The sequence below is a fragment of the Perna viridis genome, chromosome 8, assembly GCF_037379345.1.
Source record: "Perna viridis isolate PV_CMFRI_1.1 ecotype Kerala chromosome 8, ASM3737934v1, whole genome shotgun sequence".
Taxonomy (NCBI): Eukaryota; Metazoa; Mollusca; class Bivalvia; order Mytilida; family Mytilidae; genus Perna; species Perna viridis.
In genome coordinates this window covers 43,628,927-43,773,105 of record NC_142452.1, presented here as the reverse complement: position 1 = coordinate 43,773,105, position 144,179 = coordinate 43,628,927, and the positions used below count along the sequence as shown (strand labels likewise).

General features: G+C 32.8%; 9 protein-coding genes and 1 pseudogene across 23 annotated transcripts; 4 read left to right on the top strand and 6 right to left on the bottom strand.

Annotated features, from left to right (window-relative positions):
- Positions 1 to 34,720: 34,720 nt before the first annotated feature.
- Positions 34,721 to 36,124, bottom strand: LOC148610657 (uncharacterized). Its single transcript, XM_088595881.1, has 2 exons — positions 36,036 to 36,124; positions 34,721 to 35,722 (listed from the first exon to the last, which is right to left on the bottom strand). Exons 1-2 carry the CDS (start codon positions 36,067 to 36,069, stop codon positions 34,884 to 34,886), a joined length of 873 nt encoding a protein of 290 aa, XP_088452007.1. The 5' UTR covers positions 36,070 to 36,124; the 3' UTR covers positions 34,721 to 34,883.
- A 2,112-nt stretch (positions 36,125 to 38,236) lies between these two features.
- Positions 38,237 to 42,510, top strand: LOC148610656 (peroxidase skpo-1-like). The gene is made up of 4 exons (XM_088543216.1): positions 38,237 to 38,256; positions 39,039 to 39,208; positions 40,957 to 41,059; positions 42,414 to 42,510. The coding sequence occupies exons 1-4, from the start codon at positions 38,237 to 38,239 to the stop codon at positions 42,493 to 42,495; spliced, it is 375 nt and encodes a 124-aa protein (XP_088399342.1). The 3' UTR covers positions 42,496 to 42,510.
- Positions 42,511 to 54,916: 12,406 nt separating this feature from the next.
- On the bottom strand, positions 54,917 to 63,027 carry LOC148610655 (peptidyl-glycine alpha-amidating monooxygenase A-like). Its single transcript, XM_088543214.1, has 11 exons — positions 62,935 to 63,027; positions 62,354 to 62,457; positions 60,176 to 60,282; positions 59,614 to 59,691; positions 58,717 to 58,768; positions 58,346 to 58,413; positions 57,682 to 57,762; positions 57,425 to 57,504; positions 56,068 to 56,121; positions 55,540 to 55,589; positions 54,917 to 55,310 (listed from the first exon to the last, which is right to left on the bottom strand). The coding sequence occupies exons 1-11, from the start codon at positions 63,025 to 63,027 to the stop codon at positions 55,178 to 55,180; spliced, it is 900 nt and encodes a 299-aa protein (XP_088399340.1). The 3' UTR covers positions 54,917 to 55,177.
- Positions 63,028 to 63,396: 369 nt separating this feature from the next.
- Positions 63,397 to 69,299, bottom strand: LOC148610654 (uncharacterized). The gene is made up of 4 exons (XM_088543213.1): positions 68,724 to 69,299; positions 67,515 to 67,618; positions 65,901 to 65,958; positions 63,397 to 63,509 (listed from the first exon to the last, which is right to left on the bottom strand). Exons 1-4 carry the CDS (start codon positions 68,770 to 68,772, stop codon positions 63,397 to 63,399), a joined length of 324 nt encoding a protein of 107 aa, XP_088399339.1. The 5' UTR covers positions 68,773 to 69,299.
- A 550-nt stretch (positions 69,300 to 69,849) lies between these two features.
- Positions 69,850 to 87,726, top strand: LOC148610653 (uncharacterized). 8 transcript variants are annotated; one of them, XR_015924726.1, is made up of 7 exons: positions 69,850 to 69,997; positions 70,496 to 71,430; positions 73,046 to 73,247; positions 74,696 to 74,825; positions 75,273 to 75,415; positions 76,073 to 76,239; positions 87,601 to 87,726. XR_015924726.1 is itself a non-coding variant. In XM_088595880.1 (3 exons), exons 1-2 carry the CDS (start codon positions 69,961 to 69,963, stop codon positions 71,383 to 71,385), a joined length of 927 nt encoding a protein of 308 aa, XP_088452006.1. In that variant the 5' UTR covers positions 69,850 to 69,960; the 3' UTR covers positions 71,386 to 71,430; positions 71,965 to 72,379. The 8 variants fall into 8 exon arrangements, 1 of the variants encoding a protein (XP_088452006.1); XR_015924725.1 differs by lacking the exon at positions 87,601 to 87,726 and adding an exon at positions 81,882 to 83,277; XR_015924727.1 differs by lacking the exon at positions 87,601 to 87,726 and adding an exon at positions 76,785 to 78,103.
- LOC148610652 (peptidyl-glycine alpha-amidating monooxygenase A-like) lies at positions 83,423 to 93,033 on the bottom strand (annotated as a pseudogene). Its single transcript, XR_015924720.1, has 14 exons — positions 91,789 to 93,033; positions 91,275 to 91,331; positions 90,530 to 90,642; positions 90,120 to 90,177; positions 89,745 to 89,835; positions 89,228 to 89,328; positions 88,311 to 88,388; positions 87,957 to 88,002; positions 87,658 to 87,725; positions 86,976 to 87,056; positions 86,631 to 86,710; positions 86,087 to 86,140; positions 85,791 to 85,840; positions 83,423 to 84,180 (listed from the first exon to the last, which is right to left on the bottom strand). The product of XR_015924720.1 is annotated as a peptidyl-glycine alpha-amidating monooxygenase A-like (transcript).
- Positions 93,034 to 98,229: 5,196 nt separating this feature from the next.
- LOC148610651 (peptidyl-glycine alpha-amidating monooxygenase A-like) lies at positions 98,230 to 106,634 on the bottom strand. The gene is made up of 13 exons (XM_088595877.1): positions 106,391 to 106,634; positions 105,549 to 105,661; positions 104,782 to 104,839; positions 103,878 to 103,968; positions 103,399 to 103,499; positions 102,805 to 102,882; positions 102,093 to 102,138; positions 101,488 to 101,555; positions 101,204 to 101,284; positions 100,565 to 100,644; positions 100,258 to 100,311; positions 99,688 to 99,737; positions 98,230 to 99,143 (listed from the first exon to the last, which is right to left on the bottom strand). The coding sequence occupies exons 1-13, from the start codon at positions 106,449 to 106,451 to the stop codon at positions 99,002 to 99,004; spliced, it is 1,023 nt and encodes a 340-aa protein (XP_088452003.1). The 5' UTR covers positions 106,452 to 106,634; the 3' UTR covers positions 98,230 to 99,001.
- A 469-nt stretch (positions 106,635 to 107,103) lies between these two features.
- Positions 107,104 to 108,743, top strand: LOC148610650 (uncharacterized). Its single transcript, XM_088595882.1, has 2 exons — positions 107,104 to 107,340; positions 107,780 to 108,743. The coding sequence occupies exons 1-2, from the start codon at positions 107,304 to 107,306 to the stop codon at positions 108,352 to 108,354; spliced, it is 612 nt and encodes a 203-aa protein (XP_088452008.1). The 5' UTR covers positions 107,104 to 107,303; the 3' UTR covers positions 108,355 to 108,743.
- Positions 108,744 to 112,199: 3,456 nt separating this feature from the next.
- LOC148610649 (peptidyl-glycine alpha-amidating monooxygenase A-like) lies at positions 112,200 to 123,044 on the top strand. The gene is made up of 14 exons (XM_088543212.1): positions 112,200 to 112,544; positions 112,981 to 113,045; positions 115,272 to 115,375; positions 115,692 to 115,749; positions 116,934 to 117,024; positions 117,252 to 117,358; positions 118,494 to 118,571; positions 118,878 to 118,926; positions 119,140 to 119,207; positions 119,515 to 119,595; positions 121,214 to 121,293; positions 121,719 to 121,772; positions 121,981 to 122,030; positions 122,760 to 123,044. The coding sequence occupies exons 2-14, from the start codon at positions 113,003 to 113,005 to the stop codon at positions 122,911 to 122,913; spliced, it is 1,017 nt and encodes a 338-aa protein (XP_088399338.1). The 5' UTR covers positions 112,200 to 112,544; positions 112,981 to 113,002; the 3' UTR covers positions 122,914 to 123,044.
- A 2,623-nt stretch (positions 123,045 to 125,667) lies between these two features.
- Positions 125,668 to 142,586, bottom strand: LOC148610648 (peptidyl-glycine alpha-amidating monooxygenase-like). Of its 7 annotated transcripts, none has more exons than XM_088595884.1 (12): positions 141,038 to 141,230; positions 140,249 to 140,352; positions 139,916 to 139,973; positions 139,401 to 139,494; positions 136,730 to 136,836; positions 130,691 to 130,768; positions 129,709 to 129,776; positions 129,265 to 129,311; positions 128,717 to 128,796; positions 128,151 to 128,204; positions 127,458 to 127,507; positions 125,668 to 127,190 (listed from the first exon to the last, which is right to left on the bottom strand). In XM_088595884.1, exons 1-7 carry the CDS (start codon positions 141,078 to 141,080, stop codon positions 129,748 to 129,750), a joined length of 513 nt encoding a protein of 170 aa, XP_088452010.1. In that variant the 5' UTR covers positions 141,081 to 141,230; the 3' UTR covers positions 125,668 to 127,190; positions 127,458 to 127,507; positions 128,151 to 128,204; positions 128,717 to 128,796; positions 129,265 to 129,311; positions 129,709 to 129,747. The 7 variants fall into 7 exon arrangements, with proteins under 7 accessions (XP_088452010.1, XP_088452011.1, XP_088452012.1 ...); XM_088595885.1 differs by having other exon boundaries at positions 129,265 to 129,297; XM_088595886.1 differs by lacking the exon at positions 141,038 to 141,230 and adding an exon at positions 142,477 to 142,586 and having other exon boundaries at positions 139,916 to 140,352.
- Positions 142,587 to 144,179: the final 1,593 nt, after the last annotated feature.

Here is a 144,179-nt window from a genome sequence, read left to right as displayed (position 1 = left end):
GGAAACAGCTAGGGCTTCAAAGTTCCATAGTGAAAGGATGCGCATTGGTTCAAGTCAATGTATTCATAAAAATTTTCTCAATTTCTTGGGAAAACAGCATTTGTTTTTGAAATTTTATTCAATTTTAACATAATAATGAGATTATTATGTTAAAAGACCCTATTTAAACAAGAAAACATTACAAGACTACATTAGGAATCTTAGAATTGACCAGACCTTGATATAATATTATTTTGCCACTTTTTGCGGCAAAAATGTATGTTTATTTTGATTATCGTCTGGCTTCATTTAAGGTATAGGCCTAACAAATTTTCAGCCACATTAAACATTTTATAGCAAAATAAGATGAAAGTATCTTGATGTGATAGCTTAGATTCTAAGCTTTAAAATGGTATCACATAAGTATATGGTAGGTTGATATTTTGATCAATATAAGCATAAATATGCGGTTTTTTTTGTAAATCTGAAATTTTCAAAAATGTTCGATTTACCCCCATTTTTCAACATTTGCTTGTTGGTTTTTAAATATAATTCAATTATTTCTTGATAAAAATGTGTTTTTACATATTCAATCACAATAACAATAACTGTCATGTGCTAAAAACTGCTTTTAAATTCAAAATGTCTTTTTTTGTCTGACCTTTCGCCATTTTTTCCACTGAAAATAGCTCTAAAATTTACCCTAAAATGTAAATTTTCGACCTCAAAAAATTTTTTTGAGCTGAAAAACATGATTTTTCAAGTCAAGCAACTTTATTGCCACACAAAACAAATGACAGAAAAAATTAAATATTTTTTTTTGAATTCTTAGTAAGCAAAAATGTATTTTTTTGTTGAAAAAACGCATTTAAAAAAAAGGGGGTCTGCCACAGTGTTTCTGATTCCAATGATAAACAAATCAGAGGTTTTGACATAATATTTGTTTATTTATTTCTGTTTAATGGATTACTCTTGAAAGAACAGCAAAGTATCAGATTTCTACTACCTTCCAATTTCCAAATATGAATATCCAAAAATGGCACTTTAATTCACGATGCTGTTGACACATAGCAAAAAAAAACTAAGTCCAAAGTGTTTTTTTGCCAATTTTAAAAAAGTGTAATTTTCTTTGTATCTAAGATACAAGTTTCCTGAATGGCTTAAATCAAAGTATGAAATGGCTTTATTTAAATGATTAAGACACAATGTATGAATTTATTTACCTGTTTGACTTATGTGGGCCACAGAAGTGCCCAAAATGTGACATTTTTGCCTTCGCAAGAAAAATGACCAAAATTTTGAAATTTAAATTGTAATAACTTTTGAACCCCCTGACCGATTCTAAAAATTTTTGCACCAGTAAGTTACATTTCTTGGGCTCTTTCAAACTAATATAAACTTGTACATTTCCTATATACTTCATATTTTGACTGACCTCCCTATCATTGACGTGTAGGAGTCGGTGTTTCTTGCATTGCAAAGAAGTTAACATAATATAATATTGTCGAATCGATTTATTAGTGTATACATGCACCATTTATGTAATATTTACACTTTTGTTTGGCTTAAATTAAGTGCGAGAACGTCATATATGTAACACATTCACCTTTATGAAAGCTTGCATCAAAGCCTTTTATAAAGGGACATTACTAAGCTTTGTAACCAAAATTTTAAGCACCAGTTTTCAGAAGAGTTTTGTCATAATTTGAGTTTTTTCTAGAACAGAAGGATGAAGAAATTAAAACTCGATTGATTTGAAACAAGATACCTATGATTTTTGTCATGATAAAGAAAATTTTGCAAGATTACGTTAGTAGAACACCGAGAGATTTTCAAACATTTTCAGGTATATAAGCTAATTATCCCGTAACGTATTGAACAGAGTGAAGTCTGTTGTGCTCTCACTGCCACTTGCTGTGGCGGTTTTTGCTGGTGTTATCAGACCGGAGTACTTGTTCTCTGGCCTCGTTAGGCTGGTTAACCTCTTAGACCGGGTGATGCTGCACCCCACAGTTGAAACAATTATGAAATATCGAAAGAAATTATATAATATATATAGACAGACAAATTATTACACATAATTGATAACGGTATTTTCTTTTAATTACAACACTTACATGCATAATCCGTAGGAAATTATATTGCATTGTCTTTAATATCATCATTAGTAAGTTAACAAACCACACATTCAACCAATGAGCTTGAAGAACGTACACATATATAGTCCTACATAAAGTTCATTGCGCTTGAATTTCATAACTCTGGATCAATTGCATTCAAAAATCTGCATAAATGAACCAGCGTGAGCAGATAATCTTATTCGTTTCATTGGTACGCAAACATGTCATAGAAACTTGATGAGTTTTATCTTCTTGCCAGTTTGTTATGTTGACCCTTAGTTTTGAAATATAATGGAATTCCCGTTTTCTATTTTAAGATCATTGACGTGTAGAAGTCGGTGTTTCTTGCACTGCAAAGAAGTTAACATAATATAATATTGTCGAATCGATTTATTAGTGTATACATGCACCATTTATGTAATATTTACACTTTTGTTCGGCTTAAATTAAGTGCGAGAACGTCATATATGTAACACATTCACCTTTATGAAAGCTTGCATCAAAGCCTTTTATAAAGGGACATTACTAAGCTTTGTAACCAAAATTTTAAGCACCAGTTTTCAGAAGAGTTTTGTCATAATTTGAGTTTTTTCTAGAACAGAAGGATGAAGAAATTAAAACTCGATTGATTTGAAACAAGATACCTATGATTTTTGTCATGATAAAGAAAATTTTGCAAGATTACGTTAGTAGAACACCGAGAGATTTTCAAACATTTTCAGGTATATAAGCTAATTATCCCGTAACGTATTGAACACAGTGAAGTCTGTTGTGCTCTCACTGCCACTTGCTGTGGCGGTTTTTGCTGGTGTTATCAGACCGGAGTACTTGTTCTCTGGCCTCGTTAGGCTGGTTAACCTCTTAGACCGGTTCGTGCTGCACCCCACATTTGAAACAATTATGAAATATCGAAAGAAATTATATAATATATATAGACAGACAAATTATTACACATAATTGATAACGGTATTTTCTTTTAATTACAACACTCACATGCATAATCCGTAGGAAATTATATTGCATTGTCTTTAATATCATCATTAGTAAGTTAACAAACCACACATTCAACCAATGAGCTTTAAGAACGTACGCATAAATAGTCCTACATAAAGTTTATTGCGCTTGTATTTCATAACTCTGGATCAATTGCATTCAAAAATCTGCATAAATGAACCAGCGTGAGCAAGTAATCTTGTTTCATTGGTACGCAAACATGTCTTAGAAACTTGATGAGTTTTATCTTCTTGTCAGTTTGTTATGTTGACCCTTAGTTTTGAAATATAATGGAATTCCCGTTTTCTATTTTAAGATTATTGACGTGTAGGAGTCGGTGTTTCTTGCATTGCAAAGAAGTTAACATAATATAATATTGTCGAATCGATTTATTAGTGTATACATGCACCATTTATGTAATATTTACACTTTTGTTCGGCTTAAATTAAGTGCGAGAACGTCATATATGTAACACATTCACCTTTATGAAAGCTTGCATTAAAGCCTTTTATAAAGGGACATTACTAAGCTTTGTAACCAAAATTTTAAGCACCAGTTTTCAGAAGAGTTTTGTCATAATTTGAGTTTTTTCTAGAACAGAAGGATGAACAAATTAAAACTCGATTGATTTGAAACAAGATACCTATGATTTTTGTCATGATAAAGAAAATTTTGCAAGATTACGTTAGTAGAACACCGAGAGATTTTCAAATATTTTCAGGTATATAAGCTAATTATCCCGTAACGTGTTGAACACGGTGTAGTCTGTTGTGCTCTCACTGCCACTTGCTGTGGCGGTTTTTGCTGGTGTTATCAGACCGGAGTACTTGTTCTCTGGCCTCGTTAGGCTGGTTAACCTCTTAGACCGGGTGATGCTGCACCACACAGTTGAAACAATTATGAACTATCGAAAGAAATTATATAATATATATAGACAGACACATTATTACACATAATTGATAACGGTATTTTCTTTTAATTACAGAACTCACATGCATAATCCGTAGGAAATTATATTGCATTGTCTTTAATATCATCATTAGTAAGTTAACAAACCACACATTCAACTAATGAGCTTTAAGAACATACACATAAATAGTCCTACATAAAGTTTATTGCGCTTGTATTTCATAACTCTGGATCAATTGCATTCAAAAATCTGCATAAATGAACCAGCGTGAGCAGATAATCTTATTCGTTTCATTGGTACGCAAACATGTCATAGAAACTTGATGAGTTTTATCTTCTTGCCAGTTTGTTATGTTGACCCTTAGTTTTGAAATATAAGGGAATTCCCGTTTTCTATTTTAAGATCATTGACGTGTAGGAGTCGGTGTTTCTTGCATTGCAAAGAAGTTAACATAATATAATATTGTCGAATCGATTTATTAGTGTATACATGCCCATTTATGTAATATTTACACTTTTGTTCGGCTTAAATTAAGTGCGAGAACGTCATATATGTAACACATTCACCTTTATGAAAGCTTGCATCAAAGCCTTTTATAAAGGGACATTACTAAACTTTGTAACCGAAATTTTAAGCACCAGTTTTCAGAAGAGTTTTGTCATAATTTGAGTTTTTTCTAGAACAGAAGGATGAAGAAATTAAAACTCGATTGATTTGAAACAAGATACCTATGATTTTTGTCATGATAAAGAAAATTTTGCAAGATTACGTTAGTAGAACACCGAGAGATTTTCAAACATTTTCGGGTATATAAGCTAATTATCCCGTAATGTACTGAACGCAGTGAAGTCTGTTGTGCTCTCACTGCCACTTGCTGTGGCGGTTTTTGCTGATGTTATCAGACCGGAGTACTTGTTCTCTGGCCTCGTTAGGCTGGTTAACCTCTTAGACCGGGTGATGCTGCACCACACAGTTGAAATAATTATGAACTATCGAAAGAAATTATATAATATATATAGACAGACAAATTATTACACATAATTGATAACGGCATTTTCTTTTAATTACAACACTCACATGCATAATCCGTAGGAAATTATATTGCATTGTCTTTAATATCATCATTAGTAAGTTAACAAACCACACATTCAACTAATGAGCTTTAAGAACGTACACATAAATAGTCCTACATAAAGTTTATTGCGCTTGTATTTCATAACTCGGGATCAATTGCATTCAAAAATCTCCATAAATGAACCAGCGTGAGCAGATAATCTTATTCGTTTCATTGGTACGCAAACATGTCATATAAACTTGATGAGTTTTATCTTCTTGCCAGTTTGTTATGTTGACCCTTAGTTTTGAAACATAAGGGAATTCCCGTTTTCTATTTTAAGATCATTGACGTGTAGGAGTCGGTGTTTCTTGCATTGCAAAGAAGTTAACATAATATAATATTGTCGAATCGATTTATTAGTGTATACATGCACCATTTATGTAATATTTACACTTTTGTTCGGCTTAAATTAAGTGCGAGAACGTCATATATGTAACACATTCACCTTTATGAAAGCTTGCATCAAAGCCTTTTATAAAGGGACATTACTAAGCTTTGTAACCGAAATTTTAAGCACCAGTTTTCAGAAGAGTTTTGTCATAATTTGAGTTTTTTCAAGAACAGAAGGATGAAGAAATAAAAACTCGATCGATTTGAAACAAGATACCTATGATTTTTGTCATGATAAAGAAAATTTTGCAAGATTACGTTAGTAGAACACCGAGAGATTTTCAAACATTTTCGGGTATATAAGCTAATTATCCCGTAACGTGTTGAACACAGTGAAGTCTGTTGTGCTCTCACTGCCACTTGCTGTGGCGGTTTTTGCTGGTCTTATCAGACCGGAGTACTTGTTCTCTGGCCTCGTTAGGCTGGTTAACCTCATAGACCGGGTGATGCTGCACCACACAGTTGAAACAATTATGAACTATCCAAAGAAATTATATAATATATATAGACAGACAAATTATTACACATAATTGATAACGGTATTTTCTTTTAATTACAGAACTCACATGCATAATCTGTAGGAAATTATATTGCATTGTCTTTAATATCATCATTAGTAAGTTAACAAACCACACATTCAACCAATGAGCTTTAAGAACGTACGCATAAATAGTCCTACATAAAATTTATTGCGCTTGTATGTCATAACTCTGGATCAATTGCATTCAAAAATCTGCATAAATGAACCAGCGTGAGCAGATAATCTTATTCGTTTCATTGGTACGCAAACATGTCATAGAAACTTGATGAGTTTTATCTTCTTGCCAGTTTGTTATGTTGACCCTTAGTTTTGAAATATAAGGGAATTCCCGTTTTCTATTTTAAGATCGTTGACGTGTAGGAGTCGGTGTTTCTTGCATTGCAAAGAAGTTAACATAATATAATATTGTCGAATCGATTTATTAGTGTATACATGCACCATTTATGTAATATTTACACTTTTGTTCGGCTTAAATTAAGTGCGAGAACGTCATATATGTAACACATTCACCTTTATGAAAGCTTGCATCAAAGCCTTTTATAAAGGGACATTACTAAACTTTGTAACCGATATTTTAAGCACCAGTTTTCAGAAGAGTTTTGTCATAATTTGAGTTTTTTCTAGAACAGAAGGATGAAGAAATTAAAACTCGATCGATTTGAAACAAGATACCTATGATTTTTGTCATGATAAAGAAAATTTTGCAAGATTACGTTAGTAGAACACCGAGAGATTTTCAAACATTTTCGGGTATATAAGCTAATTATCCCGTAATGTACTGAACGCAGTGAAGTCTGTTGTGCTCTCACTGCCACTTGCTGTGGCGGTTTTTGCTGATGTTATCAGACCGGAGTACTTGTTCTCTGGCCTCGTTAGGCTGGTTAACCTCTTAGACCGGGTGATGCTGCACCACACAGTCGAAACAATTATGAAATATCGAAAGAAATTATATAATATATATAGACAGACAAATTATTACACATAATTGATAACGGTATTTTCTTTTAATTACAACACTCACATGCATAATCCGTAGGAAATTATATTGCATTGTCTTTAATATCATCATTAGTAAGTTAACAAACTACACATTCAACCAATGCGCTTTAAGAACGTACGCATAAAAAGTACTACATAAAATTTATTGCGCTTGTATGTCATAACTCTGGATCAATTGCATTCAAAAATCTGCATAAATGAACCAGCGTGAGCAGATAATCTTATTCGTTTCATTGGTACGCAAACATGTCATAGAAACTTGATGAGTTTTATCTTCTTGCCAGTTTGTTATGTTGACCCTTAGTTTTGAAATATAAGGGAATTCCCGTTTTCTATTTTAAGATCATTGACTTGTAGGAGTCGGTGTTTCTTGCATTGCAAAGAAGTTAACATAATATAATATTGTCGAATCGATTTATTAGTGTATACATGCACCATTTATGTAATATTTACACTTTTGTTCGGCTTAAATTAAGTGCGAGAACGTCATATATGTAACACATTCACCTTTATGAAAGCTTGCATCAAAGCCTTTTATAAAGGGACATTACTAAGTTTTGTAACCAAAATTTTAAGCACCAGTTTTCAGAAGAGTTTTGTCATAATTTGAGTTTTTTCTAGAACAGAAGGATAAAGAAATAAAAACTCGATTGATTTGAAACAATATACCTATGATTTTTGTCATGATAAAGAAAATTTTGCAAGATTAGGTTAGTAGAACACCGAGAGATTTTCAAACATTTTCGGGTATATAAGCTAATTATGCCGTAACGTGTTGAACACAGTGAAGTCTGTTGTGCTCTCACTGCCACTTGCTGTGGCGGTTTTTGCTGGTGTTATTAGACCGGAGTACTTGTTCTCTGGCCTCGTTAGGCTGGTTAACCTCTTAGCCCGGGTGATGCTGCACCACACAGTCGAAACAATTATGAAATATCGAAAGAAATTATATAATATATATAGACAGACTAATTATTACACATAATTGATAACGGTATTTTCTTTTAATTACAACACTCACATGCATAATCCGTAGGAAATTATATTGCATTGTCTTTAATATCATCATTAGTAAGTTAACAAACCACACATTCAACTAATGAGCTTTAAGAACGTACACATAAATAGTCCTACATAAAGTTTATTGCGCTTGTATTTCATAACTCGGGATCAATTGCATTCAAAAATCTGCATAAATGAACCAGCGTGAGCAGATAATCTTATTCGTTTCATTGGTACGCAAACATGTCTTAGAAACTTGATGAGTTTTATCTTCTTGCCAGTTTGTTATGTTGACCCTTAGTTTTGAAATATAAGGGAATTCCCGTTTTCTATTTTAAGATCATTGACGTGTAGGAGTCGGTGTTTCTTGCATTGCAAAGAAGTTAACATAATATAATATTGTCGAATCGATTTATTAGTGTATACATGCACCATTTATGTAATATTTACACTTTTGTTCGGCTTAAATTAAGTGCGAGAACGTCATATATGTAACACATTCACCTTTATGAAAGCTTGCATCAAAGCCTTTTATAAAGGGACATTACTAAGCTTTGTAACCAAAATTTTAAGCACCAGTTTTCAGAAGAGTTTTGTCATAATTTGAGTTTTTTCTAGAACAGAAGGATGAAGAAATTAAAACTCGATTGATTTGAAACAAGATACCTATGATTTTTGTCATGATAAAGAAAATTTTGCAAGATTACGTTAGTAGAACACCGAGAGATTTTCAAACATTTTCGGGTATATAAGCTAATTATGCCGTAACGTGTTGAACACAGTGAAGTCTGTTGTGCTCTCACTGCCACTTGCTGTGGCGGTTTTTGCTGGTGTTATCAGACCGGAGTACTTGTTCTCTGGCCTCGTTAGGCTGGTTAACCTCTTAGACCGGGTGATGCTGCACCACACAGTCGAAACAATTATGAAATATCGAAAGAAATTATATAATATATATAGACAGACAAATTATTACACATAATTGATAACGGTATTTTCTTTTAATTACAACACTCACATGCATAATCCGTAGGAAATTGTATTGCATTGTCTTTAATATCATCATTAGTAAGTTAACAAACCACACATTCAACCAATGAGCTTTAAGAACGTACGCATAAATGGTCCTACATAAAGTTTATTGCGCTTGTATTTCATAACTCGGGATCAATTGCATTCAAAAATCTGCATAAATGAACCAGCGTGAGCAGATAATCTTATTCGTTTCATTGGTACGCAAACATGTCTTAGAAACTTGATGAGTTTTATCTTCTTGCCAGTTTGTTATGTTGACCCTTAGTTTTGAAATATAAGGGAATTCCCGTTTTCTATTTTAAGATCATTGACGTGTAGGAGTCGGTGTTTCTTGCATTGCAAAGAAGTTAACATAATATAATATTGTCGAATCGATTTATTAGTGTATACATGCACCATTTATGTAATATTTACACTTTTGTTCGGCTTAAATTAAGTGCGAGAACGTCATATATGTAACACATTCACCTTTATGAAAGCTTGCATCAAAGCCTTTTATAAAGGGACATTACTAAGCTTTGTAACCAAAATTTTAAGCACCAGTTTTCAGAAGAGTTTTGTCATAATTTGAGTTTTTTCTAGAACAGAAGGATGAAGAAATTAAAACTCGATTGATTTGAAACAAGATACCTATGATTTTTGTCATGATAAAGAAAATTTTGCAAGATTACGTTAGTAGAACACCGAGAGATTTTCAAACATTTTCGGGTATATAAGCTAATTATGCCGTAACGTGTTGAACACAGTGAAGTCTGTTGTGCTCTCACTGCCACTTGCTGTGGCGGTTTTTGCTGGTGTTATCAGACCGGAGTACTTGTTCTCTGGCCTCGTTAGGCTGGTTAACCTCTTAGACCGGGTGATGCTGCACCACACAGTCGAAACAATTATGAAATATCGAAAGAAATTATATAATATATATAGACAGACAAATTATTACACATAATTGATAACGGTATTTTCTTTTAATTACAACACTCACATGCATAATCCGTAGGAAATTGTATTGCATTGTCTTTAATATCATCATTAGTAAGTTAACAAACCACACATTCAACCAATGAGCTTTAAGAACGTACGCATAAATGGTCCTACATAAAGTTTATTGCGCTTGTATTTCATAACTCGGGATCAATTGCATTCAAAAATCTGCATAAATGAACCAGCGTGAGCAAGTAATCTTGTTTCATTGGTACGCAAACATGTCTTAGAAACTTGATGAGTTTTATCTTCTTGCCAGTTTGTTATGTTGACCCTTAGTTTTGAAATATAAGGGAATTCCCGTTTTCTATTTTAAGATCATTGACGTGTAGGAGTCGGTGTTTCTTGCATTGCAAAGAAGTTAACATAATATAATATTGTCGAATCGATTTATTAGTGTATACATGCACCATTTATGTAATATTTACACTTTTGTTCGGCTTAAATTAAGTGCGAGAACGTCATATATGTAACACATTCACCTTTATGAAAGCTTGCATCAAAGCCTTTTATAAAGGGACATTACTAAGCTTTGTAACCAAAATTTTAAGCACCAGTTTTCAGAAGAGTTTTGTCATAATTTGAGTTTTTTCTAGAACAGAAGGATGAAGAAATAAAAACTCGATTGATTTGAAACAATATACCTATGATTTTTGTCATGATAAAGAAAATTTTGCAAGATTACGTTAGTAGAACACCGAGAGATTTTCAAACATTTTCGGGTATATAAGCTAATTATGCCGTAACGTGTTGAACACAGTGAAGTTTGTTGTGCTCTCACTGCCACTTGCTGTGGCGGTTTTTGCTGGTGTTATCAGACCGGAGTACTTGTTCTCTGGCCTCGTTAGGCTGGTTAACCTCTTAGACCGGGTGATGCTGCACCACACAGTCGAAACAATTATGAAATATCGAAAGAAATATATAATATATATAGACAGACAAATTATTACACATAATTGATAACGGTATTTTCTTTTAATTACAACACTCGCATGCATAATCCGTAGGAAATTATATTGCATTGTCTTTAATATCATCATTAGTAAGTTAACAAACCACACATTCAACCAATGAGCTTTAAGAACGTACGCATAAATGGTCCTACATAAAGTTTATTGCGCTTGTATGTCATAACTCTGGATCAATTGCATTAAAAAATCTGCATAAATGAACAAGCGTGAGCAAGTAATCTTGTTTCATTGGTACGCAAACATGTCTTAGAAACTTGATGAGTTTTATCTTCTTGCCAGTTTGTTATGTTGACCCTTAGTTTTGAAATATAAGGGAATTCCCGTTTTCTATTTTAAGATCATTGACTTGTAGGAGTCGGTGTTTCTTGCATTGCAAAGAAGTTAACATAATATAATATTGTCGAATCGATTTATTAGTGTATACATGCACCATTTATGTAATATTTACACTTTTGTTCGGCTTAAATTAAGTGCGAGAACGTCATATATGTAACACATTCACCTTTATGAAAGCTTGCATCAAAGCCTTTTATAAAGGGACATTACTAAGCTTTGTAACCAAAATTTTAAGCACCAGTTTTCAGAAGAGTTTTGTCATAATTTGAGTTTTTTCTAGAACAGAAGGATGAAGAAATTAAAACTCGATTGATTTGAAACAAGATACCTATGATTTTTGTCATGATAAAGAAAATTTTGCAAGATTACGTTAGTAGAACACCGAGAGATTTTCAAACATTTTCGGGTATATAAGCTAATTATGCCGTAATGTGTTGAACACAGTGAAGTCTGTTGTGCTCTCACTGCCACTTGCTGTGGCGGTTTTTGTTGGTGTTAGCAGACCGGAGTACTTGTTCTCTGGCCTCGTTAGGCTGGTTAACCTCTTAGACCGGGTGATGCTGCACCACACAGTCTAAACAATTATGAAATATCGAAAGAAATATATAATATATATAGACAGACACATTATTACACATAATTGATAACGGTATTTTCTTTTAATTACAACACTCGCATGCATAATCCGTAGGAAATTATATTACATTGTCTTTAATATCATCATTAGTAAGTTAACAAACCACACATTCAACTAATGAGCTTTAAGAACGTACACATAAATAGTCCTACATAAAGTTTATTGCGCTTGTATTTCATAACTCGGGATCAATTGCATTCAAAAATCTGCATAAATGAACCAGCGTGAGCAGATAATCTTATTCGTTTCATTGGTACGCAAACATGTCATAGAAACTTGATGAGTTTTATCTTCTTGCCAGTTTGTTATGTTGACCCTTAGTTTTGAAATATAAGGGAATTCCCGTTTTCTATTTTAAGATCATTGACGTGTAGGAGTCGGTGTTTCTTGCATTGCAAAGAAGTTAACATAATATAATATTGTCGAATCGATTTATTAGTGTATACATGCACCATTTATGTAATATTTACACTTTTGTTCGGCTTAAATTAAGTGCGAGAACGTCATATATGTAACACATTCACCTTTATGAAAGCTTGCATCAAAGCCTTTTATAAAGGGACATTACTAAGCTTTGTAACCAAAATTTTAAGCACCAGTTTTCAGAAGAGTTTTGTCATAATTTGAGTATTTTCTAGAACAGAAGGATGAAGAAATTAAAACTCGATTGATGTGAAACAATATACCTATGATTTTTGTCATGATAAAGAAAATTTTGCAAGATTACGTTAGTAGAACACCGAGAGATTTTCAAACATTTTCGGGTATATAAGCTAATTATGCCGTAACGTGTTGAACACAGTGAAGTTTGTTGTGCTCTCACTGCCACTTGCTGTGGCGGTTTTTGCTGGTCTTATCAGACGGAGTACTTGTTCTCTGGCCTCGTTAGGCTGGTTAACCTCTTAGACCGGGTGATGCTGCACCACACAGTTGAAACAATTATGAAATATCGAAAGAAATTATATAATATATATAGACAGACAAATTATTACACATAATTGGTAACGGTATTTTCTTTTAATTACAACACTCGCATGCATAATCCGTAGGAAATTATATTGCATTGTCTTTAATATCATCATTAGTAAGTTAACAAACCACACATGCAACCAATGAGCTTGAAGAACGTACGCATAAATAGTCCTACATAAAGTTTATTGCGCTTGTATGTCATAACTCTGGATCAATTGCATTCAAAAATCTGCATAAATGAACCAGCGTGAGCAGATAATCTTATTCGTTTCATTGGTACGCAAACATGTCATAGAAACTTGATGAGTTTTATCTTCTTGCCAGTTTGTTATGTTGACCCTTAGTTTTGAAATATAAGGGAATTCCCGTTTTCTATTTTAAGATCATTGACGTGTAGGAGTCGGTGTTTCTTGCATTGCAAAGAAGTTAACATAATATAATATTGTCGAATCGATTTATTAGTGTATACATGCACCATTTATGTAATATTTACACTTTTGTTCGGCTTAAATTAAGTGCGAGAACGTCATATATGTAACACATTCACCTTTATGAAAGCTTGCATCAAAGCCTTTTATAAAGGGACATTACTAAGCTTTGTAACCAAAATTTTAAGCACCAGTTTTCAGAAGAGTTTTGTCATAATTTGAGTTTTTTCTAGAACAGAAGGATGAAGAAATAAAAACTCGATTGATTTGAAACAATATACCTATGATTTTTGTCATGATAAAGAAAATTTTGCAAGATTACGTTAGTAGAACACCGAGAGATTTTCAAACATTTTCGGGTATATAAGCTAATTATGCCGTAACGTGTTGAACACAGTGAAGTTTGTTGTGCTCTCACTGCCACTTGCTGTGGCGGTTTATGCTGGTGTCATCAGTCCGGAGTACTTGTTCTCTGGCCTCGTTAGGCTGGTTAACCTCTTAGACCGGGTGATGCTGCATCACACAGTCGAAACTATTATGAAATATCGAAAGAAATATATAATATATATAGACAGACAAATTATTACACATAATTGATAACGGTATTTTCTTTTAATTACAACACTCGCATGCATAATCCGTAGGAAATTATATTGCATCGTCTTTAATATCATCATTAGTAAGTTAACAAACCACACATTCAACCAATGAGCTTTAAGAACGTACGCATAAAAAGTACTACATAAAGTTTATTGCGCTTGTATTTCATAACTCGGGATCAATTGCATTCAAAAATCTGCATAAATGAACCAGCGTGAGCAAGTAATCTTATTCGTTTCATTGGTACGCAAACATGTCATAGAAACTTGATGAGTTTTATCTTCTTGCCAGTTTGTTATGTGGACCCTTAGTTTTGAAATATAAGGGAATTCCCGTTTTCTATTTTAAGATCATTGACGTGTAGGAGTCGGTGTTTCTTGCATTGCAAAGAAGTTAACATAATATAATATTGTCGAATCGATTTATTAGTGTATACATGCACCATTTATGTAATTTTTGCACTTTTGTTCGGCTTAAATTAAGTGCGAGAACGTCATATATGTAACACATTCACCTTTATGAAAGCTTGCATCAAAGCCTTTTATAAAGGGACATTACTAAGCTTTGTAACCAAAATTTTAAGCACCAGTTTTCAGAAGAGTTTTGTCATAATTTGAGTTTTTTCTAGAACAGAAGGATGAAGAAAGTAAAACTCGATTGATTTGAAACAAGATACCTATGATTTTTGTCATGATAAAGAAAATTTTGCAAGATTACGTTAGTAGAACACCGAGAGATTTTCAAACATTTTCGGGTATATAAGCTAATTATGCCGTAACGTGTTGTACACAGTGAAGTCTGTTGTGCTCTCACTGCCACTTGCTGTGGCGGTTTTTGCTGGTGTTAGCAGACCGGAGTACTTGTTCTCTGGCCTCGTTAGGCTGGTTAACCTCTTAGACCGGGTGATGCTGCACCACACAGTCGAAACAATTATGAAATATCGAAAGAAATATATAATATATATAGACAGACAAATTATTACACATAATTGATAACGGTATTTTCTTTTAATTACAACACTCGCATGCATAATCCGTAGGAAATTATATTGCATTGTCTTTAATATCATCATTAGTAAGTTAACAAACCACACATTCAACCAATGAGCTTTAAGAACGTACACATAAATAGTCCTACATAAAGTTTATTGCGCTTGTATTTCATAACTCGGGATCAATTGCATTCAAAAATCTGCATAAATGAACCAGCGTGAGCAGATAATCTTATTCGTTTCATTGGTACGCAAACATGTCATAGAAACTTGATGAGTTTTATCTTCTTGCCAGTTTGTTATGTTGACCCTTAGTTTTGAAATATAAGGGAATTCCCGTTTTCTATTTTAAGATCATTGACGTGTAGGAGTCGGTGTTTCTTGCATTGCAAAGAAGTTAACATAATATAGTATTGTCGAATCGATTTATTAGTGTATACATGCACCATTTATGTAATATTTACACTTTTGTTCGGCTTAAATTAAGTGCGAGAACGTCATATATGTAACACATTCACCTTTATGAAAGCTTGCATCAAAGCCTTTTATAAAGGGACATTACTAAGCTTTGTAACCAAAATTTTAAGCACCAGTTTTCAGAAGAGTTTTGTCATAATTTGAGTTTTTTCTAGAACAGAAGGATGAAGAAATTAAAACTCGATTGATTTGAAACAAGATACCTATGATTTTTGTCATGATAAGGAAAATTTTGCAAGATTACGTTAGTAGAACACCGAGAGATTTTCAAACATTTTCGGGTATATAAGCTAATTATGCCGTAACGTGTTGAACTCAGTGAAGTCTGTTGTGCTCTCACTGCCACTTGCTGTGGCGGTTTTTGCTGGTGTTATCAGACCGGAGTACTTGTTCTCTGGCCTCGTTAGGCTGGTTAACCTCTTAGACCGGGTGATGCTGCACCACACAGTTGAAACAATTATGAAATATCGAAAGAAATTATATAATATATATAGACAGACAAATTATTACACATAATTGATAACGGTATTTTCTTTTAATTACAACACTCGCATGCATAATCCGTAGGAAATTATATTGCATCGTCTTTAATATCATCATTAGTAAGTTAACAAACCACACATTCAACCAATGAGCTTTAAGAACGTACGCATAAATGGTCCTACATAAAGTTTATTGCGCTTGTATTTCATAACTCTGGATCAATTGCATTCAAAAATCTGCATAAATGAACCAGCGTGAGCAAGCAATCTTATTCGTTTCATTGGTACGCAAACATGTCTTAGAAACTTGATGAGTTTTATCTTCTTGCCAGTTTGTTATGTTGACCCTTAGTTTTGAAATATAAGGGAATTCCCGTTTTCTATTTTAAGATCATTGACGTGTAGGAGTCGGTGTTTCTTGCATTGCAAAGAAGTTAACATAATATAATATTGTCGAATCGATTTATTAGTGTATACATGCACCATTTATGTAATTTTTGCACTTTTGTTCGGCTTAAATTAAGTGCGAGAACGTCATATATGTAACACATTCACCTTTATGAAAGCTTGCATCAAAGCCTTTTATAAAGGGACATTACTAAGCTTTGTAACCAAAATTTTAAGCACCAGTTTTCAGAAGAGTTTTGTCATAATTTGAGTTTTTCTAGAACAGAAGGATGAAGAAAGTAAAACTCGATTGATTTGAAACAAGATACCTATGATTTTTGTCCTGATAAAGAAAATTTTGCAAGATTACGTTAGTAGAACACCGAGAGATTTTCAAACATTTTCGGGTATATAAGCTAATTATGCCGTAACGTGTTGTACACAGTGAAGTCTGTTGTGCTCTCACTGCCACTTGCTGTGGCGGTTTTTGCTGGTGTTAGCAGACCGGAGTACTTGTTCTCTGGCCTCGTTAGGCTGGTTAACCTCTTAGACCGGGTGATGCTGCACCACACAGTCGAAACAATTATGAAATATCGAAAGAAATATATAATATATATAGACAGACAAATTATTACACATAATTGATAACGGTATTTTCTTTTAATTACAACACTCGCATGCATAATCCGTAGGAAATTATATTGCATTGTCTTTAATATCATCATTAGTAAGTTAACAAACCACACATTCAACCAATGAGCTTTAAGAACGTACACATAAATAGTCCTACATAAAGTTTATTGCGCTTGTATTTCATAACTCGGGATCAATTGCATTCAAAAATCTGCATAAATGAACCAGCGTGAGCAGATAATCTTATTCGTTTCATTGGTACGCAAACATGTCATAGAAACTTGATGAGTTTTATCTTCTTGCCAGTTTGTTATGTTGACCCTTAGTTTTGAAATATAAGGGAATTCCCGTTTTCTATTTTAAGATCATTGACGTGTAGGAGTCGGTGTTTCTTGCATTGCAAAGAAGTTAACATAATATAGTATTGTCGAATCGATTTATTAGTGTATACATGCACCATTTATGTAATATTTACACTTTTGTTCGGCTTAAATTAAGTGCGAGAACGTCATATATGTAACACATTCACCTTTATGAAAGCTTGCATCAAAGCCTTTTATAAAGGGACATTACTAAGCTTTGTAACCAAAATTTTAAGCACCAGTTTTCAGAAGAGTTTTGTCATAATTTGAGTTTTTTCTAGAACAGAAGGATGAAGAAATTAAAACTCGATTGATTTGAAACAAGATACCTATGATTTTTGTCATGATAAGGAAAATTTTGCAAGATTACGTTAGTAGAACACCGAGAGATTTTCAAACATTTTCGGGTATATAAGCTAATTATGCCGTAACGTGTTGAACTCAGTGAAGTCTGTTGTGCTCTCACTGCCACTTGCTGTGGCGGTTTTTGCTGGTGTTATCAGACCGGAGTACTTGTTCTCTGGCCTCGTTAGGCTGGTTAACCTCTTAGACCGGGTGATGCTGCACCACACAGTTGAAACAATTATGAAATATCGAAAGAAATTATATAATATATATAGACAGACAAATTATTACACATAATTGATAACGGTATTTTCTTTTAATTACAACACTCGCATGCATAATCCGTAGGAAATTATATTGCATCGTCTTTAATATCATCATTAGTAAGTTAACAAACCACACATTCAACCAATGAGCTTTAAGAACGTACGCATAAATGGTCCTACATAAAGTTTATTGCGCTTGTATTTCATAACTCTGGATCAATTGCATTCAAAAATCTGCATAAATGAACCAGCGTGAGCAAGTAATCTTATTCGTTTCATTGGTACGCAAACATGTCTTAGAAACTTGATGAGTTTTATCTTCTTGCCAGTTTGTTATGTTGACCCTTAGTTTTGAAATATAAGGGAATTCCCGTTTTCTATTTTAAGATCATTGACGTGTAGGAGTCGGTGTTTCTTGCATTGCAAAGAAGTTAACATAATATAATATTGTCGAATCGATTTATTAGTGTATACATGCACCATTTATGTAATTTTTGCACTTTTGTTCGGCTTAAATTAAGTGCGAGAACGTCATATATGTAACACATTCACCTTTATGAAAGCTTGCATCAAAGCCTTTTATAAAGGGACATTACTAAGCTTTGTAACCAAAATTTTAAGCACCAGTTTTCAGAAGAGTTTTGTCATAATTTGAGTTTTTCTAGAACAGAAGGATGAAGAAAGTAAAACTCGATTGATTTGAAACAAGATACCTATGATTTTTGTCCTGATAAAGAAAATTTTGCAAGATTACGTTAGTAGAACACCGAGAGATTTTCAAACATTTTCGGGTATATAAGCTAATTATGCCGTAACGTGTTGTACACAGTGAAGTCTGTTGTGCTCTCACTGCCACTTGCTGTGGCGGTTTTTGCTGGTGTTAGCAGACCGGAGTACTTGTTCTCTGGCCTCGTTAGGCTGGTTAACCTCTTAGACCGGGTGATGCTGCACCACACAGTCGAAACAATTATGAAATATCGAAAGAAATATATAATATATATAGACAGACAAATTATTACACATAATTGATAACGGTATTTTCTTTTAATTACAACACTCGCATGCATAATCCGTAGGAAATTATATTGCATTGTCTTTAATATCATCATTAGTAAGTTAACAAACCACACATTCAACTAATGAGCTTTAAGAACGTACACATAAATAGTCCTACATAAAGTTTATTGCGCTTGTATTTCATAACTCGGGATCAATTGCATTCAAAAATCTGCATAAATGAACCAGCGTGAGCAGATAATCTTATTCGTTTCATTGGTACGCAAACATGTCATAGAAACTTGATGAGTTTTATCTTCTTGCCAGTTTGTTATGTTGACCCTTAGTTTTGAAATATAAGGGAATTCCCGTTTTCTATTTTAAGATCATTGACGTGTAGGAGTCGGTGTTTCTTGCATTGCAAAGAAGTTAACATAATATAGTATTGTCGAATCGATTTATTAGTGTATACATGCACCATTTATGTAATATTTACACTTTTGTTCGGCTTAAATTAAGTCCGAGAACGTCATATATGTAACACATTCACCTTTATGAAAGCTTGCATCAAAGCCTTTTATAAAGGGACATTACTAAGCTTTGTAACCAAAATTTTAAGCACCAGTTTTCAGAAGAGTTTTGTCATAATTTGAGTTTTTTCTAGAACAGAAGGATGAAGAAATTAAAACTCGATTGATTTGAAACAAGATACCTATGATTTTTGTCATGATAAGGAAAATTTTGCAAGATTACGTTAGTAGAACACCGAGAGATTTTCAAACATTTTCGGGTATATAAGCTAATTATGCCGTAACGTGTTGAACACAGTGAAGTCTGTTGTGCTCTCACTGCCACTTGCTGTGGCGGTTTTTGCTGGTGTTATCAGACCGGAGTACTTGTTCTCTGGCCTCGTTAGGCTGGTTAATCTCTTAGACCGGGTGATGCTGCACCACACAGTTGAAACAATTATGAAATATCGAAAGAAATTATATAATATATATAGACAGACAAATTATTACACATAATTGATAACGGTATTTTCTTTTAATTACAACACTCGCATGCATAATCCGTAGGAAATTATATTGCATCGTCTTTAATATCATCATTAGTAAGTTAACAAACCACACATTCAACCAATGAGCTTTAAGAACGTACGCATAAATGGTCCTACATAAAGTTTATTGCGCTTGTATTTCATAACTCTGGATCAATTGCATTCAAAAATCTGCATAAATGAACCAGCGTGAGCAAGTAATCTTATTCGTTTCATTGGTACGCAAACATGTCTTAGAAACTTGATGAGTTTTATCTTCTTGCCAGTTTGTTATGTTGACCCTTAGTTTTGAAATATAAGGGAATTCCCGTTTTCTATTTTAAGATCATTGACGTGTAGGAGTCGGTGTTTCTTGCATTGCAAAGAAGTTAACATAATATAATATTGTCGAATCGATTTATTAGTGTATACATGCACCATTTATGTAATTTTTGCACTTTTGTTCGGCTTAAATTAAGTGCGAGAACGTCATATATGTAACACATTCACCTTTATGAAAGCTTGCATCAAAGCCTTTTATAAAGGGACATTACTAAGCTTTGTAACCAAAATTTTAAGCACCAGTTTTCAGAAGAGTTTTGTCATAATTTGAGTTTTTTCTAGAACAGAAGGATGAAGAAATTAAAACTCGATTGATTTGAAACAAGATACCTATGATTTTTGTCATGATAAAGAAAATTTTGCAAGATTACGTTAGTAGAACACCGAGAGATTTTCAAACATTTTCGGGTATATAAGCTAATTATGCCGTAACGTGTTGTACACAGTGAAGTCTGTTGTGCTCTCACTGCCACTTGCTGTGGCGGTTTTTGCTGGTCTTATCAGACCGGAGTACTTGTTCTCTGGCCTCGTTAGGCTAGTTAACCTCTTAGACCGGGTGATGCTGCACCACACTGTTGAAACAGTTATGAAATATCGAAAGAAATTATATAAAATATATAGACAGACAAATTATTACACATAATTGATAATGGTATTTTCTTTTAATTACAACACTCGCATGCATAATCCGTAGGAAATTATATTGCATCGTCTTTAATATCATCATTAGTAAGTTAACAAACCACACATTCAACTAATGAGCTTGAAGAACGTACACGTAAACAGACCTACATAAAGTTTATTGCGCTTGTATTTCATAACTCGGGATCAATTGCATTCAAAAATCTGCATAAATGAACCAGCGTGAGCAGATAATCTTATTCGTTTCATTGGTACGCAAACATGTCATAGAAACTTGATGAGTTTTATCTTCTTGCCAGTTTGGTATGTTGACCCTTAGTTTTGAAATATAAGGGAATTCCCGTTTTCTATTTTAAGATCATTGACGTGTAGGAGTCGGTGTTTCTTGCATTGCAAAGAAGTTAACATAATATAATATTGTCGAATCGATTTATTAGTGTATACATGCACCATTTATGTAATATTTACACTTTTGTTCGGCTTAAATTAAGTGCGAGAACGTCATATATGTAACACATTCACCTTTATGAAAGCTTGCATCAAAGCCTTTTATAAAGGGGCATTACTAAGCTTTGTAACCAAAATTTTAAGCACCAGTTTTCAGAAGAGTTTTGTCATAATTTGAGTTTTTTCTAGAACAGAAGGATGAAGAAATAAAAACTCGATTGATTTGAAACAATATACCTATGATTTTTGTCATGATAAAGAACATTTTGCAAGATTACGTTAGTAGAACACCGAGAGATTTTCAAACATTTTCGGGTATATAAGCTAATTATGCCGTAACGTGTTGAACACAGTGAAGTCTGTTGTGCTCTCACTGCCACTTGCTGTGGCGGTTTTTGCTGGTATTATCAGACCGGAGTACTTGTTCTCTGGCCTCGTTAGGCGGGTTAACCTCTTAGACCGGGTATGCTGCACCACACAGTTGAAACAATTATGAAATATCGAAAGAAATTATATAATATATATAGACAGACACATTATTACACATAATTGATAACGGTATTTTCTTTTAATTACAACACTCACATGCATAATCCGTAGGAAATTATATTGCATTGTCTTTAATATCATCATTAGTAAGTTAACAAACCACACATTCAACCAATGAGCTTTAAGAACGTACGCATAAATAGTCCTACATAAAATTTATTGCGCTTGTATGTCATAACTCTGGATCAATTGCATTCAAAAATCTGCATAAATGAACCAGCGTGAGCAGATAATCTTATTCGTTTCATTGGTACGCAAACATGTCATAGAAACTTGATGAGTTTTATCTTCTTGCCAGTTTGTTATGTTGACCCTTAGTTTTGAAATATAAGGGAATTCCCGTTTTCTATTTTAAGATCATTGACGTGTAGGAGTCGGTGTTTCTTGCATTGCAAAGAAGTTAACATAATATAATATTGTCGAATCGATTTATTAGTGTATACATGCACCATTTATGTAATATTTACACTTTTGTTCGGCTTAAATTAAGTGCGAGAACGTCATATATGTAACACATTCACTTTTATGAAAGCTTGCATCAAAGCCTTTTATAAAGGGACATTACTAAACTTTGTAAGCAAAATTTTATGCACCAGTTTTCAGAAGAGTTTTGTCATAATTTGAGTTTTTTCTAGAACAGAAGGATGAAGAAATTAAAACTCGATTGATTTGAAACAAGATACCTATGATTTTTGTCATGATAAAGAAAATTTTGCAAGATTACGTTAGTAGAACACCGAGAGATTTTCAAACATTTTCGGGTATATAAGCTAATTATCCCGAAATGTATTGAGCACAGTGAAGTCTGTTGTGCTCTCACTGCCACTTGCTGTGGCGGTTTTTGCTGGTGTTATCAGACCGGAGTACTTGTTCTCTGGCCTCGTTAGGCTTGTTAACCTATTAGACCGGGTGATGCTGCACCACACAGTTGAAACAATTATGAACTATCGAAAGAAATTATATAATATATATAGACAGACAAATTATTACACATAATTGATAACGGTATTTTCTTTTAATTACAGAACTCACATGCATAATCCATAGGAAATTATATTGCATTGTCTTTAACATCATCATTAGTAAATTAGCCAACCACACATTCAACCAATGAGCTTGAAGAGCGTACGCATAAATAGTCCTACATAAAGTTTATTGCGCTTGTATTTCATAAATCGGGATCAATTGCTTTCAAAAATCTGCATAAATGAACCAGCGTGAGCAGATAATCTTATTCGTTTCATTGGTACGCAAACATGTCATAGAAACATGATGCGTTTTATCTTTTTGCCAGTTTGGTATGTTGACCCTTAGTTTTGAAATATAAGGGAATTCCCGTTTTCTATTTTAAGATCATTGACGTGTAAGAGTCGGTGTTTTTTGCATTTGTCGCCGGAAATTATGCACACCATTAGATTTTGTTGGGCAAAGCGAAAATAAGTATAATTGCCAGTTGTCAACGATGATATTTAATTCTGCAATAAAGGACACGAATTATAAATGGAATAAAAACAATGAATAATATAAGAAATATTCCGCCGTTGAATTCAAATATCAATTATTTTACAAAGATTATTACAATTGACTAACCTGCAATAAAGGATGTCGATAGGACAATCCACTCTGGTGAAAGTCGAAGTGCAGAATGACAATTTAATAAAAGAAAAGTAAAGTCCGGGCAGCGGGAACCTGTTAGCGGAGAGCGGTCCAGTCAACCGTCACATGATGATTAAAATAACAATGATTATGATTATGAGATGAAGATGGAATGTATAGGAATATACTCAACAGTTAATAAGATAATAAACGAAAGTATATCTAGGTATTAAATAAATGTATAACAACCTAAATATAACAACCAAAAATATACCAAAATATCTATAAATATTTATACTGTGACATTGTCCCCCCTCAAGAACGAAAATTCGTCCTCGAATTCAAATCAGGTTACATGTTACTGTATAGGTGGCAAAGCCTCGCTACACAGGAACAGTGTAAAATTATAAAGCATACAAAATAAATGCATAACAAAATATCTATACGCTCGCCAGTCTATGTTCGTTTTCAGCAATAACGCTAGTTATATGATCAAACCATTTCTGCTCGACATCCGGGAAAGGATGGACACCATCAATCAGCTTAGTATATTTATAGCGTATTTTCCCGTTTTGACATCTCTGGTGAATGCAATTATGTAATAACTGTGTTGCCACCTGATTCTTAACGTTCAATGCAACAATCCTTTGGTTAAGAGCCAACAAAACAGCATTAAGCCGTTCTTGCATCTTAGGGTATTGGGTCTCATAAGCCAAATATAAAGTTTTACCAACAGATAATCAATGAGTGTTCCATTTCTCAAAGTTTTTGGTAACTATAGTTGCGGAGACTACATGATGACCCATATTTCTGATCCTATTAGACACCATCTCAAGTTTATCCATATAAGTTTTAACGATAACTTCCTCATCAACAACTGTATCAATGTAAGATTCCTCAAACTTGGAGTTCTTATCCCTTACCAATTCACATACATCAGGAATACCACAAACAAAATAAACTATCTTTATTCCTTGGATTAAACTAAGATGCCTCTCAACGTCTTGAAAAATCCTTAAAATTTTTCCACCCGGATATATAAATACACCACCACCAGTTAAACTTTGTAAACATCTACCACGACTTGAGCAATATACTAAAGAATTCATATCTGAAATAATCAGATTAACCCCACTAAAAACAACTGTTAACGTATAACAAAAGATTATGAGTAAACGTAAAAGAGTACAGAAGGTGGCAAGGTCTCGCAACTGCCCCATTATATTTACAACTATTTATAATACGTAAAATCACCATAGCGATCAGGCGGTCTCATAGCTCGCCCACTCCTATGAACTACTGGAGCAGGGACCAGTTCAACTTGTGAGCGACCCAAAACATCACTAACCTCAGAAATATGACTTGACGGACCCAGCTCAACAGATCTAAATTCAATACTAACTGAACCTGAAACGTCATTAAAAATGCTCGGGGTGGTTGAGATGTTACGATCATGATCAGAAGTACTCATTTCTACCTCCCTTGATAGGTTATGCATATCACCCGAACACCTATTCAGCGACGAATCCTGCGCACGATCAGGCTGTGCAATATACAAACTGTCAGGACTAAATTCGTTTGCCAAATAATTTAATCCCCTAGATTTCGAACGTGTAAATGTGTTAACAGCGACCATAAAATCGTCATCGTCCGATTCCAAATCCGACCCCGATCGATCTGTGTAATTTACAACACCGGTACCGTTAGTATCCGGACTACGTTTATCTAAAACAGTTGATTTATGCACAGGCTGTTTGTCGTTCTCAAAACACGTAAACCTGTCGTTCAGTGGCAGTGAACCAATAGGCAATAGGCAATAATAAATTCCTGTGAACGGTTTTCGTTTACTTAGAACCGTGTTCCCGTTTACTCACATATACTGGTATACCAGCATCAGGCTGTTGTACTACAACAAACAGGCACCGTTCCCATTTGTTGGCGAGTTTATGTTTTCCACGGATACCCACATTCTTTCATAAAACTCTATCACCCAGATGTAAAACTGAACTCCGAACTTTTCGATCATACCGAGCCTTGTGACGCAATCCCTCCGTTTCCCCATTACCTTGTGGATGGTACGGAGTCGTACGGGACTTCGTTACCCCAGCCAACTTACAGAGCTCAAGAATGACTTTAGATTCAAAGTTACGACCTTGATCACTGTGAAGTCTGGATGAAAACAAATGGTATTGGATGAAAATTTCCCACAGACACTTTGCTGTAGTATATGCAGTTTGGTTTTTCGTCGGAATCGCGTATGCAAATCGTGTAAAATGATCTGTCATAACTAGAATATTCTCAAAACTACCCTTTGACATTTCTAATTTCAGAAAATCAAGACATCATAATTCCAATGGCTGACTAGATTCAATATTAACCATAGAAGCCGACCTCCAATCCTTAGACTTTCTCAAAATACAACTAGGACAAGATGCAACTTTCTCTTCAACTTCCATCACCATACCAGGCCAATAGAACCTAGACTGAACCAAATATAATGTACGATCCCGGCCTTGGTGACCAACATCGTCATGTAACCCACGTAAAGCTATGTCACGATATACACGTGGTAAAACTAGCTGCCTTACCTTTTCACCTTTCAAATCACACGTTCTATAAAGAACTCCGTCTGATAGTGTCAGCTTATTCCAATCATTTAGTAACCTTCTTACCTCCCTTTGTCGTTTTGATGGTTTATGACCAGTCAAAAATATTTCAATCATCTGAGCCAAACAATTATCTGACCTTTGCTCATCTGACCAATTTATATCACTTAAACTAGAATCATGGTCAATGTCACACCCTAGAGTGTCTAAGTCGTTAGCCATCAATACACTCTCGGCCAAGCCACAATCTGAAACTACTGAGGACATGCAAACAGCTTTTTTTACAACCTTTTCATCAATAATGGAACCTATGCCTTTATTACCTTCATTCTTCGAATTAAGCCGAGATAATGCATCACAATCAATGCTTGACTTACCAGATCTATAAGTGATACTGAAATCAAAATCAGCCAACGATGCTATCCATCGCTGAAAAGTAGCATCAAGTTTAGCTTTCCCGAGCACATACGTCAGCGGATTATTATCGGTTCTGACTTCGAAGCGGTTACCAACTAAATAATCGTGAAATTTATCCGTGCCTGCCCATTTCAAAGCCAGAAACACGCGTTTATGTTCCGGATATAACTTCTCCGCGCCTCGTAAGCTTCTACTAGCGTACGCGATCACGCGCTCGTGTCCGTCTTGCTTCTGGTATAAAATTGCGCCCAAACCGTCGCCACTCGCGTCGCAGTGTACTATAAATGGTAGCATATAATCAGCATACGCAAGAACAGGGGGATTCGTCAACTTATGTATTAACTCATCTCGAGCTTTCTGTTATACAGCAGTCCACTTCCATGTATTTTACTCTTAATCTTAGACCGACCTTTCTGTTTCTTCCCAAGCGGATGCCCTATTAGCAGATCATTTAAGGGTTTAGCTATCTTGCTATAATCCTTGACAAACTTCCGGTAGAAGGAAGTAAACCCTAAAAACCGTCGTTACTCTCTGATATTGATAATTTCAGGCCAGTTCTGCACGGCCGATAATTTCTCATCATCCGGTTTAATACCATCAACTGATACTACAAAACCAAGCTATTTTACCTCAGTCTGGAAAAATACGCACTTACTACTCAAATAATTCCTTGCAAGAGAAGACAGGGCTGTGTCCCATTCTTTCGGCAAAGTAGAATCATCAGACATATTGGACTTGCAAATATTCAATACATTTGTCCCAAGTACTAACGGAACTTGACTGTTATACTCCGTTGAAGCAACCACTAGCATGGGAACAGGAAAAGAAGTCCCGTCTAAATATGGAATTTCCAGAACTACCTCTACATAGCCTAAATAAGGCAAACGATCACCATTAGCTACACGAACTGTCAATAAATCATCAACCTTTTTCAAAGTTGGACAAGGTTTCAACCTGCTTAACAACGGTTCATCAATATTTGAAATCATACTTCCACTGTCAAGAAGTGCCTTGCATTTTACTTGATTGACTATGACATCACTTTCATTGGCATTGCCAACTAACCTTTCAAATAAATCACCATTTACAGGGCTTGTATCAAAATCAGTAGAGTCCCCAATTCGCCCTTCATTCAAGACTCCTACCCGTTTAAAGACGGTTTACTGTTCTGTTGACCCTGAACCTGAGATTGTTGGTTGAATGACCCACGTCGGTTCGAACTACTATTATTTTTATAGCCACCCCGATGGCCATATCCCTGCGCGTTACCATGATTGTGATTACCGTAGGCATTCTGAGGAACACTATTCTGTTCTTTGAGATTCTTGTGTTCGGTTTCTATCGACTCCATGCGTGCACCAATCTGATCAATTTTCTTAACCAGATCCGAAATTGACTTGGAATCAGTAGACATCGAGCTATGTTGAACACCTTTTCCGGAAGATGCAATATTTTCATTTCTCGAAGAGTTCGACAGATCTAATTCAATTGCTCGAACATCGCGAAGTAATTCATCGAAAGATTCTGCGGAATCATATTTATGTCGACTTACATTCTTGAGAAGCGGATCATGCAAGCCTGACCAAAATTTTGATCTGAGCATGTCATCTTTTTGAAGTGTAAACAACTGACCGTTATCAATTGCGGAGTGCAAAATCGATTGCAATTTCATGCCATAATTCGCGACCGATTGATTTGGCATCTGTCGTTCCGTATAAAACTGTTGCAGTAAGGCTTCGCTGCTATAAACATTACCATATACCCTCTCTGATTTTTCCAAAACCTGATCAGGAGAGGAAACTTCCGGTATTGTCAATAATAAATTTTTAGCTGAACCCTTCAATGAATTTCTCATAGATTGAATCAAAACAGTGTCCTCAAAATTTGTCTCTCGTATTACAAATTTTACCTCGTACTTCCACACATCAGATGTGGTTTCCGATTTCTCCTTACCCGAAAAAGTAGGCAAACGCGGTCTTTGCCAGTTTGAATTACTAACAGCCGATACCGTATCGTCTTTCTGTAGATGTACAAGGGCGTATTTTCGGACAGGTGTAGGGGGAGGCGATTTACCTGAAGTTTGATCTGGGTCTCGCTTAACTACCTCTCTTGGAGTGCTATGTCTAATAAGGTCAAATTCTGTATCTGTTACAACCTTATATTGGATATTTTGATTCAGATATCTTATCATTTTCTGAATTTCTTCATTAAAAAGTTTTTTTCTGGATTATCTTCACCCCTCTGCTTTAAAGCAGTGTCCGTAAAACTCACATCTCTACTCATGATCGAAAAGGGGTTAAATGTATGAATATATGAATGATAAAATGAAAAATGACTCACCAGTCTGTCAAAGTCTGATTAAATGTGCAGAAAAACAAGAGAAACAGGATCATGCAGGAGCTGAAATATATAATCAAAATTTATCAATCTAGAAACAATGAATAAATTCACATATGTAAATAAATATTAATAAAATTTACTGTCTATAAAATTGAAAAATTAGCAGTTTTTCTTTTATTGTACTGGTTCACTGAAATCTCCAATTACAGTTACGGTATACTAATCTTTTATAGTTGTCGTTGTTTTGTGCAGTATTTACGGTAATATCTTTGTATAATATTTACGGTATGTCCTTGACGAGTATGGACGGTAAATTTTCTGAATACAGTTTGACATCAAAAATAACGGTCAGAATAAACTACAATGAGCTGATAAAGTTATATATGGATGGAATGCGCAATGAATGGGAAATTAATCTCCATAATCCATCGGACTTTTCACCAGAAATTAATACGTATAATTTGTTCACAACAGCGCTGTATATATATATATATAAATTTATCGGAGCTAATCATTTACGCTAACACTTATATTTCAAGCGAAACTCGTAATGTAACTCACAGGATATAATTTATACCAAGCTGCAAAACACAACGTTAGTTATATAATCGCATTACCAAATGAAGTGTCGACGATTAAACTAGAATTATAACAGACTTCACAAAGTCATCGTCCCCTCACTAAAGTTGACAAGTTTACAACATATCCATGACAACAATAAAATTGAAAATGCGGTGCCAAACTAATGATGACAGTCGTAGTTATACGCAAGTCGTAGAGCCATACTATTGGTGAATTTGGTATAATATTTTAAAGTAAATAGATAAATGTCGTTGGGCCAAAACTAAAGCAGACGGGCGTTGACAATTTAGCAATGAATCTCGCTGGAGCCTCCAAAATGTCGCCGGAAATTATGCTCACCATTAGATTATATTGGGCAAGGCGAAAATAAGTATAACGGCCAGTTGGCAACGATGATATTTAATTCTGCAATAAAGGACACGAATTATAAATGGAATGAAAAACAATGAATAATATAAGAAATATTCCGCCGTTAAATTCAAATATCAATTATTTTACAAAGATTATTTCAATTAACTAACCTGCAATAAAGGATGTCGATAAGACAATCCACTATGGTGAAAGTCGAAGTGCAGAATGACAATTTAATAAAAGAAAAGTAAAGTCCGGGCAGCGGGAACCTGTTAGCGGAGAGCGGTCCAGTCAACCGTCACATGATGATTACACTAACAATGATTATGATTATGAGATGAAGATGGAATGTATAGGAATATACTCAAAAGTAAATAAGGTAATAAACGAAAGTATATCTGGGTATTAAATAAATGTATACCAACCTAAATATAACAACCAAAATATATATAAATATTTATACTGTGACAAATTGCAAAGAAGTTAACATAATACAATATTGTCGAATCGATCTATTAGTGTATACATGCACCATTTATGTAATATTTACACTTTTCTTCGGCTTAAATTAAGTGCAAGAACGTCATATATGTAACACATTCACCTGTATGAAAGCTTGCATCAAAGTCCTTTGGAAAGGGACATAATTTGAGTTTTTTTCTAGAACAGAAGGATGATGAAATTAAAACTCGATTGATTTGAAACAAGATACCTATGATTTTTGTCACGATAAAGAAAATTTTGCAAGATTACGTTAGTAGAACACCGAGAGATTTTCAAACATTTTCGGATATATAAGCTAATTATCCCGTTATGTGTTGAACACAGTAACTTCTGTTGTGCTCTCACTGCCACTTGCTGTGGCGGTTTTGGCTGGTCTTATCAGACCGGAGTACTTGTTCTCTGGCCTCGTTAGGCTGGTTAAGATCTTAGACCGGGTGATGCTGCACCACACAGTTGAAACATTCATGAACTATCGAAAAAAATATGTATAATATATATAGATAGACAACTTATTACACATAATTGAAAACGGTATTTTGTTTTAATTACAGAACTCACATGCATAATCCGTAGGAAATTATATTGCATTGTCTTTAATATCATCATTAGTAAGTTAACAAACCACGCATTCAACCAATGAACTTTAAGAACGTACGCATAAATAGTCCTACATAAAGTTTATTGCGCTTGTATTTCATAACTCTGGATCAATTGCATTCAAAAATTTGCTTAAATGAACCAGCGTGAGCAGATAATCTTATTCGTTTCATTGGTACGCAAACATGTCATAGAAACTTGATGAGTTTTATCTTCTTGCCAGTTTGTCCTTGATAAATGTTAGCATCACAGCCATTTATAAATGGACATTACTTAGCTTTGTAACCAATATTTTTAACACCAGTTTTCATAATGGTTTTGTCATATTTTGAGTTTATTCCAGAAGAAAAAGACTTTTAAAATTACAACACGATTGATCTAAAATAATGTTATGATTTTTTGTATAACGAAGAACATTTTGCAACTTTACATTGGTAGAACACCGAGGGATTTTCAGACATTTTCGTGTATATTAGCTAATGTTCCCATAATGTGTTGAACAAAGTGTATTCTGTTGTGCTCTCACTGTCACTTACTATGATGGTTTTTACTGGTCTTATCAGTCCGGAGTACATGTTTCCTGGCCTTGGTAAACTGGGTTAACCGGTTCGATCGTGTAAATCTGCATCAGTCGGTAGAAACAGTTTTGAAGTTTAGAAATAATGTAAAACAGATAGGAAACTTGTAATGCGTGCTGGATAACGGTAGTCATTTTAATTTCTGAATTCATATCAATAATCCGAAGAATAAATATACTTCATTATTTTAAATATTTTCTTTACTAAGTTATCGAACCATACATTCAACCAATGATCTTTTAGAACGTACACTTAAATAGTCCTACACGACGTTTATTTCACTTGTGTTTCATAACTCTGGATGAAGTGCATATCAAATCTGCACAAGTAAACCAACGTGAATAGAGAATCATATTCCTTTATTTTTCCACAAACCTGTCACGCATGCAAATATCTAGATTTAAATATAGATCGAGTACGTCATTAAAGATTTATACATTCTAAAGTACGACTTGCTCAGTACAGTCCTCATTAAAGGTCCTAAATACCGTAAACTACACTCCATAAATTTCGAAAAATATTAAATCCATACTTAATTCTATATGGATCTTGCGAGATTTGAACGATCTTCTGGAAATTCTCAACGCTTAATTGTTATTGGGATATAACAGTATCAAGATCTATGATTTTTGTTGCAACCCTATTTACTACTTTTTCCAATACTCTTTTGAAATCCCGACGAAAAATCCTTATACATTTACATCGTTGTTACAAATGTATCAAAACCGACGGAACACTTAGATATACATACGTAGTACTTCATAGAGATTCACCATTTGTTTTGTACATGCAGATTAATAATCATCTTTAAAATATACTAAAGATGATGTCAAAACGTTGAAAGTTTTTATTGATAAGATATTTGTCCGGTGTGGTGGATTAGTTTTTTGAAAGATGGTCGGCTTCCAATATTTACAAATTGTGCTCTGCTATCCTGTGGCCCTTTTCAGAAAAAAATCCCAAGAGTAAAATTAGTCGTAAGTTATGACGTCAAGCTACTTTATTTACTATGACGTCATAACTTACGACTAATTTTACTCTTACAATTCTTTGTGAAAAGGATCTCTGGCATATTCTGGCACGTCATAACTTACGACTAATTTTACTCTCTGGCATATTACTGTGCTCATATATGTCTGACTTTATAGTTGATCTGATCCAAAAGAAGGAAAATCGTTTAACCGTACCTCTGTTGATCACCGTTGCCACCATATAGGTAACGTATTGTGTTTAAAAATCATACATCAAATCTACCCCTCAAAACTTGACATAAAGAACACTACCGATATTGTGAAGACATCCTCATATTTTTATCTACAACCATGACCAAACTGCATAAATGTATACCACAAACGCGATGTCTTCTCATTTTTTTCCTTTCAACTGTTGCCATAGTCCTTCAGCTACTGCATGTAAATTTTTCATATAACAACGCATACTTTATGCCTGACCTTGCCTATGTGTGCCGTGCTGGATTTCTTGAAATAAGGGTTCCGAAACAGGTTCATGGTATTACAATATTGCAATCATCACTACGGAAGGTTTTATATCGACAACAACACGTGGATCGTTACATTGTATCCATCTCCACCATTAAAACACATTACATTTGTTTACTTGTTATAGTTTTCCTTTCCTCTTTTGTCTATCCAAGTCGCGACATTTTATCAGCAAGCTTGTCGTTTTTCTTTTAATTTTAATTGTTTTATCCTTTTAGTGCACCTGATTCATACTCCCAGTTTTAAGTAGTCCATGTTACTTATTTAATTTTATTCCTTAATGCTAGTTGTTTTGGTTATTTCATGTTCTTTGTTGTTTCTGTTCTCAAGTTCTAGACTCTATCCTTAAAATACATTATTTAATTTGCGCTAAAATCTTGGTTCTATTGATTATTCCTTAGAACTATGCATGTCGAAAGAGTATAATCAAGGGTCCCAAGGTCAGAGCGGCAATCAAAAGAATGCAACCAAGGGACGAAGCCGTGACATAGAAAACAGACACACACTTTAAAGAACATAAAGCAACTAAAATCAAACATAAAAAGTTACAAAAGCAAATGAGCAACTCAGAATCCACTGGGAGCATGGATCAGGTGCACCGGAAGGGTGAGCGTCCTCTGCTTTTCTAGAAACACCTGCCAAGTTGCTCATAAAAAGTCAAGCCCGAGTTAGACGAAAGAGGAAAGGAAACCTATGACACGTTGAACACGTCAGTTTTCACGGCGCAAATGAACTCAACATTCCAGCATTTTGTAAACATCTTCTGTATATTTTGGAAAATGATTTGGAATTATTTCTGACAGAGTATGAGGGATCTCAACCAAGAACTATGTACCTGTACCATCTTTTTCGGAAAAACAGCGATGTATCATGGTTTAAAGTCAGGATTGTAACCGAGTATGGGGAAAAGAAGCATACAGTGTTGCAAAATCATTGGTTTTAATGCTATTATATTCTAATAATAGTCTTGAACCGATTGTCTTCGAAAGATATTTCGATTTTTTTCAGGATCAACATTAAATTAATACCACTACGGGAGTAACAAGCGTTGTGATAGGACTGCAAACCCTCTTTGACAGCTGTGAGTATAGAAGTTAAAAGTTGTGAAAGAGGTTAGGTGGTACATTTTGCAGATCCATCTATTTAACATTGTTTGTATGGATTCTTGTGGATTTTAGGAATCCAGTACATAAACGGTAAATCACAATCATCGTAAAGAGACCAAAAGAGAAAAGCACAGATTTATGATTCCCTTTGATAAACTTTCCTTTATTGGGTTGTCTCAATATACTGTCATGGAGTTATCTTCAAATTCAATGAATTTTGAATTAAGGTTATTTTGGGGACCACCTTCCCAAAATAACCTTAATTCAAAATTCATTGAATTTGAAGATAACTCCATGACAGTATATTTCTTTACTTTTTTACAATATTTATATATGAAAACTATGGACCATACAATAATTCAAAATATAAAAAAATGAATTTTTATGGTTTCTAACATTTTCGTAAATCTGGTTTTGCCTTATTATCAAGTTTTACAGAATTTCGGCATTTCACTACTCAAAACCTTCAGTGTTATTTTAAATACCGATTTAACAATGCACTCATATGTTGGAAAACAGATGCAAACGTCTTTTCATATACCAATAATAAACATAATATTGGTCTATTAAAATCCGTAAAGGGGACGGTATAGTAGCCTATGACCTCATGTGAATATTTTATCTTCAAGAAGCTAAAATATAACAAGGAAAACCACGGCTTTACATTTTCATTGCATAACAGACATATGCATAAACCTTCTTCGTTCCAAGTTTACTTTAAAAAAAATTGAATGATTTTTTTAACAAACGTTAGCGACTATTTCCAAGTCCGTCTTCCAAATCAACATTCGATGCTGCTTTGACAGCGAAAGCTTGACGTCTCTTTCTTAGCCCACCGTCAAAATTAACATTTGATGCTTCGTGGACAGCAAGAGCCTCACGTCTCCTTCTTAGTCCTTCTTCCAAATCAACATTTGACGTCGCTCTGACAGCAAGAGCTTGGCGTTTCTTTCTTAGTCCGCCTTCTAAATCAACATTTGATGCTGCTTTGACAACAAGAGCTTGGCGTCTCCTTCTCAGTCCACCATCAAAATCAACATTTAAAGTTTCGTGGACAGCGAGAGCCCGACGCTTTTTTCTAAAGCCGTTTTCTAAATCAACATTCGATGCTGCTTTGACAGCGAGAGCTTGACGTCTCCTTCTCAGTCTACCATCAAAATCAACATTCGAAGTTTCGTGGACAGCGAGAGCCCGACGCTTTTTTCTAAGTCCGTCTTCTAGATCAACATTCGATGCTGCTTTGACAGCGAGAGCTTGACGTCTCCTTCTCAGTCTACCATCAAAATCAACATTCGAAGTTTCGTGGACAGCGAGAGCCCGACGCTTTTTTCTAAGTCCGTCTTCTAGATCAACATTTGATGCTGCTTTGACAGCGACAGCTTGACGTCTCCTTCTCAGTCCACCATCAAAATCAACATTCGAAGTTTCGTGGACAGCGAGAACCCGACGCTTTTTTCTAAGTCCGTCTTCTAAATCAACATTCGATGCTGCTTTGACAGCGAGAGCCTGGCGTCTCCTTCTCAGTCCCCCATACAAATCAATTTTCGACGATCCATGGGCATGGTATGCTCCAATATTTGCAATTAGAACTGAAAGACAAGTATTATTAGTTGATAGATATTTATGAATATATTCATAGATTCGTGCAATTGCATTTTGGTTTTGTTTAAACAAGTAGATAATCGAAAATATTTTGAAGGTATATATATATGCAAATTAAAATTTTGAATTTACGGAAAATATGAAACTAACATTTTTACATTGCTACAAATTAAATCAATCACAATGCAAATTCAATATAACTTGAACTATTAAACTTATGTGTTGATCATTTTAACTTTACAATACTGTGAAATAAATGTGAATAATTTGAGGTAAAACATTATACACCTTATTTCTTACCAAATGTCAATGCACTAACACCAACGACCTTCATTGAAGACGCTAAATAATATCAAAAACGAACGAAAGGAAATGATTTAGCGATTATTTATACCATATTCACTAAACAAAAACAAGTTGAAATTGGACCCTATCATGATAAAAAAATAACAGTTAATTTCAAGGAAATTTAAAACCACATCCTTCTTGGAAAAATCGTAACAGGAACATTTGTTTCATATTGCCTTTTGCCATCTACATGCACCAGGTCGTAACGTCTTTTTAAAATTACCAATTTATTTTATTGTCGTACGGTTGACCCTTTTTGTAATTCATTAGGATGTTATCTTAAGCTTGCTGCACCTTTATAATTCGATAAAACGATTGTCATGTCATATTAAATGTTTATCCTATATATGTTTCAAAGGGGTAAATTCACTAGTTTCTGGCCTACTATCTTGCCAAAATTTCAACTTACTTTTTGAAATTTACCATTTGCCTATTTTAAAGCTAAAACACTATTTGAATACTAATATACAGAAAATACATGCTGTGGTGTGATATTTTTTCATAAGAAGGGCACAAAACTCTACATCTACACAGTTTTTGGAGAATTGTTACAAAAATGTAAGAATTATGGGTAGTTTTTTTAATCCAAAGATAGAGAGCGCAAGCTTTGAACAACAATATCGTTTGTCAGGAGTTGTAATGGTACAAAAGGCTTTTTGTAGAAATATCAGAGTTCGATTAATGTGCTTTACATTTTTTACATAAAAATGTCTCATAAAATAAGCTATTTTAATACAGTTCGGCGAGATTTTCAAATTTTGCGTTATTTACCTCAACAATTTTAGTGCAATACATGCATTAACAGCAATGAAAATTTGTTTTTCACGAAAGTCACATATTCAACTAATAAATTATGCAATTTTCAAATTTATTTGAAATACTTTAGTTTTTGGGGCTGATTTTGATATTTTCTGAACATACTCCTTTAAACTGAAAGCATACAAAAGTTACACAGATGTAATACGTTAAATAAAACAGCTGGATTTTATCATCCAATTTTGGGGGAAAAATGAATGAAACCTCCGGTGCATTCGATGTGCCTTTTCTTCATTCATGATCGATCATATAAATACTAGACATTGTCGTTTTCGATATAATTGATTCCGGCAGGTCAAATTTTGTTCAAAATAAACTCTACACAAAAGACATCTTGCTACAACATGAACCATTCAGAAGAATGTAATCTTTGCAAAATATAAAAATGAGTTTTTCATATATAATCGGGAAGTTTGAAAAATAAAACATAGAATGCACCTATTTTATGTACTTATGATGTTTTGGGTGGATTTGAGTACATCACACATTTTGCTGTTAAACAAAAACTTGCTTTGTAGCATAATCTGCTATTCGGTACAAACCATCGTTGAATATTAAGCTGAACACCTAAACGTGAATTCACCATTGCCTAATTCCTTCTTAATCAAATGAAATGTTATAAGTATGAATACACAAAAAAGTCTTCAACTGATCGACTTACAAAACAATTCTTGAAGCTTTAATTTTTTCTACATGTAAATTGTGACAACCTATTCGGATTCTGATTTAATTTTTAAAAAACATCTACAATGTCCCAAAAAGTTTACGAATAAACTTTGGTCAATTAGGAAGAAAACTTGTTTGCAAGAAATAGTGTGAATTTCTTTACTGTCAATCTTAGTTTGCTTATCCAGTAGATCAATTTGTATTGAAAAACACTGTGCAACTGATAAAATAACTATAGTTGAGCATAGTCTGATATAGAGTTCCAAATATATGATTTTAATCACAAAGTAAGAAAAATAAAATTGTATGATGATTCTTGACGATCATAATTAAAGGGAAAGAATTAAGTTAGGCTCTTACGATAAATCATACCCAAGTAAATAAAAAGTAAATAACCTTTAATGCCAAATGCACTTTTGTAAAATGCACAAAGCTACGCAAAAATCGAAATCTTTGAAATATATATGGATAGCCATTGTGCTCTTCAATATGAATGAAGTCCATAAGCAAACTTTATTTATTTTTATCGATAGCTTCCATTTAAATCGTGACGTTACTAAGTCGGTTTGGACTGAACTGCTACAAGTACTGCACATATTATGTGTAAACAAAGAATATGTGCCATGATGTGGGGGCTACGACATATTAATTTGAGTCAAAATTCTTTTAAAATGTCATATTCCTGCAAACTGTATGAGTGCGAACACTTTAAATTCCATAAATTAAGGTCTAACTTTATTGTATAAAATGTAAAAAATAGTATTATTCTGGTAACTGCTACATATGTATTTCACTCAGAATTCTAAAAATTTGCAAAATGTATGAGCGCGAGCGTTTTTAATTTTCATAAGGGTCTAAAATTATTGACTAAAATGTTGAAATTTGCAAGATACCTATCAGGTCGGGACTGCAACAAATATATTTCAGTTAAGTTTCTTTTAAAATATCATATTCCTGCCAAATGTATGAGTGCGAGAACTGGTAACTTCTACTTTTATATATTTGTATAATTATAATTAATAAAATAAATGAAATATATATAATTATAATGTTTCAATCAAAGTTCTAAAAATTAAATATAATAAGTGCGAGCGCATTTAATTTACATAACGTAAAATTATTCATTAAAAAGTGGAATTTTGCAACACAACTGTCATGTGGGTGATTGCGATACCTACATGTGTATATTTCAGTAAAATTATTAAAAAATGTCAGCCCCGTGCGGGTCCGGGTGTCAAAAGAATAGACCCGCAGCAGCGTTAAGCTTGTCGTTAAAGGCAACTAGATAGTGCTCAGGACCTTGGCTTGGGGCTAAGGCGCTCTGCCGACAGAGCAACTGGGTTATGCGCCCCAGGTGGTGGAATAGGGTGACCCTGGCATGCTTCATGCTGGGGTCGTCAGACTATAATACGGAAAACCTGACCTCAAACCATAGTGGGGAACCGTGCATTATGCATTAACTTCTATTTCTAGACATCCTGATGACATAGATCTATATGCGGGAGGACTGTCAGAAAGAAATGCTCCAGGAGCACTCGTAAGACCGACGTTTCGATGTATAATTGGTCTTCAGTTTCAATTATACAAAACTGGTGATCGTTTCTTTTATGAGAACGATTTTCAGCAGACGGGATTTACAGCTGGTAAGATAAATACATATATTGTTTAGATTTCTTACTATTTTAATATTTTGACAATATAACAAAAGCATAAACGTGCTCAATTTATTTGACAAAAATCCAAGACGAAAAAATAGTCATGGCCATCGCCACTATACGTCACCTAATATACATGCTGTCTCCATAGATGGTCTTCTTCCTTTCATACAAAAGCCCTTTGGATTTCATTACATTCAAACTAAACTCTATTCTATACTTCTCACTCTACTGCACTTCCTTTACAAAACAAGTCTTGACATTTCTGTTTCTTAACCTACCACATCATTATACAGTAAATATGAAGAAAAACGATCATTTCTTCCACTACCGTATGTCAACAAAGGTATAGATGCAATTAATTTGGCTAACACCCTGCCTCACAAAAACGTTACTTTGATTTGTCCAGTGTGGTTGACGCGTTTTCCAACAAACGGTCGGCCTTCCAATGATAACAAATTGTGCTGGTCTACTTGCTGACATATTCCTTCATTTTCATGAGGCTGACTTTATAGCTGATCTGATCCGAAAGAAAGAACATCGTTTAGCTATATCCTTTAATCTCAGTTTCCGCTATATAGATGACTTATTAATCAATCCTATGCGTACGGAGTTTTCATATCACAACTCGTACATTATGACAGAGCTTGCCGGAACTATACAATTTTTTTGTATCGCGCTACACTTCTTACAATTAGGCTTCTACAGAAGTTTAATGGTCGTTATTATGAACTCGTGGATGGTTACGGTGTATCCACCTGTACCATAAAATCTTAATTGTTCAACAAGTCACAGTTTTCCTTTCCTCTTTCGTCTACCGCGGGCTTGACTTTTTATGAGCAACTTGGTGGGTGTTTCTAGAACTGCAGAGGACGCCTACCCTACCGGTGCACCTGGTCCCAGCTCCCAGGTGTAGTGGAGTCATTTACTTTTGTTACTTTGTATGTATTATTTTAGTTACTTTATGTTTTTTGTTGTGTTTGTCTGTTTTCCATGTCTGGTCTTTCTTGTGATTACTACCTTATTTGGACTACCGGTAGATTACTCTTTCACATATTCAAGTGTTCAGCAGGTCTGTTTTTTACATGTCTTTGACAGCATTACAAACCTATTGCTATCCCATTGCTTTTCTATGTCTATATTCTCTGCAGGTCCGGGTGTTAAAAGAAGAAGGCCTGCAGCAGCGCTAAGCTTGTCGTAAAAGGCGACTAAATAGTGCTCAGAACCCTAGCCGGGGGCTAGGGCGCTCTGCCCACAGAGCAACTGGGATGTGTGCCCAAGGTGGTTGAATGGGGTACCTCTGGCGTGTTACATGTTGGGGTTGTCAGGCTATAATATGGAAAACCTGACCGCAAACCATAGTGGTGCACCGTGTTGAGAAAGATGCCACGTTCCTCGTACGTGAAAGAACCCTACTGTGGTATTCTCCCGGAGTAGGAACCATAGGGCTCCGCCACAGGAGGCTAAATTGCCCGACCTTACCCACCTCTCCCTATTTCCAGTGGCAATCAAAATTTGTCGACCCCATTGTCCTTGTGTCCCATCCCTTTTTCATTTCATCATGATTTCATGTTCATTTTATCATTAATTTCATGTTCATCGTCTGAATATAGCCGAAATATTGCTGCTCGGACGTTAAACCCCAACAAACAAACAAACAAAACTCTTAAACGTTTAACACCTTCACATATTATATTAAAAAATAACAGCTTTAATTATTTCTTATCTTTTTGAAGCTCAGTTAACTGAAATTAAAAGCCAGACGATGTCAACCCTGTATTGCCAAACTATTAATATGGTTGCTATGCCAATTAACGCATTTGTATCTCCACTCTCAGGGTATGTATTTTTGTTACTTTTCAAATCGTCCGTGACTTTTCGTTACCAATAGAAGTACATTTCAGATAGAGGTAGTTTATTTAGGTTGCATGAAACTATTGTACTGAATAAACTTTCCATTTCGACCACACAGCTTTTCAATTTCTAAAGAGAAAAAAAAACTTTTAAAAGTTCCTTTTAATAGCTGTGCGTGAGCTCTTTCTCTTAACCCAGATTAAGACAGCGTATGTGAGCTTTCCTGTAAAAATGGCACAACTAAAAAGAGTTTTTAAACGATAATATCTTACCAATCGCAAATTTGACAGTTCTAACATCAGACTTGAACTCGTACCGCTGTGACATCTATGGCAACACCGCCTGAACAAAGTCCAGCGCCCTAGACTACTCGGCCAGCTAGGCTATATAAAAATATAGCTTTCACTGGCCGGGTTATTCCTCCTCGTAGGATTAATCTAGGGCTGTAACTTAGTACACGATGTATGGTAGTACGGGACAGTTCATTTAGATGTTATTATGTAGGATAGAGGATCAAATTAATGATGCATGTCACAACAAATCAATATTATACAAACGTCTCAGAATGTGACGACTCTATTCACTACACTGCTTCATCGGATGGATATATATAGAAAATTCCCAACGATGTTAGAACTGTCAAATTTGCGATGCAAATTTTTGGTCGTTCCCTCCGCGGGACTCGAACTCGTACCGCTGTGACATCTATGGCAATACCGCATGCACCAAGTCCAGCGCCCTAGACCACTCGACCAGCTAGGCTATATAAAAATATAGCTTTCGCTGGCCGGGTCTGAGACGTTTATATATATATGTAAATTAAGATACTCATACCAATTTGAATGTTATTTAATAGCACGTATGTGCAATGGTACCATTGAAATTAATTACATGGTATGACTACAAATTTTGACATTTTTATTGTAATATTTTTTTGGTTAATTTGGTTCCCCCTTTAAAAGTGCCAAAAACAACCACACATTAATATAACGTATGCGAATATTAAAGAGTGCCAATGCAAATTGGTATACTATCAATAATGAGCAAACGACAAATGATATAGAAACAAAGGCCTTTTTTTGCTTACCTATATTGACCCCAACAACCTAGTTAAATATAAATTGTTAATGTTTTTTTATGATTATTATGCATTTGATACCGGAACAAAAGAGTAGCAATAAATCCATATTAGCATAAGAATTAGATGGATTAATTTTACACTGACGAAAGGCCGAAATAAAACAGCAAATTTTGATCAGTATATTTTGTCAGAAGAACGCCAAAATATCCCAATTTACGATAGTATGTTTATATAGCATTTTAAATGTGTCCTTTGTAGGTTTGCTCCACCTATACCATGTAATATGTTTAGAGGAATAGATTTTCGTCATTGGAAAGAAAGACAACAAACGTACGATTGATGGTACATGTAAAAGGTGCGAGTAGAAGACAAATAATTTTTTTAAAAATCACATTAATATTTAAATCTTTTTTTTGCCCGGATGACTATGTAAGCTATTGCCTTCCCTTGGCTTCTGTTGTAATCATCAGCTATCGTCATCACCATTCCCAAAACAAGTATTAGCTTTCCAGAAAAGCTTGCTTGATTTAGCATTTAATAAATATGTTAGTTTACATATATAATGTGTAGGTCAAGATAATTAGACGTTTGCTAATTTGATAGAATTAAAATTTAGGTTGGTACTTACACAGAATATTTTAGCAATAATTTTTACAGGCAACTAAACATCGATGAGATTGCAGCAACCATTTCTATGGGCCAGAAAGTGGGGACCAATATCTACTCTGTATTTGTCTTTGTCACATGCAAACAATGGTGGATAGACACTACATATTTGTCATATCAATACCATTGTAGATAGTGTGAGAGAAAATGATTTTACAAAAAAAAAAGAAATGGAAAATAAAATAATTTGACCTTAAGGTCAAAGTTTAAAGCTCAGGGTAATCAGCTTATGCAACATATCAAAAGCCTATCGCATAAGACTAAAGACAAAAAGTTACAGCCGAGATAAGAATACCATGTAAAAATCCTCAAGGTAAAAATATATCATCAATGGTAGGAGATATTATGTTTTCCGGTGATCTAACCACATGCCAAAAATCAAAAGCCTATCTCAAAAGACAGAATGTTACAATATCAGAGTTCATCAACAATAGTACTCGACACTTCGTCTAAGATAATCTATTCACATGCAAGAGTAATCAAGGGAACCAAAGTTATTGGCGGTAATCAAAAGAATGTAATCCGGGGACAAAATATCAAAAGCCTCTCATAAGACAAAATAGTTACAGGCCGGATAAAATCAGTAATTTAACCTCAAGCTCGAAAGACATCTACGATGGTACGCGACACTTCGTTATGAGGTGATCTAGCCACATGCCAAAATCAAAAGCCTATCTCAAAAGACGAAAGAGTTACAATCGGGACAAGATTTTGTAACGGACGGACGGATACAGCAATTACTATAGGGCGACTGCCACTTTTTTTGTGGGGGGGCGCTAATATATGTGTAAAATAATTGGTTGCTGATCTCATGTGGTCTACAAGTATGTTTGACACTATTTTGAGAGGAAATATTCGGAGTAAGGTTAATGTGGTAATTAATTACATCTCCATGTAAACAATTTGTCTAGTCATAAGCTTGATTCTGCGAATGAAGTGTTATCAGACTTATCAATGTAAATGTGTTGGTAGCATACCTAATATCGATATGATTTTAAAAATTACCTTCAATCAAGCATGCATGAAAAATTGGTCATAATGATCCCAATTTTTCAGCATAACAGTACACGCTTAGGTGTATCTGGATATTAAAAAATATTGTAGGATGTGTTTGTAAGAACTGATATGCTTAATACCATATGAATTAAAGTTTGTTTTTGAAATACAAACTAGAAGTTTGCAGCACCGCCACCGCCCACGACGGACACAAAGTGATGACAATAGCTTACATACCAAGTTTCGTTAAATTTTGCCTAGTTGTTGTCAGAGGAGTTGTGCTAACAAACTTTATGACAGACACACAGACAATATGTCTTTCCACCAAAGTAGATGGATACATAATAAAGCCACATGATGGTATCAGTTCTGTACCTAAAGAAGCAAGTCAAACATTATTAAACCAGAGTTAGTCAAGCATGAAATGTAGGTCAAAGTTATGACTCTTTGTGGGATGCTGACATTATTTTTTAGCTGCAACCACATATTTGGAGGATTGCACTTTGAGAGGTCCAGTTTGATCTTTTTAACAAGGGTGAATAAAGCTTGATATGTAGGTCAAATCGACGTTTTTTTTTATTTGATAGTTATTTCACACTATGTGATGGCAGTGCAACAATTATCTGAGAAATCAAATCAGATGTAATATTGTTCTTACAGTATTACATTTTACATACATGTAACTACCCCGGACTTTACTTTTTATGAGCAACTCGGTGGGTGTTTCTAGAAAAGCAGAGGACTCTTACCCTACAGGTGCACCTGGTCCATGCTCCGAGTTGCTCATTTGCTTTTGGTACTTTGTATGCATGATTTTAGTTACTTCTTTGTTGTGTAAGTCTGTTTTCCATGTCTGGTCTTTGTCCCTGGATTACACTCTTTTGATTACCGCTATAACCTTGGTTCCCTTGATTACTCTTAAAACATTTCACCTTGAAATATAGCCTTGTGACTTCAATTTTGGGGTCAATGTAGGCCGGTCTACGATATATATATATGTATATAGCAATTAACAAGAAGTTACTGTGGAATTGTCATTTGTTTGTAACGGAGGTTTCACATCTTGCTAATAGGTGTGGTTTCACATGCCGTAGTGGATACCATCAATTTATTTTTTGTTGTATTTTCTGCTAGTTTGGTCGCTTTCGCTACATTTTTCCATATCCATTCTCTGTACAGTTTTGTTTTAGGAATATAAAAATACAAAAATTAAGTATTTAGGTGTTTATTATCTGTAGAAAACACATATGTACATATATACATAACTAGATGCAGTCTTCCAGGGAGGACGTGTCTCCTGCTTTTTAAGTATTCAGTAAACAAAAAGTAGATAGGCCACATTCATGAAAACGGTATACACACTATCGTACTATACGATGAAACATTGTGTAAAATTTTCCATGTGCCACCTAAGTGTAAAATATGTAAACAGGGAGTAGATGAGTGACAGCCATGAAAATGGTATACTCGGAATAGAGCTATTGGATAAAACATTGTGTAAATTATTTGAGCTCTACTACGTGTAGTTGCTGAGATGAAAATTTTGTGTACATGGTGTATTCCACTATGTGTAAAATAAGGTAAGTATATTCATGTGGCATTTAACCAGAAAAGTGGGTGCGTGAGATGTGAACCAAGTAATACCAGCAATGAACCAAGGCCAAAACAGTACATTGGATACCTTCACGGCGGCAATTGACCGTACCTTAATGTATATTTTTTTCTAAAAACTTGCATCTTAACTATTCTTTCTTCTTAAATTTATGTATGCAATTGCTGTTCAGCTTACTGTCGAGTTGTCTTTGGTCTGACAAAAGCGCGCGAAAATAAGCATGTATTGCTTAATACATCACAAACTTTGCGTATACGTCTTTATCGAAACGTCACAGGACTTGCCCGTATTCTTTTCCCGTTACCGGCGCGCCGTTTTTGAGCCGCACATGATCGTGTGATACAAAAAGAATTCATTACTTATGCGTATGTCGTCATAGGATCTGTGAGCTTTGAACTGATTTTCTATACTTTGATGAGATCAGTACCAGTTTTAATATTGGTTTACAAATTCTTATACTCCCTTTCTTTGGATTATTTTTTTACCTTAATTGTCTCTTCTCCGCTGAAGCTACCTTACCAATTACCTAATAAACTATTGGAATAAGACTAATTCTTACGGGAGTAGAATTGTTCAGCTGGATGTTATCTATCCATATCGCGAGTTCGCGTGACAGTTCCTTTTCCATGTTGCCTTTTTTGGAGTTGTTTTTTTTCATATTATAACGAGAATATGTATGGTGAATACATCAAAGAGACAACCCCACCTGGATGAAAATATTTTCATAAAAATATATCGGTCATTAAGAGTAATTGCTACAAATCTCTTATATAATAATTTTCACCCATCACCATTAATTTCATAAGTTCTATCAATTTTCAGCACTCACTATGTAATTCTAAAATTGACATCTAATAAGAATCTTCTATAATATTGTTATTGCTAACCGACCATCTATCTAAATCAAACAAAGGAGAAAGTTCAGTAAGGATCCCTTTTGGCCTCATAATTTAGGCATTTATGAAAATTTGATTACAGCTGACTTCGAGGTTGTAGTAGTATTGTGAAATGGTCAAACGCTGAATACAAGGTGTTATTGACAATTAAGATTTATGACGTTATACCAGAAATAATAGTATGCATGTATGTAACTTTTACACAATTTTAACATTTCTGCAATTTTTAAGATGTTTTTTGTGCGGAACAGAAGTGCTTACACATCTGTTGATCAAAAAAGTTTTACACGAGTTGTAACTGACAATCACACACAAGCACGAAGAATGAAAAACTACACAAAATATGGTGTTTTCCAGCCACAGTCAAGGTTGAAGGGCATATATGACAGTATATGTTAAAATTATTACCATAAACCACTCAAATCAACTATAAAACACATTAAACGACTGGCGAAACAACGTAAAATTTTCTGAATGTATACTTTGTTTTTAGGCATAATTTTGTCCTTACCGAACCATCTTCCTCAAGTCCAAAAGGGGTTCGACAGATTTCACTGTATTTACAAATTTAAGCACTGATTGTAAGCCTCTTAAAATTGAAAAAAATAAGAAATGTATATCCTACCAATACCAAAACAGCTGCCAATTGACCACTGTTTTGTTTCAAACTTTAGAGTCATTTTTCTACGTCCACCCTGTCTCTGCAGATGTTACCTTAAATCCTAGACTTTCATATTTGAGTTTCAGTTTGCTCCGTACAGGAACAATTAAAGTCAAAAATGAAACCTTCAATACAACTGCCTTCAATGAAGCATGCGTTGGTACTTAAACTTTGAGTATAAGATAGTCAGTTGCGCTTAAATTTGACGCGGAAAATATATTCGATTTTGGAGGTGCATTACATTCAAATGCTTAGCAACATTTGTGGTAATTGTTCTAGAAAGATACAAAATTGCAGATATAATTTGTAAGGTGTATATTTTATAGACATATAATCTTCTTTCCCCTAATCCTCTTTCCATTTTTTTTCTAGATGAGCAGAAGACGCATACTCTACCGGTAAACCTAGTCCGTGCTCTCAGTTTTTAGTGGAGTCTGAGTTGCTCATTTGTTTTTGTTACTTTGTATGTTCTTTGTTGTGTATGTCTGTTTTTCCATATCTGGTCTTTGTCCCAGGATTACATTCTTTTGATTAACGCTATAACCTTGGTTCCCTTGATAACTCTTTTGCTGTGTCAAAGGTTTTCCGAGAGGAGTGTTTACTACTGATTTTACCAGCAGCAGTTTAATTATGCCTGTTTTTGTAATTTACCAAAAAAAAAACCTTAAGGCAGAGAGAGGTTCGGCACACTAAATAACGTGGTTTTAGAAAGATAAAATTATGCAGATATAACTTGTAAGGTGTGTTTTAAATAGGTAAGGAATCGTCGATGCATTAACTGGTCACAATTTTATTCTCGTCGTTTTTCGAAGCAATGTTAACCTTTATCCATAAGTGTTTTTAGTCTAAAATTTAGCATCAACACATTCCACACAACGCCGATAAAACCCCGGTCCAATAGGTTCTGAAGTTGCATTCTTTTAAAAATTACTTTTGTAGGGTGTAAATTTGACAAAAAGATCACTTTAAATGAACCTTTATAGTAACAGGCATGCTCGGAACAAAAAAAAGCAGTATAATAGCTGCCAATTGACCACTGGTTTCAAACTTAAGAGTTTTTTTTCTAAGTCCACGCTACCTCTACAAACATTAGCTTCATTCCAAGAGCTCTCACAGTTGTTTTTAGGTTTAATTGTTACGTAGAAGAAACCTACAATAAATCATGCTTTGGTGCTTAAAATTTGAATATAAGGTAGTCGGTTGCGCTAAAATTTGACGCGGAAAAAAAAAATTATTTTAGAAGTTAAGTAATTTCAAATGCTGAAAAACATTTGTATTAATCGTTCAAGAAGGATACAATTTTAGAGGCATAATACATATAATGTATATTTGCTAAAAATATAATCATCGAAGCATTACCTAGTCACAAATGTTTATTATCGTCGCTTTTCGAAGCAATTATGCCTTTACCCATTGTGGTTTTTAGTCTAAAATTTAGCATAAGCATAAGCATTTCTGGCTGAAAGGAAAGTGTAGAAGAATACTTTTTTACAGATCATGTAGTACTTTAGAAGCCTAAGCATACCTGAAATGCAAAGAGATGAAAAAACTATCAAGAAAAAAGTTATTAAGGATTTAAATCAAATTTCACATTGGAAAATTACTTTTCCCATATGAAATTCTAGAGTTCCCATGAAAAACATCAGACGTTTCCCATGGGAAATCTGATTTTTTTCATGGGAAGTTAAAGTTCCTATGGGAACTTGTTTTCCCATGGGAGGATCCAAACTTCCCATAGGAACTTTTGTTTCCATGGGAAGAGTGGACTCTTCCCATGGGACATTTGATAACCTATATTAATCACTCTAAAAATCCATCTTTTCTATCATTTCATAATCACTAATTTATAAAATTTCTTTAGATAAATTTGTTTTAACCAAGGGAGGTAATTTTGCAGCATTCAGCAACGGGGAGATAATTTTGATGAAATATTACACATCTTTTTTTTTTAATATGACAACTTGATAGCATCTTCAATTCTTAAACTGTTTTAAAAAAGAGTATTCAAGGGAACCAAGGTAATAACAGACATAAACAACAAAGAACATAAAGTAACTAAAATCATACATACTAAGTAATAAAAGCAAATGAGCAACTCGGACTCCACTAAAAACTAGGAGCATGGACCAGGTTAATCGGTAGGGTAAGCGTCCTCTGCTTTTCTAGAAACATCCGTCGAGTTGCTCATAAAAAGTAAAGTCCAGGGTAGACAAAAGAGGAAAGGAAAGCTATGACACGATGAATAAATAAAGAAATCCAAAAAATCTTATCATTAATTTTGAAAAATTAACAATTAACAATTACAAGAACATTTCGCAAAAAATTGAAACGATTTTTGTTTAATGTGTATTATTTCTTCGAACAATAGCATTACAGTTTATGTAATATATACAACAAAACAATTTGAATAGAATGATACCAAAAGGTATAACAGACTCCATATAAAAGTGTAAGAAATATCTGTGATCAGGTAATATAACTATTCACTGATGAATTTCACACAAGGTCTTGAACTAAAGCATATCACATGGTATCTGGTCAGCACAATTCTTTTGCATAAGTAGTAAAAAAAAACCAAAACAAAAACAAAAAACAATCAAATCTTTGAATAAATAATCTTGTATATGATTGGTATCTTGATCTTCGTGTAACTTCAATGATTTGGCAAGCTTCAAAAACAAGACATTTTAACAACAAGCAACCCAAAATTCATTACTGATATATCTATCTTGTTTTAGTGAATTTCAGTTGAACCCTTTGTCTGGTCTATTCAGAGTATCAGTTATTTTAACTGAGTTATGACTTCTAAATATTAAAGTTAACATTTTTCATTCATGAATCACAATGGTAATTTCCATTAACAATCTCCATAAACTGAATGTTAAAAATGAATGCTTGGAACAATTAACGACACCTTAACAATTTATCCCATTTCTACTGGTATATATCTTCCTGGCATTTTGCATACAGCTATATATTTTTTTAAATGTTGTGATATTAAGTGTAATATTAATATAGACAGTATACATGGTACGCGACCTAATTTCGATTAAAAGATGGCATATAAATACTGCTGGGCTTTGTTATATATGGACATTTAGTCTCACTTACATTTGTACAAAGTTTGTAGTAATTTATCCCTTATAGTAATTTATTCCAAGAATCCAATAATGTTATTGACCAGCATACCACTTCACATTCTGCATCTGTGTGATGTCAAATCCAAATTCGTCCATTGGTTTGAACCTAATAATGAAAAAAATTTTAAAGATAGAAAAAAAAACTTTCATTCGCCTTAGAAAAATGGGATGTTCTAATAAAAATGCACCATGTATACTGGGAAAAGTAAGAACGGGTACAGCATCTAAATACCTGAAATTCTAAATCAATCAAGCAGAAAATGTGAAGACACACCATTATTACTTAAAGGTGGCTATATTTAAATATATACAATTCTTAATCATCATTAACATTGAAAAAAATAGTAATGTATATAAAAGTTCAGATTTTTACCTAAAAAAAAACTTTCAAGAACTGGTATTTAGTCTCACTCTTAGCATATGTTTCACTGGATATAATAAAAAAAATCAAACGGGTCCCATTGAGTCCTTACAATTGTCCTCCTTGTGAAAATTGTTTATGCTTCTCGTTAACATAAACATGATAAACTGAAAACAAAACAAAAACATTCATAGCTATATTTTTCATTAATTTCCATGTGCATGTAAGTTGAGAAATAAGGTAATAATGTTAATTAACCAGTTACAATGTACATACAACTCAACATACCTAAATGTACCGGGTCTCTACTCTCCCTTGACAGATGGAGCATGGTGAATAGAAAGGCCAGTAACAAAAACCTGTGAATCTTTGAGACCCTGTTTAGAGAAGAGAAATGTTTTACAGGTATTGGTAAATATTCTCATAGATATAAGAAGAACAAGATCATTATAAATTGTAATATATATAATCTTCTTTAACAAAACTTTCCCCGTTAAATTAATATAATCATTTCGACCATCTGTTTATATGCAATCAAGACAGAAAAGAATATTGAATAAAATTCAATAGAATAACGTAATTTTGTGGATAACTCCCCAAAATATAAGAACTTTTCTCCTAATTTTCACTAAAACGAAGACTGTGACTGTTTGTCCTGTGACTTTCTGTCCTACGTTCTTTTCCTTAAGCCATACATGTAAATCATCACTTGTTTGTTTTTGCGTGTGTCAATTGAGATAATTGCAACCCTTCAAATCACCTGTTAATTTATACATATACTAGATATTTAACTTCCAAATTAGTTTATCAAAGAAGGTACATAATGTATAAAAATAATGTCTTGTGTAATGGAAGACAAATATCACAAGCTCTGTTAACTCGTTGCGAAATTTGGTATATAAAGGACATACAAGTAAAACATGTTTTTCGTTTTCTATAAAATTGATAATAACACATTCATCATAAAAACATATTCTATCTTCGATTGATAAACCTTCGTATCTGTCAGTTTCAATTTGTTATAGGTGCCACACCACATATGCAAGATAATTCACTCGTTCTTCACATCCTCTGATTTTCTACAAGGTGCTGCTGAAATTCGCACAAAAGGTACGTTAAATTTTAGTTATTCTTCAAGTATTATAAAAATGAAAGCTATTTTGTGTAAATGCTAATAAAATCGCAATGATATAGCAACCAATTTGGTCCATCGGGCTGTAATTAATTTAATCCTGGCACTTCAGTGGCACAACTCAAAAAAAGGGTTCTGGGCTAAAAACTTCTGTTGTGATTTTTGATTTCGTGCTAAATGGTCAAATAATAACCAGAACCTCATCCTTTTCAAAATTTCTCTATCCGCCTTGCAATTTATGTACATTGTGCGCTTGGTCCGACTAAAGGATTCATGATACTTTGGCTATCCGTTTCACTCCCTTGCAACCGTTATCCCCGCTCCAGGCATGCAATTAGGGTGAACATAATTATCAGGTGAGTTAGCTAATAGCGGTATAAAGTGACTTTCGGTCATTGATTGGCATGAACTGTCATGGACCTATTTTTGTGTAAGCTTGACCCCAGCCTATTCTTTCAATATTGGATAAAATCATGAGCCATTTCATTGCATAATTGAACTTACCAGTCTTCTGGGTATTACTGGGCAATGGGAGATTCAGAAATTGCGAATAGGGGGAGGGAGGATCACTGACCTAAGAAGGGTAAGGCATACATCAGGTGTTGGTGGAGGAGGCATGAAGCAAATTTGAAAATCGGGGGGGGGGGGGGAGATTTTCAAGAAATCCTTCCCAAATTGTAGGGGATTTTCCTCAACCCCATCTGGATCTGCTACTGCTCTGGTTATTTTGATTTTTATAATACAAGTATAAGGGGGCTGCATGGGATGGCACACCTGGATATGTTTTTGCTGGTGTATTCCTGATTATTTCTAGCCTCGAAAGAAAACATGCCCAAAGGAAGGGTGTGAGGTCAAGCATCAGATTAATTTTCAAGTTTGGAAAAACAACCCAAAATTTTAACAATCCAACTTTAACTTAACTCAAACTTGGATTTGTTGTGCTTCTCTCTGGAAATTGTTTTTCCAATTATGTTCTATGTTAATTGAACATTGATCTAGGGTTTCATTGTTTTAACCTTATTTTTCTGATGCACTGTAACAGTGAAATATTGCTTGGCAAAAAGTGAAGTTATTTTATGTGTACTGAATGAAAAAAAAAGCATGTCTATGAAATAGTTTATTTCTATAAAAAAAAAAACTGCACATGATCATTTGTGTATGGAAGCACTTATATAGTAGCTTTTGAATATATATATGGTCACATACTATCTTACACTATATTTACATGTGTGATAAAAGAAATATTTTTTTGCAGGATTATCAAAAGAATATGCAATAAATAGCTCCTATACATTACATGGAGATCTAGATGCAAAGAATATGCTATGCAGATTTTGGTGATCTTTTGAGACAAGATTATGTTACAAGACATGATCTGTTTGAAGATGCATTAGTGAATTTCAGTTGTTATTGATGGCTCATACTTTGTAAAAAAGAGAGAAAAATAACTTGTATTTGTGGTGATTCTTATACCTTTTGATAAGCTATTCAAATTGTTTTGTTGTTGATATTACATAAACAGTAATACTTCTGTTCAAAGAAATAATACACATTAAACAAATTGTTTGTTTCCGTTTCTTGTAAAATGTCCTCCTAATTGTAGTTTTTTTTAAATCATGATATGGTTTAAAGGATTTTTTTTTAAACAGTATAGAATTAAAGATACAATCAAGTTGTAATATTTTAATAAAAATAGTTGTGTAATATTCCTTCAAAATTATCTCCCCTTTGCTTAATGCAACAAAATTACTTCCCTTGGTTAAAAGGAATTTTTTCTGAAGAAATCAAATGTTATTTGTAATTTGGAAATAATAGAAAAAATAGATTTACAGAATGATTAATATAGCTTATCAGATTTCCTATGGGAACACAATTTCCTATGGGAAAAGTGGATCATCCCATGGGAAAACAAGTTCCCGTAGGACCCTTGCATTTCCCATGGAAAATGTAGATTTCCCATAGAAAGTGTGTGATTTTCCCATAGGAAAAGTAATTTTCCCATGGGAAATCTGATTTAAATTCCTAATAACTTCTTTCTTGATGGTTTTTTTCATCTCTTTGCATGTAAGGGTATGATAGGCTACTAAAGTACTACATGATCAGCAAAAAAAAATCCTTCACTTTTCTTTAAGCATGTCAAATTTGCCGTTTCCGGAATGACAAATTTATCCCGCAGAGTTCTATGTTGTGCAGCTGTGATATACACTTTTTTTAAATCGGTAAACTATGACAGTTAAGTTTAGAATTTGTGAAATAATTTTGGGATTTATTCATTCTAATCGCGTAAGTTACTGTATTTAATCATTTTCCATTGTAGACCAGAAAATATTGCCACAAATTAGCCATTATTTCATATGCAGTATACAAACAGACGGTTATTGGGGTCGTCAAATATTCCTACGCAGTTGCTTGTATGTTACGCGCGGACATAGAAACTAGCGATTATTTTCATTCCCACTCCACTGGCGTGAGATTGAAAATTATCGTATAGCAAGATCAAAGGGATTTTAAATAAAGTAGAGGTAAATGTTGTTTTTTCTCTTCATTTTTCGAAGCAATGTTAGCCCTTACCCATAATTGTTTTTAGTCTAAATTTAGCATAAACATATTCAACTGAGCAGCAGATAAAACCCCGATCCAATAGGTTTTGACGTTGCATTCTTTGAAAATTTTCTTCTGTAGGGGGTACAATTGACAAAAAAAGTTCACTTTGAGCGAACCTTTATGGTAACAAGCATGCTAGGAAGCAAGCAAAAGCAGTTAAAGAGCGGCTAATTGACCATTGTTTGGTTTCAAATTTTGGAAATGTTTTTCTGTCTATGCTCTTTCCGCAGACGTTACCTTAAATCCTAGAGCTCTTACCATCTCATCTACGAGTCTAATCGCTCCGTAGTGGGGCAAGTAAAGTCAAAAATGAAACTTACAAAGCAAGAGTTTTGTTTTGTTTTGTTTTATGCTTGTTTGTTTGTTTGTTTTTATTAACTTTTTTTACTTGTTTAGCAATTGTGTGCACTATTCACATGTTAACGTGTATTTTAACACAATTATTTAGCATTCTTTGTAGGACAGGAAAAAAAATCATTTACCCACACATTTGCCTTTTTCAGTTTGTTTTTGTTTGTTTTTGACAAGTGATTTTGTTTTTTTTTTATGTTCATACAGGCGTGATTCATAATATTGTAAGCGTGGTGTTAAAGACATATTGATGCAGCCACGTAAAGATAGGTCGAGATACCATAATTCAGTTACATCAACCATGTATATGACTTAATTAGCAGAAAACAAGACAAAAAGGCCTTAGTGTGTATGTTCTGTTTGTTGTTTGTTTTATTCAATTAAAGTAAAACACCAATTACACATTATCCATATGTGAAATATCAGCTTGATCATCTATTTCAATGTGCATGAACCTTCGTTACTCCAAATTTCAATTTACCAGAAGCAACCGCTAAATACATGTATAGGGACATCAAACTACGTTGATTTGTACCTAACATGTCGGGCAAAAGTTGATGTATCGATGAACGTTCATTTGTTTTGTCCACAAATTGCAGCTGTTTACTCGTGATTACAAAATGAAAATTCTGGAAGATTTGTGACGCATGCACCCGTTCTTTTAAAATGATGTTCGTCTTCGAATTTATAACCAAAACTGACATCCGCACTGCACATCTCTTCTCCACCTCCCAATCTAGACCGAAAATAATGAAGAAAATATAACAAGATGAAAAACTACATGTACATTACTCATACATGTAACAATCTGTATCAAAGTATTGAAAACATGTATTGAATCATTGGACAAACGCCTGAATCAACATTGATATTGTACATTTCGTATATATAATAAATTTTTCAAGTCTTAAAGAGGAGAGATAATGCAATATATTCATAGATATACATGGACATACATTTCTTACCCAAATTTAACAGGGTTGTCTCCCTTTTTCATGTAAAAACATTTTGCTGCCTGTAAAAAAAGCAAAATCAAGTATGCAAAATTTATTTAAAAAAGAAAAGCAACTAGTATTTTGAATATATAAGTTCACCGCAAGTCCAATTCTGACAAACCTATGTTAATATTGTAAGAATACGTTACAGTTCTTTAAGAATGCCCTCAATGAATTAAATCTCAAAACAAACCCATTATATTGAATACTACGTTACGGTATATATCGCCCTTATATTTGAAAATGCTATACAAATTAGGGTACTTTTTTCGCAGCATTTTTTAACAAAAATGAGAAAATTAATTCTAGATTTATCATTTATAATATGATATAAGTCTCAGCTCTGCAAGGTCAACAGTATTAAAAGCCCCTTTAGTAGTACTCGACGGAGACTCGATACTCTTAACGATACAATGACAAACCAACAAGGTAAATGAAAGCGGATAATTCAAATGAGTATTAACATACGAGAATGTTATGCAGTCTTTAGTTACTTACTATAATATCTCCCTGTTTGATGTCAACAAAGCAACCTATAATTCTGTACATATCCTGAAAACAACAAAAGAACATATTGAAACCAACTTTGTTCAACATCTTTTTTCCTATGCAGAAGGTTATTATACGAAAGATCGATAGTTCCAAGACTTCTTTCACATTCATGAAAGATGCGTGACATTTCTCAGTTCAAACTTGACATTTCACACTTTCAACTTGACATTTGGAACTGAGAAACGTCTACTTGGAAGAGAGAAATATCTCGCATCAATCCGGAAGTGTTCATGGCACTTCCGGTCTTTCGTATTATTCACTAAATCCATTTACACTGTAACAGAACAACATGAATTTCTTCTCATATGCTACCGTCGCCCACGAGGATCATCGAACCCTAGACCGCTCGGTGACAAGTCAGTGACAAACCGATTCGGCTAAGGAACTAATCCTAAGGTCGACTTCCTTAAATAACTATTAAAATTTACTACCTTTTACAATGCAGGTAAGGTAGGCCGTCCTTTAATATATCCCTACCCTAATAGTCGTTATACCATAAAGGACTCTTAACACAATTGACTCAACAGGCTGTTGAAAGCTTAATGTAACTTATAAGCAGTTGATATTGACAGGCAAATACAGGAATAAATGAGGGACCACCTACAGCACTAAACAGCATTATACTAACGTGCACTTAACATCGTACATTATATAAGATATCAATCTACCTACATTGGTAGGCTGATAGAGCTGTTTCTTTAGTCAGATCATTTCAGTGTTAACAACCTATTTTCAAAATGCCGAAATTTGCTGACATTGGAGTAGACGACTGTGCAAATGCAGAGACGCTGTTTTGCCTTTTACGACATTAAGCTCCGTCCACCATAGACATAGCTTAAAATTATATTATTTCCTTAAGTTTTGTTTACTGTAATAAATATCAACGGAGTTGTTTATTTTGGTCGGAGTAATTTTTTTTTATCTATTTGGCTGGAAGTATCAGAGATGTACATGTAGACGTATAAATTCTCCGAGTAATTGCATTGCTGAACATTTTGAGGTATCTAATTATTTGTACATTTGTGAAAAAAAATCTTCCTGAATCCAAAAACAGAAACAGTGCATGAACACATACATTGTGGTAGACGAAGAAAGGGTAACAAGAAAACTATCCGATCCATAATCATGCAAGTCAAGTCCAAATTGAATTTGAAAAAATAGATAATACAACACCGGAGTTGCTGGTACCGCAATGGTTCTGACTTGGTACATGCATTTCAAACGAAATGGTGGGTAATGAAAATGATTGTGTGTATTCGTGTATAAGTTATAAAAATATATTCCGATCGTTTATGCAACAAACCTTCGGTCGTTCTTTTGTCAGCTGGTTGCCCAAAAGAGTCCATGTTCCATTGCGAATTCTGAAAATTTCTGCCATGTAACCTGTAAAAAATATGTTGAAGAAAATCATAAAATTTATGTTACATACATGTACACATATACATCTATTTGTTTCAGAAATTATAACAATCATGCATAAATGTCAGATATTTGAAACGAACATTTTTATAACCATTTACATTAATTTCAATTCAATAGGATAATAACACAGCTACTCACCGTAGTGATGTGTGTGCATACTAACTCCAAAAGCCAAAACGTCCGGTTTATTCCAAGGGCAAGCAATTTCAGCAAAATAGCCTGTCAATGCACACTAAGAGATATGTAAATTATGTAATCAACGGGGCATTGTTACGATAACCTATGTTTTGGATATGCCTTTTGAAACTATGACCACATAAAGTCTCAGATTACACAGTTTTTTTTTAATACTTGGAAAAGACGTGTTCCTCTTAAACAGAATGAAATAACAAGAGCTCCCAGGAGCCTGAATCACTCACCTGGTTACATTTGTGACTTTCAAGGGCAATAGCACTAACATATAGTCGTCAGTCAACTTTTAATGGCAGTAGCTCACATGGCCTTCAGCATTGAAGTTCTTCAGTTATTATTATTTTTTTTAATTCATTATAGCAATCTCGAACAGTGGCCGATCCATAATTTTGAAAGGGTGTAATATTCCAGTGGCGTTTCAGACGACAGCGAAGTTCCAGGCTATCAAAAACTGATTTCATCCTTTAGCGCGAAAACAACAAAATCTTTAAACAAAATGAACTTAAAGTGGGGGAGGGGTCCAATTCCCGAAATTCTTTCATTTCCGAATCCGCCACTGTATGTATATACAACCATTATGATTTAATAGTTCGCTTTATCATTAAATGACCTTTATCAACATTAGCTGGAATTTGACCCGCTGCAACCAACATGTGTGTTTGGTAGTTATATTTTGTCCTATTGAATAAATTTTAAAATAAAATATTGCATTTCACATTTACATTTGTACTAGACTGTAAGAAACGTACTGAGTAAAGACAACAAAATGCTCATGTTATAGCTTGAGAAATATGCATAAGATAATTTTGATATTTAGCATATGTTTGCAAATACATGTTTCTTTTTTTTTTTTGCATTTTCAGAAGTTCAGAACAATATTTTGACATCGCTACTTTGGAAATATATTCCTTAATACAGTTGAACATGCCGTGGACTATGCATCAAATTTAAAAACAAAATTCTATTGCTACGAATACTCACGGATATTTCTTAAACGTCAGGGTAATGTTAACAAGAGGATATTCTGTTACCTCTGCAAAAATATGGTAAAAATTATAATTTTCTCCATTCAAAGGATGTTAAATTGGCTAAAATTGAACGTAGTAAAGCAGTCAGATCTAGTTAAAGATACTTAGAAAAAAAAACAAAATTAAAAGTTCAGCAATGAGAACGTTACATACTTTTAAATATTCCGGGAATAATTAAGTATTAAGGCTAAAAACCACTAATTCCACTTCCCATAGACTTCTATGCTAATTTCACAATATTCAATGGCTTCTCTGGACTTTACCTTAACTTTTATCTGCAGAGGACTATATATCAGCATGATTCTACATATGTCAGCTCACAATCCTCAGAATGGCATGTGGGGTTAGCAGACTTGCAGTGCAGTACTGGTCACCGGAAGTGAAGTGTCTATAAATAGCATGGGAAATCCCAGTGTTTTCACAAGATAGGGGTATATTTAGAAATCATTACGGAGATTAGGCTTCACATCACAAGAAGCAAAATTCACCTATAAAATATACCGAAATGTTTTTCCTTTCAGAAACTGTTTAATTTTTTAAAATGAGATGAGAACTTTTTTCACAGCACTATGAGGAACAGGGGTAATTTCTGCGAAGGACTATTTTTGTGTAAGTTCCAAATGCTCATTGGTTGAATTGGTGGTCTGTAACCTAAAAGTATTGGATTACAATTATTTCAACTTGATTAACAAAGACGTGTCTACTTTTCAAATCAAAGTACTAATTACACATGGTTACAATTCAAGTAAAGCATAGTCCTAAACAGCATTTCAATTTCAAACGATATTTTAACGTTACGCTTGTAAACGCAGCATGTACACTAAAGATAGAAATACTACTGTGTTTTAACCTGTCACTGGAACTTTGAAATGGGTTTCATACGTCAAATATCTGTTTGTTGTAGATGAACCAATCTTCAACGATATGTCTGAAAATTAAATCAAAAGTTCAAGTAAAGAATGATAGTAAACCATGATAGGATACAGCCTTACATGTACACGTAACTTTGGAGGGCATAAAGGCCAATATGTACAAATTATTGACATGAAAAAAAAAACAAAAACAAAAACAAAAAAAACAAAACAAGAAAAAACAAAAACAAAAACAAAAACAAAAAAACCCCAAAAAGTACGTTTCAGTAAACTAGAGCTGTCTCCCTACAGCTTATTTAGCACGTTTCTACCTGTCTCCCTACAGCTTAGTTAGCACGTTTCTACCTGTCTCCCCACAGCTCAGCACGTTTCTACCTGTCTCCCCACAGCTTAGTTAGCACGTTTCTACCTGTCTCCCCACAACCTAGTTAGCACGTTTCTACCTGTCTTCCCACAGTTTACTTATACATGTAGATAGTGCGTGGCTTTATCAAGAGTGTTGTTCCAGCCAAAACATTGTCTAGCTATTTGTGTTTTTACCTTTTGGATATTTCACAAATCCTGTATTATGGTTGCTGTAGCTATCCACGAACGCACCACTCACAGAACTGCCAGGACAATATTTGCCTCTAGTTTTCGAGCACTCCCTGAAAGTTATACATGTAAGTAATTCAAATGTGTATTAAATGTAGCAATTAACAGCGATAATATCAAGACATGAAAGGAAATATAATACATATATATCAATCATGTGTGGTTTATATTCTTTGTTTTTTTTTATGCTTGGGTGTAGTAAGATGCCTACTTCACTTCACCAGCATACATGTACTTACTGTATCAAGGACCAGTCATCATTGGAAGAGTTGTTATCTCTTAGACTCAATTACTTAAGGAGGTAGACCTAGGGTAAGGGACATAATTCTTAGAATTAGTGATGTGTTTGTATCATATTCAATTTCACCACTGTCTTTCACGCCTTCATTTGAACAGAATGAAATCAATCCAAATTACTTTGATGCTTACATGACATTGATGTCAAATGCTAAATACAAACGTTCCAATGATTATAAGAATTGTATCTCTTACCTTACGTCTACCTCATACAGGATTGTTTTCAAATGTTGGTAAATACTGAGTATAAACGACATTAATGTTGCAGCATAAACTGATCCAAGGTCGTTCATATCCAATATAATCTAACCAAAATTTGGAAACAATTATATTTTAATTCAAAAACACAAGAAAAAAAAACTGAAATAAAAAAATCTTTCTAACATGAAATCGGCATTTATTTTTTTTAAAGCAGATAAATTCTGTTATTGTCTTCTATCGATAGCGCCATTTAAATTCACAAGCTAGTTCCGTACGGCAGTAATGGGGCGTGGCTAAAATACCAAGTTAGGTTATACGAAATAGACAATGTCGCTCGATATTTCTGAGCTATAGACCCTTTTGTAGAAGTTGATGAGCATGCTCAGTATACACATCCGCGAGGTAGGGCTTGGGTAGAATTTTCCTCGCGGAAGTGTATATTGAGCATGCTCTACGCATGCTCATCGAATATCCCACAGTTAGCACAAAAGGATCTATCCAGAATTTCACAGGAATTAAATATTTTCTAATATTAGTTACAATCATTTATATTTTAAGGACATTGAAATGCATAGTTACAAACTACATGTGTATCTCCAATATGGACCAGAAAAAATACACCAGAGAAGTCAGAGCACGACTAGTCCATATAAAATTCAGGCACTGCCCACGGTGTATGTGATTCATGGTGTCAAGAAAAACACCTAGCAAATGATTCTTTTGGTCTACATATGCTACATTTAAATACGGTTCGATAGTCCTTTTTGTATTTTGATCTGCATTATTTATGAGAACAGAACCGTACGTGTTATCTCTCACTAAAATCAATTAAATCAAACCGAAACAAGATCAAGTTACTTCTGCAAAAAAAAAAAAAAAAAAAAAAAAAAAAAAAAAAAAAAAAAAAAAAAAAAAAAATCATATACAATCTTAATAAGAAAAACTGGCCAACTTCATACACAATCTTATATGATAAACAGGCCAACTTCATACATCTTGTACACAGTCTTATATGGTAAACGTCTCCACAGTGCAACAACATAAGTCAGGTTATGAAGTCTGTACATTGTGTAACTGTTTCTGAGTTAGAAATGAAAGTGGATCGGTTGGGTTTTTGAAATGCATGAATCTCCTCCTATCGATTTTATGGAAACTTATACTGTTACTTAATCAGTTGAAATTTAACGATACAGATACCATACAGGAATCAGACAAATATCAGCGATATCTTAAACTGTCTTTGGTAATGTTGTATTGCCAAACCACAAAGGAATGAAACAGTGGAACTCAGAACACATTTGCAACGATGGAATTCAAAAAGGTGAAGAACTAAGCCTACGACGCATGACTGAATCATACTTAAAAATTAGTTTAAAATCATTGTAAAATCTTTCCGTCTTATGACATATTTCCCATAATTACCAGGAAAAAAATACATTCCATTAGATATTTCAGCTCTAAATATTAACACTATTTTCAAGACTTTTTTGAGTACGAAAATTTTGTTAACACTGACCACTATACATGTACATGTGTGTGTGTGTGTTTTTTTTTTCTTATTTAGAAAAAAATGTTGTCCATGGTAACTCTGCATGAATCTGTAAATTACTGAAATAATTATTTTACCATGGACCATGTCTTGCTAGATTTGACACACGATTCCAGAAAACAACATTTATACAGGTGTATGCACCAACAAACACCGCAGACGAAGATGATAAAAATGACTTCTACAACCTATTACAATCAGTTGTTGATGCCGTTCCTAAAAGAGACATCCTTATCATCTTAGGAGATCTGAATGCCAAAGTAGGTGATGACAGAGGAGGTAGAGAGAGGGAGATAGGACCACATGGAATATGGCAAATGAATGAGAACGGAGAGATGTTTGCTGACTTTTGCGCTATAAACAGTCTAGTAATTGGCGGTACTTGGTTTCCACATAAATCTTGTCATAAAACCACCTGGATTTCACCATCTGGAGACACTGAAAACCAAATAGACCACATAACAATAAGCCGTCGATGGAGATCTTCATTACAAGATGTACGAACAAAACGTGGAGCAGACGCAGCATCAGATCACCACCTTGTAATTGGAAAAATTAAACTCAAGCTTTTAACAACAAAGAAAAGAGAGACTACAAAAAGGAAGTTTAATGTTGAGAAGTTTAAAGATCAGAAAGTGAAAGAAAACTTCCAAATTACACTCAGGAACAGATTTAGTACTTTATTAGATCTTGACAACGAAGAAATGAACAATGATATTGATGACATCTGGAACTCAACAAAGACAGCCATTCTGGAAGCATGCGAAGAAACAGTTGGTTTCATTCAAGTGAAAAGAAAGAAATGGATGTCAGATCAAACATGGGATAAAATATCTGAAAGAAGGGAAATAAAAAAAAAGTTGATGAGTGCCAAAACCAGACAGCAAAGGAAAAACCTGCAAGACCTTTACAGCGCAAAAGACAGAGAAGTGAAGAAAAGCTGTAAAGGCGATAAAAGAAACCATGCTGAAAAGTTAGCAGTAGAAGCTGAAAACGCCTGCTTAAAAGGAGACATCAAAACATTGTATAACATCACAAGACAACTCAGTGGAAAGATCTCTCAAAATGAAAATTTACCAGTCAAAGATAAAAACAACAATACCCTCACAAAGCTAGAAGATCAGCTTGAAAGATGGAAAGAACACTTTAGTGAGGTATTGAACAGACCACCACCAACAAATCCACCAATACTTGAAGAAGGTCCAACACTTAACATAGAGACTGACAAAATTACTGAAAATGAAGTAAGAAAAGCCCTAAAACATCTTAAGAATGGGAAAGCAGCGGGAATCGATGGCATACCACCAGAAGCCCTCAAGTCCATGAATGACACTACCATTCAATATCTTCTTGGGCTATTAAACCAGATATGGGAAAAAGACAAAATTCCAAAAGACTGGCAAAAGGGACTCTTGGTAAAACTACCTAAAAAGGGGGACAGATCCAATTGCAACAACTGGAGAGAAATAACTCTTTTGTCCATTCCTAGTAAAATCCTATGCAGTATAATCTTACAAAGAATGAAAGAAGAGATTGATAGCAAGCTGAGAGATGAACAAGCTGGATTTAGACAAGAACGATCATGTGTCGACCAGATTGCTATACTCAGAATAATTATTGAGCAAACGATCGAATGGCAGTCATCCCTATATCTAAACTTTATTGACTTCCAGAAAGCATTTGACAGCATAGATCATCAGGTCTTGTGGAACATTCTAGGACACTATGGGATTCCACCTAAGATTATTTCCATGATTAAGTTACTGTATGAAGAATTCTCTTGTCAGGTCATACATGCTGGTACATTGACGGATCCTTTCCCTGTAACAACTGGCGTAAGGCAAGGATGCATTCTCTCTCCCCTTCTCTTTCTCATAGTCATCGACTGGATAGCAACAACGGCTTACAACGACCCTCATGGTATACAATGGACACTAACATCTCGTCTAGAAGACCTCGAATTTGCAGACGACATATGCACACTATCGCATCGTCTTCAAGATTCCCAACACCAGGTCAACCATCTCGAAGAAACAGCTAAAAGAACGGGATTGTATATCAACACAGCCAAAACCAAAGCCATGAGAATCCAACAAAACCAGATGGATCCAATATTGGTAAATAACCAACAGATAGAGAATGTAGATAAATTTACGTACCTTGGAGGTGTCATGAGTACAACTGGAGGCACTGACGAAGATGTACAAGCCAGAAAGATGAAAGCATTACAGGCTTTTTCCATTCTAAAGCCAGTATGGAAAAGTAAAACACTGAGAACGGCTACTAAGATCAGAATTTTCAACAGCAATGTTAAGTCTGTCCTGTTATATGTTTGCGAGACCTGGAGAGAAACAGAAAACACCATGAAATCTATACAAGTCTTTGTTAACAAGTGCCTAAGAAATATACTGAATATCAGAAGGCCAGAAAAAATAACAAACAAAAAACTCTGGCAAAGAACAAAACAACAACCAATAGAAAACACCATTCGAACCCGAAAATGGAAATGGATTGGTCATACTTTAAGGAAGAACAATAAAAACACTACAAAGCAAGCTTTAGGTTGGAATCCCCAAGGGCAAAGAAAAAGAGGAAGACCAAAGAACACCTGGAGGAGGGGTTTGAACTCTGAACTGAAGAGAGTAGGACTAACGTGGAAGAATTGTAACACCATCGCCCAAAACCGAAGCGAATGGAGAGAAACTGTAGTCGCCCTATGTCCACCTATGGACGAAATGGAATAAATCATGTCTTGCAAATTCTGCTGGTTCTTCACAGTATCGGAGAGAAACATGGTGGATATATTCGATATCAATCTCTATAAATGAGCTCATTGCAATATACAAAGTCATATTAATAGTATAGACATTTTGCATGTGTACAGGGACAGATATACAATAAAGGACGGTGAAATTGCAATACAATATACCTGATTCCTGGACATCGGGCATTTTCCCTGATATTCTAACCGTAAGTAGGTCAAATTTAAAAAAACTCCGAAAGTTTCATTGCGATCTTCAGAAAAAAAAACTTATTGGTCACAAAAATGCAAATTTGCTAAAATTTTGACTGATGTGTATAAAACAAATTACAACAGAAGTGGTTAAAAATGCATTTCGACATTTTTTGGTATATTATTAAATATAACACTTTGAGTCGGCCCACAGAAGAATATATGCAACCATCACATTGTATGCATTTTTGTGTAGTTGATTTAAGAAAAGCACACTTTAACAAGCACAACATTGTTGGTAAGGTGCTTTTAGGTGAAAAAGTAGCTTCTTCCTATAACCATGATTTAACTGGTGTGATAGTTGTACTCTAAATTAGTTCAAATGTGAAGGTTTTTGGTTCGAGTCTAACCAGGAAATATATTTTTTTAATGTATTTAAGTTTTTGGTAGAAATGTTATTTCTTACATTCGATAATCGAATAGTCATATTTTATCACAGGAAATTTCGTATTTTTTTTTCGATTCGTGACGTATTTTTCAAAATGCAAATTATATCATTTACTTGTTAATACGTTTCAATGTACAAAATACCGGCTCTCTGGCTGATATTGGTATTTCAGAATGATACGGTATGTGTATGTACATGTAATTATGCATTCTAATATACTTACATACATATGCTTCGCCAATTTCTTCTAGAAACTTAGTAAAACAGAAGTATTGATCAGCCTGAAATGGAAAAAAAACAATGCATGAAATACACCGAACAACACATTTGTGTATATAGAACTGCTAAAGAATGGAGCTCCTCTCGGCCTTCAAATCTACATGAATTAATTGTGGCAAAATAAGTTGAATAAACATAGTTCTTACATTAGCACACAAGGACTGGTTTGTAATTGCAATTAGTAAAAGTTGTTAGAGTAACTATTTTAGTATTGTGCATTGTATCGTTTTAGTTTGATATAGCAGGGTTTGGCTAGTTTACCCTACCGGTGCACCTGGTCCATGCTCCCAGTTTTTAGTGGAGTCCGAGTTTTTAACTAAAATTGCAAAACCGCAATTTATGCAGGTTCGCAGTAATATTTAACTTTACAGATTTGAACAAAACTACATATATTACATGTACCATTCAAAGTATCTATAAAGAAGTAAAGTGCCTAACAATTACGGTCTGACATAATTTGATTTTGGATTAAGTAAAAGTCAGTTTAATAGACTGGTGTAAAAACATATACCGCACCTATGGAGGCTGACGAGTGTGCTGATTGACAAGATAAAGGCAATTCGGTTTTAAGATGCAAAACCACGCCAGCACAATTCATATACCATTTGGGTCAGTATATTCAAAAATGGGCGTAGCTCTGTCCACACAGGGTTCAGCAGGGTTCTGTAAAGACAGCTTTGACAGGGTTCTTTCTTGACAGTATTGTAGGGGGTTAGGTATAAACATTGTAGATTGAGGTTTGGGAATATGCGGTTAAGGCTTTCCTATTTATGCAAGGTTTGCTGAAGGCTGGTATAGATAGGATTAATCCGGCCTTTGCTTCAACAAACTTTAATGAGGTCGAGGGGGATTTGATTTGGCAGGATTCTGTAATGGGTTTAATCTAGACCGAGTTTAACGGGACCTTTGCTTTAAACAGGACCATGCAGTACATACAGATGTACTGAAATATTTCTACACAGTATTGACTGGAGTTAGGTCTGAACAACAACCTCTTCTGCAGACCTTTTATCGCTTTCTAATTTACTAGGCATTATTCCGCTAGCCTGTAGGCTCTGATATACCAAATGTAAAAAAAAAGATCACAATGCATGAGTACTATACATTACAAATCTGCGAAGCTGTTACCGTTGTACTGTACTAAATTGCCTAAAGAGCTGAGATAAAGCACTGAGTGTGGCAGAGGTGTAAAGGGCTGGGGTAAGCACTGAGTGTGGCAGAGGTGTAAAGGGCTGGGGAGAAACAGTGAATGTGGCAGAGGTGTAAAGGGCTGAGGTAAACAATGAGTGTGGCAGAGGTGAAAAACACTGAAAATGGTCGTCTTAACACAGTATAATTCTACCCTAGATAGGGTTAGATGAACTCTGGTTATAAAGGGCCGAATTGGGGTCTGATTTTAAGTACATGTACTCGGGTGCCAAAAAGAGTTAAATAGGGTTCTTTATTCACAGAGTAAAGCGAGAGTCTGTGTTGACCAGTTCCAATATTAACTCTATTAAATAAAAATACAATCACACAAATCAAGTGTAAACAGAAATCCCCCAAAATGAACACAAACCTTGTTCACTTTCACTTGAGGCTGTGATATTTTCATTTCGTATACTCTTTCTCCATTTTCATCTTTATGTGCAATAATATATGGAAGTTCTCTGAAGGCAGTGGCTGAAATAAATACTATAACATATTTTGATAACAGAATATTTTGCAATTGGAAACCTCACCTCTTTTGTTCGAAAAAAAAAACTGTTTGTGCAGAAAATTACTATCATGGCATATGCCCCTTTTATCAACAAATTTCTGGTTCTGCGCCTGATCGCCAGCCATCCTGCTTAGAAACCCCAAAAATGTGTAATTTCCCCCGAAGAAAGATTTTTTTCTCGATTTAAATTCGTTTGTAAATAGCTACATGTACTTATAGAAGAAGACACTGAACTAGAGGCTCCCATGGACTTGAATCACTTATCTGGTTTATTGTTCGTCTTTCAAGGGTAATTTCTCTACCAACGAGTTGTCCAACAACTTCGACTTACCTTTGTTAGTATTATCATAAGTGTTATATCATCCATTTTAAGTTTTATCTAATTATGGTTTTAAAGATATAAGCTAAATACTGCAAAATGTCATTGTTCGGATTTCAAGGGCAATCACTCTAAGAAATGGTCGTCTTACAACTTCGAATCAATGGAGAATTTGAAGAACTATAACCAGGTCGTAGAGCAAACAAAAGGAAGGCGTTTTCATTTTCTTTATCCCTCATAGTTTTTGAGAAAAAGCTCGATGTTCGTTAAATACACACGCTGACCATGTTCTAAAGGGAAAAAATAAAAATGAAACGCATTTTTTGTACAGAATGCGTAAAAATTTTCATTACAATCTGTCACTTGGTTTCAGTGAAGAATGTCGATCGATGACGATGATGACGGTAGACGCCAAGAAATTCTAAATTTAAAATATGCTCTGTGCCTCAAAACTGGAGTTATATTTTCAAAAAAAAAAAGAAAAAAAAAGAAACCAACAAACTAAAAAAAACACACAAACCAATAGCAAAACAAAAAACAAAAACAAACGGATAAAAAAGTCAAATACAAAAATCATGTACATGTAGATCTAGAGAGGAGGATTATTTTGAATTTTGAAGTATAAAATTTGTTTGCGTTAGTATATATATGTAACGGGGGCATCTAGGATTTCGGAAGGGGAGGAAAAAAACTATTATTCGTATTATAATTATTGGTAAACTTAAAGAAAGGATAAGTAAATTACTTACTGCAATAAAATATATTCAGCCACAATGTTAAAACTGGAATCCCCAACATGTTGTGTTGAAATTGTATATTGAATTCAAATTTTATCGTGGAACGAAATGGTTATGGTTTCTTGTCATCATAATTCTTAGAAATCGTATCCTGTTGTTCGAATAGATTCTAATAAATCAGATCAGAAGTCGTGATGTGGTGAAAAGTATACAAAACATTACCTAGAAAAAGCAGGATACGTTAAAAGGGACAACCAAGTAAACAAACTAGAAAAAGGATAATAAAAAAAAATAATAAAAAATAAATAAAAAGATAATGTACCCTCATAAAATATTGATGCCGCTTTTGTAGCGCCTAAAACTTGAAAATTTACTTAAGTATGAGTAAATTCTTAAATTTTTAAATTTCAAACACTTTATTTTAAAAGTTACAACGGAAGTTAAAACTATTCGTAGATTGAAGTATTGTTTCAAGTTTTGTGGCGCTCGGGCCAGGTTTCTCGAGTGGTTGAACCACATCCCAGTTCATGCACTTTGTTATATATTCTTTTTTTTGGTAAATGATAGCCTTGGACCCCCCTTCCTTTATTATGTATTTCTTGGTCGGAGACCCCGCCTCCTTTTTGTAAATATCGCAATTTGCGCGTGAAAAATGAAAAAAATTGTTGATGTAAAAACAAGTGTAAAACAGATTCCTTCACAAGAATGTCGTTAGAACTAAAGCAGGGGACTTCATGAGAGCAATGGAAATATTTGCTGAAACTTAATGTATATATGTACATTTATTTTAATACTTTCATCAGCTAAAAGGTACTTTATATTGTGTACCGAAATCAGCTAGTGACGTTCAAACGAAATGTCATCTGTTCATCTATAACGTTACTTCAAAAAGAACAAAAAACAAAAACATTGCAACAAGAGGTTATGTACTATTATTTGTTTAGAACACAGGATTACCGATGATGTATGACCTAACACCTGTAAATCTGTCATGTTCACAAAGCAACCATATGTCATCATAAAAAAATGATTTTAGTACACGTGACAGGAGTGAATGGTAAAATTTCCAAATCCGGATTCTTCTTCAATACATCCTGTATCTTGATGTCACGAATTATTTTTTGATTTTGATTTTTTTTGTTTTTATATGGTCCGCTCAAAAAGAGGTATAAATAGCTTCGTAATTTTAGTGAAAAATATCTTGGTATCGTTTTCAGTTTGATTTTTATAAATATAAACAACTTTAAAAATGGAAATAACTACTGTTTTATGTGCCCTTGTATTAGGTAAGTTCACATTGTGCCCAAATTTACGATACATATATTTTGTTATTTTTCAGTTATGTTTTTATTAGATAAAATTAAAATTAAAGTTTCTTTAAAGCGCATTGGGAAAAAGTCCGTTTTTACCCACAAAAACATGCTTTTTAAAAAATGGAGATTATATTTTTTCTGTGATCTGCAGAAAGAAATAGATTTTTTTATTTGATTTGTTACATGTATTAGTAAAAAACGTAAATATATTTTTTCCTTTATACCAAATACATGTAAAACTATTTGGCTAACTCTGACATTGAATATCAGCATTCTTTATTTGCATGTAGCATTGTGCTAAAAAAATGATTCATCGTCTAATCAAAAATATCACAGTAGTCGACGAAATATTGGTAGATAAGTGTGCGAATTACAGCGTAAATAAATCAAATCTCTTACTCAAATAAAATGCAATGCGCATGAACATGTGGGTCATTAAGTTTATAAGTATTTTTATTTATTAAATTACAGCAATGGTTTCTGTAACTGATGCAGTACCAGCTGTTAAAGCCGTCAATGTTGATTTGGAAGGCGGACTCAGAAAGAAGCGTGAAGCTGTCCCTGCTGTTAAAGCCGTCAATGTTGATTTAGAAGGCGGACTAAGGAAAAAGCGTGAAGCTGTCCCTGCTGTTAAAGCCGTCAATGTTGATTTAGAAGGCGGACTAAGGAAAAAGCGTGAAGCTGTCCCTGCTGTTAAAGCCGTCAATGTTGATTTAGAAGGCGGACTCAGAAAGAAGCGTGAAGCTGTCCCTGCTGTTAAAGCCGTCAATGTTGATTTAGAAGGCGGACTAAGGAAAAAGCGTGAAGCTGTCCCTGCTGTTAAAGCCGTCAATGTTGATTTGGAAGGTGGACTAAGAAAAAAGCGTGAAGCTGTCCCTGCTGTTAAAGCCGTCAATGTTGATTTGGAAGGTGGACTAAGAAAAAAGCGTGAAGCTGTCCCTGCTGTTAAAGCCGTCAATGTTGATTTGGAAGGCGGACTAAGGAAAAAGCGTGAAGCTGTCCCTGTTGTTAAAGCCGTCAATGTTGATTTGGAAGGCGGACTAAGGAAAAAGCGTGAAGCTGTCCCTGTTGTTAAAGCCGTCAATGTTGATTTGGAAGGCGGACTAAGGAAAAAGCGTGAAGCTGTCCCTGCTGTTAAAGCCGTCAATGTTGATTTGGAAGGCGGACTAAGGAAAAAGCGTGAAGCTGTCCCTGCTGTTAAAGCCGTCAATGTTGATTTAGAAGGCGGACTAAGGAAAAAGCGTGAAGCTGTCCCTGCTGTTAAAGCCGTCAATGTTGATTTAGAAGGCGGACTAAGGAAAAAGCGTGAAGCTGTCCCTGTTGTTAAAGCTGTCAATGTTGACTTGGAAGGTGGTTTGTAAGACGGTGCTGTAACACTTAGGGAGGGAAAGGAAGAACCATATAAGGTTAGTTGTCATTCGATCTTGAAATGGTATCTTTCCAAGATATTTGAAATGAGTCTGTAGCGGCTTGCTGTGAAATAAACTATTTATTGAAACCCAGTACAAGTATAGAGATCCCTTTTGTTTTTTTTTTTGATTTTGAAATCATTATTATTCGTTTTGTTTCGTTGGAATCAAAAATTTAATAATATACATGTGTATATTGCTCTTCGTTTATAAAATGTAACTGACATCTAACTAATTAAATTATACTTAGGTGCATGTTTTACATGTAGTTACTTTACCTTCTGTCTCACGTGTATACACGCTTAACAATATTCGAATCCATAAAATGCAGGACACGAGGGGGATAAGGTAAAATCCATTTATCCGGCCTAAATATTCTGTATATTGCTGTTGGCAAGAAATACACTCAACAAATGCATATCATGTAGGTCATACACATGCTTGAAAGCTTCAGACAAACATTAAATTTTCCAAGAAAAGCAGATAACGCAAGTAGCCTTTTACAAACTGGGATTTTTTTCTCCGTTCTAGCGAATTTGAAGAGCCAATGATCCAAGCTATTAGTGAAAAAGAGGATATAAAATGGGACGTTGGGGAATAAACTGTTTATGTATGGCCTTAACTGCCTTACTGCCCATTATGCCTGCTGGCATGTAGGGCAGTTAAAAGGATCTCCATTGGTGACGGTCTTTGGCCGTCCTTTACGGATTGATACATTTTTAATAACAAGTATTTTAAAATAACTTTTGATCGAAACCCGTGCATGATGAGGACCAATACAGTCACTAATCCGACGCATCAGAGTGAAGGAACGATTCTGCATATCGTACAATTCTCCGTTTTTGCATATCCAACTACAACTTGGAATTTCACTCCAGAAATCTGGGAAATATTTTTCATATTTATTTTTCTTCGGGATCATTAATGGGACTGAAATTTATGATTAGAGCAAAACGATGTTACAAAAAGATGTATTTTCTCCATTTAATCAACAGAGAGGATTTAACGGAGACGTAATAAAGAAAACATAGAGAAAAACGAAAGGTAGTTCTGTTTTAAATACAGTCGGAATAAATGTAAATGTAATCAATGTATACAAGAAGTCTAATGGGATGTTGAAAACTCTTCTATCTTAGCGTCTTATTTTTAATATACACATGTAGCATGAACCGGTCAGCGAAAGCAATATTGTTTATATAGCCTAGCTGGCCGAGTGATCTAGGGCGCTGTGCAAGCGGTGTTGCAATACATATCATATTGGAACGAATTTCGGTTCCGCTGAGGGTACGTCTGTCTGTCTGTCAGTCCTGAAAAGAATTGAAGTATTTCACACTTTCTTTCAAAATGCTGAAAGATATTGAGCTGATTTTTTGTATGTGAGTCTACCTTGATTAATTACTGATTAAGTTTACATTTCTTTACACTTTGCTGATTTTTTTCAAAGTTTCAAAATAAAGGTCATTTCCTCAGTTTGTCACTAATACTTAATGATCCAAGGTAGTATTTGGGTCAGTGATATAAACACTACCCTCAAAATGCTTGTTCTGGTTGAAGTTAAGGTCTTTTCATTTAACAATGCATCACTTTAGTATATATTTCTTATGATTTACAGAACGAAAAGCTCCCAGGAAAAGAAAAGAAGGTGTTCCTCAACAAAAAGAAACTGATTTACAGACCATCTTTAACATTCCTAAAGATTGCTGCTCAACAAAATGTATGGAGTCCATTGATGTCAACACAGTACATACTTGCAGAGAATATTTTTATCTGCTAAACCAGAAAGAATAGTCAGAGTTCATTAGAGACAGTTTGATGTAAGTGCTTATCTTCTTGTACAAAAGTTTCTTTATTTTTGGTCTAATTTTTTTCTTGATTCCTCATTAAAAATCTTGTGTTTTTTTTTCAATCAGATTTCAGTGATATTGTACAGTTTTCAAATTGTAGGGGTCAAAGGGGGCAATGCCTTAAAAAATCATCTGTCATATTTTTGATATGATTTTGAATCTTTTTATTAGATTCCTCATGAAAATCTCTACCTGCATATTCCAAACAATTTCAAATATCTTGGGTTTAGGAGTACCACGTCCCAAAATATTGACTTCTTCATTATTAGTGTGGGTTTGTGTTTTTATTGCATTCCATATGAAAATCCCAGCCTAAGTACAAGAGCTTTTAAGATATGTTTAGCAAACTACCCTATCATTTACTGTTTTATAAATAATGAAATACAAAGTGACCCTTAAATGCCCCTAAAGCAGACCTTTATACTTGAAATCAATTTCGAAGTATTGTGCAATATTGTGTCCAAATGAGTTGTTGTGTCCATAACAATTGTAAGTCCTTATGTTTAGTGTGTCAAAAACAATTATTGTGTTCACACTTCACTCAGGTTAACAAAGTTCAACTGGCTGTGGTAGTATCATGATGTGCTGGGTGAAGCTTTTTATTGAGTGAAGCGGGCAGTCATGATATGACCACTGTGAATGACTACTGAAATTTAAAATAATGACATTATTAATGTTGTCAGGCCGCTTTTATAACAGTGTCTAAAATTACTCAAATAACCCTTCCTTTTCAAATAAAAAATCCTGATTCTTTAGTGATAAAATTCAGCAGAGCATTTAATACTTTATAGTAGAACTCCATGTTCTTCCAACATGGTAATTGGCATATTTTGTGCTTATGCTCCATGTGTTTATTGCACTATTGATGTTGTAATCATGTACACAATTCATTTCACAGTGTGAATTTTCGAAATTTATCACATCGGGAACATCGATAAAACACTGCTATCTATATGATAAAAAATGATAATGAAACATTGCATTTTAAGTACAAAGTGAACACTTAGTTTCGAGTTAATTGCCGTTGGTGCAATCAGTTCTGTCCAAAAGTATCATAACCTTTTTTCACAAATAAATTTGCCTCCTTCTCTATTATAGCTTTTGATTTGTGGGAGGTTTATAGTATTCATGGTGTATGTCTGTCTGATCACCTGTCCACATCCTTTCAATACAGTTTTTCTGCAAATATACTAACACAACCCTTTGATATTTTGACATAATTTCAGATTGAGCATAACTTCCTGTTTGGCGACTGTATATATTTTGACTAAATGGTCACTGGGCTGGAAAGTGGTCGGGAGTTCCTTCAGTGAGGTTTGCTCACAGTGTTTCTAGTTTACATTTTGAAAAAAACTTTTAGATACAGTTTTTGATCAATCTATCATTTAGTTTTATATTTTGCCTTGATTATTATTCAGAGTTGCAAGAGAGAAATACTACAAGCTCAGGAGCAAAGCCCTTGCAAGTCCTGACAACAATCCCTTTATCATCATTGACAATATGGACCAATCAAAAACTGCAATACCAATATTTCCGTTTGTATCAAAGGTAAGTTAAGTCCTTTGCAATTAAAAACAATTCTTTCTTGTGTTTTGAAACCGCATGATTTGTATTAACTACAAATATATTTGATACAACTATCTAAATGTTGCTTCATACAAACCAACAGATTGTCTTATTTAAAGATAGGTTAAAACCCATTAAACTTGTGTTTATCAACAAATACATGAACATTCATATAGTTATTATATTTATGAATTAAATCATATACATATGTTTTTAAACTTAGTCTTATAGGCTTACAAATTGTCTGCTTAAAACTTCGAACTTTGGTTTCTAAAACTTTCTTTATTTGTGCTTATCTTTAGTAAACCCCTTGTGATTTAATTAGTGTTGCATTGCCTGCAATTGTGCTTCTGAGGTAATATGGTATTCATGCTACAATGAAATGTTTTAGTGGAATGAGATAAGCTTTTACATATTTTTTTCTTGTAGAATGACAATAAACTTACAACGCTACACCACCATGTAACTGGGGTTCTCAGTCACAACTTGAAGAAGATTTATGCTTTGACATGGACTGACCAGTTTCCCTCCAACTACAATATTACCTTGAATTGCATGATGATATAGCTAAGGTAATTGACAACAAAACATTGCAATTTTGTCCGTAATTGGCTTCTGGTAACAAATTAACTGTTATATTTATTTGCCTGTTAACTGCATAAATTGTACTATTAGTCTTTAATGAAATTAAACTGAAGTTTTGTGAAATAGAAATTACAAATGATAGATATGATACTGCCCGCTATATTGATGACAAACACAAATTATAGAATAGTAGATCATTTAACACAGTCATCAACACATGCTGCATGTTCTGCTTGATAGGTTGTAACTCTCTATCATGTACAACATTTTATTTTTGCTTGGTTATATATCAACTGCCTATTGGTCGTATCAGTTTAAGGTTATGTCACTTTAAGATTTCATGAATGTATCAGGAAAATATCATCAACTTTTACTGGTACTATTTGATATTTTGCATATAGCTTTATATTGGTAGGCTGTACCATGTGTAAAATTTCTTTTCTTGGTAATACATTCACAGTTGTCTGTTTGTAGAATTGATTTTGTTCTAGTTATTTCTAAGATTTTTAAATGTTTTGTGAGGAAAAAAATCCTTGCTTTATAGTTTAGAAAAAAAAGAAAGTAACAGATAAATACAATTTCTGTTCAGAAAAGGCCATCATTCATGTTATTTTAAGCTTACAAATTTTCTCTGTTTGTTGTAGGCCAACGGTGAAGGTCTTCCACCTACACTGTACATTCAGCCAGACAATGCTGGTAAAGACAACAACTTTGTCTTGATGTTCTGGGCTATGCTAGTCAAGGCAGATATTGTTAGAAAGATAATTAATGATTAACCATTCAGGAGAAAGTTAGATATACCTTTTCTGTGGTAAGCATCTATGTTAAGATGTTGATGTTAAGTTTTTTGATAAAATACGAACCATGTGTGATATGTCAATCACATTTTGTATGCAGTTGCATTAGCATCACATTACTGTCGTAATTGTCTTGCATTAGCACCAGATACAGTCTATTGACTACATAGACAAAAATATTCTTAAAAAAATTCAATGTTAAGTTAATAGATCAGGTCAGTTGAACATGAACATCTTGATCTTGGTCAATGATATTAAGTATATACTGCAATGTACATTAGTGTCACTACATTACACTCCAATTTCTGATTCAGGCGTATGCCCTAGTATTCACGGTGAGACGAGTGGTACTTATCTCTGATAATAGTTAATTTGATATGAATGCTAAACCTGACAGTTTTCAGGTTTTAGTGATAGGCTTAGTCATTATCAGTTTAATGCAAAAATACGTTTCAGATCCACCCTATTGGTATATATACATGCTTTACTGCACCTACAACATTGACAATAAATGTCAACATACATTAACAATTCGTTTTTTTTTCTATGGCAAGCAAAGAAGTCTTACAGTTACAGGATACCATAGTACATGTTAAGTTCAAACAATCATACGGTTTATTCACGATTCGCGTTGGACCACGAGGGTTTATTCCCACTGTCAGATATGCCCCACAGATGGTGCAAATATATATATATATATATATGAACATTAAAGAAAAATGCAACATTTTATAACACTTTCTCCACTTCATAGCTATTGTACGAGCACTTTTTTGAAAGTTTTGAAATTTTAATGATATCTTTATGATTTTAAATGTTTATCTTTTATAAGCAAACCTTGAGAAGAATTAAGCCAGCTACAATACACAGAACTAAAAGTAATATTCACAAGGTCAAAGCATAGATATTTCAAATTTCATCTGGTCTGTTTTGATCCTATTCTTTAGAAGTGTAATGGTTTTCGTATCTTTTAATTCATATATTGAACAAATTGAATTATTTCAAATACGCTAAACGATTTTGAGGGAAGAAAACACAGAGTAATACCAGGTGTGTGGGAATTGTACCACACCACAAAGAATTTCTGTTCAGTCCAAGGTGATAAGTGATAAAAACATGCTTTGATTTACCACCGGGTCACACGTGTGAAAGATTAAAAATCAATTTTTTTTTTTGGTGTCATCAGAAGTTACTGAAACGTAATCGCAATTGCGCACGATAATGTTTTAAATGAAGAAAATACTTTTTTGTACCAGCTCGAGAATAGTACCAACCTGCAGAGTAAGTAGTTAATTTTTATTATATGTTAATAAAAAGGTAATTTCATATTGGCCCAGTTATAGGTTTGAGGTCTGTCATGTTGGTCGAGACGGTCGTTTGAACCGAGGCATTGCCGAAGGCCAATACGGCTGTCGAGGTCAATATGATTGATCGAAACCAGGGCAAATATGAAATTACATATATTTATTGACAATTTTATTAATCAACTCAACTAGATGATTTGTAGAACAGATGTTTTCGTGTTTTACCAAGAACATGTACATGTATGTTTAATTGCATTAATCAGTCTTAAATATTCTTTTTGTATAAAATAGAAGCAGCTTTTAGTCTTGGTGATCAAAGTTCATGAAATAACACAATTCTTAAAGCACATTTTAGATATACGTATATGCAATTGAAATTATATTATGCTCTTTTGTTTTAGACATTACAACAGGGTTGTCATGTGTAATAAATTATTGGTTTGATTTTTTTTCATGTTTTCTATGTGCATATTCTTTGATTCTAGTTTGTTGTGTTTATGTTACATAATTCATGTTTTTATATTAAAGCTCCTTAGAGCTTGTGATATGCCAAAAATAAAGTTTTCTGACCTTATTCTAAGTTTCTTTGTTTCCATCGACAATTCTAACTCAAAATGGCAGTGTCAAACGACCGGAAATTATGATGCCGTATTGGTCCTCTTTTTTCATATTTGCCCCGTATAGATGCCAAGTTTGAATTCATATCAAATGATCAGATTTTGACATCTTTTAACGTATTTTGTGTAGTTGGTTAAAAATCTGTTTTACATTGTTTTGTTTTCTATTTCATTGGTATATTGACGGCACTTATCACATTTTATGAATGTTCGGCCCGTATTAGCAAAGAAAAGGTGCCCCTTCTACCAATTAATCTCATTAAAGTTTTATTGCACTTAATCATACAACAAAGTTTGTACCGAATCCACCAGAGGCATTGTATCTGTTCAATCATCAATCTACCCCCTCCCCACAAAAAATAATAAAAAAAATAAAATAAAAAGATAGACTCAATATTTTTTTTTATTATTGCCGGCTGGTATTTTGGTACCCTGCCAAATAATGAAAACATTAATGATTTACTTTATGCATATATTACATTGATCGTGTTTAAATTAACACAAACTGTCGTGTATTAAATCATTATACACTGGGAAAGAATTTAACAATGTTACAAGTGTGTATCACATCTTCGATACGTTTTCACTTCAGTAATAAATTTATTAGTTGATAATAACAGATACTTTAAATTGAAATGTGAAATAAATGAACATATAAATAAATGAACTTGTATATACTCGAACAAAATGTATCATGTATTGGTTTGTTCATTGACGCGTAACTGTCGATTTCAGTAATGTATCATACAATTCGAGCAGTCCTCAAAATTGAACTTGCGGAAATGATATATTGGTGCAGTTACATGTATATGAATTTGTACCAATCGAGTAGACAAGCACGTCCGTTATAATTATCCGTTATTATAATCAGTTCGTTCAATTCAGCTTAACCTAAAATGCATTTTAAAGATACTCAAAGAATGTTTTTAGACTAAATTGAAAATATCTGAATTGTTTTACGGTATAAACTCAATATCAAATAAAATACATACTTAACTGTGAAACTTTTTCTGTGAAGGGGTGCACTCCTTTTCCTTCAGAATAACGTCCATCTAAATCCGTGATTTTTTGAATAGTTCCATGCACTTTTTGATCTACACTTCTATCTATAACCTTGGTTCCCTTGATTACTCCTTCTATCCTTCTGTCGTAAGCTACTTAATCTGGTCTCACATTTTCCATTTAAGCCGTTTGAAGAGTCCTGTCATGTACAACTGGTAATCTGTCCATTTGGTTTTTGACATCTTTCAGAATAAGAGGTCAGTTGCACCGATTTTCTCATATGCTCATGTAAGAAGCTTTCTAAGTGCTGTTTGGAAGACAACGTTAAGAATACGAACCACGTGGTCGAGTCAAACAGGAAAATACTACATGCGCGGGGAAAACTGCGATTTCATTGGTTTAACATCCCAAAACATCATGACTTTAAACCATACCAATTCATATATACTTAAAGAAAAAAGTAAAGCAGCATTAGGACATGTATAGAAATTTTTTTTAAAATATGAAAAATGAAACCTACGCTTCTGATATTGTTACATTTATATTAAAAACAGAAACCAACGAATAAAACCCTTCTCCTGTTGTATTATATGTTATTCTTTGGTGATACATGTAACCATTCTGATGTTTTATTATATGTAATTGTCAGGTGATACATGTAACCATTCTGGTGTTTTTATTGTATATAATTATTAGGTTATACATGTAACCATTCTTGTGTTTTTATTATATTAAATTGTTAGGTGATATATGTAACCATTCTGGTGTTTTATATGTAATTGTTAGGTGATACATGTAACCATTCTCGTTTTTTTTTTAAATTATAAATAATTGTTTAGTGATACATGTAACCATTTTGGTGTTTTACTATATGTAACTGTTAGGTGATACATGTAACCATTCTGGTGTTTCATTATATCTAATTGTTAGGTGATACATGTAGCCATTCTGGGGTTTTTATTACATGTATATGTAATTGTTAGGTGATGCATTTAACCATGTTCGTGTTTTTATTACAAGTATATATAATTGTTAGGTGATGCATGTAGGTCGTTTAGTATATAGATAATTTAGCCGCACGTGTGTTAGATGTTCACAATTGTAGAACTAAAATGTATGCACTGATCCTTAAAATGTGCATTGTGTATGAAGTACAAAAGACTTTGGTTTATCTATTTGCCATTTAACAAAGAGTAAAATGTCTTGTTTATTTTAATTGTGTGCAGTAGAAACAATCCAGTTGCCCTGCCCTTCTACAAGTCACTTTCTTGGGAGAATATTTGAAACGCACACTGTCAAGAACCTAACCCGCCTTGGAAAAATATTTCTCCGATTGTAGTATAGCTTTTCTAAGATAGAAAAGGCAATCATTTTCTTGTGTGGAATTTGCAGCTGTCGTCTGCATTTTGTTAACGTCTCATGATATGTTTAAAATATTCCCACCATCCGTGGAGAACTGTAATATTTCCGGTATCTGTACAGATTGTCATGACAGGCCAAAACTGAAATGGATATTGCTAAAGATGTCTATACGGGATAAAAAAAAATGTACAATATTGCGAAGTGCTATAAAGTTATTGACCATTGTGAAGGCGAGGGGAAAGGGGGTATGGGGTTGGAATTTTAGGGAAAAAATTGTTCAAGTTATTCATTTACTAAAAAAAAGCTCCCCCATTAATTAACTAAACAGATTTTCAAATAGAATTATTGATTTTACTTGCTGCTTAAATATAAATAAAAATATTGCACTTGCAAAGCAAAAATTTTCATCAGGGTTGACCCCCCTCAATGTAATGTCCTTCATTATTTTTACGAGTCTCGCACAGTTGGTGCATATATGGTCAAACTCACGGTGCTCGCTGATTTAGGCAATGCCTACCCCATATTAGGGTATCGTGTTCATCCGGGTTATAGTTGTTATATTAGTGAAAAGGAAGTGATTGTTATTGGTTCTAGAGGAAATATTAAACTCTACCTACCATCAAATACATTCCGCGGACCTAGGCGTCATGGACTTGATTTTCCGGCAAACCCCTACTTGCTAGCCATGAGCATTGAACCACTTGCCTTACAAGGTCAACAAGAAACACATATCGAGAAGAGGCGATGACGCAAATTCAATATCGCTCATTGGAAATTACGTGTCTGCGTCTAGCACGTGATGAAGGAGTTGAAGACGTTTAGGACAGTTGGTTCTATATTTAAACATCCTTGATGGTATCTCAAAGAGGTGGGCAGATTTGATTGAAATGTGCCTTGAAATTCCTTAATACAGTGTACACTTTTTTCTCATATTTTTTATTGCCATAATGACGCCAAAACATTAACTTTAAAGAGAAGCATTTATTAACCAACAAACTTTATGCTTGAAAATGTCATACATACCATTTACCTATTTCTTGTCGTAACTTGACTTAATACACGCATGTTTATCAAGAAACGACAGTGCTTATTTGGTCTGGGACTACCTCTGTGATGATTACATCATGGATGCACAAACTTAACATTCGTACCAAAGTCAATCATGTTTTAAGGCGAAAATCAAATTTTGATTAGTCTCCCCTTATATATCTTTCCCCTATAATAAGACTCGAAACTCCTATTGGAAGTCCAGTTACATGTCTCTAAAGGACTCATCTCTTTCTGGTGCGTTGCGATATGGGTATGTATACATTTGATTAGGTATTTGCCTTTACTTTTGTCTTGAACTTTCTTTCTTAAATTTTTTTACAGTGGAAGACAAAATTTACAGAAGAAATTTTAAAGACAAACAAAAAAAAATATGACCCCTTGTTTTATTTATTCAGTTAATTTTTCGGTATGCTACATGTATATTCGATTAGCAGAGATCAATAATATTAAACAATGTACTCCATTTTATATAAATGTCGTGAACATTAATTATTTGATTTAAAGTGAAATTTTCGCAAACACATAATTGTATGTCATGATATTAATTTTAATATAAAGCTGTGGCCAAAACTTGATCTGACTATGCTTCTTTAGATAAATGTTTAATGCATGTAGCTAGACCACACCCTTATCGATCAAAAACCAAGAAGACGTTTGATTAACGTATTAATCGAATACATCGAAATGCCTTGCATCAGTATACAATTGTCTAGAATTTTATTAGTTTTCACAGCCACGTTTGAACTATTGACATTGAATACAGATATGGCGTGTAAAGCGTTATACTATTCCCATTTTTTATATGTTTAGTGTTTATACTTACTTCTTGGCATCCTTCCAAATCTAGGGCTTGAGAATAAACATACCAGAGACCCATTTAAGCGTTAATGTGGTGTCTTTATTTGTCCAAAATATCTACAGCTTGAATTCTAGTCTGTGCCCCTTGTATATGAAGCTTTGTTTCAAGTTTGAGATAGCAACGTTATGCCTCTTAACTAATCGGCATAGATTTTCAAGTTTTCAATAATTGGGTAAATCTAGTACCATGACGCTAATGATATATTTAATTGATGGGGGAAACTAGGACCCAGAATGGGTTATAACTGAAGGCGGATGAACATTTGTTGTGTGTTACTTCTCGGTGCTTGATTTGGCTTTCTATTTCTGTTTGGTTTTGATAACTTGTTGAATACATTTTATTTTTTGGCTTTTAATCTTCCTTTGTAATTGGTTCTATACATGGTATACTGCTAATAAGAATTAATTCCCGGAACATTTGTATAGCATAATGGAACTTTCAATATTAATACGGGTGGAATACTTTTATTTGGGCATGCATGTAAAACTTTTTTTATACAGTATAACATGTGTAATTTGTATTAACCAAACTTGACTGAAGAGTTTATTGTATAAGGGCAGAAAAATAGTTAATAATTGCATTGTTAAATTAAAAGAACAACACTGACATTGTATATTAGGTCTTGTGAACCCTACATGTAGTAGAGCAAAATATTTCATAAGTTATTGATACATGCCTTTCAATATCTACGGATGTTATTTCTAACATTCAGGTGACAATATGAAAAAAAATTCTCTTATCCAGTTCTCAATTTTAAGTATAGAATTGTTCCTTTTAAAAATAATGATTAATTTTGCTGGAAAGCAGGTAAACAAATCTATCTAATGTAATCCAGGATTCAATTAAGATTTCAATACGGTTTTCAAAGTATACAAACCGAAGCTTAAAGACCTTTTCGGTAGGCCATTTTGTCTCATATTTTGTATCTACAATAAACGATCCTACTTGTTACTAGTTTGATATAGCAGATACCAGAGAATGGAATACAGAATAAAATGTTACGCACCATCTATTCTCTTTTTATTTTTACTGCAAACATTATTAAACAAAACAAATACACATAAAAAATATGATTATTTTGTTAAAAATCAAACAAATTGTAAAAAGTTAAGTACAACTCTGTCTCAACACTATGCAGTAGCTTATGACTAGTGATTCATATATTTCAACACACCAAACATGTTTATTGCTACTCCACTGGAATTATTAACACTTAAAATTTGATAACGTTTTACTACAGAAACTTCCCTGCATGAAATTTTACGCTTTAACCAGTCAAAAAATAGTTCACGATGTACAGCAGATCAAAGGAGAGTTGTTTTTAGGATATAACTATCGTATTATAATAGTTTCATTGATTATCTTGAGATATGATGAATCAAGCCCATGCAATCTTGACTTTAGACAGAACCATACTTAACGTAAAGAAAGTAAAACAGTATATTCATAGATACACTTTATAACAACAAAGTTAATTTATTGACGCATATTACAGTGTGCTTGCAATTCATTTACAAAGATATACTGTAACAATAAGATAACGGGTTGCCAATGAATTGTCCACTATTTTCATAGTGTAATGTAATAGTGTAATGCAAATATACGGCACGTTTAGTTTCTAACACAGCACTGCAGTGGTTGGATTACTACAAAATGTAAAATCTGGTGAAACTGATATGCAAGCCGGTGCTCTGGCAAAATATTCATGGTATTGCGGTTCGTAGCCGATTCCTAACTCAAAAAATACAAGTGTCTTCACTCCTAAAATAATAATATAAAAAAAATCACAAAATAAAATAAACTCAATGGTTACTTCAATGGTAAGCTATCGAACAATATTTTTGGACATATTTATGGCACTTGAAATTAACCAAACCCCGTTATTTACGGGATAACAACATTATCTAGGGTTAACAGACCGGAACTCACAATAACAACTGTGATCGATAATCAAATTCCGCAATCAATTGGTTAGCAACCAGCTAGCCCATAGACAACCCTCGGTAACCAGTATATAACATAAAATTAATGATCAATAACGTTTGATATTGATATTATTTTTAGTTAATCATTGGAAATTTCATCAATGAAATGAGAAAAAGCTGCACTTTTGAAAAAAAAGGAAACAAAATGACTGTTTTTAGATATATTTCCTTTTGAAAGAGTGTATATTTGACAACTGTTATCATTTTATGGATAAAATATTGTCTCAAAAAGAAACAAAAAGTTAAAATGTTAACAATGCATTAATTAAATTTCATATTTCGCACTTTCAGTATTAATAGAAATATTATTTCGGGGGGTGGAGGGGTTTTGTCTTGTTATGACTCTGGGTACATGTAGATCTACGATGTTATTCTGGCTTGTTGTTTTACTATAAAGAGTCCGGTTATGTGAGAAATTATGGATGGAAAAAGTAAGTTTATTGTGTTCAGGGAAACTAAGACTTAGCATAGTACTTTATGAATTTACACCGACTTATCTTAAGGCCGAGTCATCTTGTTCCTGAAGCGACCGATCAACAAATACGTGGTTGTTCAGGTCCTAGTGTTCTCACATATGGCTGATAAGGTCTATATTGGCGAAGTGGATGTAGGTTTGAGATGACGAGTACAGAGTACACAGCTTAATCGAAAACATAGGTATGACATTCTTTTCTTTTGATATATTGTCTGATTAGTGTTTACCTAACGACCAGAGAGTCATGTTAGAAAGCATCCGGGAGTGTCGGAGTAGGATAAAAAGCGCTCGGGGATGTTTCTGGTAACTAGCGCAATGTAGAATTTTAAACAAATAAACCACAAAATTATCCAGTACTATCGTAAAAAAAACACCATTTGATTAAGACATGACTATTCACACTAAATAGTGACACTGGCCGACTAGCATATAAGCCATATTAAATTAAATTGATAAATGAAAAATAATTATCGATCACAGGTGATATTGTGAGTTACAGTCTGTTAACCAATATATAACAATCTGTGAACACATAGATTGCGGGGTTTTGGTAAATTACCAACCACTTCTTGTTGATATTATAACGTGAGACGAACTTTGATTTCACTGTACAACACCGGTTTATCTGTATTGCGCTTCACATACATGTTCTAGTAGATGGTTGTGGTTTTCATTCAATATGTTTGGAAACCAGACTCAATCTCCTACATCTATTAAACCTAAGGTTTGTATTGTGTTCTTATACTAACGGAAATTATACAAAATATTTTCTCAAAGGACCATGGAATTTTAAACTTCGAAATCATAAACTAGGGAAAAAACACCAAGAGCGGGATAAAAAATTAGTAGAATAATAATAAAAAAAAAAAAACATTTTACAGAAGGTATAAAGAAACATACGTGTCACTTACCCAAGCTCAATTGTTTTGTTCTCTTTGTTAATAAACAAACACGTTGATGCCTAAAAAAATAAAATGAATTCTAAAAAATATCTTATCCGTACTAAGACAGACGTGATGTTGACAGTGCTTTTAGTGATAATCGTTAATCTTAAATTCGATTCAATTTTCTAGAAATATTAATTTTGAACATGAACGTTATGAAGTAGGTAACACAACCGGCTTAAGCATTTAGGGATTATATTGCATTTTTCTCTGTATCTGCATGAATCATATGTTTTCTACAATTGGAAAACCAATAAACTTACCAAAATATCTCCCGGCAAAATTTCTACTGGACCATTTCCAATATCGAACTGAACCTTGAATAAATTTGATAACAAATAACTAAACGATTAAAACTAAATTCAAATATAAAGATAATTTGTATCGTTTAAAAAAATCGAATGAAACGTGTCTAGGATAAATGACGATTCGTACACGGTTAATGAAAGGAAAATCACAAGATCTAAAGATCTCTGGAGTTTTGATCTATAAAAAGTTCGTTTTTTTTTTAAATTTTCCTTCAGCCTCTTAAAATTAAGATTTTGTAAGGGGTTGTATTGCTTCCAGTTGGCATGCTTTCGAGTAATCAATCGGATAGGTTTTCCAAGCTTGATATAACGGACGATACAGTAAGGCCGATACATAATACAACACCCTTTTAACATAATTTATTTGTTTATATGGTTTCGTCCACAATTGAATTTTATTATTTACCATTGGTGTGTATCATGCTGATCAACAACCTTAAAACACACATAAATTAATAAATGGACAAAATTTAAGAATAACACTGATTTTATGAATTACCTTTGGACGACCTCTTGTCATTTGTACCCCAAGATAAGTTAATGAATTGTTTCTAATCAGGAATCCTTCTCCAAACACCCCTGAAAATTAATTCAGAACAATTAGTCCTAGGGTTGTTTCAAATCGGAAGTACAAAATGTACCAAACCAAATGGGTATGCCATTTTCAGTTGATCACAAAGTCAATAAGCAGTCATTATTAAAATTGAAAAAAAAAGAATATCATAAAAAAATGTTCGATTGCTTTCATCATTCAGAAAGAAATACTAGTACAAAGGGGGAGCAGAAAGTTACCGAGCGATCAACTTCACAGGGTGAAATTAGTCAAACAGAAATAAATATTTACCATGATTATGCGTGTGAACATAATAGTCGAAAGCAAACATTTTTGGTCTTTTCCATTCGCATCCAACATGAGTAAAGAATCCTGAAACACAAGTTTTAAAAGAATGAGCAAACAGAATTGAAAGCCTAAATTCTTGGTTCACATGGTTACTCTTTCAAACTAGACAGGCATTGCGGGCATTTAAGGACGGAAACGTTTGATTTATCGAATAGTCCCTGCTTTGTACCAGTTCAGCAGGCAACAGGCATAGAATTCCCCTGCGATACATTATATTGATTTCAAGCCAACTACGTCGTCGCTCCTTCTCCTTAATACCACATGTTTAGCGAAGAAGCTTTGACCCCAATGTATAAAGACTTTAGAACAAGCTGTAAGAAAAACCTCGATGAAATTACAATAAATAAGTTCCCACAATATCTTGCTTCATTGTTGATCCGAGTAATAAAGTGGAACATGAATACAAATGTTGTAAATATTTTATTCAACTTTTCCTCCATTACATATAGCTAAACATAGCGTGAATTGTTTCTTAAAATATAGAGTACGTGTTTTTTGTTTTACACACCATGTCCCTGTTACTTTTGGAATCTGACCTTTTCATGTAGTGTTAATTTTTATTTTTCAGGTTGGTCATTAGTATTAGGATGAATTACAAAAAGGTGTACTGTAATGAGTTAATTACCAGAGTTTTGATTAGCTGGTATTACACCGGAGTTGGATAATAAGAATTTCTGGTAGTTGTATTTCGTCCTGAAATAAAGTAAATAAATCATGTAAATAAGTCAATATTAATGATTAAACTAATTAACTTATAACATACTAAAAACACCTGCAGGTCATTTAAAGCGAATAAGTTGCAAATTTCCATTGAATGGTAATAGCATGTCGTATCAAATAATTGAAAAATCGAAAATGTCAAAAGACAGATTTTCATGACATACATAACTACAATTCAACTTTAGTCTAAAATCGAATACTTACGGTTCTTTTTTGAAAGTTATAGTTACGTTTGCTGGAGACGTTGGGTCTAAAAGAAAGTTAACAAAACACAAAAATCGAAATATGAATTGAAAAAAGTTCCTCATCATATCAAACGCATTAAGTTGCCATCCACATAAGAGTCATGCAGCTGAGGAATTGTCCTCAAAAGATCACGTTATTTTGTTAAATGTGAATAAAACATGATGATATACATGTTGACACGCAATCGGACTCTTATTTGTAGAAATGTGAACGTTCCTTTTATTTTTCTGTATTATTATAAATTAAAAAAAAGAGATAAAAGTAGAGAGCCTTTATTACTAAATCATCAATGACTGGGAATGTAAGACTTACTTTTCAACGGTTCATATAAATGAACCTGTACTATCAAATAATGAGATTCTCTGCCACTGTTTATTCGAGCTGAGTAATCTGAAAATACAGAGAAAGCCTATAAAATGCAAACTTATTTTAATGAAAGATAATTCAACATTCATTTAACAACAAAAACTCACACAAAAGATAAATAAGTAAATAAGTAATCAAAAAAAAAAAAAAAAAAAAATCGACACCCAACAAAAAAAATGAGCAAAGGGTTAGTAATAAGAGAGAAATAGTACCAAAGTTGCATGTGGCAACGGACTTTATAGAAGAGATATATTAAGTGGTAGTCTTTAACAAAAATCACACAGAACGTGATTCATACAAGTCAAAAAGCAACATTTGTTTATACTTGAGTATATGTTACAGACCATAAAACCGGTCTTAGTTTGTCATTTGAATATAAAAAGAATATATTGGTTGTGTATCCAATTGACACTTTGCAAGAACAACAGTTCTTGATTCGGTTTGATTTGGTTGATTTTGGGATGCGCCGGATGTAAACAACAAATTAAAAAAAAAGACTATTGTTTAGGGAAAGTATATCTTATTTAGACTTAAAACGCTTCATTTGGTTGGTATGAACAGTGTCTGAATTTGATATGGACGCATATTAAATCATCAGTAGTGTACATTACATGTATCGAACAAAGGAGAGAATGGACAGATAACCATGGGATCAGAAATATCAGAAATACGATAATGAATAATACGCTTAAAATATAAAACCTTTTACTTTTTCAATACAATAAACATTAACTAGTAACTTTTTACTGGTCTATTTAATTACGAAGCAGATTGCATATTGATATCAATGACGCATTTAATGTGAAACACAACACTTCCGGAATCCATTAAGGTGATAATACCAGTTTGGACTACCAACCTACCTTTTGGAAGCTGGTAAAATGGATTCTTGATGTCATTGAAATTATCAGTGACGCTAAACTCAATAGCATCACCTTTGCATGCGGTTCCTCTATTGCAATCCCTGAAAAATATGACATAATAAAATGACAAACAAATCGTTCCGGCAAATATTAAAAACAAGAACTATCTTACAAAAGTTAGCCGACCCAATACAATTTTGTTCTTTTTACTGATAATTTTCTACATTTCATTCCGGAAATATCACATGACACGCAATTTCAATTTTCAATACAGTTTTTTCGAGTTATCAGTATTTGGCCAATTGTTAAACATAATAGCGATCATACAGAGCATACAGGATATGATTTACAATTTTAATTATACAAATTACAAAAAATTAAAAATTGCAAATTTAATGTGATGAACACGTCCCATGCCGTTAAACAATAGGAAACATATGGTTATTATTCAAATGACAAAATTTTTGTGATAATGTTGTGCTGTTTGTTGTTGGTCTGAGCAATTTGGATTAATTACCATGCTGAATCTTTGTGTGTTGGATCTAGACATAATCCAGAGTCGACATGATGCGGTGCTACTTTCTTGTTGGGTTCCGTAAGAAGTTTTGCTGCGATAAATTGTATAGTGTTAAGATAAATTCATTATGTAACAGATATAATCATTTGAAGGACACTGACAGTAAAGTCTTTGAATTTGTTATATAGGATAAATGTCTTATTGTATTTTAGACAAAAATACATAAATTAATGGCAGATTAAATATGATTTTATTTTCTAATATTTTGCGAAATAAAAACATAATTATACATCACGGTTGAAGTTTGTTTGTTGTTGTTGGGCATAATTTATTTTGTTTTATAGATCTTTAGTTAATTATATTTACATAACTTACTGACATAGCTGTCGCCAAGCTCACTCAATGATTTAGAGTAGCAAATATATCGATTAACCTGAAACAATGCGGAATTTAGACTATGGTGGATGTTTCATGGTGAAAAGTGGAATGTTTATCATATACAACTTCTCAGAATAAGTTAGTAGAAACTTATTTATACAGCTAAAGTTAGATAGTAACTACATATAACATGAAAATACTGCATTTAAAATTACATGTAGCTTCCAACTTCATGTTTGTCATACAAAGAACATGAATTAAAATGTCAACTAATCTAAATATCGTTTAAATATAACATTCTTATCAGGCTAGTTAATGTCTTTGTAACAGATATAACAACAAAATATCATTGGATAACATGCTATTGTTTTATTATTCCTTAGATAATATGTAAAAAGCTAACAAACCTCTTGTGTCTAAACAGGCGGTATCACTTTGAACTGATACTGTTCCTCATCCTTCGGTAATTTGGTGTCATCAATGGTCAGGTCAGGAATCTCTCTTAATGCATATGCGATAACTAAACATAAAAGTGAAAATAAATCATCCATGTTGTTTATTGATGTGATATCAAGTTCATTTTAACAAATTTGTTTTTTCAACAGATTTGTTTATTGCATTGTGTGTATCTAAATATCCCTCGAGACACAATATTTCATCTTCTAAGTTATCATTCTTTCGCAACTCGCAAGAAATATGTTTTTTTTTTAGTAAACAAAATGAAACTTTGTCCAAATTCATTACATCAAACATAATAATAATTATAAAAAAAGTTATGAAAATGTCTTACTTTTTTAACAATATCCAGGTAATTTTTAATGCGTTCATATCTTAAATTAAGACATGGATGCATTATTGGAATGATAATTGAGAAAGGAAATCCTAATTTGTATGAACGAAATGTTTTGGTTTCTACATACACCCCAAAAACCCATATTAATGTGTGTGTTTCTGTCTCATCCATTAGTAGAAAACCCTTGAATTAGCCAAGAAATACAAACGATAAGAATAAAATTGATTGTCATAATTTGACTGTTTTTCATTTAATAAATTCGAAATTTATTTTCCCCTAATTGTATGTTATATATTTTGTGGATGCCAAATGATATTTCATGGTGGTTAATGTATATGTACAAAGTTATAAGAACTCACCAAACAGTGTAAAAACAAAAAGGTGTTGTAACATGACTATTTCAAATGATCAGTAATCTACAATACGATAACATTAAATATATATTTTTTTTCAAATACATGAAATAATATCTTAGAAATTTCATTTTATAAGAGTATATACATGTATGTGACATGATTTGTTTATAAGACTTTCAGTCGTCAATTAATTTCTTTTTAAGGAAAAGAAGGAACAACGCCGAAGTTACAAATGACACGAAAACATAACAGTAATAATAATAATAATGATTTTGACAATAACAATGATAAAAACCGGAAACCTGAAAAGAGCAAGAAACGTCACAATTACTCCCAATGTTTTACGGTTATTTTCGAGCGTCTTGCTATGTACGAGAGATATAGAAGTATAAGTCCAAAAGTTCTTTAGAACAGACACTAGTTACCAAATGAAATAGAAGGAAAAACCTAATTTATATTATAAAGATACTGATATAGGTATTAGTTAATGAAAAAACAAAAAACAAACATTGCTTACCTACAATATACTTATGCGAACTGAAACTTCACGGGAAACTTTCAGTTATAAACTATTTAGATTAATAAAACAACACGTGATTTTCTTATTCATTTACATTATGCAATTCGGGAATCGGTACACCACCTTGTATTGTCTCTAATTTAATCGCGCTTTTTTCATTGAAACCAAAAACAATATATCAAGTGACAAACTGCCAAAACTCATCAATTTGTCATCGTAAAATCGCACACGAACATAAAAATTGTTGTTACACATTATTTATTATCTAAACCAGTCTACTTAACTGTAATTTATGACGTTATAGGATCGGATGAAAAACCTAATCGTAAATAGACGATTAAAATTGAAACTTAGATTGATGTTTGTTTTTGTTTGTTTGTTGGGGTTTAACGCCCGAGCAGCAATATAAAAACCTTACATTGAATACGAGGATTAAATTTATATACTTTTCTGTTTTGATATTGTTTACAGATCTCAGTATTTTTATCGGTCAGCTGCGCAAATTAAAGCGTAAAAGTTTTTATTTTCTTTTATGAGATAAAAAACTTAAAGGTGTACTTTGTTCAACCACAATGTTTTAAGGATTTAAAGTCGATACGTATTCGATATGTTGAAGTAAGGAGCAAAATTGATAAACACATGTACTATATTAATAGAGGATGAAATCCTAATTACGGTATTTAGGGCGAATTTCAGGCATAGCTTGGAAACACTGATAGCCTGATTCTAGTCTGACAGGAAATCACACTCTACAGCTTCCCATACCAAGTTCGGTTTTTTTTGCATCCTCTTTACTGCAAAGCGCTTTTTTATATAATATTCAATAATTACATCAATTTAGATGTTCGTTTTCGTTTCCGACATGCAATAAGAGTAGACCTTTCTGACTTTGGTCAGTAACTCTGAATTGAACACTAAGTAATACTGTTCTCATTAATTTGTAAAAAGGAAGTGCCAAGCGTCAGGAACTATCTGTATGTCTAGAAAAAACGATAAGAGGCGGAAATAGCAACAAGAATATTTTGAAATATATCTATATCCAACTTCGTCCTTTACCTGTCTACACAGGCAAAATTATTTCACGTGATTTTCACACAAATTTCACATGATTTTCACCTGAATTGAGCAAATAAACTAAGTGACAGAGTTCACATGAAATTCGGGTGAATGGAGCCTTCACGTGAAATTCACACGAAACGTTCACATGAAACTCGTGTTTAGTGAATTTCTCATGAAAATCATGTTCATTTCGTGTGAATTTCACATGAATTTCATGTGAAGCTCGATTAACATGAATTTCTCATGAAAATCATGTTCATTTCGTGTGAATTTCACATGAATTTCATGTGAAGCTCGATTAACATGAATTTCACGTGAAAAATATTTGCCTGTGGACACCTGCCTCATATTAGAGAATGAAGTACCCACAACGGCAATACAAACTAGTTTAAATTATTACATTATGAGCACTGGGAGCCTGATTTGTGTCGGACAAGAATTTACACCTAGCGGTCACCTACTCGGATTAACGGATTTAGTGCACGCAAAAAGTACCCACCAAAGAGTTCCGAATGAAAATATAAACTGAATGTAGAGTAGGCTACTTTCATGTCTGATTATATTGAACACCTCGCCCGACAGACAAGTCTAAAAGTAAGATTTGGCCATTCTAAAGATAAAAAAAACTTTTTATATAAAACGAAGAAGTATAGGTGTTAAAAAGTGGATATACCAAAGAATATAACAACATGGATATATCTGTCGAACAATAAACAATAAGGAATACAAAGGGTCATGGTAATAAAGGTGTTTTCGTCTACAAAAACATACACTGAAGTTTCTTTTTACATAACATCTTTCACGCCAGAGTCAAAATTAAACATGAAAGCATCATGGTAAGTTACATGACCTCATATATTGGTAAATAAGTTGCAGTAAAATATACAAAACGATCAATTCTAATCCGAAAACCGATGACACCATGAGTTTTAAGGAAATTATCTTTAAACAAAAAGAAAAAAAATAAATTCGAAGAAAAACAATTTGTAAAAAAAAAATTGAATTCTCAGATACGATTAAAAAAGTTGAAATGTGTTATATGCTTGTACTCGCATCAAATATAGTTCATATGAATTGTGTCCAAAAAAAAAAAAAAAAAAAAAAAAAAAAAAAAAAAAAAAAAAAAAAAAAAAACAAGCAAAAAAGCAAACAAACAAATACGAAACACATTTTATGATCTTAAGAAAAACGTAAGCAGTAACAATGTGCGGATTCCAATTTTCGTTTTGAGAACAATTTTATGCTGAGGTCGTACAATTTAAAATGTTATATTATTATCTCACAAGCTATATCTTCCAGATTATTTTGAAAGAGTAATCAAGGGAACCAAGGTTATAGTGGTAATCAAAAGAATGCAACCCTAGGGACAAAGACCAGACATGGAAAACATACATAAACAACAAAGAACATAAAGTAACTAAAATCATACATAAAAAGTAACAAAATAAAACTCGGATTCCATTAAAATACTGGGAGCATAGATCAAGTGCACTGGTGTGGTAAGCGTGAATTAATTTCTCAACAGCTTTATCGTTGAATTATATCAAGTATGCTTTATTCTTTAACAAAAATCAAAGAATACTCCTAAAATTATAAAATGCAAGAAAAACATCAGTATTTAAAATCTATGACATGCTGCCTGTGTGCATATTTCGCCTACCAGAGTTTAACGACACAATTATAGGTCACTGTAATAACCATCCGTCATCACTGAAATAAAATTGTCTACATCAACAATATTCTTCTGCGAATTTTTGGTAATAATGGGTGCAATTTCCTTTAAAACAGTATTAAAATTGTTAAAAGAAGACAAAACTTCTGTATTCAATATATCAAGTCAATATTGAAACACAACATCTTCGTTGATATGATTTATTAAAAGAAAATGGCGATTAATTGTGAATGTTAAACTTGGATTCATTCATTTTACAAAATTAAAAATATCAATGTCGCATTGCAAAGATGCAGATAGACCAAATATAAAAGCTTTTAAATAAGTCAAAGGTTTGTCAAGTTAAGTTCGAAGAACAATTTTGAAACTCAAACATATATCCGACAACCTCATAAGTGGTAGAATCCACCAAGCATAAATTAATTTCCAAGTTACACACCTTTTAAATAAAGTAGTTATGAGTTGTTATAACGGAAAAAGTCAAAAATTATTAAACAATATTAATTAAAAGACTTGCACTAAAATCGTCGCTCAAAATGTACAAAGTATATAAACATGAATTTAATGTTTGAATAGACGTCACAATTAGTAAACTTTCTTTTCATATATTCATGTAAATGTCTTAATATCCTATCATAAAACATGATTCTAGTTTCTTTTGAAATATACCTTAACTTTGAATTATTTCTATTAAATAGTACTTTTCTTGTACAATTTCATTAGATTCACAAATAAAATGCATTAAAAAACATGAAATAAGTGTCTTAAACCCAGGCAAAGGCTTATAATGGACGAAAGAGTAATTATGGCAACCAAGGTTATAGCGGTAATCAAAAGAATGTAATCCAGGCACCAAGAACAGACATGGAAAACAGAAATTCACAACAAAGAAAATAAAGTAACTAAAGTCATATAAATTAACAAAAGCAAATCATCGGACTCCAAAAACTGGGAGCAATGACCAGGTGCACCAGAAGGGTAAGCGTCCTCTACTTTTCTAGAAACATCCGCCGAGTTGCTCATAAAAAGTTAGGTACGGAGTATACGAAAGGGTAAAGGAAAACTATGACACGTCGAACAAATCAGTTTTCATGGCGCAGATTGATACACCGTAGCGATCCACGAGTTGATGGTGATTCATGCATTTCTTCATTACAAATATTTCTTGACTGAAAATCCTCCAGTAGGCCTCATAGAAACTTTATTTAAAAATAAATATACCCACTGGCGGTATTAACGCTTAGATTTTGGTTATGTTCTACTAAAAAAGTACAGGAAAAATTTCCGTCAGAATTTCCGCACTATAATCAGCCTCAAATATTTCACAATCAGTAGCATATCCAAGGATATGATCATAATTATGAGTTATGAGTTATGTTTTTGGGCGTAACAAATGTTTTTGAACAGTGTCATTGATTATATTGAGATATACTGAGTGCCAATAAAAACGCAACACGTCGAATTGATTAGCTTTGAATGACGGCGCCTTATAGCTTGTCGAAGCTAGTCCAACATATGTTCAATTGGACTTTCTTTTTTTTTTTTAAAATTTTTGATATTTTATTTCAATCTGTACATTTGTTAGTGGAAAACATCGAATACCGGTACCTTATCCCGGCCCCGTTTAAATTAGTATAATAAGAGAATTCATTTATATTTATTAGAGTGGATAGATTTTGTTAGTACTTGTTAGTATAAAGGTACATGTACTGATAACAATAATTGACATTTAAGTAATATGAAACAGATTGATATTTTGTATTGAAAAAGGATAAATGGCTAGAAAAAAATAAATAAAATCTAATAAGCAGAAAAAGAACAAAAGAAATACCGAAAAAAAAAATAAATAAAAAAATAATGAAGAATAGGTGTCAGCTCAGCTCTGGTCTGTTGAAATAACAAATGTACCTAAAAATCAGATAGTTACAATATGGTCATAATAAAGGCAAGTATTATGTGTATTTACATATTACATATATATTTCATAATTAGAAATATTTACATATATAATAGCAGATATGAAAAGACTACAGGTCAATTATCAATTTATTATTAATATATTTGTTTTAATTATGACTTTTGTTGCATTATAAGAAAATCATAGTATTTGGAGCCAGGGGTTCCAGTAGATATTTGATTGTTGAAATTGTTTATATTTGTAGAATATTTGTTTTTCAAAGTTTAGATTTTCTCTGACAAAGCTTTTTAATGCAGTGATGTTGAATTCAGTACCATTCAATTTAGTTCTTAGAATATAGAATTTTCCATAAGGAATAATTTGGTTACGAATATAGTTCTTTGGATTTTTGTCTAAATTCCCAAATAGGACTAGTTCAACATTTAAAGGTAATTCTATTTCGGTTGTATCAAAAATCCATTAATTGGACTTTCTGGGGAAAGTGCTACTCACGGAAGTGTTCGTACATTATTCACATTCAGAAAGTTCGTAGAGATGCGTGCGAAGTGCCCACGTGTATTTTCCTGCTATAAAATGTCGACAGCCTGATGTCAACGAAAGAACAGCATAACTTTAGTTCGTAATACCTCAATGTAGCGCTGAACTTCGCTGAATTGCCATTAATGATAACAAAGGAGGTTTTATGGTTCAAGGAAATGCCACACCATACCATGATACTGATCCGTATAGCGTTCACCTGTCTCCAAATCCGAATACGTCCATCATTATGGGAAATGTAAAATCTTGATTTTTCCGTGAATAGAACAAATGCCCACTGCCTGTTACCCAATCGTTGGCGCTGTTGGGCCAATAAACGGCACCGTACTGTATTGGCTGCAACACGTCGGCCATGGATGTTCTACGAGCGGTTTCGACTGTTGTGAAACGGTCCCTAAGATGCTGGAGACGAAAGAAACGATCATGTCGGTCAGTTGTGACTCTGTGTCCTCAAGGACTTTGACGATCGCTCAAAGATCTAATTTGTTGATGACACTGAAGCAACCTAATGACTGTTGAAGGCAAACAGTTTTTTCGTCGATTAATTTTCTGTTGGAAAGTCCTCCTGCAACAATACCTCGAACGTCATGTCGCCGGTTGTCTAAAGCCTGAGCATTAACAAATAAACAGGAAAGCGGCTGAATGCAATGACGTGCGGAAAATTTTGAACCTTTGTCAAGTTTTCGAAAATATCAGTTACATAATCAATCGTGCCTGTATTCTTGCTAGTGCACAATAGAGAGCGGTGAATTGAACAGGTGTTCAAAAACCATTCATGCAAATTATTATCGATATGTCATTTTTTTCAGTTCTGAATAAATACAATTAAGTTTTTTTTTTAATTTATAACTTTTTGGAAAAAAAATTTAAAAAAAGAGTTGCGTTTTCATTTGCGCTCAGTATATATATGTGAATAAGCTCGATTTGGTAACTCAATAAAACATATCCTAAACACTGTTTTATTGCCACAACATGATGGATAAGCATTCCTAACTTTGATTTTACATTTGAACAAAAAAAATTTTTTTTCTGTTCGTTTAATTATTATAGGCTTTTGAGTGACTTCCGGATAATTTACAGACTTTGTATTTGTAAAGAAAGTGATAAATAAAACCCTTTGCAACTCGCCAAATATATCTCAGAAATTTAAGGTCAGTTTTGGCAGATTGTGTGCTTGTGTGTATATGTTTTTTTATAGATAAAAGGTCAAGTTCTACTGAAACATATGTTGTACTCTGATAATCTCTATCAGTGCAAAAACACAAGATTTTATTCAAAAAATCATCAAGTATAAACAATGAAAAAATATAAAATTTAAATCTTTATATTTCAATTTTAATTTAATGCAGGTTAAAATAATAGATAAATAAATACAAGATATTGAAAACGGAACAAGCAGTATCAAAACAGCACATATACTAACAAAAACTAGTTCCAGAAATGAATAATAGGGTATGTAAGTCTCGTTCTAATTTCATTTTCTTTACCGAAATTTACGACGTAGAACGTATTGAACACCGAAGACCGATCTGCATTTTATTGTTTACTTCCGGGTACTCGAAACGCTGTACAATGCACAATCTTCTTCTATTTTATATTTTTTCTTAATACTTTTATCATATAGAAATAGATATTTGTCATTTTTTATCGGTACTTTTTTAACAAAGAGATGTTTTGCTCTCAACACTGAACTAAAAGCTTTCTAAATGACAAGTCTCCATGATTTTGAATGGTAGACTATGACCCATTCTCGTGAAATCACGGGGTCACATGACGAGACGTACATACCCTATTAGGCCTTGGTATTAGTTTTATCGTCTTATACGTAAAAGTAATTATTTACTTTGTATAAAAGCTTTTTCATATAGAAATGATATGTCAACAAATTCTAATTGCCAATATAACATCACTATAAAACTCTTAAAATAAATACCATTAGGTCTTTTAAGTACACTATAATGCATATGAATAATTCAAGTAGGAAGAAAATACCAAGTGATATTATAATCAAAAATAGAATACATTCAACAAAGAAATTCTGTAGCCGGGTGATTGCAAAATGTGAATTCCTGAGCTGGTGACATACAAGCAAGGGGCCTTGCAAAGTATTCGTGATGTTGTAGTTCATATCCAACACTTAATTGAAAGATACATGTGTCTTCACTCCTGAAATTATCAAATACAATCAATTAAATTAATACTACAGAGTGATGATTTTAAATATGACATTAACAAGACGAAATAAGTGGGGCGATTTCAAGTTAGTAATAGCCCTGCTTCCTATATTTAGGAAATGAAAAAACCACGTCGTCAAATGATTTAATGACTTAAATCAAGTTATAAAATATGCCATTATTTTATACAAAACGTGTCAAATTAAATGTTTACTGCCTTCTGATATTTGTTATCAGAAACCGACCTGCATATTCAATTTTCAGATATATGTATATAGAAAAACCATACAAACAAAAATAAATAAAAAATAAATAAAAAATAAATAAAAACCTGAACAAAAACTAATAAAAACTATTCAATGCTTGATGTGTCATTTTTTTATTTAGATGCAGTTGTAATCTATATCTCTTTAGGTTGTCGTTATAAACTTTCAGACCAGTTTTTGGAGAAAAAATGATATTGAAGACAGACCGTATTTGTTTTCTTACAAAACTAAAGCATACAAATTTACGGTTATTTATACATATGTACTTACCCTAAATGTACTGTTTTATTTTCGTTATTCAAAAACAAGCATCTTGAAGCCTACAGAATGAACAACAGTAAAAAAACATTGCTACAGACAAAATAAAAAAGAAATGAAACATCGAACTTATTTCAGAACTCTTTTACCATTTGGACATTTTAATAGTTCAGGCAATAGCACCTGTCAGGGTTACTAAAATCAAATGGAATAGACATATTACATTTTTATTTCTATCTCCGGTTTGGCACTGCAAATTTATATCTTGATCGTTAAATCTCATGGAAAAAGAAATTTGTTCTCAATCAACAAAATTATTTAAATCTGAGAATTATATACACTTCGAAAAGTATCTATACATATGTTTTGTTTGAATATTTGTGGGATTAATTCATATGCTTTGCAGGTATGACATGTCCGTAACTCTTGAGAACAATCGACATCAAAAGTGGTGCTTTAGCGTTTGTCCTATTTCAAAGTACATTTGAGGTATCGGACTAAAGGACAAATATGCTTTCCGCATATGTTGTAATTTGAGCAACTTGATAATAAACATTTAACACTTATATAATTAGTACTAACCAATATGTCACCAGGTAAAATTTCTATTGGACCATTTGGAATCTTGAATAGAACCTGAAATATACATTATCAAAAACACCTGTATTTCTCTAATTGTAAAGTAAATATCGAAGGCTAATCATACGACTGTATTTGTGTGTAGCCATAAGGTTTTAGCATAGATGTTTTTTGTTTGTTTGTAATTTTGTTAATATTCGAGAGATTAAGATAGCATCAGGTAGGAATCAGCTGTTCAATATCCTGTATCTTTCTTGCAAATGTATTGATCGTGAAGACAGGAGAACAAACGGTGTAATACAATGCTTACCTTAGGACGATTTTGTGTCATCTGTCCTCCAAGGTAAGTCAATGTTTTATTTCTTATCAGAAAACCCTCAGCAAAGTACCCTGATATATAAAATAAAAGGACATTAGTAAATGTAGCAATCACAATATATATAATAGAGCACTTCCCATTCTATACAATATTAGGTAAAAAGATTGAGACAACGGAATTTTGAAAAACTGGATTGGTATTTCGAATTTGGAGAATAAGGAATTCTGCTATAAAATGTTATGTACATAAAAACATATTTGATTAAATTAAAAATCATAGTAAAATTCGAAAATGCTCAAAAGTAAGTTTATGATTTAATAACATACATAAATACAAAGAACAACGCTATGGGGGGTTTTATGCAATACAAAAATAGAGATAATCAATCATATAACATTGCAATTTTCGAAATGCTGTACACAAATGTACATATAGTTCAATGAGTAATATCTCATTAGTAGCATACGAACCAAGTGTGCAAGAAGTTCTTAGTTGAATAGTGCTGGTATACAAGAAGTACTCAAAACCAAAACTATCTAAAAAGGAAACCAAATCCATCACCGAAAAAAGCCCTTGTGTTTTAAGTATTTTGAAATTAGAAAATGAAATTGCTGGGAATTCTACGATTACCATGATGATGTGTGTGGACATAGTAGTCAAATGCTTCTACTTTTGGCCTTTTCCATTCACAACCAACGTGAGATAGATAGCCTACAATTTGCATAAAAGAATAAGTTACACGTTATAAAAATGAATATAGTAGTCAGAAAAAGAAAAAGATTAAATAAGTGCTCACACTGACAGTAAATCTATCAGAGAGAAACACGTACAGGAATTATCTTAATAAATTACACACGAAGACATAAAACTGACAGACCGACAGAGAGTGGAACTGATATGACCAAATCATTTACCAGTTTGTTGATTTGCTGGTATAACACCGGAATTGACCAACATAAACTTCTGGTAGTTATACTTCGTTCTGAAAATTAAACATAAATGATATTGATACGACCTCAGCCTTTGATTTCGACATATTAAATTATGAAAAAAGTAGAAACCAACAGTATGTTCATTGGTTCATTGGTCCCGGGGACTTCAATCATTAAGACATGTAAAACTGATGAGTATTGGTTATTTCATGTAATTGTTACGATTGTAGTATTAAGTACATAAAAAACCCAACATTTTATCCAATATCTCATTATAAGCGTAAGTTAGCTCTATGTTTGAGTTTTCTTTTTAAGTTACTGTCTGCAATTATACCTTGATAGACAATGGATCAACAAACTTAGATTGTATGGAAAGATAATAAAGCATTGCAGGTATTATTATATAAATGAATTTCAATGCTTGAAGAAATATAAAAAGGAGGGAAAAACAAAGAGAAACAGGGCAGGCAAATAACATGTACATGTATCTGGTTATACAGTTTGCTATACAGCCTGGAAGTTTTGAATATGTAGAACATACCCCCTGAAGTGCGAGAAGTGTTGAGGTTATATTGCTAAAAACTTACGGTTGTTTCTTAAATGTTATTGTGATATTCGTTGGGGAGGTTGGTTCTGAAAATAACAACAAATATAATATCAAACCTCACACATACACACAGACACACACACACATTATTTTCTGTTATGTTGCTATCTACAGAAGAATTTCATTGGATTTTATTCTATCATTAATTCTGACTCAATGGTAAACGTACGACGTGTTTACTTATCGTTCGTAAGACCTGAATAGTAACAACCTAACCAACAAACAATGAAAAATTCTCATTATTGTAGAATCATTTTTTACCGTTGTTATGTTCTTTTAAACGAAATGCAGTCGGTCCTGTGAAGGTGGTACACCGAATTTCATTTGCAAAATTTGTATGTGTGTATATCATGTTTAATACCATGTATAATGTGCATAGGTCTTCAGTGCATGGAACCATAGCGTGCTTCAGTGTTAACGTTAAGGATTTTCTTTATCTAATTGTCCAGTTACAATAATGATATTTTATTAAAGCAAACAATTAAACAAACTAGTTACATTTATGTTTGTTATAATTTCGTATACCTTTTTGGAGAAATAAAATAGAAACGAACAATATGAATGTTTCACTGCTTTTTTTCAGTTAGATGGATCATGGAAACACGAAGAATTAGCAGAGTCTACTGGATTTGTTTTATCTATAGCAATCATAAATACAACTTTCTATACATGATTATGTTATTGTAACTAACCTTTCACTGGTTCATACAGGTGAACTTGTATTATAAGGTAGTGAGGTTGTTTTGCACCATTTATTCTGTACGTGAAACCTACATAAATAAAAGCTGAATAAATAAACGTACATATAAACATTACGCTTATAAATTGTGCCGTTACCTTTAAAGAATTATATACATAATACAGGAAGGGAATAAAGAATATCTTTTCAGTATATCTACGTTTTATGTTAATACATTAAATACATATGGGGTTTTTTACTATACTTTATTAACTGTTAATTTAAATTATTGGTTTAAAGTAAAGACAGGTTTGGGGATTCATGATCTATCTGTTTGTTAAGTTTCTTTTTTTTGTCTAATCTTGTGTACTTTGTTTTTTTTCTACGTTTCTTCTTTATGATCATTTTTCAGTACATTATGCGAGTTTGGTTGAAAAGGCTATACTTAATGTTTTAGTGATTTAAAGTACACGGGATCAATTTCACATACAATATTTTGAAAATATAAATAAAAGATGCATTGTATAAATCTATAATATACTTCAGAATTGCAATACATGTTCAGTAACAACAGTTATAATCATTTTTTCAATACATTCTCACATGCCTTTTGGAAGTGTATAATATGCTTTTTCCTTGTTACTAAAATTGTCTAATGTACTGAAGTCCACCGCGTCTCCTTTGCATGCGCTTCCTCTTTGACACTCCCTGTAAAATGTGCAAATGCTTTTCTTACATATTAAGTGACAGGCACTGTAATTATTATGCAATTGTGGCACATTATAAAGGATAACACACAGATTTGATAATTTATTATAACAACTTATATCATTGCAATCAAGGAACAAATCAAGATTTTACAGGGCATTCCGTTAAAGGTGTGACAATTTCATTGAAGTACACTCCAATAACATTTTATAGCAAAAGTCGAAATATGTCCATTAAATAAAAATATGGGCCATTGTTATAAAGGGAGAAAATTTCCTTAAGTGAAAGCTAGAATATTGAGTTTTTGAAAAGTGTGTCTTGTATATCTCCCTGTTTTGTGCAGAACATTACGTAGTTGAAATATATTATGATATATACCACATAGTGTCTTTATGAAGTGGATCTAAACAAAGACCAGCATCGACATGATGAGGTGTTGCTTTTACGTTAGGTTCTGTGAGAAATCTTGCTGCGAAAAGTATAAAGAAAAGGCAATAACGAACAATCAAAAGAAAAATGTACAAATATGGGGAAAGGCAACAGTGTAACGGACCAAATGGAAATAATTACATGAAAACAAAACAAAAACAAAAAAACAAAAAACAAAAAACAAAAAAACAAAACAAAAAACCCCAAAAAACAGAGTAATTGTTATTTAGGAAAAGAGACAGGAATAAGTTTACACTTAATAATATGTAATAGAAGAACAAATGATAACAATATATTGTCTAATATGTTTTGTTTATGGTAAAAAAGTGATTTAATTTCAAAGTTGGATGTCTCAACAAAAGCAAAACTATAAACAGAATTTTAAAAAAGCAACAACAGCCACCACCAACAACACCAACAACAAGCCATAACTATGAGCAACTATCAATAAAGTATGGCACATTATAAAGATATTCTTCATTCGGTTTAAAAAAAGTTGATTATACTGTAAATGACAGACTGTTGAAACTACTTGAATAATATTGATAATGAAAGTAGAAAGAAAACCCTATAGTTAACTAAGATGTTACATGTATCAAAGGATTACTCCTTTTCAGGGTATTCTTGAAACTGATACATAGATACTGATATCTAAAAACTTTGAATAATAATTTAAAACAAACATGCATTTGTGTATTTTGAAGAAAAAAAGTGTTTTTTTTTTAATAAATGAAGGGAAGATAACTTGAATGGAATGAATCACAACATATAGACATATTACGAAGTTGTAATCCTTGACAACTGTTATACTATTAGTCAAAACCACGTAAATAATATGAAGGTCTGTACTTACTGACATAACTCTCTCCAAGCTCATCCAAAGATTTTGCGTAGCACATATATTTGTTTATCTAAAAAAAAACATATTTAAAGAACCACAAACATGTGATTTTACGTCTTTTTTACACAGTTGAATTACAATTGTGTCAGTTTCGAATACGACTTTTCTGACCACTAATTGTAAATCATATAATATTTTTTTCGAAATTTACCGTTGCAGAAAATTATTAAGCAACACATGAGGCTTCATACCTTGTACATGTGTTATACATTGGGCTATAATAATTAAACTTTGCCAAACTAATATTTTTAGTGTTGGTAAAATGTTGGATTTAGCTTCCTTTATTGATATTTGTATATCAATATAAGATATGAAATATTCAATATTTGTATGACTCATATGGTATTTTGGAAGTTGATTGCGCTATTTATCAATTCGATATTTGGGAATGTGTATATATAATTGAAGAATTACGGGTACCTTAATTTGAAAGACTGAATAAACAAAATATAATCTTTAGTGCTGACCAACACTAATAGTAAACATAAAGGCGGAATTTATTTCTTGCAAGAGTTGAAACCAAAACACAGTGACGCAAGTGATTGTAATTTGACAATGAAGAGACATTACACCATACACTTACTTTAATACAAACATTGCTCACATAATGTGTTCGCGCAACGCCATGACATCGTTGCAAAAACCTATAATTGGTTTCTAAAATGAACTGCGATTCAGACTTCGTATGTATAATACTATAAGAAAACATAAAACATTACCTCATGTGTCTGTACTTTGGGAAACACAACTTTGAACTCGTAATGTTCTTCATCCTCAGGATTCTTCTGGTTTATTGTAAGGTTTGGAATTTCTCTCAAGGTGTATGTTGTACCTTTGAGAATGTATAAGTATATGAGTTAAAAGGCTTAGAAATTGTCTCTGTAGTACTGATTTAGAACATTTTAAGACCAAAATTATGTCCCCAAATCAAAATCATCTATTAGTATTTATTATTTTTTACCCTATGAAAGGACTTATTAATAATTGAAAAAAATGTGGTATTCTGTGACTTTTATTCATCGTTTGGATAACATTTATCAGTTTTTTTAAGGAAGCATTCGGCGGTATATTTTCTTTCAGTTACAAGATAAAATCATAAAGACAGAAATGGCTGCTTGATATTGCCAAAAAAATGTTGTTTATTTTGCTTTTCAAATATGCAGTGGTAACAAAAAAACAGATTATTCAACAAATGTATGACAAAAATGAAAATGAACAAAAAAAAAAGTCATTTAAACAGTGTATAACAAATCAAGACATCCGACCCATCAAGTCAGAATTGTACTACAGAAAATATGAACAATTCTAAATGCTGAATAAGCTATGACCGATCGGGTGTGCGTTCCGGGGTTCAAATCCATAATCCTTGGCTTAATTTTTAAAAAAAATTATTCAATTTTTTGGCACAAAACGCGCGAATAAAAGTCTAGAACCTCTAACAGGAGATAGGAACCTCTCCATTCTGGATCCGCATGTTATGTGTGTAATTAGTACTACACAAAATATGAATAATACAATATCACGATGTTTTGGAATGAAATGACTTAAAACTACTACTTACCGAAAAGTCCTACAAATAACCATATCATAAGTATTTGTATCTCCATCATTGCTTGTTGCATAATAAAGTTCAATAAGAATTAGAAATACCTGTGAATGAATAAAAAACAAGACGTAATTGGGATCATTTCCATGTGGAATCCGGTCGTGTGGCAATAAAAAAGTACAATAAAACAAATGACCATAGTGATTGATATGTTTCTTTCTGTTATGCGGTAAGGTAGGTAAAACCACCTTGTTTGTCATGATTAATGCTTATGTTTACTTAACACGTACATTTCCATTTCGTAGAAACATAATCATTATTTAAGCTTGAGTTGACAAAATACTGTTCTTGATTTCATACAAGCAATAAAAACAAATTAGAGAAAGTTTGTTTTAGGCAATTTTACAAATGTACATGCATAGCACAGTCTCATATATACCCGTTGTACAATGATTTAAACATGCATCTGAAATCAAGAATTTTATTTTCCAAAAAAAATAAACTTTGTTTATTGAATGTAAAGTACACTTGTAAACAAGGCTACTGTTAGAGTGATAAATTGCGCAATATAAATTGTATATATAAAAACATTCCCCTTAATAAATAAGAATTAAAAATAAATCATGAAAGGATTAAAGTTGATGAACGACCATTTTAATGTATGTCCGGTATACTAAAACCACATCTTGTTATAAAACATTTCTCTTTTACAGGTGACAAACATCAAAATGACTTATGGATTCCTGGGTTCTCCATGAGAACGCCCAATAAAATGCAAATTTAATTCTACGAATCATTTTTGGTTTATGTGAAAAGGATATTTGCAACCTTGATTTATTTCAGCTGCATATAAATAGCCTTGTTGGCACAGGGTAAAACAAGTTATTTTTTTCTTCTTCATTGATAACGCATCAAGTATAATCTAAAGATGAAGGTTGTTGTTACTTTCTGCCTCATTGTGTTAGGTAAGTCTTTAGTTTTATAATAAAACTTTAACAAAGTGATTGAACTTTCTCGGCAAGCACATGAACAAAATGGTTCTATAGACCCGTACCTTTCTTATGAATACATATATAGTAAATTGATTTATATCAGACGAACTTTGTGACGGTAGGATTTGATTCAGTGAATAACGTAAAAAAACGAGAATAACTTTCAACAATACATATCTTTTTAGTTTTCAATATACTCATTTTGCTAATGATTACGATAAATAGTAATTAGGAAAGGACTCATTAAAGCAGATTTATTATGATTGTTAAGACGATACGAAAATCACATGTGCGTTGATAATTCACTTATATATTTTAATTCCAATATTTGTATTTTGCAAGAACATTTTGACACACAAAGAAGATATTGTAGACTATGAAGAAACTATACAAATATTTTATTCTATTGTAGAAATAATTACTGTTATTGAGGCTGTCCCAGCAGTTAAAGCCGTCAACGTTGATTTGGAAGGAGGACTAAGAAAAAAGCGTGAAGCTGTCCCAGCAGTTAAAGCCGTCAACGTTGATTTGGAAGGTGGATTGAGAAAAAAACGTGAAGCTGTCCCAGCAGTAAAAGCTGTCAATGTTGATCTGGAAGGCGGATTAAGGAAGAAGCGTGAAGCTGTCCCAGCCGTTAAAGCCGTCAACGTTGATTTGGAAGGTGGATTGAGAAAAAAACGTGAAGCTGTCCCAGCAGTAAAAGCTGTCAATGTTGATCTGGAAGGAGGATTAAGAAAGAAGCGTGAAGCTGTCCCAGCAGTTAAAGCCGTCAATGTTGATTTGGAAGGCGGACTCAGAAAGAAGCGTGAAGCTGTCCCTGCTGTTAAAGCCGTCAATGTTGATTTAGAAGGCGGACTAAGGAAAAAGCGTGAAGCTGTCCCTGCTGTTAAAGCCGTCAATGTTGATTTAGAAGGCGGACTCAGAAAGAAGCGTGAAGCTGTCCCTGCTGTTAAAGCCGTCAATGTTGATTTAGAAGGCGGACTCTGAAAGAAGCGTGAAGCTGTCCCTGCTGTTAAAGCCGTCAATGTTGATTTAGAAGGCGGACTCAGAAAGAAGTGTGAAGCTGCCCTGCTGTTAAAGCATTTAATGTCGATTTAGAAGGCGGTTTATAGTCTTATTTACATGATTTTGCCTTTTTGAATAATATGAACTCAATTAACATGCTGCAGAGTATTTGTGATAATGTAGATATTATTCGCAATTAGTGTGTATGCCCCTTTTCACATTTCATCGGTTTCAATAATTGATGTACTTGGGATGATTCTGTTCAGATATTATCAGCTCGATTTAATCCGACAGCTAACAAATATTTATGTAAGCTAGGCTAACTGTACTTTTGTTTTTGTTTTTTGCTAAATAAATATTTGTGTATTAAATACTTTATTAAAACTTTCATTTGTCATAGAAAAGGACTGCATGGCACAGTATGTGAAATTGATTATGTATTAAAACAATTAAATCAATTTCAAAATACTATAGAGATATAAAACACAGACCACCCTGTATTTACCGTCTTCCTATCTTACCTACAGTACAATGGAATTTATTAAAATATTTAAGTATACCAAGAAATGTTTACAAACCACATACGGATCTTGTAAATACATGAAGGCATATTCATGTTATATCGTTTTATCTGTTCTTATGGCACGAACTACAAAGCACCCTTCTAAAAACAGAAAGCAAAACAACAAATAGACGAACAAAACATAAAAACAAAAAGCAACAAAACAAAAACAAAAACAAAACAAAAAAAAACAATAAAAAAAAGCACAAAACACAAAACAAAAAAACCAAACACCCCCAAAAACAAAACAAAAATCAAATAGAATGCAAAACAAAACCAAATATCATGAGATTGTCCCTGCAAAGCATATCAAGCATTATTTAAATGAGTTAACAAGGGAAGCAAGATTCATGCGGAAATCGAAAGAATATATTTTAAGAATAAACTCAAGACAATGAAAACCGACACTAAATACAGCACAATATAAACAAGTTAATAATTCGAATTAACAAAAAAACAAACAAACAAACAAAAACAAACAAAAGCAAACAAGCAAACGGAAACAAAAACATAAATAAACGAGAAACTCGGTCTCCATTAAAACATGGGTCACGTAAAACGTTACGGTAAGCCTTCTCGGTTATGTTTATTTTGTCTTTTTTGTTTTTTTGTTTTTTTGTTTTTTGTTTTTTGTTTTTTGTTTTTGTTTTTATCTTTATTTTTTTGTTTTTTCTTCTTCTAGAAACATCCACCGAGATACTCATGAAATGTCGTGAGCGGGTAGGCAGAAAATGGAAGGAAATATATGAGACGGTGAGCAATTGGGGCATTTTGATTCAAACAAAATATTCTGTATTGATGCCTTTTGTTTTGTAGCATAGTAAACGAGAATCGATCTGATGTATAAAAAAACGTAAAACGAATAATACTGCACTTAAAATAGGAAAGAGAGGTACAGGACTTCAGCGGCTTCCTGACATGGGACGGGCACTTACGTATGGGGCGGCGTCAAACATATCCGTGAGCGTTCCTAAACCACCCCTAATCCCGTAATTCGGACTAAGTTTTGAAACTATAACGATGAAACGAACAATAAATACCTGTTGAATTTGGATTTAACTTTCTAGTTCGATACACAATAAGAATACTTAAACAAATAGAAAAAAAGACGACAATCTGTGTCTACCTCAAAAGAAAACTGTTTTTTTTCTGTAAGCAAGTTCAAAGTCAAAAAGCAATTGATAAGCACACCTTCTATACTCAAACAAAAAATATCAATAACAATACATCCAACAGGATTTAGTGAAAATATATTACGAAAAGAATGAGTTAAACAAAGTTTTCGTGCAAATGAAAGATTAAAAAAGACAGACGAGGTTCACACGCACTTTTACAAAATGATGTTACGTGGGATTCCTTCATCTTCATTCATCAAATTTGTAAAACTACTATTAAACGCCATCGTAAGCAAACAAAAACAATTATATCAACTCGTACAATATTAAAATGAATTTTTGAATATGTGAAGCAATTTTAAATGAAATTGAAATGTAATAAAATTTGATAAATTATATGTAACTTTAGGAAGACATAAATTAAGGAAATAAAAAAAAAATCTTTAACGTTTTAACTGATTGTAAAAAAAAAGGGTTAACTGTATGAAGCTCATTAATCAACAAAATAATACCTGAGGTCTTTTAACACCTATATGTGAGTAGAGCTTTAAAAGATGAAGTTAATATGAAAGTGATTGTATGGTTATAACTATCAGAAGGATGGAGGTTGTGTTTTTGTGTTTTGTTTCGTTGAAACTTTATAATTTGCCTGCGACCAACACTATGTTTAGGAAAAAATGTACAGAAAGTTTAAATAATTTAACATTTTGCGTCCTTTGAAAATAAAAACTGCAACAGGAGTGGCAAAGAAAATACTAGATATTGTTTTTTTTCTGTTTTCAAAGTGACAACGGACGAGAATTGACTACTGATATAATTACATAACTTAAAAGAATGTGGCCTGATCTTAACACCTTTTACAGTAGACCCTGGAATTCACTAAGTCAAGTATCGGTAGAGAGTGCAAACTATGACGTAAAAGAAATACCGCATGTTTGGAAGAAAACAACACTACAAATGGTCTTAAGGTTTGCGCTTTTTACAATCCCAAAAGAACCACCCATATAATCAGTCACCATAAAAGGATTTGTACTTTTGTAAACAAACCAAAAATTGAATTGACTATAACATTCATTTCAAGAGATCTTTTACCAACTTAAGATGCGGACGAAGACCTAGAGGTCATCTTTGAACTATTTGTGGAGAAAACTGACAATAACACGAACACCACAGTATTCACAACTGACATTAACGGATTTTTTTTTACTGAAACTGTAATTCTACAGACCGATTTACCATCCGAGACAAACAATGTTGAATCGGAGCTTCAGAAACCTACATTCTATTAGGTACTTGATACGGTATCTGAGCCTCAATCAGTTGGGACCCCGTAAAGCACCTTTTCAGAGTCTATTAATGCGTTTTCGTCGATTTCGAATTCTGCTATAAAGAGAGCTACACAAGTGTATTAGCAGATCACCAACTACATGCTGACAGTTCAATAAAAAAGAAAAAAAAAACAAAACAAAACAAAAAGCAAAAAGCAAAAACAAAGACACAAAACAAAATACAAAAACAAAGAAAAAAATAGGCTTTTGTGAAATTGATTATAATACAAATCTATCACTGATTTCAAGTGTTATGTCTACCTCCTTAAGACAAAGCTTCATTAAGAATCAATCTAATAACATGCATCTAGTTTCTTTTGTTACTGCATTCTTGACTGGTGTAGATTTACTAAAAAATCCAATTTTGAACAACAAGGGAAAATACAATATCTTAAACACTTTCCTTTAATATTATTTGATTTAATCTTATATTGCATTATTATTTTATTAGGCTACACACAATTTCCATTTTTATCCAATTTTGTTTACTATTCCTGTCCGGCACTTAGGCGTAGCCACACACACCCCAATTTAAAATCTGACCACTTTGGAAAAAATATTACGTAATTAAACACAAATGAAATCACTTCAAAACGGTCTAACTCTCCGATGCAACTTACATAAACTTTTTTCTTTCAATGAATAGTCGTATAACGATTTAAGCATGTATCTGAAATCAAGAATTTTATTTTCCAAAAAATAAACTTTGTTTATTGAATGTAAAGTACACTTGTAAACAAGGCTACTGTTAGAGTGATAAATTGCGCAATATAAATTGTATATAAGAAAACATTCCCCTTAATAAATAAGAATTAAAAATAAATCATGAAAGCATTAAAGTTGATGAACGACCATTTAAGTGTATGTCCGGTATACTAAAACCACATTTTGTTATAAAACATTTCTCTTTTACAGGTGACAAACATCAAAATGACTTATGGATGCCTGGGTTCTCCATGAGAACGCCCAATAAAATGCAAATTTAGTTCTACGAATCATTTTTGGTTTATGTGAAATGGATGTTTGCAACCTTGATTTATTTCAGCTGCATGTAAATAGCCTTGTTGGCACGGGGTGAAACAAGTTATTTTTCTCTTCTTCATTGATAACGCATCAAGTATAACCTAAAGATGAAGGTTATTGTTACTTTCTGCTTCATTGTGTTAGGTAAGTCTTTAGTTTTATAATAAAACTTGAACAAAGTGATTGAACTTTCTCAGCAAGCACATGAACAAAATGGTTCTATAGACCCGTACCTTTCTTATGAATACATATATAGTAAATTGATTTATATCAGACGAACTTTGTGACGGTAGGATTTGATTCAGTGAATAACGTAAAAAAAGAATAACTTTCAACAATACATATCATTTTAGTTTTCAATATACTCATTTTGCTAATGATTACGATAAATAGTAATTAGGAAAAGACTACATTAAAGCAGATTTATTATGATTGTCAAGACGATACGAAAATCACATGTACGTTGATATTCACTAATATATTTTAATTCCAATATTTATGTTTTGCAAGAACATTTTGACACACAAAGAATATATTATAGACTATGAAGGAACTATACAAATATTTTATTCTATTGTAGAAATAATTACTGTTATTGAAGAATGATTCAAATCCAGAAAAGAACAATTAAAACCCTCCTGATAGGTCGTTGTTTTTCTAAATTAATTTCTTTTGGGTAAATTTCAGTAGTGTATTTGAAAATTTTAAAATTATATACCACAAAAAGGTATCTCCAAGGTAGCTACAAATATTACAAAATTTGTCTATTAAATCCGATTTTGAACGAGATTTTGGTTTTTTTTTTGTGTGTTTGTGTGTGTGTTTTTTGCCTTTGTTTTTCCGTGTTTGTATGCTTGTTTTTCATCATCATGATATTATTAACAACCCATTTCTAACCATCCGACGTTTATATGCGCTATATTTGTCTTTAATCACAAGATATTAAACCAAGAACATTGTAATTGTTTCAAAAGTGCTTCGTTGGAAATTCACGATTCAATTCGGAGCACCAATATCAAAAGCACATTTATAACCAAGGTTATAGGTATTATAAGGTAATCAAAAGAATGTAATCCAAGGACAAAGACTAGACATGGAAAATAGACATACACAACAAAGAACATAAAGTAACTTAAATCATACATACAAAGTAACGCAAACGAGCAAATGAGGGTGCTTTGATCAGTTTAAGAAACAACGAGTACTACCTTCATATTGTAGTAGTGCATTCATTAAGAATACAAACTTTAAATACTACAATGAGCAATGAACAAAAAAATATTTTGTTAGACATTAGAACTTCTTTTAGCCCTTTCATTAGGGAAATTACTTTAGTCATAAGGAAACATAATTGCGGAAAAGAAATCATCGGAAGATAGTTTCCATTTTGAATTATGTTTGGTCATGTAAGGTTAGATTTATAAGTAATTAAACAATGCGAGTATATGGTTTGATATTACATTCATTATAAATGGAAAGTATGGATTAATTGAATCATAAACATATCATCTGTATTAATGATTGGTATATGGACTAGAAGTTGTTCTTTATACTTTTAATCTAGAGATTATTGCGTTCATTTAATTCCTGCAAAATGCATTTGCAAATATTTTGACGAATTATATAATGCTATTTTGAACACTTGGGGTAGTTAATGAAATATTCAAACTTAAAGGAATTATCCCTGAAGTTACATTCTAGTATATGTTTGTCCATATTTACAGAATGTTATTACTTAGGACATTAAAAAATATTTTGAAATATAAGACATTGATTTATATTCATGTTGTTTCTCTTTTTTTAGTAAATTATTTACTAAGACGCATGTCATAGATCAACTTTGGAATGATAAACGAGTTGTTTGTTATTCGGTCAAAACAAATCCCTCTTCTTTAAAATATCCGGTTAGCAGATCTAGGAATTTCGCTAAAAAAAACTTACACATGTTTTACCTGTAAAATATTCGGTAAAGTACAGACCATATTTCGGTCTACAGATATTAAGATTGAATTCGAAAAGAAACTATTTAAAGGTAAGAACAACTTATCATAATACCCGATAAAATGTTTCGATAAAAGCAGAGAATGCTTAAATACTGGTGTTCCCGGTCCATGCTCCTAGTTTTTATTTGAATCCTAGCTGCTCATTTATTTTTCTTCTTTGTATGAGTTATACCTGTTATTTCATGTCCTTTGTTCTTTGTTGTTATTGTTTAATTTCTGTGTCTAGCCCAGGATTTTATTCTTTTGATTCCAACTATATTCTGGTTTTCCTATATTACTATTGGCTATGATTCACAAAAAAAAAATACAAGATAGATAAACAAAAGTTGTCCTTTTATCAGAACAAATATGTCAGTTGTTAAACTCTGTCATAATGCAAGGTTAACGTGTAGACTTGATTACTCATTTCTTTTATCTAGAAAGTTGAATGAGCATTTTAAGAAAATCTAAGAATGAAGTTGACTATCAAAGCATTGTTGTTATGCTTGAATATCGATGAGTAATTAATGGCGTTCAAGAACTGATATAGCGGTCATTTAATAATATTACTTTAAAGAAACATCGTATGAAGCGTGGAAGTTGTGTCTATTCAAGCACATACACGGATATCGATTAATTATTTAATATTGCAATCAAATCAGAATGTTTTATGCAATCAAACAATTAAACAATCTTATAAGTATATCTCATTTGCCCGAGACGTATACGACCGAGGGTAAAACCGAGGGTAATGAGTTAGGTTAAAAGTAAGCATATTTAACTCAATTTAGTGTATTGTATACAGTTTTGTTTCATGTTTGACGTCTTTCCAAGGACATTCTTTAATCATGAGAACATTACATAATTAAAATATTGATATATTTTTAAGTATCTGGGCTGAGGGAATTGCCTTACATAACATTGCATAAGGATGCAAGTGGAGAAAGTGTTTATGAGATTAGAATATCACAGCCGAATGTGAAAGTTACAGAGGTGAGCGTGTATATAACAGTTTTTGAAATACTTGTTGTAAAGATTAATTGATGAGAGATAAATTATATATGCATACGGCTTTCTTTTAATTAAAAACAAATGTTGGCAAGGAGACTGTCATTGTGTTAGTCGAACTGTTTATTTACAAATTAGCAAAAACAAACACAAACAAAAATATTCACGTAAAACAAATAAATTTGTCAGCTTACTCTATTGCAAATAATACTCTCATAGAGATTTTGTAAATTCCAACTGAAGTGATTCCAATTGATGCAAGGCTATATGATTTAATTATTTATTTCTGTTTACATTCAAGGCAGACCAGTATTTCTGTTTTACAAAATATCTAGAGGAAATAGGTGAAGCATATATAGGTGAGATCTTGTCCATCTTTAGGTCAAAGTAGTACCTTAAAGATTGAGGAATAAATATCAGATTTTATATCTGGTGTTCAACATGATGTACTTATATGTTATCATGCATTTATCACACGCATTTTGTCACATAACAAATCCAGGGTAAATATATTGTTATTTATAAAGTAAAAATGATTATGTACTAGTATGTTGTGAAGTGGCTAATTTACTGTAAAAATGTAAACATTAGCCACATTTAAAATGTAAAAAATACTAAAATAATGCAATTAAAACGCATTAAAAATATAAAAGGGGTACACATTTTTGGCATTACTGCCTCTGTCGAGGGCAAAAGTTCTCAAATAAAAGTAGTAAATTTAGGCATCATTTATAAGTTTTTCTTTGTATCGTTTACTTGTTGTATATCAAGTACCTGTCCGCCTAAGAATCAAGCAGAGGTGAGTTATTGATTGTCTGTAAACGCTACGCATATAGTAATCAATTTGTCCGTTTGTTCAATTTTCTATCTGTGCATTTATTCTATCAATGCTCCAGATTTCTAGTTGAGTCTTAGCTTTACTTTTGTTATTAATGTATATTGATGTGTGAGTGTGTTTTCGCTGTCAGTTTTTTTTTGTCCCTGGGTTACATTCTTTTGATTTCCCCTATAATCTTGGTTCCCTTGATTACTCTGTTACAGTTCTCTCTGCAAACTTTTTTTATCACAGTCGCTTGACATTTTCAGAAAAAAAAGTTTTATATTTCTTTTTTATTTTTGTTTATACGAATCGAACCCATCGGATTATATTGAATTATAACCAAATCCCACTGATATTTTGTTTTCCTATACGAAAAAAAAAATCAAGGAATTTTTCGTTTAAAGGGAGATAACTCAATATTAGCCTTCATACTGTATAATTACTGCATTGTCAATTTAATGAACAACATTTATAAACCTACATGCACTTCCCAAAAAATATCTTTAAAAGATGACAATTTTATGCATTGCATGATTCTTAGATGGACTATTGGTCTTTATGGAATACTTGAAATAAATGTTTTATATTATTAATATATATATACTAATAGAAAAATAAAAGTATAAAAAATTAAAAGAAAAAAATATTCAAATTTTCATGTCATGCATTTTTGTTATTTTATTGAAGTAAATACTTTAACAATGTGACCAACTTATATTCCAGTAAGTGGCCATATAGAAATTGACCAAAAGTATATACATCATGCTTCTACTGGATTTTGTGAAGAATCTGCAGACTTTGCGAAAACTGGCCCTTAGTAAGTTTCTTTTTACTGCAGCAAACCGATTACGCATTTGTTTAACTCCGTTAATATATATATATATGTGTATATGTAGAACAGATTTATAGTAACATTCATATTTTTCTGACATTTAAGTCTTAATAATTTCTAACAAAACATATCTAAGAAAAAATAACATCATGATAATCTACCTTAAATACTATGGGGTTCATAAATATTTTGCATATATCTGATTATAGGGAGTGTTCTTTGAATAGAGACAAGGCATGTCAAGGGAGTATAATAAGTGGTATTCAAGTTGACGATTTTACCAAAGATAGCAATAAATCTATCAAATACCCCAAAGGTAAGGTTTAACATATTTTATCTCTTCAGAAATAAATAATGGATAGATATTTTTAACTTTCAAATAATAATATATTTAAATGACTTACGACAAACATGATGACTTTTCATTCAGAATTGTCAAATTTCCTTTCATCTGTGGCAACATCCCTTCAGCACCTGCGTATGGAGTGTTCATATCACGACTCATATGTTATGCTAGAGCTTGCCAAAACTACGCAGACTTTTTGTATCGCACTAGAACTCTAACAAATAGGCTTCTGGAACAGGGTTATGTTGCTACAGGATTGATTTAAGTTATCACTACAGAAGTTTTATGGCCGTCATCATGAACTCGTGGATCGTTATGGTGTATCCATCTGCACCATGAAAACTGTTTTATTCAACGGATCATGATTTTCCTTTCCTTGTTTGTCTACCCCGAACTTGCTTGACTTTTTATGAGCAACTCGGCAGATATTTCTACAAAAGCAGAGGACGCTTACCCTACTGGTGTACCTGGTCCATGCTCCCAGTTTTTAGTGGAGTCCGAGTTGCTCATTTGCTTTTGTTACTTTGTATGTATGATTTTAGTAACTTTACGTTCTTTGTTGTGTATGTCTGTTTTCCATATCTGGTTTTTGTCCCTGGATTGCATTATTTTGATTACCGCTATAACCTTGGTTCCCTTGATTAATCTTTACGATCGCCTATATATATGGGTATGACTACATTTGTTTCTGCTTTAATTTTATTCGTAAGGTATGTAAGGGGTAGACCGGAACCTTTTTGGATTTGTACCGTCAGATTTGAAACTCCGGGTTTCAAATTAGCATAACGGAGCCAAGTAATGTAAAATTTGATTTTTAAATTTCAAAGTTTAAATGCATTTAATACTATTTCAAAGGTGATGATTTTTGTTTTTGTATTTGTATTTGTTTTTGTTTTTGTTTTTTTGTTTTTTTGTTTTTGTTTTTTGTTTTTGTTTTTGTTTTTGTTTTGTCGATACATCTTTAACAGTGCACACAATCAATCAGCCGTCTATTTTATCAACTAGTGAAGTTTGAACTAATTAATCAAATGTGTTTGTGGTAGAATTTATTTGTCACATTAACAGAAAATGTTTTAAGGTTATAATGTATCTTGTCAATTTGTAGATGTCTCAATACGGGTTGGGTCGTTAGCAAGACTGAGGTATTTTTTATATGAATCTCATTTCAAAATTCCCGTTATAGGTGAGTTTCGTATTACAAATAGAAATCAGATAAGATTTGCTTGGATAAAGTCTGTTCAAACTCTCTTGAAGAACGTTCCATCTATTGAGATGGATAAAACAAAATGTACTGTACAAGAAATTCTAAATTTCTTACCAATTTAAAGGAAATGCACTTCTAAACAAACTGACCAAAATAACTTTGAATAAAACATACACACTAAATGTTCAGGTATAAAATACATTACACTGGCAAAAACTTCAATAATAATACCTTTTTTGTTTTACTACCAGTATCATAAGTCGCATTATTACATACTGTTTTTAGAACCAACGTATCCCCTTGTCAACATTACTCTCAGATTCATCAAATCCCCGTACGTAATTGTATTTCTAAATTGTTTATTTAAATACTCTGTTACACTGGGTGATATAACATTCATTTAATGCGTTAAAATGTTTCGGAAATTTTATGTTGCTTTTCGTGAAAGCTGTGAAAGGATAATATATTGTTTACATTAACTGCCAGACGGTAAAATCGGAATATGGATTTGTACATGTAATTTTGCATTTCAATTCATGTATTTAAGGACTAAGTATTTTTATCAGTCAAGTCGGTTGTTTGCCTCCGGTCAGATCCCAGCAAGTATGGATAAAGGTGAGAAATGTTTTTTTAGCATTATAAATCGATCGAACTATTTTTTAACTATCACACAGATCCACAGTAGGCAAATTTGGTTTTATGATAATGCATGCATGCAAGAAGGGCTGTACTTTATTCTGAAAAATAGTACGGTGAGCTGCACGCGATTCTAATTCCTTACTTTTTTACACATTGTAAAACTATAAAATATATTTCAACGCATTAACTGAGTTTCATTGAAACAATCACTGGTGAGCGTACAAATGCTCGCATTCTGTTTTAAATTCATGAAATATTAACATGGTAATTTTTGTTGGCACAGGTTATTTCGCTGAGATGGCTTGTCCGTGGACAAAACCGAAAGTTGTAGCTTTTGCAATACTCTTGCACACACATCACCATGGTAAAACTTAAAAGACTATTTATTAACCAACGTCCTTATTGTACTTCTCTATAACTATTCTTGTCTGTCTGTTAATTGATTTGCCTTCACAATTGTAAATAAACCAAAGTACATGCTTGATTTTTTATGACATTTTTTTAATATAAAGTCTTGTATGACATAGGCGTTCTTGTTTTTTTTATCTTATTTTATTTTTGATTGGGAGGGTATCCGAAACACTAATGCTGGAGGTATCCTGTCTTCTTTTGTTGCAAAACAAACTTTAAAAAAAATGATAACTTTGAGTTATTGTGAGACATTTTCAAATTTAAATATATTATTATGGGGTTGGTTTTTGAAAAAGAAATCAAAGAAACCAATATTCTAGCGGTTATCAATAAAACGTAATCTAGGGACAAAAACCAGACATGGAAAACAGACATATACAGCAAAGAACATAAATAACGAAAGAGATACATACAAAAATGCAAACAAAAATGAGTTAAAAGTAAGAAAACAATACAAAAACAATAGAAGTATGTGTTATACTAACTAATAATAAGAGTACATATATCTCCTATACTTGGCGTCACATAAATAACATACTGTTAAAATTTGAATAAAAATATTTTGTGCGACTTTATTGACACCTACCGTCGTTTAAATTGTCTTCAATGACTTGCTCATTCGTTTAGCCAAACGGCTTCTCCCTAAAGATTGAATCGTTAAATTCCGGTCAGATTTTAATTCTCGGTGCCAATATTTACATTGTAAAAAGTCGGCCATGTGTACAGTGATCGGGTTGCTAGGAGATGTTGTTTACGTTTAAATGGTTTGTCCAAAAACCGAAGAACCCAGAATGCATTTCGGCGTTATTTCGGATATCTCGGATTTATTTTACGCGAACAACGAACAATACCGAGAAGTTGATCAAGCAGACGATTGTCACCGGAGTTCGACGGGAACTTACGAACTTCGTTTGTAAACAAGTCGTCCCGTAAAAACCAACATGGCGGATATTAGTATGGGATTTTCCCGTAAGGATTTGTTACGCATGATTTAAGCTAATAAGCGACTTGTTTAGGGAGAAGCTGTTTGGCTAAACGAATGAGCAAGTCATTTAAGACAATTTAAACGACGGTTGGCGTCAATAAAGTCGTAGAAAATATTTTTATTCAAATTTTAACAGTATGTTATTTATGTGACGCCGAGTATAGTAGCTATAGCTAGGTGCATTTCGATTGCGTCTAGTTAAAGTATTGTGCAGTTTTCTTTGTTTGTTTTGTTTATTATTTGTTTGTTTGTTTGTTCGTTTGTTTGTTTTTTTTATTCCTTTTTTTTGTTTTTGCGTTTGTTTTGTTTTGTTTTGCCTTTGTTTTATCATATTTTGATTGTTTTCAAGGCAATTTTTGAAGTAATTTTTTATCTTAATAATATTTTTCTTTGTTTTCATTGAATTTGAACAACTGTCAATATTTAGAATACACATAAAAAGCCCAGGAAAAAAGGAACCTGTATCAAATCACAATGTATATGATTCAAATAGAAAGAATAATTCAGTTCGTCTAATATTTGTCTGTTAAATTTATTTTGGTTCGGAATAAAAGATCACTTTTCGTATGTATATACCTTTTTACAGGTTATATGGCGGATATTTTCAGAATTCGGAATGGAACATGGATTCTTCTTGCCAGTCAACTTACGCAAGGAAAACCAAATGTAAAGTATCAGTGAAAGAAAAATAAATGCGAAGCTTCAAACAATGTTATATAATTTATTTCGTATGACAAAAACATTTATTAGGCATTCAACATTACAGGCATTTTTACTAACAGTAATATTTTATTATGTTTTCTTTTCTTTTCTCCGCATATAGAATGAAAGGTTTTATTCCTAATTTCATTGTCATATTAGGGTGTTTCAACTGATTTGTTTCCTCTGTTTTTTTTGTTTTAATGTCTATATCCCTTATCTTGCCTTCACTTTTATTTTCAATATTTTGCTATAAATAGCAGTCCTACAAAATGTATGGATCTTCCATTTCTTTCCATACTTAAGCAAAATGTTTCTCTAAATTAATTGACAGAACACTCATTATTTTTATATTCTTTCGTTGAGAAAAAAAAAGTTATTTTCTTTCTTAGGAAGTGGCACCAATAATAGGAGGATTTGTAGAGATACAACCTGGTGATATTCTGGTATGTGAGTCACTATTGTTGCATTTAAATCATGGTACAAATAGAAATTCTAGGAAAACAGTATTCTTTTATCTAATAAATACAGAAAGACAGACTATCTACTAAACAGGTAAATGTAAATGTTACCGGCGTATGTAAAACATATTAGTTTACACTGTATAATTGTATGGAATACAATCATATTTTCAATCTTTTTGTTATTTTATAGGCAGCCAAGTGCCTGTACATCAACAAAGAAGATAAACCCGTACGATTTGGGTAAGGAATGCTGACACCGACACGGCAATTTTCTATCTGTACAAAGAGTATTATGGCCTAAACCTAATATCTCGTCTCCTCAAGTTTGCAACAACAAAAAAATCCGGTGATCATTTACAGACATTAACACCAGTCATTCAATTACAATTATCATAGCAAACTCCTTTTCCATCACACAATTTTATTTCTAACTTGACGAAATTGCCTTTCCTTGCAATGGAAATCTGGTTGTGATTGAATATTATACGATGATTAGACCTCTGGCACTATACTTAAAAATTGTAATTCATAAAGCAAATGCATATGTCTTGCTCTCAGAGTTGCGGGTGTATTATTTTCCATACATAATTAGATTGTCTAATTGAGCTTCACTTAGCAGAATAGACCAATGGACTGCTATTAGTTTTTTACGTGACACAGATTAATATTTTAATAATTACAATATAGCCTATTGAAATTAACCTTTGTGTTGAAGTAGAAATGTATAATTACACATACTCCATCTAGATAGCTAAATGTTCAAAATAATCAGTTCAATAAAAACAACATAAAATAGTTTACTCTGTATCATTTTTGGAAGATAAAGAAACATACACAAGTGTTTACATTAAGACACCACGTTCATAATTTAAAGGCGAGGCGATCAATATGACGTTATATGGACCGGAAGTTATATCTAAGATAGTAAACAAAATAAAACATTAAAAATGTATCATTCTTTTCTTTCAGTTTAAGTGACGGGGAAGAGATGTGTAACGCTGGTGTTTATTTTGGATATGAATTAAAAGATGAAGATCATTTCACTCGCACAGGTGCATGCACAAAAAATCTTCCAGATTATTCCTTCTGTAAACATGTGGAAACTGCTGCCATTTGTGGTTAAATAACCGTCGCCTTTGAACACATCGTTAATTCATGTTTTTTTTTTTACATTAATTTCTTCATTACACCATTAACGTTGATATCGTGATTCATATTATTTTCTGCAAACATAAACAAGTGTTTTGTCGTTTGTAGATGTGTTACTTTTTATTGCCTGGCTGCCAAATTTCGTCCTTGCAATTCGAAGATGCAACTCGAAAATGGTAATTTATGACATGGTATCTAATTAATCAATCGACCACTATATTGGGATAGAAACAATTTAACTATTCCCTTTCCGATTAACAAAAAGCAAGTAAATGTGAAATATGTTTGTCAGTCCCCCACGCTAAGGATATAATGTATACATAAATCTGCATATTGAAAGAAAAAAGTTTAACTTTCCAATCTGTTACAAAACGTAGCTATAGAAAAGAGGAAAAAGCAGACGACTTTAATATTTTACGTAGTCTTTGTGTCTGAGTTTTGAACCATCAGATAGCTAAGAAAAGTTCACATTTAAATAAATGATTACATACTACCTGAAATTCATTCATACTAAACGAAAAGTTATTAATGTAAAATTAATTCTGTGTTTGAAATACCAATTCATTTAGCCAACAGCAGTATGTATTATCCCACTGCTGAACTTAAGTATATCGTTTAACACAACATTTTACACGAAGTTTGCACACAAAATAGTCAAACAAATTGATTTAAAAAACGAACATTTTGCCAATATGAAGACATTCGCGGTATATAAAGAAGGATTTCCGAAAGACACCTTTTTTCCCAATGTTATCCGATCCTGCGTGCTGTTGTCATAGAAAAGCCGTCTTTTTACTTATATAAGTCAAAACCGAGCTTATATAACTACGCCAAAAACACTACACTAACGCTTGGTAGGTTGTTTACAGAGCTTTGTCTACACGTTTGATACGAAAACAGTATGTAGGTCTTACTTTGATAGTACATGACAGACTGCCTGCTATATGGTGTTTGTCTTTGACCTATATTTTACAGTTCAGATATCGTTGCTACTCGGTCAAGGTCACTTCAACTACCAATACTAGTAACAGTTGACATACGCTATATGACACAAATAATTTGATATATAGATAGATATATCACTATCTTGAATGACATAATCTTATATAAGAAAAATAAATAAACAACATTTATGAAATACCTGTATACAATACTTCAGGAATGCAAAACAAATATTGTACCAACTAAATGTATGACACAGTGAAACATTTCATGGCAGTTTGAAAACCTTTAAATTGGCATATATTACTATTTAATATATATCAACTTAAGAAATTATTATTTTGGGATCATTGTTCAAGAGTAGTCAAGAGAACCAAGATTATAACGGTAATCAAAAGAATGCAACCCAGGGACAAAGACCAGACATGGAAAACAGACATACAAAACAAAGAACATAAAGTAACTTAAATCATACATATAAAGTAACAAAAGCAAATGAGCAACTCGGACTCCACTAAAAACTGGGAGCATGGACCAGGTGCACCGGTAGGGTAGAAATACCCGCCGAATTGCTCATAAAAAGTCAAGACCGGGGTAGGCAATCGAGAAAAGGAAAACTATGACCCGTTGAATAAATCATTTTCCATGGTGCAGATGGATATACCATAACGATCCACGAGTTCATGATGACAACCATCAAACTTCTGTAGTGATGACTTCAATCTTGTAGCACTATAACCCTGTTCCAGAAGCCTATTTGTTAGAGTTCTAGTGCGATACAAAGAGTCTGCGTAGTTTTGGCAAGCTCTGGCATAAGTATGAGTTGTGATATGAATACTCCATACGCAGGCAGAAGGGATGTTGCCACAGATGAAAGGAAAGTTCACAATTCTGAATGAAAAGTCATCACGTTTGTCGTAAAGTTTGGTCAATAGTTTTCCTTTTGCAGTTTCCATCGATTTCTATGTGTTAGTCAAGATATGAGGCTGACTTCACAGTGTCTTTAGTATCGTTTATCTCAAATTCTTTTGGGTAGATGCGATGTATCAAATCCCCGAAATTAGGATTGTTTAAAGATAATACGTCATCCATATAGCGGAAACTGTGATTAAAGGATCTAGGCAAACGATATTCTTTCTTTCGTATCAAATTAGCTATGAAGTCACCCTCATAAGAGTAAAGGAATAGGCCAGCAAGTAAAGGAGCACAATTTGTTCCCATTGGATTGCCGACCGTTTGTTGAAAAACATGTCCACTGCACTGGTCAAATATGTTGTCGATTAAAAATTCCAGCATTTTGTAAACATCTTCCTCTGTATATTTGGAAGATGATTTGAAATTATTTCTTACAATGTATGAGGAATCTCTACCAAGAACTACATATTTGTATCTAGGTGTACCATATTTTTGTAAACACAACGATGTGTGATGTTTTTTAGTCGGGATTCTAACTGAGTATTGGAAATAGAAGTGTTGAAAAATCATAGGTTTTAATGCTATTATATTCAGATAATAGTCTTGAACTGATTGTCTCCAAAAGACAATATATTTGACAAGTGTTTATTTTTTTCATATTCGTCTAGGAGGCTTTTATTGCAGTCTTTTTGTCAATTTTATCGTATTTTTTTGTAGAAGAGATGGTCAATTCGTTTAGGCAAATATCCTTTAATAACGGTTGTATTTATATGAGCGTACACCATTCAAATCTCAAGTTACTGGATTTAAAGAACAATGCACCATTATGAGAAAAAGAAGATATTAAATACAGACAGAAAATACGCTAACACCACATTACACGTACATTTTATTTCACCAAAAGATAAATACAACATGCGTGATGTGCTTGTTAATAAGGTCGGTTGATAAAAAAAGACTTATGTAAGCATATCCCAATTGAAGCATCGGATAGCCATTTCGATTGTCTATAACTTGCCAAATAAACTGCCAAGTTTAAGATCATACATGCTTAAAATATTTCAATCCTCAAATATGCAGATGGTTTTGCTGACAGTTGGAAGTCACTGATAATATTAGACCCGGTTAAATTGTATATATGCCATTCCAGTTATGGTGATGACATCAGAATTTTTAGATGAAAACTTATATAAATAGAAAACTATTTTTTGGCGTTTCAGTTGCTGAACTTTCTCTGACAAATCAGCGTGATGGCCGAAGATTCTAGAGAAATGTATCATTTTTCAGGAAGAAAATTCAGTTCGTTTTGTAGATCTGTAACTTGCCACAGTTGGGCGTGAAGGTGGCCACATTTGACAAAATCAGTACTACCATCGTAGTATCAAAACAGTTTTTCTCCGTTCTCCGGGTTATCATATCGGGTTGAAACGTTATACACGAAACTTTTTAAAGAATTTAATCATTCATATAATGGAAAAGTTGACACAATCTCCATCATCGTATTTTTTAAATATTTACAGTCATCAATTAAAACAAAAATGAAAAATAAAATTGTAATGCGTCGTTTAGTATATCATTTTACGTCATTCAGATTATTCCGTTATACCCTTCTTTACAAAACATGTAGTGTCACAAACTATAAAACACCTAGAAGTATCTATGTACCAATGTCAAACAAGGACGTCATTACTTAAATGGTCATCTTCCTTAATTTCAGGATTTGTTTTCGTAGCTTCTGAATACAGATTTTGGTTGAACAGCGAAAATGCTGCTTATGAAATGAATTTTCTATCGTTTATTGCCATTTCTACAACCCCACCAACTTCCACTAATGACTCTTTCCTGTCGTATCCCTTCCTTATCCCCATCCCCTATTAATGTCATCCGATGTTTAAACTACATGTAATATATAATATTGTCTTTATTTTGTCCGACTGTTCTATTATCCATTCAATGTTATGCTTTCTTTTTTTCGGTAATTTTTATTATCGTCCTGTCATATTTATGATGAAGATACACAATGTACATCGTATACAAGTCACATCACATTTATGTGATGAACAATATCTGAAACAATAAAAGCTGGTAGTGTAATTCTATGTTATATGTACATGAAATAAGAATTACAATGCAGTGGTCCTAAACACATCCATTGATAAAGTAGATTGTATAAGTGCACTTTCTACATGTTTTCTCAAAATATTTCGCAAACATATACATTAAGCTTGTTACTTTAAAAAGTTTCCGCAAATGGCAGCTGTTTGTTCGTGGTCACAGAAAGAAAATTCCGGAATGGTTGTGACACATAAGCCTGTCCTTGTAAAATGTTTTTCATCTTTAATTTCGTATCCAAAATTGACGTCGACATTACTTATTTCTTCTCCATCACTCAACCTGGAAATATATGTTACATAATGTGAAATGCAAATAAACAACTTTTGCTTTTTGCTCATGTAAACTCAAACTCTGGGTTATTTATCAATTTGAAATAAAATATGAATGTTTCACGTCATAATGATTGATCAGACATATACATATATTTACAATGACTGAAAAGGTTACGAAAGTAACCTATTACATTGAAATAACAATATGATATTGTAATTATTGCGCATTCTGATACTTTCTGTGTTAATGATAAATAACCAATTCATTTCTTACCCAAATTTTACCGGTTTATCTTGTTTGTTAATGAATAGACACTTGGCAGCCTATTAAATGAAAAAGATAATGAAGAATAAGTTGTAATTAAATGAAATGTTTACATAAAAAAACCTCGGGGAAAAAACAATGTCACTAGGAATAAATACTACTTACGCTGATTTAAAAGTTTGGTGTCTACAAACAATAACTTTTTTGTCCATTAAAAGAAATTCATTATGATACATTATTCTATGAAATCACGAATTTGACCCACACAAAATGAGTATTAGTAAAAGTTTAGGTGCCTTCAATAATAAGAAATTACCGAGATTTAACAAAGAAACAAATTTTAATCATTATTTGTTTCGTAAAAAAATAACTTTTTATATGTACATAGAACCATTTGTTTGAATCAAAATCCATCTTTCGTTGTTGTCAATGTATACAAGAAAAGTTTTCACTGCAGAAAATACTGTATTCCGATATATTTTGTTTTTTTGTTTTTTTATTTGTTTTTGTTCGTTTTTGTTTTTGTTTTCTTTTTTGTGTATAACCACAAAGTCGAGTTAAAATCAAACAAAAAGATACCAATTTGAAACATTCAAAGCATTGTTTAGTTAATTCAACACTACGCCACTAATTTATATGTAAAAATAAATTTAGAATTGACGCCAAAGAAACAAGCACATTCATAGTAGAAGTCAAACTCACCAGAATATCCCCTGGTTTGATGTCAACAAATCCCCCAATAATTGGTGTCACACTCTACAAAAGCAATAATATTAATTAAACTATTGATAAAAACGCAATGTTCAGTTATAATTGAAAGCATAATTGAGAACTATTAATTCATTATCTCCCATAAGATCTATGTATATTGACTCTCAACCGCTAATATAGTTAAATATCATACTCATATTGAAAGGAAAATACCTACAGATTTAAAAAGTAATCACAGGGACCGCAATTCTTGCGGATCAATAATCATGCAATCCAGGCACAAAGACCAGGCACGGAAAAACAGGCAAACACAACAAAGAACTCATAATAACCAAAATAATACATAAAGTAACAGAGGTAAATAAGCAACTCGGACTCCAATAAAAACTCGGAGTATGGAACAGGTGCACCGATAGGGTGAGCGTCCTCATTTTCCTTTCTAAAAACACCCGCTGACGTACTCATAAAAAGTCAGGAAGAACACATGTGTTTTATTGGACAGTTTTTACACAAGAATAACCATCAAACTTCTTTGATTTAAACAAAATATAACACACCTTTGGTTTTCCATGGGTAAGTTGACTGGCAAGAAGAGTCCATGTGCCATTTCTAATTTTGAAAAGCTCTGCCATATAGCCTAAAATGAATATGTGGCATACGTAATAGGTCAATTAAAAATATGGTGTTTTCTCATGTCACTATTAAACAATTTGGAACAAATGATTTTCTAAAAGGGGCGGTAGTTTGTATGTGAGTTGTAGTTGTCAAATAGATAATATATATTTATCCTAAAATTCACTGAAGACATTTCTCCTTGTATTTTATACATACATTTGAATTTTAAAATACACCAAACATAAAATTATCTAACTTATAGCTGTGACTTTGCAAAGTAAATTACATCTCAATGAATGATGTTTTTGATATTGTATTGTAAAGACGCACCGTGTGTGTGTTTTTTAATTAGTTTCTTTATTTGTTTCAATTATATATTATTTGAATGGGCTAAATGGTCAATTACATTACCAAAATCTATTATAGATAAAAATTCAAAAATTCTTTATGTTTACGAGAGGAGCTGGAATATGAAATCAAAATATCTTACCCAAATGATGTGTGTGTAAAAATACTCCGAAGGCTACAACAAAAAACCTGTAACAATTATTTAACAACTATTTAAATATATAACAAGACAAAAATGAGTTATATTTAAATGATTATCTGATAAAAACAAGCAAACAAATAAAAAAAATCCATGAAAAACCAAAATGTTATTTTTGTAAATGAAGAAAAACTCATGAGCATATTCTTGTCTGAACTTTGTATACATAGATTTTTGCATCATAAACTTTTAATTAGGCGGCAACAAAATGTTTTATATAAACATTCTGTATAATTGTTCATATTTAATTTTTTTATACATATAATGAGAAATTCCATATGTATTAACATTTCATTATCAAAACTTGTTTTGAAGTGCCCAAATAGGAATTTCATAGATAAGTTAATATATGCCAACCCTGACATGTACTATTTTATTATAATTTACCTTTATCGGTATTGGCAGGGATATAACCAGAGGTTACCATCATACTTTCCTGATAGTAGTATTTTGTCCTAGAAAACATTTATTAACTTATTTAATCACACACATTGTGACTGCGAGGAAATATTAATCGGAGTGCATTATGAAATAAACGAAAAAAAGCGTCTATTCTTTTGGTATGCTGAGAAACGCATTTAAACATATTGTAACCCATAGACATAATTTTAGTGGTTGTCCAGGCAACAACGAGGCGGTAGGTGGAACATAGCCAATTTTGTTTTCAAAACATTTACACTCCTTTCATATCTAAAATGCATCTTTTCTCAAATTTGAATGTTGGTTTTGGATTACCTGCGACGAAAAAAAAGAGGAATAAATTACGCAGAAAGCATGGAAGTTCATTAAAACAATGGAGATACCTCCTTCAATTAAATAAAACCTAATTACTTTGTTAGGAAACCTTTTTTTCTGAGCAATCCATTGTCGATAAAAAACGAACTTTATATTTTTTTCAATAAATGTAGTATTTACACTACATTGAAACAAACGTCCGGTGGGATTAAATTTACACTGTAATTTTAAAACGTAGTACCTATAGCATATTGTCTCAGTAAGTAAAGAACTGTTATGAAAAAAAAGAAAACGATAAAAAGCAAATAAATAAATAAATAAATAAATTAATAATACACTAAAATTTCGATGAAAGAAATTAATTAATTTTGATGAAATAATTGATTATATATTAACATGACATATACACTAACAACTAATCAGATAAGCTTAAAGGACTGCTATTGAATAGACAATGATCACTTAAGTTGTTTTTTTTTCTGTTTTTATGTAACGCATTTTGTTTGCAGAAAAATAACTCTACAAACCAGTTTGGTATATTCAAATGAAATATGTGCAGGAACGTTTTAGTAGAGGATGAACAGTGTGAATATGAATGCAATCATTTAAGTCACAAGGTAATAAATTAACTAACCTGTCACTGGAATTTTGAAATGAGATTCGAACATGAAATATTTTAGCGTTGCTAATGACCCAATCCGTATAGAAACATCTGAAAAAAAGACCATAATTTAATTTTTCCTGATAATTATGTATTCCATTTCAGGAAACTGAAACTATATTTTTGTCCATGATCATATCATAACACATTTTCCTTCACAATTCAAATTTACACCAAATATCTTATCAAATTGGTATTTCTTATGTCCTTATTATCTGGGGTCCCCTTTGTTATTCTGTTTTGCTCTGCTTGTGCTTAGAAAAGTCAAGTGTTGTTAATGGTATCAATTACTTAACGAACATAACTTGTACATGAAAGACACACAATTTAAGTAGCAGTCCACATTAGAATCATGCAGTGGGTGATTTATTGATGTCAGACATTTGAACCAAATTGACTTGCAATATGTAGGATTTAATGGAAAAACAAGATTTAATATAAAAAATGAAAAATGTTTTCGGCGTAACCATAGCAAGACCGTTTCTTAGCAACGATCAATATTGGGCTTAAAAAAACACAAAAACATCACAATTTGAATGTGTTTTTTACATCTTATGGTGAAAATTTGTCAAACTACATAATTATATTAATGAAGTATGTCTTAGGAAAAACAATTGACAATAAAGTACAAAGCAATCTGATTGGTTTAGATCTGGTTACCGTAGCAACCAAAATTCTTAATTTTTGACAATTTGAAATGTACGAATATAGGCTATGTTCAGACCCATTCTGCTAACAAGAGCAAGAAGATATTATCCAAATGTGTGCATGGATGTGTAGTAGGTGGTCTCCACTGAAACATATCAAATTTTAAAATATGTAGCACATCTTCGTTTTTGGCTCATCTGGACTCAAAATCACCCCCTGTAAGGACTTTTCTTCTTCTTAACGTTTTTCATACTAACTTTGTCCAGAACATAACTTTTTTGTCTTTTGACCCAGACTTCTAATTGTTGGTACGTTGGTATATCCTCTCAGAGTAGATTGTCGCATACCAGAGTGGGAGACTTTTGACCTTGACCTTTAACCTCAAGGTCAAATAGCATACAAATGTTGGCAAAATACGATACATAGTTTTGTCTGTGCCATTAATTTTTGGTCTTTTTACTTAGATATATGATCTTTGGCATTTCAGTATATTACATCAAGGCAGGGAGTAATGTTTAGATAGGTGACATTTGACCTTGACCTTCGGCCATGAGGACAAATAACATAAAAAGTTTTAGCAAAAGACCATAAAAAAAAACTTTGTTTTGGCCATATTGTTTTTCGTCTTTTTACCATGATATCTGATTTTTGGTATGTAAGTAAATCACATTAAGGTAGAGTGTAATGTTTAAGATAGGATAACTTTTGACCTTGACCGTTGACTCCAAGGTCAAATGGCATACCAAATTTTGGCCAAATACCATTCAAAATTTTGTCTTGGCTAAAATTGTTTTGTCTTTTCACTTAGACACCTGATATTTGGTATGGGATTATACAACCTGAAGACCAGGCATTACATACTAGGTTGGTTGACATTTGAACTTGACCCTTGACTTCATGTTCAAATAATATACCAAAGTTTGACGCCATTCATACAAAATTTGTCCGTACTATAACACTTTTGTCTTTTGACCTAGACTTCTAATATTTAGTATGTTGGTATATCCTCTCAAGGAGGAGTGTTGTGTACCAGAATGGATGAAATTTTACCTGAATGTATTCTGTCAACCTCATGGTCAAATAAGATACACATTTTTGCAATATACCACCCAACGTTTTGCCTGTGCCATACCTTTTTGCCTTTTTACTAAGATATCTGGTATGTGGGTATTTCACGACAATTTTGAGTGTCATGTACCAATGTGTGTGACTTTTGAACATGACCTTTGACCTTATGGTCAAATGACATACACAATTTTAGCGTAAGTTAGTGACTGATTTGATGCAATATTTCACCTCACAGTATGTCGTAAATGTAAAGAGTTACTTGCCCTTTATCACCTGATTGTGCGTAACTCCGGTAGTAGTACTAATCTTGTAATCTGTTATGGAATATGAGTTCTCTTAATTTCAAAGGAGAAGAATTCTAAGCTTAAATAATCATAACCCACGCAATGCAGTTGCGCAGGGTATAATGTGTTTGACCCGTCCGTCTGACCGTCAGTCCATCTTAAGTTTTCCGGACTTTTTTGTAAACACTTGCAGATATTGAAATATTTTTTGGTTAATAAGTTCACCATGATAAGTTAAAGGTCAAGTTTACTTTTTGATAATTTTATACCGAAATTACGGTCTTTGTACTCATAAAACTTCACAGAAATAACCGTTTTCCTGACATTTGTTTCTGAACATTTGCAGATATTGATATGACTTTTATTATAAATTAACGGTGATAAGTTTGTGTTTGGTTTCACTTCGATGATGTGACCGAAATTACGGGCCTTGAACATAGCAAAATTTACAGAAGTAATCGTTTTAAGGACTCCTTTCCTAAACGCTTGCAGATAATGACATGATAAGTTCACAATGATAAGTTACAGGTCAAGTTTACATTTTGTTCCAATAAATGATATTTAATTTATATTAGTTAAAAAATAAATTAATCAAAGTCTGGGGTTTTAAACTAACATTCTGAGTAATTTATATTTAAGCTCATCTGGGACGAAGGTCAGTGTGAGCTATTGCCATCACTTTATGTTCGTTATGTTGTCTGTTGCCATTGTTTACTTTTTCAAAAATCTTTTTTTAAATTTCATTTTTGTTGCACTCTTTTCTATACCTGAGCTAACACTCGAATTCCTTTTTTATCTAGGTCCTTCTAAATGTATTTATCTTATAAATCTACCTACATGTTTATATCTGTTTTCCAGCATAGAATATAGGGAAAAATATATAAAGGAATATGCTAAAGAAGACAAAAAACTTGTTGGTATCATACCTCATTAAATATAAAAGGCAGAATTACATAACTGAAGTCATATACGAATACATTAGGATATTGAATCAGCATCCAAACGAAGACTGCAACCTATGTTTTACATTTCATTGACTGTATTAAAGTTTACTTCAGATCTAATGTATGGGCAATAGTAAGTAGAAAGATTATGTAAACTTGTTGACTATAAATTTAAGTAGTTCGCATTTTACAATTATGCAATTTATTCTTAAATGCCACGACAAGGTGAAATGTATAATTTTAGGTTATCAATGTTTGGTTTCACATAGTTTTTAGACAGCTACATGTAATAGATGTCGGGTAACAGGACAGTAAACAAACATTTGTTATTTTTAGCTCTCCTTGTCGAAGGCCAAGTAAGCTTATGCCATCACTTGGCGTCCCTCCTCACCGACAAATTTTCCAAATTCTCCTCCTCTAGATAATTGTGCACAAAATGATTGTTGGGATTTATGATCCGTGAAAAAAACATATCTGCCGTTACTAGAAATAAAACATAGGTGTCTAAAGGCAGTTTGTTTAAAAATAACTAGAAAAACCGTTGCCTTCAGCGTAATTCTGGCAGGAGATAGTATTGTCCAGGATTAAGAGAAAACCTATGCCGAAATTCTGCAAACGATATTTTCAACTGATGTAGGAGTTATGACCCCTATAAAAGTTCTTTAGAGCATTTCTCTTATGTACAACTTTGAAAATATTCTCCTCAAAAACAATTGTTCTGTATAGTATTCTACACATAATAAATGCTGGGATTCTTGATCCATGACAAAAACATAACCCCTGTTACTAAAAATAGAACATAGGGATCAGAAGGCGTTTTTTGCAAACAACTCAAAGGTTGTTGCCCTTGATGAAGGGTTATATAATTCAGCATCATCAGATTGACCAATACCGACATTTTCGAAACAATTCGTCTACTAATGTAGGAGTTACGGCTCCTGAAACAATTCTTAATTTTTTCAACATGTACATTTGCAATTTTGAAAATCTTCTTCTCTAAAACCATTTAAGATCAGTTAATAGAAATAAAGCATATGTATTCTTTAGTGTATTGTGCTCGAAATGACTTGTGTTTTGTAATCCATTAAAAGTGTATATGGCTTCCTATGCTAAAATTGGAACATAGGGGTCAGAAGATTTTTTTTTATTAATTTAAAAACTGTTGCCTTCATTTGACTATTCAGTTAATTATTCAGTTACCTCAACCTGTCTCATAGCCACTTTTTTTCTAATATGCGAATGGTAAACAAGGTGAACGATTCAAGCTCTCTTAAGACTCTAGTTATCCATTTATAATGTTTCTATACTATATTATAAAATTTAATGTTGATTTTCCAATTGTTCTGATCAAAATTTCTGGCACAAAATTCCATGTTGAGTAAGTCACAGTATTATGACATTATGTTTAAACAACAAAATTATGAAACATTTTGAAATATTCTGTGAACAAGAACCTACATGTTCATGTTTACAAGAGTAATCATGGGAACCAAGATTCTAGCAGAAATCAAAAAATGTAATCCTGGGACATTTTGATAAGAAGATGTGCATTTCAGTAAAACAGGAGTTAAAAAATGGAAATGGGATACAATGTCAAGAGTTGATCAACAAAAACAAGAAATATTATTCTAGTCTGATTGAATTCTCTAAAATTACAGAAATTAATAAAAAAACAATTTAGTATCAGTCATATGACATCTGTCCTCATTAACACTCATCAAATCAAAAGTTATGTTATTTGACCATGAGGTCAAAGGTCAAGTTTAAATGTCAACCAATCTAGTACGAGGCGCTTCGCCTTGGGAAAACATAACCCCATACCAAATATCAGATGTCTAAGTAAAAAGACAAAAGAAAATTATAGCCCGGACAAAATTTTGTATGATATTTGTCCAAAACTTTGTATGTCATTTGACCTTGGAGTCAAAGGCCAAGGTCAAAAGTCATCCAATCTAGAACATTACACTCTAACTTGATGTGATTTACATAAATGTCAAACAGGTTAGATATCTAAGTGAAAGACCATAAAGTAATGGCACAGACAAAATTGTGTATCATATTTTGCCAAAATTTGCATGTTGTTTGACCTTCAGGTGAAAGGTCAAATGTTACCCATTCTGGTACGTAACACTCCGCCCGAAAGGATATACCAACATACCAAATATTAGAAGTCTAGGTCAAAAGACAAAAATGTTATGGTCTGGACAAAGTCTGTATTAAAAGCGATAAGAAGAAGAAAAGTCTTCATGGGGGTGGTTTAAGGTCCAAATATTCAAAAAACAAAGATATGCTACATATTTCTATTTTTGATCTGTTTCAGTGGAGAGCATCTAATACACATCCATGCATACATTTGGATAATATCTTCTTGCTCTTGTTACCAAATGGGTCTGAACATAGCCTATTTTTGTATATTTTAAATTGTCAAAAATTAAGAATTTTGGTCGCTATTGTAACCAGATCTTACTCAATCAGATTGCTTTATACTGTATTGTAAATTGTTTTCTATAAGACATACTTCATTAATATAATTATTTAGTTTGGTAAATTTCCACCATTAGATATAAAAAATACATTCAAATTGTGACATTTTTGTGATTATTGCTATGGTAATGGTGAAAACATTTGTCATTTTTTTCATTTTAGTCATTGTTTTTTCTTATATATCCAACTGATTTAACGTCAATTTGGATAAAATATCTGACATCAATAAATCACTTTCAGTAAAAATTGCATGATTCTTAGGCGGACTGCTACTTAATTACAAAACTTCTCAATCTAATTACAAAATTTCTAAAATGCACTTTTGCCCGTTTTGTTTGCAAGAAGAAAGGGAGGAAAAGGGATAACCGTCATAGAAAAAAAAACGCAAAAAATCAAAACCCACAAAATTATGTTAATTGAAAAAAAATGGATTTGTGTCATTTGTTATACAAATATGAAATCGTTACTTTTTTACAAAAAGCAATTGAATATCTTTGTATCAACAATGAATTTTTGGCAAGTTATAAATATAGGTAAGTCGACCTAGAGTGATCCGAAGCAGCAGGAAATTTTGATCTTATTACCTTTGGGGAATTTCGTCAACTTGTCTTCTTCCCTGGTGGAATCATCTACTGCATTACCAGTCAAGGCATTGCCTTGGCATGACACATTTCTATTCAGTGAACATTCCCTGAAAAAAATTATTGATAAAAATTATATTATATCTTATATTTCTTTTTTGAAGAATAGCTTGTTCCAAAGTTAAGTTGTAAGGTTTATAAATGAAAATACTTTTTGACGAAATAGGATAATATTCAATGTATATCACCTACAGTTGCGATCACTTCTAACCTCTCTTAAATTCGTCAGAATCTGTCAGGATTTCTGTTCTACGACAACATAAATTCTGACAGATCCTGACAGAGTCTTACAGAGGCTGTCCTGGGTCAGGACACATTTTGCCCTATTCCCTGACAGATCCTGACAGAAACTGTCCTGGGTCGTGACAAAGAAAATACGAAAGCTGTTCTAAACTGTCATACCCCTGGACAGTTCCTGACATTGAATTTTCTATTCTGTGCGACGTAATTTAGAACGAAAATGTGTAACTTAGTCTAATGTAAATTAGCAAATCCGCTTAGGAAAAATAATCTTGATTTCAAAATTTACATTGAATTTCCAATTACAATATATATATAAATAATAAAAGTTCGTCGTGATTGTCATCACTCTACACGTTGACGTTCTCCCAAACAGTTAAAGTGGGGAAACGCTCTCGGACCGACGAAGGGTCTGGAAGTAGGCCAGAGCGTCAACACAGCAGCCCAGCCGTTAGTAGGACATACTCTGACCGAGTTCTTCGGTCAAGTATTCCGATGTTTGGTAATTCTCACAAAGTTCAAGATTGACAAGTACTGTTTGAGTGAAATGTGAAAATTGACAATTTTAGCATTAAATGGGTGACTGATACCTACATATTTGGGTCGAATTCTTGAAAATGCCACTTTTAGCTACGAATACGAGTGTGAACACTTCCAATTTACCTGGTCTTATAAGTAGAAAATGTAGAAATTAAAAATGTCATTTTCATATAAGTGACTGTGACACCTGTATTTTAGTAAAAATTATAAAAATTCTGCAAAATGTATGAATGTGAGCAGTTTAATTTTTCATGCTGGTCTAAAACTATTGACTAACTAAAATGCTTATTGTTTTCAATATAACTATCATATAGTAGCTGTGACATATTAATTTGAGTCGACATTCTTAAAAAATGTCATACTCATGCAAAATGTATGAGTGCGAGCACTTTTAATTTCCATGAGGGTCTAAAATCAATCACTAAAATGCTATTTGTTCAATATAACTATCATGTGGTGGCTACGACACATTATTTTGAGTCAAAATTCTTAAAATATGTCATATTCTTCCAAAATGTATGAGTGCGCACACTTTTAATTTCGATGAGGGTCTAAAATATTGACTGAAATGCTTTATTTTTCAATATAACTATCATGTGGTGGCTACGACACATTATTTTGAGTCAAAATTCTTTATAAAAGTCATATTCTTGCAAAATCAAAAGTGCGAGCACTTTTAATTTCCATGAAGGTCTAAAATTAATGACTAAAATGCTGAATTTTTCAATATAACTATCATGTGGTTGGCTGTGACACATTTATTTGAGCCAATTTTTTTAAAAATATCATTATCTTGCAATATGTATGAGTGCGAGCACTTTTGATTTCCTTGAGAGTCTAAAATTATTGACTATAATGCTATTTTTGTAATATAACTACCATGTGTTTGACTGCGAGTTATATATTTCACTCAAAATTCTTCAGAAACGTATATATACATTAGTCAAATTTCTTCAAAAATGTCATATTCTTTTAAAAATGTATGAGTGTGAACACTTTAAAGTTCCATAAAGGTCTAAACTTTCTGTATAAACTGTTAAAAGGGTCAATATATATATATAGGTACTCTGTATCATACCGGTGTAGATCTGCACCAAAAGAATTCAGTACAAAATATTTATCGTCAGGGGCGTAGCAGGTAATATTTTTTGTTGGTATTGCATGCAATACATAAAAGTCGGGTAAAAAATAGAAAAAATCAAGTTTAAACATAGCAAGGCCTCCTACCCGTCGTACGAATCGCGATCGGGAATCGGGTGTTACGCCTTTTTTCGGAATCACGTATATATGTACAGTATGTAATTCAGTCAGAGAAGTATTCGCGAGCTAATGCATGACCATGACGACTGTCAGAATCTGTCAGGAACTCTTCTAATCGACGTATCTGTTCTACCTAGAACAATTCCTGACAGGAGGGTGTCAGGACCCGTGACAGAGTATGACCGAGCTTGTCCAAAGCCCTGACAGACCCTGACAAGGTGTGTCGCGGGTCAGAACAGTTTCTGACAGTTTATGACTGTTCTATGACAGCGAATCTTGACAGGATCGAAGAGAGGTTAGAAGTGAGCGCAACTGTATAAAACCATATAATTAAGAATCTATGCTCTGTTGGAATAAGCCGGACATTTCATTAGCATGTTTGTTTTTAATTTTAGGAAAAGAAAAGAAAACAGAAACATTGATTGAGCATTTTCAAATACAGGCATATATATGTCGAAAGAAAAAAAAACTTTGAATTTAAGTGTACAGTGTGAGTATAAATTTTAAACCATGTTAAGGTAAATTTCAGGTAAAGTAATATCTGCGCCATCCTGTAAGCACATTAACAACCCACCATGGTCCATTCTTAGCAAATTCTGCAGGTTCATCACAGAAACTCGTTGAAACATGATAAATATAGGTATGGTCATATTCTATGTAACTGCTTACTGAAATATATTCAGTTATCTTATTGTATGCGAGCTGCTCTTTTACCAATGTTTTAGCTGTATATACTGCTTCTCCCAGTGAAGTCATGATCGAAATGGTTCTCTTCTATCAGTTGTTAAATTTATATTTTACGTTCTCTACGAACAAAAATCTCCACATGCAAAAATAAAATATTATCAGATCTTATTTAAAAGAGAAAGGACATAATATATATATTAAATAATCACATAAGTCTGTTAGAGGATCTAAATACTGAATATTGATTAGTAATGTCACATTTTTAGTACAATCAATTGGAAAACAAAAATGCAAAGTGAATCTCGATAAATAAAAAAAATGTAACAAGAAATATACCCTTACAAATAATCCAGACAGTTTTTACATCTAACTGTATTAAAACAAAAAGAAAATCAAACTTACATACATAGGCTTCACCAATTTCCTCTAGAAACTTTGTGAAACAGAAATACTGGTCTTTCTTAAATAATATAAACAGATCATTAATTAAAGTATAACTTAATTTTAATAATATACAGGCCGCATTTGGCCATTTCATAAAAAAATGTTCACTATTAATGTCTAAATATCATATGTTATATACCTCGATCCACGAACACAACCCATGTATAGTAAAGTGGCAACACGTACAGCAACATAACCTTTTTTTATTTTCGAAATATATACGCATACAAGATATTAGTATGAACCATTCAATAAATGCCCCATGTATATGTCTTAACAAACAAAGCTCACCTCGTACACCTTCACATGCGGTTGCAATATCTTAATTTCATAAATTATTTCCCCACCTGCGTCTTTATGTGATGTGATGTAAGGAAGTTCTCTTACAGACGAAGCTGAAAAAAGCATTTTACTGCTTATTACTAGCAAAAACAAATAATGTAATTTTAATTACATCAATACAAATCCAGGGGTAGATCCAGACATTTGGAAAAGGAGGGGTGTCAGCTTGGGGGATACTAGGACATGTTTGCCATTTTTGTCAATATAACACAAGGAAATAATAAATTGACCTATATAAAGGAGGGCTGCCATCCCATGTATCCGCCACTGAAAGCTATACGGTCATTATACATTTGTATCATTTACTGGTTTTACTAGACGAACATGGTGTGAAAGCTGCACCTGCCTTAAACAATAGCTTCCCTAGTCGCAAGGAAACAACCAATCTAGGAGTCATAGTAATATGACAGTCTTAATCAAAGGTTAATAAGAACATTTTACTCTGTCAGTCGGAGTCTTCTTTTAAATAAAATTCATCCCTCTCTTTTCAAATGATCTTTAAGAGTTTGTGAGAAGATCAGTCGCACTATGAGATAGAAGTATAAACGCGCTTAGTTATATTACCAGCGACCAAAAACGAAGATTGCCGTCAGAATGTATGTTACTCATTTGCGTGCTAAGATTTATTGTGTGAATAGGCTAACTCTGGCGATCTAAGTTGTATTCAGTTATCGAAAAGTTACAGAATTGTAAAAATAAAAACTAAAAAAAAATAAATAAACTAAATAATCTACTTACTGAAATAAAACATATTTAACAACATCAAAATTCCAATCTCCATTTCTCATTTAAATTGGACAGTGAAAAACAATAATATGCACAGTTTCATAACATACACAAATACTAAGAATAATTATGCCATAAAATGACATCTCGCTCCAGATTACGTATAAAATAAACAACACCAGATGATACATGTTACCTTAACCTTGTTTATACTGACAAGTTGTCATTTTCCATGACTTATTTGAGGTATACATTTTTTATTCGTAAATGCAATTTCTCCGTTGTAAATTTGTGATAAAAATACTTTGTTACATGCTATAGCTATGTGTGTCAGATAATTGTAATGAAATCCTGTTTTGTTTGCAGCATTTTCTGAATTAAAGCTGCGTAATCAAATTTCAAACCGACTTTTAAAGTATTTATATTTTATACTTCAACATTTCTTTTTGCGCAGTTAAAAACTAATGATCGTAAATACTTACAAGCTAAGTGATTTGATAAATTTGTCAGTTATCTCATCACAAAGTTACATTAGTTACAAGTAAATGTGATTATAAGTAATAGCTTACTGATGTTTGTGAAATAAATTCTCAGACCAAACAATATTTTGTCGAATAGTTCAATGAACAGTTACATGTATATATACATTCAATAGTGTTTGCATTCAAAACTATCTAATAAAACATGCATATTTAAGAATACACCATTCCTGTTTTAATACACAAAGGATAAATTTGATCTTTTAAACACTGTTTACTCTATGAATTAGGCTGTGCGTTATCTAATGTAAATATTTAAACATGCTAAACATGACCATATCTTTTTAAATCATTTCAAAAAAGAGCTAATGCTTAAAGTTTAGTCACTAGTGCTGTCCACTTTACACTTATTGTTAAGCTGTTATTAGTTATTATCCAAAACATTGCCTTGGCCACAAATTACGGCCATTTGTCATCGGTCATAAGTTAAGAATTTTGACTGATTTGTGACGCAAGCTCCTGCTCTCTTACAGTGTTTTTTTCATTTTGGAATTTGTAACCAAATCTTAGTGAGCACTGCAAATTACTTTGATAAATTGTAACAAACCAGAAAAAAATATGACATATGTTAAAATCTTCAACTAATGTATATAATACATTTCCAAATATTAAAAACTAAAACAGGTACCATTAAGCATACACATTAGAGAACTTTTAAAGTATCCTTCGTAATTTCGAAGCCAAAATTGTGAATGCACCAAACTCAGTAGATATATGTTTGTTAAAGGTTGACTTGATCAATGAACAAGATATGTGTTCATCTTCCATTTTTTTGTGTTTTTGTTTTTGTTTTGTTTCTATCATTTATAGATAGACAAACGCGGTATGCATTAGGAAATGTATATATTATTTGATATTTCATTATGGTTTACAATACACTTTTAATTAAGCTTACTATTTAAACTTACTCACAAGTTCATTTTACTCCTTACATGTAAAACATGTCATTTATAAAACTTGAATATTAACGTTATGCAACTATATTTAATGCTGTTATCTCTATAGGAACTTGAAATGCTATGATGTAATGCTTTATCTGTTATTACCAAAATGTCATAGGTTGATCACCGTTGTTAATGTAGAGATATCTGGATGCCTAAACAAAATGACATTCTTTTTACAAGGTACGTCTGAAGAAGCTTACATGTCAACAGATAATATATATTTGAAACGGAAATATGTTGGTCTACCATAATCTAAATAAAATTCAACTTATCTGTAAATCTAACACAGCACAGAGAATGATTTACATATCAATATGACATCAGAGATTAAAAAGAAACAAGCAAAACGACGTAACAAATATAGGGTAAAGGGAAAAGGGGATGGAATGGTGTATGGCAGCTTGGGATATTGTATGAGAAGGATCTGGCAAGTAGTTTTAAAATATTTGTTGATATATGAAATGAATATTTTTTTTTTAACAAAAAGAAGAGTTTAAATAAACAAAAAATTCAATTTGATAATATAAACAATTGATAATATAAATGGGGATTCTATGGGGATGGTTTTTGTCGATGGGGCATGAGGAATGAGGGGATGGTATATCGTATAAATTGAAAGTTTATACCATTCTGTAAAATATGCTTATTTTACTGGTGATAAGTATAGGACGCTTACCCTACCGATGCACCTGGTCCATGCTCCCATTTTAGTGGAGTCAGAGTTGCTCATTTGCTTTTGTTACTTTGTATGTATGATTTTAGTTACTTTGTGTTCTTTGTTGTGAATGTCTGTTTCCCATGTCTGGTCTTTGTCCCTGGATAACATTCTTTTGATTACCACTATAATCTTTGTTTCCTTGATTACTCTTTACCAACGGCTCATAACTTAACCCATGATAGGTCTAAAAGGAATATTGTATAAAGCTTACGGTTCGTCGCAGGTACATTCAATTCAATTAGTAATCGGAAAAGTACATCTTTAGAATGCTTCAAAATGATGTTGTGATTTCTTTTTCAGAAACAAGAGGAACATTACTACTGATGAATAAAATCAACTAAATGTGCTGATATTGACTTAGAATTTATCAATTATAAGTTGACGCTTGTTCGTGATTGAACTTGCTATCTCTATTTATGCTTAACGTCCTTCCATATCCAACTTTCAGGTACATCCAGCAAAAGCAGATGTATTTATTTATTTCCGTTTTCGAAAGACGAAAGAGAAGAATGTAATTATGCCAATATTTATTGCATTTTGTACATCATGATTTGGGGCGGTGCAACTACACTTTTGATAGTTTCATCGGCTTCAAAACAAAGCACAAGTTAAGGTTAACATTTCTAGAAGTACCTTGCATGTCATTTTAAATTGCCTCCAACAAAGTTCTGATGTATTGATTTTGATTTGTATTTGTGTATTGCATTACCGCAATATACAGATAACGTAGTAAATTCAAATTAACCATGGTGCTGCTGCCTTTCTCGTGGTAAAAAAATTAATATAAAGTACAAGCCAGCTGATGAAAAACATCAAGTTTGAATATATTAAATGAAACATAGACATCATTAACGCAATTTTACGCGGTGCAACTTAATTTTTTGGCAAGTCCAGACTTAAAAACATAGTTAAATCTGGGGTTAAAGTTTTTTTTTACTTGTCATGTTTTAACT

Excerpts from the sequence above, each read along its gene's own strand:
- LOC148610657 (XM_088595881.1), bottom strand. The coding sequence starts at position 36,069 with ATGAAGGTCGTTGGTGTTAGTGCATTGACATTTG. Across the intron at positions 35,723-36,035 it reads TGTTAGTGCATTGACATTTG|TTCTAATTGCAAATATTGGA; the intron begins GTAAGAAATAAG and ends CTTGTCTTTCAG.
- LOC148610656 (XM_088543216.1), top strand. The coding sequence starts at position 38,237 with ATGTCATATTCCTGCAAACT. Across the intron at positions 38,257-39,038 it reads ATGTCATATTCCTGCAAACT|ACATCCTGATGACATAGATC; the intron begins GTATGAGTGCGA and ends TTCTATTTCTAG. Across the intron at positions 39,209-40,956 it reads GCAGACGGGATTTACAGCTG|CTCAGTTAACTGAAATTAAA; the intron begins GTAAGATAAATA and ends ATCTTTTTGAAG.
- LOC148610655 (XM_088543214.1), bottom strand. The coding sequence starts at position 63,027 with ATGGCTGTCTTTGTTGAGTTCCAGATGTCATCAATATCATTGTTCATT. Across the intron at positions 60,283-62,353 it reads CTAGCAAGACATGGTCCATG|GGAGTGCTCGAAAACTAGAG; the intron begins GTAAAATAATTA and ends TATAACTTTCAG. Across the intron at positions 56,122-57,424 it reads TGACAAAAGAACGACCGAAG|GATATGTACAGAATTATAGG; the intron begins GTTTGTTGCATA and ends TGTTGTTTTCAG.
- LOC148610654 (XM_088543213.1), bottom strand. The coding sequence starts at position 68,772 with ATGTTGGGGATTCCAGTTTTAACATTGTGGCTGAATATATTTTATTGC. Across the intron at positions 65,959-67,514 it reads CTCAAGTGAAAGTGAACAAG|GCTGATCAATACTTCTGTTT; the intron begins GTTTGTGTTCAT and ends TTTCCATTTCAG. Across the intron at positions 63,510-65,900 it reads AATTGGCGAAGCATATGTAT|TAATTTTGTCAGTCTCTATG; the intron begins GTAAGTATATTA and ends CTTCATTTTCAG.
- LOC148610653 (XM_088595880.1), top strand. The coding sequence starts at position 69,961 with ATGGAAATAACTACTGTTTTATGTGCCCTTGTATTAG. Across the intron at positions 69,998-70,495 it reads TTTATGTGCCCTTGTATTAG|CAATGGTTTCTGTAACTGAT; the intron begins GTAAGTTCACAT and ends ATTAAATTACAG.
- LOC148610651 (XM_088595877.1), bottom strand. The coding sequence starts at position 106,451 with ATGCAACAAGCAATGATGGAGATACAAATACTTATGATATGGTTATTT. Across the intron at positions 104,840-105,548 it reads CCAAAGTACAGACACATGAG|ATAAACAAATATATGTGCTA; the intron begins GTAATGTTTTAT and ends GTTTTTTTTTAG. Across the intron at positions 101,285-101,487 it reads ACCAGCAAATCAACAAACTG|GCTATCTATCTCACGTTGGT; the intron begins GTAAATGATTTG and ends TGCAAATTGTAG.
- LOC148610650 (XM_088595882.1), top strand. The coding sequence starts at position 107,304 with ATGAAGGTTGTTGTTACTTTCTGCCTCATTGTGTTAG. Across the intron at positions 107,341-107,779 it reads TTTCTGCCTCATTGTGTTAG|AAATAATTACTGTTATTGAG; the intron begins GTAAGTCTTTAG and ends ATTCTATTGTAG.
- LOC148610649 (XM_088543212.1), top strand. The coding sequence starts at position 113,003 with ATGATTCAAATCCAGAAAAGAACAATTAAAACCCTCCTGATAG. Across the intron at positions 115,376-115,691 it reads CGAATGTGAAAGTTACAGAG|GCAGACCAGTATTTCTGTTT; the intron begins GTGAGCGTGTAT and ends TTTACATTCAAG. Across the intron at positions 119,208-119,514 it reads CCCAGCAAGTATGGATAAAG|GTTATTTCGCTGAGATGGCT; the intron begins GTGAGAAATGTT and ends TTGTTGGCACAG.
- LOC148610648 (XM_088595884.1), bottom strand. The coding sequence starts at position 141,080 with ATGGAGATTGGAATTTTGATGTTGTTAAATATGTTTTATTTCA. Across the intron at positions 136,837-139,400 it reads TTTGCTAAGAATGGACCATG|GGAATGTTCACTGAATAGAA; the intron begins GTGGGTTGTTAA and ends AATTTTTTTCAG. Across the intron at positions 129,777-130,690 it reads TTTCAAAATTCCAGTGACAG|GACAAAATACTACTATCAGG; the intron begins GTTAGTTAATTT and ends AATGTTTTCTAG.